The 126,987-nt window shown below is 32.8% G+C and overlaps 7 protein-coding genes across 10 annotated transcripts; 3 read left to right on the top strand and 4 right to left on the bottom strand.

The window, feature by feature from the left end:
- Window positions 1-9,701: 9,701 nt before the first annotated feature.
- On the bottom strand, window positions 9,702-62,479 carry LOC111711664 (uncharacterized). The gene is made up of 23 exons (XM_023486060.1): window positions 62,415-62,479; window positions 58,650-58,784; window positions 58,391-58,525; window positions 57,160-57,308; window positions 56,070-56,157; window positions 55,398-55,497; window positions 53,908-54,107; window positions 53,592-53,666; window positions 44,421-44,469; window positions 43,908-44,014; window positions 42,681-42,755; window positions 41,798-41,910; window positions 29,173-29,248; window positions 23,769-23,876; window positions 22,956-23,024; window positions 21,102-21,187; window positions 17,537-17,640; window positions 16,178-16,310; window positions 15,220-15,310; window positions 14,653-14,720; window positions 11,713-11,894; window positions 10,015-10,058; window positions 9,702-9,896 (listed from the first exon to the last, which is right to left on the bottom strand). Exons 1-23 carry the CDS (start codon window positions 62,477-62,479, stop codon window positions 9,716-9,718), a joined length of 2,433 nt encoding a protein of 810 aa, XP_023341828.1. The 3' UTR covers window positions 9,702-9,715.
- On the top strand, window positions 31,556-36,124 carry LOC111711672 (uncharacterized). The gene is made up of 6 exons (XM_023486071.1): window positions 31,556-31,621; window positions 32,420-32,465; window positions 34,171-34,250; window positions 34,511-34,813; window positions 35,429-35,467; window positions 35,842-36,124. Exons 1-6 carry the CDS (start codon window positions 31,613-31,615, stop codon window positions 36,001-36,003), a joined length of 639 nt encoding a protein of 212 aa, XP_023341839.1. The 5' UTR covers window positions 31,556-31,612; the 3' UTR covers window positions 36,004-36,124.
- Window positions 62,480-64,320: 1,841 nt separating the features above from the next.
- On the top strand, window positions 64,321-66,737 carry LOC111711852 (uncharacterized). The gene is made up of 4 exons (XM_023486317.1): window positions 64,321-64,427; window positions 65,053-65,099; window positions 65,173-65,251; window positions 66,415-66,737. The coding sequence occupies exons 1-4, from the start codon at window positions 64,327-64,329 to the stop codon at window positions 66,554-66,556; spliced, it is 369 nt and encodes a 122-aa protein (XP_023342085.1). The 5' UTR covers window positions 64,321-64,326; the 3' UTR covers window positions 66,557-66,737.
- Window positions 66,738-76,270: 9,533 nt separating this feature from the next.
- On the top strand, window positions 76,271-77,047 carry LOC111711843 (cuticle protein 7). Its single transcript, XM_023486306.1, has one exon. The coding sequence runs from the start codon at window positions 76,304-76,306 to the stop codon at window positions 76,931-76,933; it is 630 nt and encodes a 209-aa protein (XP_023342074.1). The 5' UTR covers window positions 76,271-76,303; the 3' UTR covers window positions 76,934-77,047.
- A 1,362-nt stretch (window positions 77,048-78,409) lies between these two features.
- LOC111711833 (transmembrane protein 220) lies at window positions 78,410-82,661 on the bottom strand. The gene is made up of 5 exons (XM_023486296.1): window positions 82,481-82,661; window positions 81,346-81,596; window positions 80,549-80,673; window positions 79,961-80,085; window positions 78,410-78,751 (listed from the first exon to the last, which is right to left on the bottom strand). Exons 1-5 carry the CDS (start codon window positions 82,537-82,539, stop codon window positions 78,610-78,612), a joined length of 702 nt encoding a protein of 233 aa, XP_023342064.1. The 5' UTR covers window positions 82,540-82,661; the 3' UTR covers window positions 78,410-78,609.
- Window positions 82,662-84,967: 2,306 nt separating this feature from the next.
- LOC111711644 (uncharacterized) lies at window positions 84,968-99,018 on the bottom strand. 4 transcript variants are annotated; one of them, XR_002767297.1, is made up of 14 exons: window positions 98,916-99,018; window positions 98,466-98,541; window positions 97,958-98,080; window positions 97,738-97,824; window positions 96,573-96,670; window positions 95,506-95,817; window positions 93,305-93,503; window positions 91,255-91,352; window positions 90,694-90,783; window positions 89,320-89,859; window positions 88,762-88,821; window positions 87,856-87,980; window positions 86,698-87,268; window positions 84,968-85,277 (listed from the first exon to the last, which is right to left on the bottom strand). XR_002767297.1 is itself a non-coding variant. In XM_023486039.1 (13 exons), the coding sequence occupies exons 1-13, from the start codon at window positions 98,976-98,978 to the stop codon at window positions 87,217-87,219; spliced, it is 1,923 nt and encodes a 640-aa protein (XP_023341807.1). In that variant the 5' UTR covers window positions 98,979-99,018; the 3' UTR covers window positions 84,968-87,216. The 4 variants fall into 4 exon arrangements, 1 of the variants encoding a protein (XP_023341807.1); XR_002767298.1 differs by having other exon boundaries at window positions 84,968-85,625; window positions 86,778-87,268; XR_002767300.1 differs by having other exon boundaries at window positions 84,968-85,599; window positions 86,778-87,268.
- Window positions 99,019-103,046: 4,028 nt separating this feature from the next.
- On the bottom strand, window positions 103,047-116,344 carry LOC111711902 (uncharacterized). Its single transcript, XM_023486388.1, has 18 exons — window positions 116,261-116,344; window positions 115,510-115,635; window positions 115,177-115,234; window positions 114,441-114,552; window positions 113,902-114,073; window positions 113,355-113,437; window positions 112,804-112,923; window positions 112,496-112,607; window positions 111,787-111,871; window positions 110,354-110,416; window positions 109,829-109,947; window positions 109,247-109,293; window positions 108,848-108,907; window positions 108,339-108,405; window positions 107,166-107,239; window positions 106,782-106,863; window positions 104,708-104,802; window positions 103,047-103,768 (listed from the first exon to the last, which is right to left on the bottom strand). Exons 1-18 carry the CDS (start codon window positions 116,339-116,341, stop codon window positions 103,708-103,710), a joined length of 1,617 nt encoding a protein of 538 aa, XP_023342156.1. The 5' UTR covers window positions 116,342-116,344; the 3' UTR covers window positions 103,047-103,707.
- Window positions 116,345-126,987: the final 10,643 nt, after the last annotated feature.

Raw genomic sequence — 126,987 nt, 5'->3', positions numbered from 1 at the left:
GCTTATTAGCTCCAGGAGTAGCTGAGGTTTAGCTTATTAGCTCCAGGAGTAGCTGAGGTTTAGCTTATTAGCTCCAGGAGTAGCTGAAGTTTAGCTTATTAGCTCCAGTAGTAGCTGTGTAGCTTATTAGCTCCGGGAGTAGCTATATAGCCGATTAGCTCCTGGAGTAGCAGTGTAGCTGATTAGCTCCGGGAGTAGCAGTGTAGCTGATTAGCTCCGGGAGTATCTGTATAGCTGATTAGCTCCGGGAGTAGCTGTGTAGCAAATTAGCTCCGGGAGTAGGTGTGTGATTTGGATAACCACGCAAAAGTGAAAGAAAACGACTTTTTGACTGTAAACCCTAGTATTCGTGTTTGTGAATAAGCTGGTCAAGTTAACGTAAAAGAGTATTTTCAAGCAAGAAATATATAGTTCCTTGCTTTCTAGAAGGGTTTCCAATCGGAATATTGCGCGCAATGTTTGCTTCCACTTTTGTCAATTCATTGCGTGGAATTGCGCTATAATTGCGGCCAAGGAAGCAATTAAATATTCGCGGAATTGCGCAGAATTGCGTGGAATGGAATTGCTATTCCATCTTAAAATCAATAATTTTAACTGTCACTTACAAATTTATGCAGCAGACACAAGAATGAAAATATCTCTGTAGATTTAAAAATAACGAGGCCCTAGTGTCACTTGTTTCAAAAGTTTTAAAATTAAAGTTTTTCTTGTGGTTAAGCTACTAATTAACGCAATTTAATATAATACATTTTTCATTTGTTCACATTGGATAAACATTAAAATGGAAACTTTTGTTGGTTAAATTGTAAGGTTCATTTAATCAAATTAGATATTTTGCTACAGTGAGAACCAGAAAACTATGGTACAGTGTCTTTAATGTCGTTACAATGCAAAAATTTTTATTTAATAACTTATTAAATCACTTCTTCAGTTTTCAGTTAAATGGTTCTGCTCGAGTCTAAAATGTCGTCTTCCTATGCTGCATGTAAATATTATAAAGTAAAGATTAATTTCAAATGCAATTTTCTTAGCATTTGAGACTGAAATGTTAGTAAAGTTCAGTCTACTACCAATGTTTAAAATGATTTTTTTTGTTGTTGAACGGAATTGCGTAAAGATTAATTGCATTTATTACGTCGTCGTTGCTCTTTGAAACAATTTGTTTAGTATCTCCGGTAATATTGACAGCCAAGCAGATCACATATAATGGAGATAACTAAGAGATTATTGTTTCAAGAATCTTACATGTAAAAATAGGCGTGTCCGCAGTTTCTCTTTTTCTTGCCTCCCTTTGCCCGTCCATTTATAGCACTGCTTTTAAAAGAATGTTTACGAGTCCCTGTCTTTGCGCCATTATAAGACGTGCAGGACCACCCTTTCCTTGTATAGATGTACCCCTCTCCGTTTTTTTGCTTAACTTTATTGTAATTTCAGCCTCATCGCTGAACATTCTGTCTACTTGCATTTGCAAGTTCATCACTTCTAGAACTTCAAGTTAGTTTCTATTTTCAGTGAGGGAGCAATAGCTTCCTTCCTATGAACCGCACATTTTTACTTTAATGTACAAAGAGGGTTGCTATTCTCCAAAGGATAACCAAGTGACCCGCTTTGATGTAATTTTGTTGTAGGATCCCACAGAGAAATGTCCTCGAGTCTTATTTCGCTGCTTGTGAGGTGGAAGAGAGTTGGAGATGAGGATTAGGGTTTGTAGAAGTGGCGTATCAGGAATGTTTCGTTAAAATGACTCCATTTGTCCACATGTTATACTGTTTCCCAGTCCAGTGGAATTTCTTAGGAAATATCGCATGAGTGTGCACCGCTGCATGCGGAATGCAGAGTTGTCCCCTTATAACAGCTCTGCTCAGGATGCAGGGAAAGGGCCCTTTAAACAGCTCTGCTCAGGATGCAGGGAAAGAGTACTTCCAGAAAGGGCTCCAATTGCTAATTGGAGTGGATATAAAACCGGATTAGTATTTTACAGTAGCTCTTTGTTATTCCTATTTCTTGATAAGTGAGCATGGGCTTCAGGGCCGCTTGGCCTTCTCTTCCTCAATATGTGCCAACACCTTTCTCAGAGTCCACTGCAAATAGTGAGGAGAGCTTTCTAGCAGAGCTCTGTTATCCTAGGCTGTAGGAATGCAACTAGAATACCACAAATGATTTCAAAGATCCAAGACGACCTTCAAGTAGTCTTTTAATATTTTCATGTTTTGTGGAACACCCAGTACTTATAGATGTGAACCGTTCATTTTAAATTTTTAAACTTAAAAGTTTCGTCAAAATCTAAAAATACAGGGTTACCCACAAGCGATGAGACTTAAGAGACGACTGTAGTGAATTTATACTGTCTATATTTTTATATTGACGATTCCCTGCAACTGTACACTGGTTTCTTTCTTTGGCAAATCATTAAATAAGCCATTAAAATACTACATTTTAAGCTGAAGACTTAATTTGAACTTTGAATCATCATATTTAAAAATTTTTCGGTCGTGTTTACAGTCACAATCTTTGTGGGTAACCCTGTATATAAATGGAATCGAAACTAATATTTTTTGACGACAATTTTAAAAATTTTACAACTGTCCGATACGAATATTAGATTTTGTGGCTAGGGTTATTTAAATCGTTTTAAAAACTATCGTTTTTCGTTCAATTTTAGTTTTTTCTAAAAACGATCGTTTTCGAAAACGAACCAATTTTTCAGTCATCAGTCAGGCTTTCACAAAGAACTTTTAAATATTGAAATCCAATGACTGAGAGTAGATCTAAGTCTGGGAAAGGTAAAGTAAGGCATTCATACAGCATGCCTGAGATTTCAGCCAGTAGATTTAAAAGACTAGCTTAAAGCCTAAAGTGAGGGGCATATATTAGTTAACAAATTTTTAAAAAATTGACTAGCATCAGACAAATATTTTTTAATTACTCTGGTTAAAGGAGAGTCTTGAAACTCTGGTTAAAGAAGAGTCTTATAACTGAGATTCTAAATAGAGAAGAGCACAGAATGTGTGCCTCTAAATAGAGCAGGAAGGGAGAATGGATTCCTCTGTATTGCAAGAAGATCCCAGGAAACCAAATCTGTGGATCTGATTGAAACTGTAGTAGCAGTATACCTACATCGCTAATTTAGTTCATTGTTTTATAGTTTTATATAACTTTCTAACCTATTTCCTATTATACTTTTATTAGAAATGTTGAACTACTTTGTCTTTTATTGGTGTAAGAATGTATTGTTACCCCCCTTTGGGGTGTATCCTTTCTACTAAAACAATATAAAAGATATTTGTATTTGCTATCTTTTACTTATTTTTTGGGATATATATTTTAGAGATGATATCTCTTCTGCTTTTTATACGGATTAAGAATGAGAGATGGTTAGTGTTTGCTTGGAAGATGTATTGAGATTAAATAAAATCATAATCGCATCAACATACCCATTCAAATAAGATTATAATTATTTAAATTAAATATTTCAGTATTTATAACACAAAATAAATAAATATCATGAAGTTGAACTACTTCTGCATTTAGGATTTTTATATTTAATAGTGTCCTCAAAAAATTTCAGCCCATTCGGTCCAGCCGTTTGGCCGGCCAGAGGGTACATATATATGAATGTCTTGTTTTATTATGTAGATATACACTGTAAAAAAAACCTTGTTGTATTCATCGGGAAAATTACAGTTATTTATATTGTACACCCTGTCTGTAAAGATAAATCGCAAAACAGATCGAGTGTGCGAATGTTATAGATATATTTATTGGAACAATAGCAGTGTATAGGACATTTTTCTTTAAGTTCTATAAAATGATTTACGATAAATCCTGCTCTACGTTTATTAAACAAAGTAGAAATCTTAACCATCCTCTCAATAAACATATTAGGTTAGGAAAAATAAGACATGTACAAAAAAATAAGTAAACCTGAGGCCTAATTTAAAGAATTGAGCGGCGGCTTAAATTTAAGCCGCGGCTCAAATATGGTTGGTTTTACTTAAAATTGTATTCAATGTTTCAGAATTTAAGCCGGTGCTCAATTGAAACCTGATTTGGCGTATTTAAGACGCGGCTCAAATTCATTAAATTCGGACACTGGAACATTGTAGGCAGGGTTTCATTTGAGAGAAGAAAACCAGCTATACGGAAATGTTGATAATCTTTTTCATTCTTAAAAATACATTTAATTTTTTTTACGTTTTACTAATTTCATTAATGCGCATTTATAATTCAGTTTCTACGTTTTAGAAATTTTTCAGTAAGACTATTTAATGAGCTTTATTTCCTATAACAATTAATATTGAATCTAATTAAGGAGAACATGTAGTTCACATAAATTTAACAAAGGCACTGAATCAACACGTGTTGTTATCTTCTTTACTCCGTAGATTAACACTACAATGGCACTGAATCAACACGTGTTGTTTTCTTCTTTACTCCGTAGATTAATACTACAATGGTACTGAATCAACACGTGTTGTTATCTTCTTTAATCCGTAGATTAACACTACAATGGTACTGAATCAACACGTGCTGTTATCTTCTTTACTCCGTAGATTAACACTACAATGGTACTGAATCAACACGTGTTGTTATCTTCTTTACTCCGTAGATTAACACTACAATGGTACTGAATCAACACGTGCTGATATCTTGTTTACTCCGTAGATTAATACTACAATGGTACTGAATCAACACGTGCTGTTATCTTTACTCCGTAGATTAACACTACAATGGTACTGAATCAACACGTGCTGTTATCTTTACTCCGTAGATTAATACTACAATGGTACTACTGAATCAACACGTGCTGTTATATTTACTCTGTAGATTAACACTACAATGGTACTGAATCAACACGTGCTGTTATCTTGTTTACTCCGTAGATTAATACTACACTGGTACACGTGCTGTTATCTTTACACCGTAGATTAGAAAATCATAGTTTGTGACAAAGACTCAATTCCTTTACAAGAACCCGGGCATTTTTTCTTTCTCGAAAATGCTATTGTTATATGGCAGTCTACCTATTTCCGCCTGTAGAGATATTTTTGAGGAATAACAAGGTATTCTGTTATACTAAGTTTCTAGTTTCTTAATTGGAAAAATATGTGTATTGACAAAATAGTGAAAATCTCTTTAAGATTTTAGTTTGGTTTTCTATTTCTCTGTTCGAACCGTTCAGGCTCATTTTTTGTGACAACTCACATGACCTTTGAAAATATTATGGCTGGTCAAAATAAAAAAAATTGCGTGAAAATAACTTTTGGCGATTTCTAAACATCTACCAATTTATACAGAAAAATCTTTTAAAAAACTGTTTTTTATTGGAGTGGAAGGAAAAAATGAGGTTTGAAAGGGTATCTTTGTGAATCAGGGAGGGATGCCTGTTTTATTTTTTAAATGAAGAGACACATGAAACAGTTCCTTTCAGACAATTCATGAAAACGAGATAAAAGAGAGCTAAAAATTATTCGAATAAATTTTTTCAGTGAACAAGAAATAAATTTCTAATTTTTATAAAAAATGAGATTTTTTTATTTCATTGCTATCATAATCCAGTATCATAAGCTGCTTTTCTTTTTCATTGAAAATTAAACACCATGCGACATTCAACGTGCACTATGCATCAACAAACTTGAATTGCAAAATCTTTTAATTAGTTTAAAATTCATCTCTTGATTCAAGGTCACAGATACTTCACAGACACTTACAGAACCATTAATTGGATAGATACTCCGCAGACACTTACAGAACCATTAATTGGATGGATACTTCACAGACACTTACATAACCATTAATTGGATGGATACTCCACAGACACTTACAGAACCATTAATTGGATACTCCGCAGACACTTACAGAACCATTAATTGGATGGATATTTCACAGACACTTACATAACCATTAATTGGATGGATACTCCGCAGACACTTACAAAACCATTAATTGGATGGATACTTCACAGACACTTACAGAACCATTAATTGGATGGATACTCCGCAGACACTTACAGAACCATTAATTGGATGGATACTCCGCAGACACTTACAGAACCATTAATTGGATGGATACTTCAGAGACACTTACATAACCATTAATTGGATGGATACTTCGCCGACACTTACAGAACCATTAATTGGATGGATATTTCACAGACACTTACAGAACTATTAATTGGATACTCCGCAGACACTACAGAACCATTAATTGGATGGATACTTCACAGACACTTACAAAACCATTAATTGGATGGATACTCCGCAGACCCTTACAGAACCATTAATTGGATACTTTAGTCGCAACAACATAAATATTTAAAATTTGGTGATGGATGATGATCGGTTTTAATTCCACATTTAAAAAAAATAGATTTCGGCTTCGGTTCACTCTCTTCAGTTCTTAAGGTTGTTTATGTCATGAAGATTGTAAACATGTAAATATTCGTTGTTCAGACACTGGCATGTTGATGTATAAAAATATCTAAATAATTTTGAAAATTGACAATATCTGATTGGGGTTTCTCTTGAAAAATAACTTACAGATTGTTAAATAAATTGTCAGAATTTAATACTTTTCAGAGAGAAAAACGACGATTTCTTCCTTAGGCGCGAAACTAGGGGGGGGCGAGTGGGGTAAGGCCCCCTAGCCTGATAAAAGGGGCCGGGCATGGGGGGGGGCAGGTATTTTTAGATATTTTTACTATCAGTTCTGTCACTAATTATGATATTGCTTTAATACTGTAGTATAACTATTAAATTAATCCTACATGTTCAGCGCAAATATTGTGTAATTGTCAAATTAAAAAATATTTTTTATGTAAAATCATGATTTTTTAATGAAAGGCATTTCTTGTCGAGTCAGTGTTTGAGTACAATGTACATATTTGATTTATGGATGAATAATGAATATAAATATTTATGTAAATTGTAAATTAATTAATATTGTGATTTATATTCACCAGAATAGATTTCTTTTTTTATTTCATATAAAATGTGTTGACTTACTGAATATCCGGTTGGTAACGTTAATTTATCATTGTTTGAGTATAATACACATTTTTCTTGCCCCCCCCCCCATAAAATGTTTTTTTTTTGGGGGGGGGGGGCAAAAAAATTGTTGGCGCTTAGCGTGAAATATTTCCCTCTAGCCCCCTCCCCCTTAACAAATGTCTAGTTGCGCGTCTGTTCTTCCTTATTGTTGCCATAAGTAATTCACAACAATATTATTATTATTAAAGATTTATTCACACACATTTAATATACATACACATATTACATATATTAGTGGTATAGTTTAAATTTGTTTTGCTTGGAATGATATTAGATGTATTCATTATTCACTCTCATAATCGCATAAACCTGCTATATTTAAAAAATCTATAGTCAGCCTTTTGATAATATTTTTCTTTCGGTAATAATTTCCTTGCACTTAAAAAGTTGATTTAGAGTTACAGATTATTAGTACAACCTTAAGCTTATCCAGTTCCAAATATGGTAAACTACAGAAAATCAAATCTTTGCAAAAAGAGCAATTAGAGCAGTAAATAAAAGTTCATTTAAAGCACATTCAGATCCAATATTCTTCAGATTAGAACTTCTAAATCTTGATGATAAACTAGGTTTTCTATCTTTTATGCATAAATACTTTTATAAAAACCTTCCAAATTCCTTCCATGATATGTTTAATTCTTTAGCTGAACCAAATAGAACAAAATCATATCAACTTGCGCGGGTTCTTTTTAAAACGCTAGAATATTTCCCTTCCGCTTTATTTCCAAAAATATGGAATTCGATTGAATTGGAGCTTAAAGACTGTTAAAAAAAATCTTCAAAAACTATTTAGATAGTTATGCAAGTTATATCTGTAAAAGAAATAACTGTTTTTCATGTGGATAAACTTAGTCTTTGCTATCTTCTTCACCCTGTAATTCAAAAACATAATTCTAATAATATATGTTATCCTCTGTTACAACTCTTCCGCTGAGTACCCACCCTTTCCCTTATACTTTTTCACCCCCTCCGTACCTTATTCATGATTTATCATCATAGTTTTGTTTAAAATATACACTGTGCAGTGTACATCCATCTATTTTTTACAATTCTTATTCGCTTATAATAGGCCTACCAATCAAAACAACCAACTCTGCTTAGGCGGGTCCAAACTACATAGTAAATAATGATTTGTTATTTGTATTATCTCGTGCTTTGTAGTTGAATAAAAATATGGAAAATATAGTCACGCAAAATCTTTTACACACCTCTCAGTCCCAATAAATACTAAAAACTTAAAGGGACCGTTCACTTATTTGGGTAATTTCATGGTCATCTAGTTAGCTTATTAGCTATTCATTAGTATTAGTCTTAATTTTCAAAGATATATATGACCGCGCGGAGAAAATGTCGATTTATCGATTAGAATTCCAGTGGAAAGGTATGATACAACAACAATTAACCTTTTTCGTGTTTAAACATTATTTGACAAAATAACACGTTTATATACAAAGACGACTTTCTCTCTCACACAAACCGGTTCCTAAATTCCAACTCTTCAATAAATCACAAGAAAACGTAGTAAACTGTCAAATGTTTAAAATAAGTTATATTTTAAGAATTGACAATTTAAAAATAAGATATCTACAATTAACTACATTTGGATATTTTTAAAAATCCATGACAAAAAGCATCAAATATGTAAATGCAAAGGTATCATACATTTGCATTAGAATTTTGAATGATGAATCGGCTTTTTCTTAGGCCACTCCAGCTGTTTTTGAAAAATAAGATAAATACCAATGAATAGCTAATAGGCTAATTAGTTCATCCTCAAATTACCCAAAAAAAAGTGAACGGTCCCTTTCAAAAATCTTAACTGTGTTGCAAAAAATTAATATCTTTTCAAGAGTTTTGAAAAAAAAATCTTATTTTACTATAGGTTTTCTAAAAAGCGAAGATTGTGGAAGTGGGTCTAAACAAAGTCATAGTCTGACATACAGTGATAACCAGAAAACAATGAAATGGACATTCACCTGGGGGCGAATACATTTTCACTTGACTCTTCTCTTCAGATACTTAGTGCTGACTGACTTTGTATCGGGGCATAAGATGGCCGACAAAAGTGCTTTCTCCGCCAGCAGATAATGCCGTTTCTCTTTTCTCCGGCATCATATTATTAACCCTAACTCCCGTATTTCTCTAGATAAAAAAACGTTCGATACTCACTGGAGTTTGTTATCCGGCTGTCCATACTCCGTGTTCAATGCACCCTGCGACCAGCTTGGCCTTATCCTGTTCTATATTTAGGGTTGCACACATACTCGAAGTCAATACGCTTTGACTGACTCCAGACTTGTTTGGCTTTATGGATTGCATTTTCCATCATTTCCCCGTCTAGGAGCAAAAAGAACTTAAATCAGCTTATGAACATATGGCTAAACCCTTGGTGGGTTTACAGTACAATTGCTATGTCTAATGTTCATTGAACAAGTTTAAGTCCTAACTTGAGTTTAAAAGTCGTCTTCCTATTTCAGAGTTTTCTGCTTATTGCTGTAGAAAAATATATTTACGCATTATATTTCATTTGAATAGTTATAATAAGCTTAAAGCAAGAGTGGATAAGTTTTAGAGGTAAGTTGGAATAAATAAATAAGTGAAACAATTTCTAAAATATGAAAAAATAATAATGTAAAAATACTTTACATCAAATCATATATTAAAACTTATATTTCGATTTCAATCCGAGTATTGTTAACATAGTAAACTTTGGTTTTCTTGACACTCTTTTCAGAATTTTGTTGGAAACTTTCAATTTTGTCGTTCGCCGATTCTTGAACTGGAGAATAATATTTGTCCTCGTTTCGAAGAAAATGTTTTGTAGGATAGGTCAGAACATAATCAATCCTAAACAAATTCAATAGAAAGTTAGAACATAATGAAAACCTGCCTGTGTGAAATAATAAATATTATTTATTAAAAAAACTTTTTTTAAGAAGTTAAAAAAATGAACTAAAATGAATACCTCCTCACCTCCTTTTCCTTGGGCTCCATGAACTCGGTAGAATCCTGGAAATATAGATATAAATTTTTTTCATCAAAATTTGTTTTTCCATGTAATCCGCCTTTTCCAGGAGATTGTTTAGCTCCGTTATCACAACACGGTAATGTTTTTAATACCAACACTTGGGATGCTCGATACACAAAAAATGTCTGCCTAAAACTTTCAAAATATTTAGCAGAAACCTTTGAAATGATCCATTAGAGGATAATAACACGGACACGGCAATACTCTACAAGTGGACTAAAAGCGAAAACTATAATTGAGAGTGTTGGCAGAAATGTCTGAGCAGAAAATACCCCACAAACAGTGGACACAATTGAAAGTTTCTCAACCTAACTCGCAAAGCTTCTTAGTTGATGAATTTCGATGAGTTAGACATCTGCTATGGTGCAGCAAACAAAGGTGTAAAGTAAGATTTGAAAAATGGCAAAGATTTGGACAACATTTGCTCCAAAGAGGTCCTAGGTAAAGATACTAATTTGTTGGCTGAAATGTAGATTACAACTAAAAAGAACTTCAAGGACCCTTTTAATAATAAAGACTTACCCTCCTTTGACTTTTCAAGGTTACCAAACCTCATAAACACGCAGAAATGGATAAAGTTTAAGTCTGTAGATAAGATATTTAGGCTGTGACAAACAATGTTAACGGGCTCTGGGAGAAAGCTAATTGCGTCCAAATATTGTCTAATTGACATTAGTCGGTCAAAAAATTGAATTGGTAAAAAATTAAGGGGCACCTTTAAAAAATGTTTCGCAAAACTTATTTTACATCCCTCGTACAACTAACTATATTTTACATCCCTCGTACAACTAACTATATTTTACATCCCTCGTACAACTAACTATAACTTTTATATACATATAAGGTTATTTCTGTTTGTGTGTGTATATTTTCCACAGGGATCCAAAGGTTGCAACCTTTCACACAAAACTCTAAAAGCTTAAGCTAAAATCAATTATTTTCTATAATTCTTAAATAGGTATGTCAAGGACTAAAAAAGTATTTATCACTTTTCCTTTTTGTTAGCGGATGCTTTTTAAGTGAAAAAATTAAGTAGGAAATTATTCATTAATAATATTTTATTAATGTTTAAAATACAAGACCAATTTATGAAAAGCTCGTCGGACGAACAGCCTGGTTTTTTCTTACTTTGCTTTACCATGCATTGAATATTATAAATCAAAAACGACTTTTAATTCTCTCAATTACCCTGTTTAATAGGACACCCTGTAAATAAAAAATGAAAAAATGTAACGACCCTTTTTGGAATCTAAATATATACATTAATTTGACACGCTGTTTAGATGTATTCAATATACGCCAAAACAGCTGAACCGTACAGTACAATATTTTTGTGGATGGGCAGATGAGAAAGCACTTGAGTACACACTTTGTGACATACATACAATACATACAGTGAGAACCAGAAAAGAGTGGAATAAGATGACGACTTTTAGACAAAAGTTATGATCTTAAATGGTTCAAAGAACAAAAGACACAGACCCATTGTACATAATAAGGTATTTTTAAGCTATACAGTGCAACTATATGTGCTTTTTGGCTTCATCAAAAAAAACACTTCAAGATTACTTTAATGTCGTCTCACTTTTACATTGTAAATACATAAATGTCAGTTTCATATGAATATTTTTTAACCTCTAGAATAGAATGTAATGGCGATGGTGTGGTTTCAGAATTACTTGTCACAGCCATAAAGTCTTCAGCAAGAATGTCCATAATTACATCAGGAAGAGATTCCGTCACCGTTTCTGCTGTTTCAAAGTCTGTAGGTTCCGTAGTTTCGTTAGTTTCCGTAATCGCTTTACTTTCCGCAAGTCCTAAAATTATTTTCTAATTTAAAGGGGGTATAGGCTAAAACCTGATAATCTCAGGAGTTGAATGATATATATATAAAACATTTAGCTGATGTTCCTGAATCGAGAAATTGATTTTAAACTGTGTCAAAATTATATCAAAACGTATATATATATCAGATTTTGTATAAAATTCGTAGTATTAAACAGATCATATTCAACAAATACGCAACCAATCTAAAAACGAAGATATCCAAGAGAAGTCTGAGAATCTCAGATTTGCTCCAGTTATAATTTTTTTATTTTTATTTAGCACTTTTTAAAGATATAATTGATAGTGACGTGACACCGATACATCACTGTCATTGGCGTTTTCAGATGGGTTGCGTATTTGTTGAATATGTTTAATACTACGAATCTTATACAAAATCTTATATATAAACGTTTTGGTATAATTTTGACACGTTTTAAATCAATTTCTTGATACAGGAACATCAGATAGATGTTTCATATTTATCGTTTAACTCCTGAGATTTTCAGGTTTTAGCCTACCCCCTTTCATTTTTCCTTTACAGTCCATTTAAACCGGCAGATGAAAGAAATTCATGCCCAATTATACAAAGGTATTTGAGCAGTGTCTTTGTTTCTCTATTTCTATTTGTTTTCATGAATAATACCTTTATCAGTATTAACCTACACCGTTGTGAATCATACATGTATAAAGTATTGAGGGTCCCTTCGAATTCCATTTTCCTTAAAGAGTTCGCTAAAATACTTAGTTCTGTTCTATATATTTACTTATTTTGCAGATAATTGATATTAACAATATTAAACAAAGGATTTTAATTTTACCGTTTTAGCTCAGGTTTCATAAAAAATCTTTTCAGAGTAAATTAATAAGATTGTTAAAATAAGTCTAATTTGTAAAACCTTAAAATCTACTTTTCAGAGTAAATTAATAAGATTGTTAAAATAAGTCTAATTTGTAAAACCTTAAAATCATTTTTTCTAGTGAAACCGATTTGGATAAAATCAAGATACTTGTATACGAAGGTAGCGGGGGGGAGGGGGGGAAGGGGGGGTAGGAGTTGTGTACTTTGACGAATACAAATAAAAATAACGATAAACAAGGTAGGAATTTTCCTAGGCAAAATATGGAGTCCAGACTTATTTTCTAACTTCCTGTTTTTAATCTTCCTGACAAAAACAATCTGAAGAACTGACGAGGGTAAACCCAGACCGAAATATATTTTCAATAAATGTAGAACTAACATCTACTTTTTTTTACTCTACAGAGGTTTGGTCCATCACCATCACCGAATTTCAAAAAGTTCATACTGTCATTATCAACCAGAATACGTCATAATATTACAACCAGAATAGCTCTTAATATTACAACCAGAATATGCCATAATCAACCAGAATATGCCAAAATATTACAACCAGAATATGCCATAATCAACCAGAATACGTCATAAAATTACAACCAGAATACGTCATAATATTACAACCAGAATATGCCATAATCAACCAGAATAGTCATAATATTACAACCAGAATATGGCATAATCAACCAGAATAGTCATAATATTACAACCAGAATATGCAATAACCAACCAGAATAGTCATAATATTACAACCAGAATATGCCATAAATAACCAGAATACGTCATAATATTAATATGCTTATAGTCTGTATGTTTGGTGTACCGTCCTGGTTTGCTGTTTACAGTCTGTATGTTTGGTGTACCGTCCTGGTTTGCTGTTTACAGTCTGTATGTTTGGTGTACCGTCCTGGTTTGCTGATTACAGCCTGTATGTTTGGTGTACCGTCCTGTTTTGCTGTTTATAGTCTGTATATACTGTACAATTTGGTCTAATTGTCTATAAGTTAGTCCTGCACTCCAAATAAACCAATATTTTCATATTTTCAATGCATTTCAGTATAGAGTATCATTGTATCATTGTATAGAGTATCATTGTATCATTGTATAGAGTATCATTGTATCATTGTATAGAGTATCATTGTATCATTGTATAGAGTATCATTGTATCATTGTATAGAGTATCATTGTATCATTGTATAGAGTATCATTGTATCATTGTATAGAGTATCATTGTATTTAATTTTCATATGTACTGTAAGCGTAATTACAAATAACCCTGCTAGCAAAGATAGAATACCCTATTTACAATGCTACCCTTAAAGCCTTAATCTGATCAACAATGTGAAAAATAATGTCGTTTTCTGATTCGGAAAGTGCTTATTAATGAGAATTTCTCCATAGTTTCTTAAATAAGTAAGAAATGCGCCAGTAACCTAGTTGCAGAGAACCCACAATGAAAATAAACAGTTTTAATAAAGAAAAGAAAAAATAGAGGGTCATTTGAAATCACACTTACAGTCCCTTTAAACCTGTGTATTTAGAATTACAATTTTGTTTTCAGTTCTAAAGCCATAAACAGTGTTCCACGACTTCTTTCAAATTTTAATTTCTGGAGAGTTTTAGATTTTAAAATATAAAGATGGACCGTGCCACCTTGTCCCCCCTGTGTACAGTATATGTTGAGTCAAAACATGACTAATAGTTTTCCTATTAATGTCTATTTATTTGAGAAAATTGGGGGCTATCATCTTTATTAACTCAATTATGCTCTATTATCGGCAAAAATTTTCTTTTCAGATTTGTTATTAAAAATTCTTTTGAAAATATGTCCTGATGGACACTTATATAAAATTACGTTAAGAAGTTATTTCTATTTTTTTTCTTTAAAAAAATACCTTCTTCAGATTCTGCATTGAATAACTCGAGCTCAGATAGGATATCAGACATAGAAACAAACAGGACACTAAAATATCATAATCATCGTCATCATCATTATCATCATTATCATCATCATTTATAATATCACTGTTATTATTATTAATTGTTTATTTGTTTTTTTTAATAATTTTATTTACCTTTACCACTTTACCGTTCTTTATAATTTTATTTACCTTCACCACTTTACCGTTCTTTATAATTTTATTTACCTTTACCACTATACCGTTTTTTTATAATTTTATTTACCTTTACCACTTTACCGTTTTTTTATTTTCATTATTCTAATCTTTCTTAAAAATCTAAGCTAGGTACGAGACAAAGAATTCTTATATTTTAAATAAAAGTGTTTCAAAAATTAATTATGAATTAGAATTCTAAGAAAGATGATTTTTTATGCTTAGCTTACTTTTCATTTTGTGAATACGAGTCAGATTTTTCTTAAAAAATAATAAATGAAGGAAAACTAATGTTAATTTAAAAAAAACAAATTAGACCTGCATTCTGTCTCAGTCCTCTTTAATTACCTATCAATTGGAATAATAACTCCCAAATTATAAACGTAAAGAGGATCTCCTAGCACTACACTGTAAACCTCACCGTCAAACAAAGTAAGTCCTAAACAGATAAATGAACTTTTAAAAGAATATATTCAACAGAGCCAGCTAGGTCGGACATTTTGTGTGGAGTATCATTAATCTTGAACATTTTATCTCGATATCTTTAATTTCTTGGTCCCTTAATCATGCTAAAAAATGAAAAATACGTTAAGATTTTAATTCAATTATGTAAAAGGTTAATTTGATTTTAATGAATAGTTTGTATAAAACGTACTTTTTCATTGTTTTTTTAAAGATTTCATATATTTACAATTTTTCCCACGGTTTAAATTTACTTTCTTAGTACATGAATCTACCTATCCTCCAGTTCAAAAAAATTCCTTAGTCCATGAATACCTATCTAGTATCTTTCCGATAGTTTGAAAATAATTTCTTATTCCATGATTTCCTACAATTACCTACTTATCTTATAGTTTGTAAATAATTCATTAGTCCATGAACACGTACCTTTCCAGATCCTACAGTTCAAAAATAATTCCTTAGTCCATGAATACATATTTATCCAATAGTTTGAAAATGATTCCTTTGTTTAAGAAAAACGACCAATATCTATATAAAGTTGTAATCTCTGTTTTTCTGTTTGTCTGTTTGTTTGTCCGATCATAACTCAGGAACCCCTGGACCGATTTGCCCCAAATTTTTAATAAGGAACTCGGGAGACCCACGGGAATGTTCTTGGCTTAGGTTGAGTGCGTCAACTTTAATAGCGAAAATTTAGTTTCCCCGGTAAAATCGTCCAAGTGCGGGTAAACGTCGGGAGTAACTTTTAGTAACCTTGGCAGCGCTGGGTTCCCAAGCTATAGTTTTTAAATAAAACAGTTCAAAGAAAAATCCTTTCAATGTAAAATTTTATTTAAATTAACACCTGAACTATTCGTAGAAACTGAGAGAGTAGTGTTTGCTTGAGTCTGAATTGATTCTGTTTGATAAAGTTCTGGTTTGAGATAACGATGAGGTACAAGATGACCCAGAAGCATTTGCAGTCGGAAATCTGGATTCTGGAGAAAATAAATTGGAATTATACATATTTTACATAAATCCAGATTGCTATGAAACATTTCATGTCTTAGTTTTCAGGCTGTGTCGACTTGAAGTATTGCTTATAGCTACAGTTTTTAGCATGACAGCTTGAAGTATTGCTTATACGCTACAGTTTTTAGCATGACAGCTTGAAGTATTGCTTATAGCTACAGTTTTTAGCATGACAGCTTGAAACATTTGCAACTAAATATGTTTCTACATAGATTGATTTGTATTTTATGCTATTCACGTTTATTTGCATTTTGATATACTATGAAAATTAAAAAGTATATATACAGTTCAACCCAAAAATTCTGATAAATCGAAAGAATTAATGAAATGTCGTTTTCTAAACCTACTGATAACTAATAACTAACCTTGAATATTTCATGGTTATTTATGTTCTTTTACAATTACTGAGATTTAGGTATAATAGTAAAAACCCTATTTAAAAAATTGTGAAATAAACATTTCATAAATTCTCTCGATGACTCCGAAGTTAAGGGTTAAACTGTATAAGAGTTAATACCTGGATCAGCAAGGGATATATATTACCTGTGTAAATGGATCTGGGATGGAAGGATAAACAAGGGATATATATATATATATATTACCTGTGTAAATGGATCTGGGATGGAAGGATCAGCAAGGGATATATATTACCTGTATAAAAGGATCTGGGATAGAAGGATCAGCAAGGGATATATATTACCTGTATAAAAGGATCTGGGATAGAAGGATCAGCAAGGGATATATATTACTTGTATAAAAGAATCTGGGAAAGAAGGATAAGCAAGGGATATCTATTACCTGTATAAAAGGATCTGGGATAGAAGGATCAGCAAGGGATATATATTACTTGTATAAAAGGATCTAGGATAGAAGGATCAGCAAGGGATATATATTACCTGTATGAAAGGATCTGGGATAGAAGGATTAGCAAGGGATATCTATTACCTGTTTAAAAGGATCTGGGATAGAAGGATAAACAAGGGATGTCTATTACCTGTATGAAAGGATCTAGGATAGAAGGATCAGCAAGGGATATCTATTACCTGTATAAAAGGATCTAAGATAGAAGGATCAGCAAGGGATATATATTACCTGTATAAAAGGATCTGGGAAAGAAGGATAAGCAAGGGATATATCTATTACCTGTATAAAAGGATCTGGGATAGAAGGATCAGCAAGGGATATCTATTACCTGTATAAAAGGATCTGGGATGGAAGGATCAGCAAGGGATATTTTCCAAAATGCATCATCTCTAGGAGCTAGAAGAGTAAAACCGTTCTTCTTGTCTTCAGCATCTGGTTAAAAACTTATTAAAGGTCACTGTTCACGTCCATTTATCTTTGGAAATTATGCACAAAATATTTGGGAAATCTCAAAAAATTTTACATTTCTAATTCATTCTGTCGTCAATTTCTAAAAAAGTGTTCGTGTTGTGAGAACCAGAAAACTGTTGAAAAGGAAGACGACATTGAAGCAATTTTAAAGTGCATTTGATGTTGTTACAAAGCAAATAGTTTTATCATTAGATTAAAAATAATTTCTTGGCTGTACTGTGCACACAACAAAACTGCTGTGTCTCATGTATATTGAACTATTTAAAGTCATAACTTGAGTTTTAAAGTCGTCTTTATTTTACAAAGTTTTCTGGTTCTCACTGTAATTTCAAAATAATTCCGGTTAATTTGTTTTTTCGAATAAAATGTAGTCTTTCCTGTAAAAAATCTTTTAATTGATGATATTTATGAGTAAGTAAATGGAGTACGTGGCCTGTACAATTAGCGTACATTACCACTCTATATACTATAACCTCGTTGAATTTTTCTCCCACTGAATTAATTAAGGTATTTTTTAAATTGAACATTTATAAGTAATAATAATCTGCTCAATAGAGAAGCAAGAGAAAGGGTACAAAGTAATTTGCTTTTTTAATAAATATTTCATTTCAAATACTTTTTTTGTTGAATTTTGACAAATTTAATTTTCCGATCATAATTTTCTGTAGTTTTAAAGTTTAAGAAAAATGTTTTAAACTTAAAGGGAGTGTTCGCGAAAAATGTTTTAAACTTAAAGGAACTATCACCGTAATAGGAAGAGACCCTCCGATTTAAAGAGTAGAATTTCCGATTAACGATCTGCGGTACATTTTAAAACTATCCGAGTAACAAAGAGAAATCCTCATTCTTCTTCAAATTCTGAAAACTTCCTTCAATCTTTCTGTAGTAAAAATCAGCAAGTCACTTTTGAACCCAAAGTTGAAATTAATAAAGTGTTTAGCTGAAAAATAAAGATATCTTGTTTATTATTGTTTAGTTGAAAAATAAGGATATCTTATTCATTATTGTTTTAGTTGAAAACTAAGGATATCTTTTCCATTATTGTTTTAGTTGAAAAATAAGAATATCTGATTCATTATCATTTAGTTGAAAAATAAGGATATCTGATTGTGTATTTACGAAATATACAAAATAAGAACATTTAACTAATTTAAAACACTTGAAGACAAAGCTTACCAAAAAGAAAAACCGAAAACATTTCAAAATATTAAAAAAAAATCCGGTCTAATTGCACATTTCCAAAAAATTCAATTAAATTTTAACGGTTCTGAAAACATAATAAAATATAATTTAATAACACGGATGTTAGATAGAATATTGATTTAATTGGATTAAACAAGATGAAATCTGTATCTATTTATTTTCTTTCTATATTCTATAGTAGCCATGGAACCCAGCGTCGCCGCCGAGGTTACTAAAAGTTACTCCCGCCCGCACTTGGACGATTTTACCGGGAAAATAAATTTTCGCTATTAAAGTCGACTCAACTTAGAATTTTAAAACCAAACTAAGAACATTGCCGTGGGGCTCCCAAGTTCCCCAATCAAACTTTGAGGCAAATCGGTCCAAGGGTTCCTGAGTTATTATCGGACAAACAAACAGACAGACACCCAAACAGAGATTACAACTTCAGATATATCCAGTAATAACCAGAAAACTCTGAAATAGGAAAACGACTTTTAAAATCAAGTTATAACTTTAAAAACTCTAATAAGCAGGAGACACAGAAATTGTGCTTTGCAAACAGATTCATCTCACTAGTTTAGTGATTTGATAAGTGCATCTAGTCAAACTATTTACTTTTTAAAAACATCAAATACACTTGTGTATTGCTATAATGTCGTCTTCCTATTCCATTGTTTTCTGGTTATCACTGTAAATAAAGTAATAATCCCAATTTTTCTTAGTATTTATTTTTATGTCTCCGATCATAACTTATGAACCCCTTGAGGGATTAGTTTCAAATTTTGATTGGGGAATTCCTTATGCAGTAGGATTTTTAGGAAATGAAACAATAATAAATTGGCAGACACAAATCCGTCAAAATATCATCAAAAATCCTTTAAAATTAAATTAGTTCATAATTAGAGCAAGTAATTAATGATTTTGAAGAAAAAGATCAGTAAGAAATTTTATAAAAAGCAGAATTATATGTTTGACAATGGAGGATAAGATGAGTAAATAAAACTGATACATTTTTACAGCCTGCTTTTACTTTGTTAAATTTACTAAAAATTATAAATCAATCTCTGAAATATTATTAGCTCATGGTTTAAGTTAGGATGTGTCTAAATTAGTAATCTCAGTTTGTCTGTTTCTTTGTTTGTACGTCTAACCAAAATTTTTGATTGGGGAAATCGTTAGAACCAGGGAAATGTTGTGAGCTTGGCTTTAAAGTTCAAATTTTAGTAGGTTCACTTTAATATGGAAAACTAACTTTCCAGGGTAGACTGGGTTCCCAAGCTAGGTTTTAGTAAATTAAATTTAATTTAACTTTTTTATCTCTAATATTACAACCGATCGGTGGTGCAAAATTTTGTGTGTTTAATTGAAAATATATAATAAATTTATTATTCAATCAAAAAACAGATTTACAGTCTCAGATTTACATATGTATAAATATATATCTATCTATATAAAGTTGTCTGCTTGCCTGTCTATTTGTTTTTCCGATCATAACTTAGGAAGCCCTCGCCCGATTGGCCTCAAATTTTAATTAGGGAACTCTGGAGAACAACAGAAATGTTCTTAGTTTGGTTTTGAGATTCTAAGTTTGGTGGGTCACTTTAATAGCGACAATTTAGTTTCCCGGTAAAATCGTTCAAGTGCGGGTAAACGGCGGGAGTAACTTTTAGTAACCTGGGCAGCGCCAAAGTGATTAAATACTAAAGTGGGCCAAACTCATAGTTGGATGACGACATTTTATGTCCCAAGTATTTAAAAATAATATATATACATATATATATAAATTATAGTATTTGCATATAAAACACATACAAACATACGAAAATTTTTAATTTTTGATTATGAAAATTTTGAAGTTCAGCTGAAGACGACAAATACATGGGTCCTTAGTCTATTTTTTCTAGTCTTTACTTTCCAAATAAAATCTTTTCATGCAATTATTTCCAAACCAAATAAAACCTTATGGCCCAACCTGTCGTCGTTGCCTTAGTCTGTTCCACTTTAGTATTTATTCACTTTGGGGCAGCACTGAGTTAATTTATTAATAAGGTAACAATAAAAGGTACTAGCTTGGGAACCTAGCACTGCCAAGGTTACTTTAAGTTACTCCTGCTGTAAGAAACATGAGAAGTCAAAGCACTCTTAGTAGATTGATATTAGATTGATATTAAATTTTCTTATCTAATGGATTCATCTTGTAATATGTTATAATTGTGATATATTTTAAGATTACTTACATAGCGTGTTTGCGTAATCGCCTAACTCCTGTGTCATGTTCATGTACTCGTACATACTGGAGAATCCTGGCAAATCCTCCAAAATCCTGAACACATATAGTCATGAAAAGTCGTCTTCCTGGTCCGCTTTATATTGGCCACTACTACACAATTTAATTTTTCATTTTTATCTAGATTTAGTAAAATTTGCAATTACTATAAAAAAAACTTCAATTGACATCATTGACATTCTTTGAAACTTATTAATCATGAAAAGACATTCTTAAAATCTTATTAATCATGAAATGACAATTTTAAAACTTATTAATCATGAAATGACAGTTTCAAAACTTATTAATCATGAAATGACAGTTTTAAAACTTATTAACCATGAAATGACAGTTTTAAAACTTATTTATCATGAAATGACATTCTTTAAAACTTATTAATCATGAAATGACAGTTTTAAAACTTATTAATCATGAAATGACATTCTTTAAAACTTATTAATCATGAAATGACATTCTTAAAAACTTATTAATCATGAAATGACAGTTTTAAAACAAATTAATCATGAAATGACATTCTTAAAATCTTATTAATCATGAAAATCTTGGAAGAAATTAATTTTTCGTTTTTCAAAAAAAGGAGGAAAAACACTCAATTAAAATCTACAACTATTTATTTATTTTTTTATGGATAATGGGATCCAATAAATATAGATGTCTCGCATTGTATTGGAATCAGGAATGTTTTTGTTAAGACATTGCATCCCTAGGGTTGTATTGTAACATTGCATCCCTAGGGTTGTATTGTAACATTGCATCCCTAGGGTTGTATTGTAACATTGCAACCCTAGGGATGCAATGTTACATTGCATCCCTAGGGTTGCATTGTAACATTGCATCCCTAGGGTTGTATTGTAACATTGCATCCCTAGGGTTGCATTGTAACATTGCATCCCATTGCATCCCTTGGGTTGCATTGTAACTTTGCATAAATAGGGTTGTATTGTAACATTGCATCCCTAGGGTTGCATCCCTAGAGTTGCATTGTAACATTGCATAAATAGGGTTGTATTGTAACATTGCATCCCTAGGGTTACATTGTAACATTGCATCCCTAGGGTTGTATTGTAACATTCCATCCCTAGGGTTGTATTGTAACATTGCATCCCTAGGGTTCCATTGTAACATTGCATCCCTAGGGTTGCATTGTAACATTGCATCCCTAGGGTTGTATTGTCACATTGCATCCGTAGGGTTGCATTGTAACATTGCATCCCTAGGGTTGTACTGTAACATTGCATCCCTAGGGTTGCATTGTAACATTGCATCCCTAGGGTTGCATTGTAACGTTGCATCCCTAGGGTTGCATTGTAACATTGCATCCCTAGGGTTGTATTGTAACATTGCATCCCTAGGGTTGCATTTTAACATTGCATCCTTAAGGTTGCATTGTAACATTGCATCCCTGGAGTTGCATTGTAACATTGCATCCCTAGGGTTGTATTGTAACATTGCATCCCTGGAGTTGCATTGTAACATTGCATCCCTAGGGTTGTATTGTAACATTGCATCCCTAGGGTTGTATTGTAACATTGTATCCCTAGGGTTGTATTGTAACATTGCATCAATAGGGTTGCATTGTAACATTGCATCCCTAGGGTTGCATTGTGCATCCCTAGGGTTGCATTGTAACATTGCATCCCTAGGGTTGCATTGTAACATTGCATCCCTAGGGCTGTATTGTAACATTGCATCCCTGATGTTGTCAAGGTTGCAATGCAAATATCAGGGATTAAACAATGTGCAATGTCAAATTTTGCTTAAGAACTGGGAATAATATGAATTTTATATTTTTTAGAATATATACCTAACTGCATGAGAGAGAAACTGTGATTTGAACCATGGATATGTAATGAGAGGTCCAGACTCTAGATATCTAAATCAATGTTAAAGGGATTATATTAGCATAATTTCAAGTCACCCTCCATGCAAAGATAACAATGCCCGATTTACAACGATACCGGCACTAAAAGCTTTGTCTGATCAAGCTCCCAGGTTTTTTTCTTGTCTTGGGTTATAGCTGATCAAATTGTAGTCTCATGCAAAGTTTTGCCCTTAAATCTAAACTAGCAGCCTTACTCAAATCATTCTGGTTTTTTTGGACAGCCTGGATCTGGTTTAATAAATTGCGAGAAGTTACTAAACTATGCAGAGACTGTTCAACCACTATTACTGGTTCAACTGGAAGTTTTTGAATGTTAAACTATCCTAGTGACTAAGAGACTTATAGTTTTGTTTCAGATTGCGGCACTCTGATTGGTTGGAAACTTGAAGTGTCGGAAAAGCTTAGGGTTGTTCAAAATATTCATTTTTGAATCGATATTTTAGGATTTGAGCTAGTAAGCACTTGAGAAGTAGATGGAAGGTAGTTCAGCAACCTCTCTTTAATTTATGAAAGGAATATTGTCGTTTCCACAAACTCAAATTTTCTAATCCCTAAATGTTTGCAACCTCATAGTGTAAACCTTAGAAATTTAAAACTTAGATTTTTTATCTAACAGAATGAATAGTTTGAAATATCCAAGGTCTACGACTATGGGCTACAAAGATATAGGATTAGAAAATCAGAGTTTGTGGCAAATTCTCAATTTCTTTAGCTCCCAATAAAAAAATGTATTACCCATATTCTTGGATTAACTCTTCTAATTTGTCATCATCTAGGAAAAGAACGTGCTCAATAAAGACGACCTTTCCTCGCAGAAGATCCATCTCTCCTAGAGTCGCCACACTAAAAACAATAAAAATGACCCACAGTAAACTATAGGCGGGGCTTCATAGGGATCTTAAGTTGGAGGGAGAGGGGGGAGTGGGTTTATTGCCGCCAAATAACCAAAAATTGTTTACGCTCCTGCAACCTACACTAGGGTCATTCTTTGGTCGAACTCAAAAGTGAAAGTTTAACTTTTCCTAAAATCTAACTAAAATTAGTATAAAAAAATCTACCAAAAACTCCATGATGGCTCTCAAACGATTAAAAGTGTAATCCTGAATTGAAATTTTAAAAGCAAAAAAATTGATGAGCATGGCCCGCTTCATTTTTATTATTTTCAAATTATTTTTAAAAGAGTTTTATTGGTTTTAGGCATTAATTGTTCAGTGTCCAGTGTCAGTGTTTTTCAGTATTGGACATATAGGATAGTCCATTAGCGCCTGATCCAATCAGGGTTCAGCTACGTGTTTGTTGTCTATTCTGAATTAATAGAAATAGTATGGCGGTAACATCTATCTTTCTATCTATCTCACTATCCAATCAGAGATAAATCATTATATCGGCAATATAACAGTAAATGGAAATATTTATTTCTACTGAAACGGTAGTGACCGGCTTTACAATGCAGTAGCAACTTGAATAATCTCTTGTGGATTATTCTTACTTGTTTACTCCAGCAAAACTATCTAACTTTTGACGTAGATGTAGAAAAAAAAAATATCTTTTATTTCATATTATCTTCTGATTAGATCAACGCGTGTAATTGTCCAAATAAATGGTTCAGTATACGACCAAAGAGAATAGAATATATATTAGAGGGGAATTTACTAGAAAAAAGTGTAAAACGGCCATTTTGTTGTACTGTTTCCATACTGCAGGTGTACTTCACATATTAATGCTATATAACCTTTTGGGCCCTGGAATATAATTTTATAGAAAATCTAAAATTAATGTTAAATAAAAACCAAATTATGAAATAGGCTGGTTTCATAATTGACCAATGATCATTTCACATAGACTCTATGCCTTTCACTTTACAAACGATGATTTGCCGTTATAACTATAAATCAAATGATGTTTTTTATTCACCTAATCCATTACAAAGTTTATTTAACAGCCTTAAAAAATTCGAAATTGAAATGAATAGTCTAGGGAACATATTGTATTAATGTACTCTACTGCATATAATTTGTGAACATTTACATGATTTGTACACTTTAAACTCCCTTTCAGACTGAAAGGGACTTTAAAAATTCATACCGAGAGATTCTCTAAGATCCAATCTAATATATATTCTATTCTCTATGTTTACGACACGTCACAAATAATAAACCCGGATTCAAATTATTCGTAAATACGTTAACAATGATAATACTTATACTAACAGGGTTATTATGATGTTCTGTATGCAACCCACCTACTTTATTTCGTATACCACCAGCTAAAGAACTTTTCATGTTTTCGTACAGATGATATATTTTTTTCTGAGAATATTATTTTTTTTTTTAACTTTTGTTTTATTAATCTAGTATCCTGATGGAGAATGTAGTAGAACCAACCTAAAACCTTCAATAGCCTGTGATATATTGGTGGAGATTATATTCATTCTACGTAATACGTATGAGTATTCTTCTTCTCAAAAACTTTATTATACAGCAAAACAAACTGAAACTTATAAAATAAAATTATAAAGTGGCTTGGTCGCCCTATCTATTTTGATAAGATAACAAACTTGATGATTATATATTCAATGAAACAAGAACGAGAGATAAAACTGATGAGATGATATTTGATTGGGACTTATTTATTACATCTTTAAGGGACCAAGGAAAAAAATGTATTCATAGATAAAAAAAAATAAGTTAGAAATGATTAATTTTAACTAAAAAATTTTTTGTAATACATATTATTTCTAGTAAGACAGCTGGTTTAAATTAAACTTGACGGAAAAGGGTTATATATATATATATACACTGGTAGGCAATTTCATCAATACAATGAAGACACATTTTTATTTAAGTTTAATTGTTAACAAGCTTTTTTCAAATTACAAGTTTACAAGTAATCAAACTCTTCTTGTTTTCTATGATGATGTGTATCTATGCTTTTTAACAGTTTGATAAAAATCAAAATTGAAATCAAATGTCGTCTTCATTGTATTAAAATAATCGCCTCCCACCGTTTAATATATATGCACTCTGCAGGGTGGGGTGAACCATTAAAATTATGTGATCCAGACTGTAAAAAATGTTCAAGACTGGTTTGACTTTAAAGTGTTAAAAATGTTCACTGTGACAAATCTATCAGAACAAAATTAATTTGTATTTTTTAACTTTGTTTTCAGGTCTTAAACATGGTTCTATTGCTGTACAGGGCAGACTGAACATTTTGTTTGGGTTCGATGAGAACGCTTTTATTCAATCCTCAAAGAAGAAAAAATGGCATTAAATTGATTGATTAGAAAATTAGAAAGCTTTTACGAACACCTACGGTTTTGAAAACCTTGTTATTTTTTATTATACATTTATACTAACAATGTAACCTTAGACGATTGTTTCAAATTTCAAATTGCAATTTTCTTAAATAATTAAAAATGTTTACCTTATTTCAAAAATTTGCTTTTTTAAAGCATTACATTTTTTAAATATATATACTTTTTAGGTATTCAGAATCTATCTGTTTCAGACATTTAAAAAGGAACTGAGTTTTTGCCACAAACTCTGATGTTCTAGCCCCTAGATCAGCTTGCAATCCGATGTTGTAGACCTTTGATATTTCAAAAAATGAGTTTTGTTGGATCAAATAATCTAAGTTTGAAATATCAAAGGTTTACATCACAAATCTATTTTTAAACCTATATCTTCATTTATCTTTTTTGTTTTTTGCAATTGTCTGTTTGAAACATTTAACAATGTCAAACATTCATCTATTTTTTAACCATTTGACTCTTTTATTTAAAAATTTATCTTTTTTAACAATTTCAAACATGTATTAATTTTAAACATTCAAATTTTTCTTAAACATTTATCTTTTTTAAACATTTATTCATTTCAAACATTTATTTAATTAAAAAAATATATTTTTTTATCTGTTTATCTGTTTTAAACATTTACTAATCTTAACATTCATCAATTTTAACTATTTATCCACTAAAACATTTGACCTTTTTAATTTATTTATTTACTTATTTATTTAATTTATTTTGATCCACAACATACTGAAAACAAAAACAAATAGTGTCTATGTAGATCACTCAAATTCTGAATGAAAAGTCGGCTTTTCTCCGGCCACAGTTGTCTTTCAAAAGCAAGACTATTACCAATCAACAGCGAATTGGCTGTTTAGTTTACCCTGAAATTACCCAAATAAGTGAACGGTCCCTTTAGCTAAACATTTATCTTTATAGAAATTGATCTGTTTCAAACATTCATCGATTTCAAACATCTATCTATAATTTTGTATCGTTTATATTTGTAAAGTTTTGTCTCTTTAAACTTTAGTATAATATTTTGTAAAGTGTCTCTATATAAGTACAGTTGGGTGTGTACAGGTTAAACCTTACTTCACGATTTTATGGTTAATCTTAAATCTTCTGCTAAATTCAACAATTCGCAAATCATCGAAAAGAGAGGAATTATGAACTCAGTTTTAGTAATAGTTAATATTATGAAGAATATTTGACTTAAGATTTTATTACAAGTTAATGACAAAATGGAATGCCAAAAAAGTGTCTTTTTTAATATGTATGGCAAACATAGCACACTGAACTACACAGAAGGTAAAAGGAATTGAGTTTTTGCAACAAACTTAAATTTTCTAACCCCAATATCTTTGCAACCTGATGGTGTAAGCCTTTGATATTTCAAACTTAGACTATTTGATATATCTACCAAAATTAATAGTTTGAAATATCAAAGGTCTAGGTAAACGGGTTGCTTAGTTATAGGAATTAGAAAATCTGAGTTTTGTGGCAAAAACTCAATTCCTTTGTGCGAAATTACTGGTTCAACTTTGTGACCTGATAGCTCCTCTAGTTTTGATTTTACGCACAGGTATAATATTAACAAATCTATCTGTTTTATACTAAAAATACTAAACATTTCTTGTCAACAAATCAGTAAGAGAAGCTATGATTGAAAACATATGAAATTTCAATCTTACAGACATCAAATTCAACATCAAATTCTACATCAAATTCAACAGCAAATTCTACATCAAATTCTACATCAAATTCAACAGCAAATTCTACATCAAATTCTACATCAAATTCTACATCAAATTCTACATCAAATTCTACATCAAATTCTACTTTAAATTCTACATCAAATTCTACATCAAATTAGAACTATAACGTCTCTGATTTTCTAGTCTTTATCTTTGCAACCCTATGACGTAGACCTTATATATTTCAAAGATAAAATTCTATTAGATCAAATAATCAAAGTTTGAAATATCAAAGCTTTGCACCATCAGGTTGTAACAGGGATTAGAAAATTTGAGTTTGTATGAAGACTAAATTCCTTTTGCAGGCTTTTTGGATAGCATTGATTGGGTTTCAAAAATATCAAAACTCTATAATTGTTTGGGGGAATAATACTTTTATTATGACCGGCCATAAACCTTCCCTGATGGGGTCAAATGTAAGAATGAGATAGTAAAAAAAATAATCAATTGGTTTAACCGTTTTGACGTTTATTGGACACAAACAAACCAGCCAAACATTTGTTCAGTGTACTTTACTTTGAGCATAATCATGATATGTACCTTTTTTTGAAAATTGCATTTTTGCTTTTTCAAAGAATTTCCATATCATGACGTTTATTGGATACAAAGAAACAAGAAAAATATATATATTCCATATACTTACCTTGATCATGATTATGGCGTGTACCTAGGGTTGTTAATCGTTTTTGAAAACGATCGTTTTTTGTTTCGTTTTTCAATCGTTTCAAAAACGATCGTTTCGTTTTTGGAAAAAAATCGATCGTTTTTAAAAACGACCCACTCGTTTTGAACTTTTAGAAAACGAATAACGATCGTTTATGAAAACGATCGCTTTTATGAAAACGAATTGCGAACGTTTTTTATACGTTTTTTGAACGATATCCTTTGGAAAAACGATTTTTTTTGGAAAAATAATTATTGACAACTATGTTAAAGATCGTTAACGAAGGGTCATCGTTAACTGTCGTTAACGACGGGTTGATTGAAAATTTTTGCTCGTTTAATATTTTCGTGCAACCTTTAAACCATTAGTGCTTCTAAATCCGACGCGATAAAATCTCTGATGAAAAAAGGAAAAGATAATGTTTACCTGTTTACAAATGTGGATTCAGGGTTAACTGATACTTTAATAATTTCACCGCCCAAGGTTTCCAACTCTGTGCCATCTAAACAAATAGAAATTTAAATAAACTGCATCTTTTGATTAATTTTCTGGATCATTTCAAATTTAAATTTAAAAAATGATCCACAGAACAAAAAATTGAAATAAAGGAAGTAAAAGAGAGTCTTAGTTGTACATTATACAATATACATGTTAAAGATATGTATATGTATATGTATATATATATATATATATATATATATATATATATATATATATATATATATATATATATATATATATATATATATATATAGCTATACTGTAATTTGAATATGCATCTACTGATCCAAACCTTTGGATCACATGCCAGTAACATTTGATCTTTAGACTCATTTTCCTCAATTTAATGTTTTTTCTTCAATAGTTCAGGGGGTCGGAATTAATGAATAGTGAGGACAGAGTGATCCAAAGGTTGTAAGCTCACACGTAAAAATAAATGAGAAAGGAATTGAGTTTTTGCCACAAACTTAAATCTTCTGATCCCCAATAACTTTGAAACCTGATGGTGGTTTGATATTTCAAACTTAGACTATTTTATCTATAAGTATTAAAAGTTTGAAATATCTAAGGTATACGACATTGAGTTACAAAGATAAAGAGATTAGAAAATCAGAGTTTGTGGCAAAAACTCCTTTACCAAATTCTTCTTAAAAACTAAAGCTAAACGAAATTTTAAAATGTACATTGGTTAGGTCTACAAAATAGGTAAAGTGAGGTATTGATGTAAAATCAAAGGCCAATGCGTCTTTAAGTCGAAGCAGTCTTGAAAATTGATGGCTCGTTAAAGCTATTTTTTTTATACTTTTCTAAAGTTCTAACTGTTTTTTATAGTTATGCAACCAAACCAACTTAGGTTATGGACGCATTGACAATAGACATAAGACAACCTTCCCCGCCCCCTTCTATCTTCATGTTAACTTAATTTTACCCCCCCCCCCTCCCTCTTATCCCCCTTCATTCTAAAAATATGATAATATTTAATTCTTCAACCGTGTTCTTTTCTGTAAAATAATAGAATGAATCTGAATCATGGTGTAATAAAAACTATTTTCACGGCAATACAAAAGCATTGCATTTTTTTGACATTTAAGTGTACATGCGTAAATCGTATAAATAAATAATCTACGTATCACTGCGTAACTCTGCGTATCTCAAGCGTACACAGGTTATAAAGAAACAATTTTCAGAATATTTTCCCTCCATTCGAGTTAAAGGTCAGAATCCGAGAAACAGATAAAACAAATAAATCTACAAAAATTTAGATTTCTTAAAAAGGGGAATTATAGTTGGCCCTGGTATGGCAACGGCTTCTTCTTTCCAGTACCCCTGGCTAGGATAACGTACATGACATTTGAATAATAGCTCTTCACCTTTTCAACTCTAACCTAAAGCAGAAGATCCATGGACTTGTTGTGTTTACACAAAACTGATTATTTATTCCTTCTGGGACATTATGACATCAGAAGAGCATTATTTTTTATCCCTGATGGAAACATTATTTTCCTTACTCATCACCTTGAATCTTTATTTGAACCAACTTTATTGACCCGGCTGTTAGATTTTAAAAAATCATTAAGCACTAAAAGAATTTGAAATAAATTTAACATAAAAAGTACTTTAAGACGTACTTACACTTACGAGGCCGGTCAGTTTGAAAGCTTTAAATTAAGAAATAGATAGTTTCTTAAATATACAGAACTTTTGTTTAATATCAAGCACATTGTTATATATACATATGCGTTGGGATTTAGGGGTTGTGAGTTGAGATTCCGGATTTATGAATTATGGGATTTGGGATTTATGATTTATGATTTAGGATTTAGGATTTGATTTATGAGATGGCGAATGAGAATTTATAATGTATAAGTTAGGATGTAGAGGAATTATTGATGGGAATTTAGAATGTTTGAGTTTGCGAATTCGATTTTAGAAATTTGAGCTAATAAGATTAACGATTTTTGAGTTGATAAGTATTGTTTGATTTTCGGAGTTGGGATTTCGGATTTATGAGTTGGGATTTAGAATTTATAACTTGGAATGATTTAGGAGTTGGGATTTAGGATTTATTTGTTGGGATTTAGGATTTTTGATTTGGGATTTCGAATTTACGACTAAGGATTTAGGATTTATGAGTTGGGATTTAGTAATTATAAGTAGGGATTTTGGATTTATAAGTTTGAATTTAGGATTAGGCGTCCTTAATGGCATCAGGAGTTAAAAATGTAAGATTGAGCTGCGATAATTTCCAAGCTGGTAGTTCCAGGGCCCGTGCGTAGTGCGTACACTATGGTTTAATACTAAAATGAAGATCCGCGTGAATTTGTTTACTCTAGTTTAGCATCTCGACGCGGCATCATCCGGAACCATGCGCATCGTAAGTACTTTATCACGTCACATTGTGGCTGTAATATATGTCACTCCCCGGCCCCCCCCCCTCCTTTTTTTGATAAGCAAGGGGGGAGTTGGGGTAGACAACATAGAAAAATTGAGCTCTCTAAAATAACCCAAATATAAAGTTATATGGATCAAATCTTCATAGATAAATGATTCATTTATTTAGATTTCTACATCTTCTTTTTTCTTTAAAGGATTATTGAATTTAGAAAATTTAACCCAAACTCTTTCATCTTTTTCCTTTGTTCAGATTCTGTCAATTAAAGAGCTTGATCAATTAATTCAAATTGTTTTTTTTCCTTCGTTATAGAGTTCTTTAAACTTACAATTTCAAGTGTCCTTCTATTGATAGTAATGGGCCATGGCATGTCCAATTTACCACGGTACATAGTTTAAATTACGACGACAGTCTCTTTACTAGCTAGTTATGTGTGCACAAACCACCCTATTCAAGTTTTAAAGAATTAAGTTAGTGCCAAATGAAATTTGATTTGGAATTTTTTCATTAAAATTTATTGATTTTCATTATTAGTACTGAATGCTGTATTGTTTTTCATCAAAATTTTTTCAAAATTCGAACTAAAAAATGGAAAGTATTTTGCACTTTACATCTTCGAATATCCATAAGAACATGTGGTTCAGTGTGACAAGATTCACAGAACAAAATCGTCGACTTTAAGTCTCGAATAGTTTTTATAAATCATAAAATCCACCTCACCAAAACATCTAAAGAGTCAAACTCAAAAATAATAAAAACTTTCTCAATTGTTTACTTTAGATAGTGTTGAGTTTGTTGGTGGGTGTATCTCAAGGATATGTTACAGGTAAATAAACAAATTAAAATATTTGTTAGAGATTTAATAACCATCTGAGGCTCTTCTACTTTTTTGAATTTTTTAACGCATGCCCCTAACTTTAGGCTCAAAGCGGGGCTTTTATACCAACTGGCTGAGTTCCCAGGCATACTGCCTGAATGGCTTATTTTACCTTAACCGAAAAATTTTTAATTTGCAAAAAAAAATTTCAGTTTATTAAAGTAGAGCCAAAGCGCTTTCCAATAGTGTATCAAATAATATAGATTTGTAAGAGAGGGGGGTCCCTGGGATCTCCCCTCCCAGAGGGGGGTACCTGGGATCCCCCCTCCCCTCCCAGACTAGTTTTTGTAAACCAGACGTCAGCCTGAATAGGGTTAAACACTTTTATTTGATATTTTAATAAATTTCACAATTTCTGAACAAATGCTTCCTAGAATAAGATTATTTAAAATATAATATATAGAATTTTCTTTTTTTAAAAGCATTAAACATTTTATTTATTTGTCGGGATTTAGAAGATAAAACTAAAAAAATACAAGCTATTTCTTAATTGCAAACATAAAATTTCAAATATTCAGTGTGTATAAAACAGTAATTGATGCTGAAGCATCAACTATTAATTGAATTTCGTATTTTGAACATCTTAATAAACTATTTTTACATTTGAAGTTTTGAAAATCCTTTGATGAGTTTTTTATTCTAAACTACTATCCGCTTTTTTACATTAAGAATATTGACTTATAGTGCTCTATTCGATTTTAATTAATAACTCATTTGATGTTCCTAGAAAATAATTTTTTTAATTGAAGTATTGTAAATATAAATTTGTATACGTTTTATTGCCCCATTGCATTTAAAATATGAAGTTGATGTTTAATGTTTAAAAAATAATTGTTGGAAAACAGAAGCTCTTATATTGATTAAAACTGTATCAAAGGATTTTACAGGATTATAAAAAGCAAACAATTTTCTAAATAATAGTTGCGAGATTTAAAAATTTTAAAAATTTAAAGGGAGTGTTCGCGAAAAATGAAAAGTGAAAAATGTTAAAAGCGACTCACACCGAAGAACGCAGTGTCCATACAAACTCGGATCGTAAACAAATAAATTTAATTCCAAACAAATCATTTAGATATTACAAATAATAGTCATCGATTATTTTTCGACGCATTCGTATATAGTTAATATTTCATAATATTTTTGATTTTGTTTTTTAAATAATTTTAGTTGGCGCTGGATTTTTAAACATTCTTGGAAAATATAAAATGTCATCTTCATTATCAAAAATCATCGAAACAGGAATAAATGTTTTCAAAAGTAACTCTGAGATCATGAAAATACCAAATATTATGAAATATCAACTATTTACAAATGCGTCGAACAATAATCGATGACTATTGTTTGTAATATCTGGATGATTCGTTCGGAATCAAATCGATTTGTTTACGATCCGAGTTGAATGTTGCATCTTTCTGAATTTGTATGGACACTAGCTTCTTCGGTATTAGTCGTTTTTAACAATTTTCTATGGAAGTAAGATTTCATTTTTCGCGAACACTTTAAAAAATCACTTTGAAATCAAGGCAATGGCATCAACTACTGGTTTTGTTTAAGGCACCATGTATAATGTATATTCCATGTAATTATTTTCTAAAAGAATTCAATAAAGTAAAACAAAGAAATAATATTATTGTTTTTTGTTTTGTTTTGTAAGGATATCCTAGCTATGGATATGGCTTGGGCTCAAATAGCCTGCTTGGGTACGGATATCATCCATACCAAACCAACCCCCAGGTACACGACATTCATACTAGAAATATACTTCTACAGTTTGAAGGTATTTTTTTAATATGATTTTGGAATAAGCCTGAATGTGTTGAATAACACTCAGGTTTATTTTGCCCAATTTTAGAAATTTAAAAATTCAAAAATAAAAATTTTTTAAATCAGTCAAAATTTTTGGATTTTACGGATTCAGGAAAATACGCACAAAAATTTAGAAGGACAATAAAAGTTATTTTTAAATGTCAGGATTGATATTAATTATCATTCAGGTTTATTCAAGCATCCAACCAAACCTAGACCATCCAACCCTATCCTATTCAAACCTGGAGCATCCAACCCTAACCCAACATAGCAACACTATAGTAAATGCTCAACAACACTTCACTCCACAATTGGCTCCAAAGTATGAACCTGCTCCAATATTTCAATCTGTTCCTGCTCTCCCTGCTCCAGTTTCCGCGCCCGCGGTTCCTGAGCATGTTGAACTCCACCACAGTGTACAACACCTGGAAGAACCTTTGCACCTAGATCATCAAGAACATGTTCACTATGAAGAACCCTTGAATGTTGAGGTATTTTACAATAAAACCTTACACATGTCAACCACTTAATCTGAATATCCACTGTGGACTCTTGATTTCTACTTAATCCGCTCTTTTCCCCTTTTTGGATATCTTTACGGGATTTCAACCAATGAGAGTTCATGGAGAGTTCTCTCATTAAATGGCGCTCAAAATTTCAAATTTCTCAGCTTCTGATTGGCTGTTCAAAATTCTGTATACACAACTATGCTTGGTTGAATTTTAAAAACTTTCCAAGATACAAAAATTAAAATAAGATTAAGATTAACAAAAAAACTATACCAATGCTCCAATGCTCCTGACTGTGCCACCTTAAAATGCTCTAGATGGACTCCTTCTGGCACAGATCTTACAAACGCATGGAGTTGATATTAATATATTATTATAATATTCATTCTTATTATCCCTCAGTTTAACCCCTCAGTATCTTTTAGATCTCTATACCTATTTATTTGATGGATAACTTTAAAATTTAAATTTCTTAAGATTTTTCAATGTAACCCAGCTAAAAACCTATTGTTTTTAATTCTTAGAAATTAAGTGACTCTGTTTTAATTAAAAAGAATTTAATATTTTTCGCAATTTCTATATTTTATAATCGTTTAGGTGACAGATGGAGCAGAATCTGTTCAATTTCATGCCCAGGAACCATTCAATTTTATATAAAAAATTATTAGATATTATTATATATTAAAGATTAACATTTAATATCAGTTTAAGGATTAATACAACCATTTATTAAACTGTAAAAGCTAAATTGTATACTTACCAAAAAAACATTTGTTGACGACGCATAACTGTAAAAAAGTTGGGGATTTGATTTTTGTTTAAATACTCTTTAAACCAATTTATTTCTAAATCCGAGTAAATTCTATTTTATCTTTTCCTAATTAGTCATTTTTCAGCATATTAATGCAATTTTTGCAAACTTTTAAGGATTCTGCTGTAAAAATGTCTGAGAGAAAATGGCGGGAAATTTAAGTTTAACAAAATATGTAAATTGATTGAACTGTTTAAAGGACGAGTTTGGAAACTCTGAGTATGGATATAGAAATGTAAACTCCGCCAAACATGAAGTATCGTCCAACGGAATAGTCCGAGGATCCTACTCCTACCTGGACGATTCCGGCCATCATACAGTTAACTATGTGGCCGACGACTGGGGTTTCAGACTTGTGTAAGTGAAGACTAAAGAGCAAGATGACACAACTTCCCAGAGTATATCTTGTATTTGATCAATTTTAGCATGTGATGAGATGAACATTAGACAGAGTACTTATATCAATAAAAAACTATGATAGATTTTCTTTTTCTTTTTTAGAGGTTTAGCTTGCAGGAAATTCGAAATACAATTTTTTAGTTGGAACACCCAGAGTTGCCAAGGTTTAAAAAAGATCAAATTTGTTCAGCCTTTGTCCCTCCCAGGGTGGCCTGCATGGGTCCCGTCGAAAAGTCTAAGTTGATTTGGTCCAGCCGTTTGTCCAGCTGTAGCAAACCAATATATTTATATATATACAATATATGCCCATTTAAACATACATATATAATATATATAAATGGGCATAAGCTAATTTATTATAAAGCCTTGTGAGACATATCAGTTTTTAATTTATATAAATAAAGATAGAGGAAACTTTCTATTTTTAATGATACAAAAAAGATAAATTATTTTGAATTTTTAGTTTTTATAAGTAAAAATAACCTTAGATAGGTCATTGTAAATCATATGAGGATTCCTAATTCAATATTTGTTGGGACACTCGAGCAACCAAGTACATATATACTATAACTCTAGTTAATAAAGGTTTTTAATAATAATTTTACAAAATCGAAAATTTTCATCTTATTTTTATTCTGTTTTTTTAGCTTTATCATATAGTAAGGACGTTGCAACAAACTATAGTTTCTAATTTGCAAAACAAGGGCAGTACATTTGAATTTCCGAGTAGGGTCAACCTTTCTGGTCCCAGTTTGAACTGTATCGCTCGGACATTGGGTAAATAAGGCAGACACTCAATAGGACTAGCCGGTGCAACAAGGTTGACGCGGTCAGACATTAGGTTGAATTTACTTTTACTAAAGGGTCAGAGGTGCGTGAAAAAAAATTGAGATAGCCCACTGTGCATCCTGTACAAAAAGGTTCCGGCATTGAGCACGTTATTAACGACATGTACCGGCTTTTCAGAAGCCGGTACATGCGTCAACCCTGCTCCCTGTCTAGTTGTTCCATAATTCAAACTGAAGAAATTTGAACAGATTTAAGAATGTGGACAATAAAGAACATCTTGGAAATTGAAAATAGAGTTTACCGATTTAATTGAAGTTTATTGATTTTGATCACATATGTGGCCGACAGTCGACTACACGCTGGGTATACCCTAGACGGTCTGGTACGAGAGTAAATGTTTATGCGGTGCATTGACATTAGACAAGTAAATCCTTACACTGGATCAGATCATGTAACAATAAAACGCTCTTATTCTTGATCATTGGATTTTTAGTTTCCTGCATTAACCTCTAAATATCATCGCTGTCTTTTCAACTCCAATCGGATTTAAAAGTTATATGTTCTAGGTGCTCCAGGTATCCAAAAAAAAACAGAGTGATTAACATTTTTTTTATAAACGGCTTAACCATTTTAAAGTCTCAAAATTGCACCCTGATATACAAGCCTTGTTTCTGTCAAACAGAAATTTAAATATCAGAATTCATGTTTATGTACGTCTTTCTCAATTTGATGTCTAGATAAATATTTCAAATTTTAAAAAAAGATGAAAATAAATTAATTTAAAAAATAAAATAATGATTTTGTTTGTTTATTTTCTTGAGGTTTTTTAACATTTTTTGTTATCGATTTTGATGGTTATTATTTCGTTAGAACTGATGAGGGTCAACCCAGACCGAAATATATTTTCAATAAAATGTGGAACTAACACTATATTTACTCTACAAAGGCTTGGTCCAATATCATCACCAAATTTAACTCTTCATTTCTAGAGTGAAATATCAGATTTTTAATGGTACTCTTAAACGTACAATGTATGATTTCGAACCAATGTAGTTTCTTTATAAAAGTGACAAATGCGGATTAATTCTTTTAGAAACAATGGAGGAGATTGTCAGAACTTACTACTTTTTATGCTAGAAAAACGACATTATCTTCTACAATATTTACAAGAAAGGTTTATGTCACTAAATGAGTTAAGAAACAAATGAAATATTTTGATGTCCCATTGGACCATGCATGGAAAGTTCCGGTTTTACAAGAACTTTTAAATACAAGAATGAATAATTTATCTGTTGAAGGATTCGATGATTACGTAATAACTGAAATGATGAATATGTTATGTAGTGAGTAATGAGTAATGATCAATGTTGACTATTTGTGCATAATTTTGCATATTTTTCTCTTTTCTTTTGGAAACCTGTATTTTCAAAAATGTATTTAAACAAATTTAAACTACACCATTTATATATGTATTTATATCTTTGTGTGTGAATAAATCTTTATAATAACATGATAAATGAAGGTTCGTTTATACTACGTGTTGTATTTAAACAAATTTAAACTACACCATTTATATATGTATTTATATCTTTGTGTGTGAATAAATTTTTATAATAATAATAATAATTCAATCTCTTTTACTATACAATAAATCCCCTTGAAAAATTAATATTTAGATTAATTGCTGAACTACTAGTTTTATCAAATACTAAAATATTATTTCAAAATACGATTGAAGAGTTTTAAAGGAATTGAGTCTATGCCACAAACTCGGATTTTTAAAACCCAATTTATTTAAAACCAAACGTCGTAGACCGTAGATATTTCAAACTATGAATTCTGGTGGATCAAACAATGTAAGTTTGAAATATGACAGGTATGCATCATCTGGTTCTTGAGATATAGGTATTATAAAATTGGGATTTGTGGCAAAAACTCAATTCCTTTTCATCGAATGATGCTTAAACGTACATAAAGGCTCACTGAAGGTTTACAGTTCAAGAAAATACAATATTTTCCTAATTTAACCTCAAGCACCTATATTAAACTTTACATTTGCTGCTTTTAACATTTAAACTGATTTTGAAAAAAATCTTATTTTATACTCCTGACATTCTCTGTTCAGAATTTTAAAAATATTAAATATCTAAGTTGAAGTAGAAATAGAATATAGGTTTTAATTATTGCTCATAGTTCCAGGCGTTGCCCCTGGAATTTCAAAATATCCAAAAAGACTGCCCCCCCCCCCCCCCCCCAAGGATAATCAATATTTACCATTCCACTCCCCTTTATGTGCAATGTGCATAGGATTAGTTTTGGATATTTAAACAGCCTTTAGAAAAGACGAGTTTTTTTGCAAAATTAAATTGCCAACCAGACACCGGTTTTTATGAAATTTAAGGTTGAAGATTTCACTAATGCAAGCCAAAAAGATTCTTACAACTGCACGTCAAAAAATTCGTCTTTTAACACTGAATTAAGAAATTTTTAATGCCTTGAAAATCCTTTGATAATTAGAAGCAATTAGAATCAAACCTCATATTTAAATAAGAGTTCCTGGTCGGAACTCTTATTTAACTTGATAAGATGTTTTTATCATCATATTTCATTTTTATGTTATTTTTTTATTTTTTGACAATAATAAAGGAAGGTAGACGTCAGCAATCGTTAAAGAAATATTATATAAAAGTATTTTTTCACAAACATTTTAGAAATATAGTTTCTGTAATTTTCTTCAATATCCCGAAAATTCAGGAGACTCCAAGCACAGCTAATCATATCAAGAGTTAAACCTTTTTCATTCATCATATTTTTGTGCGTATAGGCCAGGGACAGTTCCCCACCCTATAGACTCCTAAAAATATTATATTTTCCCTCTTGAATCCTTGACTCTGAAGAAACCCCCAAAAAATAGTATTTCCTCTTCAATCCCAAATATGTAAAATTTGCCTTAACAATAGGGGTAATACAGCAAACTCTAGAATTGATTAAATCTGCGTATTATTTTATTCTTTTGCTCTAAAACTATATTTAGATACGTAATTATATCAGTTTAGAACATCTTTCTCCATTTCCGTCAACCTTGAAGGATTAATTAGGTATACTTGCATTAAAGGGTTTGTAAGCGTAATCTCTATGATTTGCTAATTATAGCGGAAAGTCCCATTATAACAACGATACACTTTAAAAAGTTGGCGGATAAAAAATGCGTGAGATAAAGAAAAGAATAGAATATATATTAGAGTGGAATATAGACAACCCCTCGGTAGGAATTTTGTCAGTTCCTTTCAGCCTGAAAGGGAGTTCAAAGTGTACAAATCATGTAAATGTTCACAAATTATATGCAGTAGATTACATTAATACAGTATGTTCCCTAGACTATCCATTTCAATTTCAAATTTTTAAAAGCTGTTAAATAAACTTTATAAAATGAATTAGGTGAAAAAAACATCATTTGATTTATAGTTATAACGGAAAATCATCGTTTGTAAAGTGAAAAGCATAGAGTCTATTTGAAATGATCATTGGTCAATTATGAAACCAGCCTATTTCATAATTTGGTTTTCTTTTAATATTAATTTTAGTTTTTCTTTCAAATTATGTTCCAGGGCCCAAAAGGTTATATAGCGCAAATATGTGAAGTACATCTACAGTATGGAAACAGTACAACAAAATGGCCGTTTTACACTTTTTTCTAGTAAAATCCACTCTAATATATATTCTATTCTCTTTGGAAAAAACTATTTGTTTGACATTATTGTTCAGATAATGGTTTAAACAGTACCTTTGTCAATCTGCTATGTCCCTTATTAAATGACAAAAACAATTTCTTTAAACGTCAAGGTTATTATATCAGGAAAGTTGGGGCGATCAGGAATTTGCGCAGTACACTTTACACTGTACAACTGAACATGATAAAACAAACTTTATACTGCGTTTACACTTGTTAAGACTGCACAGTGCTCATTCTCCGCTAAAACCAACTATATATTCGGTCAGGGTACTGCAGATTCTTCAGATCACTGCTTAATTTATAGTGTGAAAAATAGCTTAATTATTATTTTATATACAGGGTGTCCCAAAAAACATGGGAATTCATTGACGAATTCGATATCGTCTTTGTTACGAATTAGCATTGCAATACCAAATTTCAAGAGCCATAATATTATTATGTCTGCTAGAGTTTATTTTATGAAAAGGGTAAAAGACTGTAAAGTTGTGTCTATAATGTCTCCACAAGATGAAAAGTGAAGACGGACAATTTTACTCTGTATACTGCAATTTTCTTGTTTTACTAAGTACAACCGTATGCAGTCAAAACATAATCAAACAAAATGTGAACATAGCAGACGAAACTCTTACAGATTACAGCTTTCTCAGTAGGTATCACTATACTATATCAAAAAAAAAATTTAAAAGAAGATATTGAATTTGTCACTGAATTCCTATGTTTATTGGGACACCCTGTATACAACTATAGCTTGGGAACCCAGCTTTGCCTCTAGTTTTCCCAATGATAGTCAACCCACTAAACAGAGAATTGTTAAACCAAACTAAGAACATTCCCGTGGTTCTACCGAGTTCCCAAATCAAAATTTTAGGCAAATCGGGCCAAAGGTTCATGAGTCTTGATCGGACATACAAACAAACAGACAAACTGAGATTACTACTTTATATATATACTAGCTTGGGAACCAAGCCCTGCCCAAGTTACTGAAAGTTACTCCCGCCGTCTACCCGCACTTGACCGATTTTACCGGTAAACTAAATTTTCGCTATTAAAGTCGACCCCCTCAATCTAGAATCTCAAAACCAAGCTAAGAACATTCCCGTGGTTCTACCGAGTTCCCAAATAAAAATTTTAGGCAAATCGGACCAAAGATAAATGAGTTATGATCGGACAAACAATCAAACAGACAAACAGAGATTACAACTTTTTAAGTATAGATATAAATGTAAAAAGTTACCTTCTATATTATGTAGATCTATGTACCCTTGTACAATATGATTGTACAAGGTCTCATTAACAAAATCTTCAGCATTGAAGGGATTAAATCCCCAGTCTATTGGTGTCCAATCCCTGCCACCAATATTTCAATTCCAAGATATGTATTTATATTTCGTAAACAAGTTTTAGAAATCAAAATTAGAATTTTAAACCGAACATAAATCCTGTTTAGCTTAATTTTGTTTTTTCATTTAACAATTCTACGAATTAATATTTATTTCCGTTCTAAAGATACACTGATTGCGTTTAAACATTTTATAATCCTTATATCTTTTCAACCCAACGCCGTGATCTTTGATATTTTAAACAATGCCGTAGGTCTTTGATATTTCAAACAATGCCGCAGCTAGGGCTCTGATATTTCAAATGATGCATTAGGTCTTATATATTTTAAACAATTGCGTAGGTCTTTGATATTGATAATGAAATTTGAATAAAAATTTTAAATTTGAACAAAAAATTTTAAATTTAAATAAAAAATCTGAACTTGAGATCAAAATCTGAAATTGGGATAAAAAATCTGAAATTTGAATAAAAATCTGAAATTGAGATAAAAACCTAAAATTTGGGATAGCAAATCTGGAATTGAGATAAAAAATCTAAAATTGGGATAAAAAATCTGAAATTGGGATAAAAAATCTGAAATTGGGATTTAAAAAACCAAAATTGGGATTAAGAATCTGGACTTTGAATAAAAAATCTCAAATTTGTGTAAAAAATCTGAATTTGGGATAAAAAATCTAAATTTGAATAAAAAATCTGAAATTTGTGTAAAAATCTGAATTTGGGATAAAAAGTCTAAAATTTGAATAAAAAATCTGAAATCTGAATTAAAAAGTTTCCTGAAAGCTTCGTTTAAAGGAACAAATATTGTAAAGGCCTGATCGTTCGGTAGATTTTCAGAAATATTCATCTGCCTAAACATATATATTCATCTGCCTAAGCATTCTGCCTAAACACATATTCATCTGCCTGAGCATATATATTCATCTACCTAAACATATATTTATCGGCCTAAACATATATACCTAAACAAATATTCATTTTCCTAAATATATGTATTCATCTACCTAAACATATATTCATCTGCCTTAACATATAAATTCATCTGCCTAAACATATATTCATCTGCCTTAACATATAAATTTATCTGCCTAATCAAATATATTCTTCTACATAAATATATATATTCTTCTGCATAAATATATATATTCATCTACCTAAATATATATGTACATATACCTAAACATATATATTCATCTATCTACCTAAACATATATTTTCATCTGCCTTAACATATAAATTCATCTGCTTAAATAAACATCTACGTCCTAAACATATATATTAATCTACGTCCTAAACATATATATTAATCTACGTCCTAAACAACATATATAATAATCTACGTCCTAAACATATATCTTTATCTACGTCCTAAACATATATATTAATCTACGTCCTAAACATATATATTAATCTACGTCCTAAACATATATATTAATCTACGTCCTAAACATATGTATCAATTTACGTCCTAAACATATATAATAATCTAAATCCTAAACATATATATTAATCTACGCCCTAAACATATATAATAATCTACGTCCTAAACATATATCTTTATCTAAGTCCTAAACATATATATTAATCTACGTCCTAAACATATGTATTAATCTACGTCCTAAACAAACATATGTATTAATCTACGTCCTAAACATATAATAATCTAAGTCCTAAACATAAATCTTTATCTGCCAAAAAAATTACATGATGTTTATCGGAATGAAAATTTACTGAATTATTTGTTGTAAAGATAAATGTTTAGCCCTGAAATATGCAGATTAAATATCAAACAGCTTAATAATATAAGGCGCTGATTTGGTTTTAAAAATGTGTACTTGATTTAATAAAACTAAAATATCCGAGGCACTTAATCATAAATTAACTTATAATGCGACATTTAAAAAATTGTTCTTTGTCAATAAACAATCACTTTCATTCCACACATTTATCCAAATTTAAAAGTATAAAAATAGAAATAGAAGAAAGAGAAGAAATGAATTTACCGGGCAAATGTAATGAATTCAGTTATTGAAGGTCCACGAAAGAAAGACGACATTTGTTCAATCTGCTCAATAATATTCAGCTGTATGTGAGCAGATTGGTTGATAATCTAAAATACATATTATTAAAAGAAAGAAAAAAAGAAAAGTAAAAAACACGATTTAAATATTTCTTAATTAATCGCAATAGAAACTGTTAGATTAATTTTATTATGCTGCCGCGAGTTATGTTTTTAATTTTCAGTATGTATTATCTTAACAAGGAGGAGTTACGATCGGTCACAAAGTCGTACGTGTAATATTGCTTAAATATGACCTGCACCTTCTGTCTAGTTCAATGTGATGATTTAAAAAAAAATTATAAAATCAAGGTAGTCGGCCTTTTGGAATGTTAAACTGTTGAGTGCAGGAGAGAATTTAAGTGTTCGACAGTAAATGATTATTTCTATGTATAAAATTTTTGTTGATTGAGAATTTATTAAAAAAATCTAATTTGCGATTTGTCAAAATATAAACCTGGGGTAAAAATTCAGGAGATGATCGTCCATCTTTTTCATCCTCAGAACTGAAATAAATAAACTGTGAGTTTGAAAATGTTTAAAGCGCAGTATTACCATATCTTAAGTGATCCGTCATTTAATGATTGACATAAATAAATAATTCACAAGAGAAATAAAGGAATAATTGTGACAAACTCTGATTTTCTAATCTAGGAATCCTGTCGGGCAGAATAATTCAAGTTAAAAAAAGCAAATGGTCACACCATCAGGTACAAAAATAAATAGAGATTAGAAAATTTGTGTTTAAGGGGTTTTAACTATTAAAAGGCGTCATAAAACATGAAACGTGTACTGATTTTTATATCATATAAATTTATGTATTTTTGGTTTCTCATACCATAAAAGTCCTAAAGAGTTCCAACTCCAAATTCTAATGAATATATTTGTGTTTTATTTCTTAATTACTGTTACACGAGCCATGCTCCGTGTATAAAGTCTATGTGGTGCCCCTGTGAATTCCTGAGTTCTCCCTGCGAATCTGTACAGAACGTATTGTGAAAAAACTAGTTTTAGAAGCTGTTTCCAGACCGACTACGCATGCGCAAGTTTCTCGCGTGGAAGCGGACAGTTTCTACCGTAGTATATATTTGTTTTTCATGCAAGTTCGTCTATTATTAAACCGTGCTAAAAATTCTAGGATCACTGCGGTAATTATTCTTTATATATATATATGAATATCGTTTGTTTATGTTCGATTATGGTTTGATATTTTATAAATGTAGTTTATTGGTTCCATTCCACAGTTTTTTAATGCCTGAGTTGATTTATTTGTTGTATTTGTATGATCTTATCACTCGATGCTTTTTCTGTGGGTTTATTAAAATTATTTAGATTGAAGTCTCGGAGAAATAAACGTTCGGAACCATATTATTATCCTTTATTATGAAGAGCGGTCAGAAGAGGAAGGCTTACAATCCTATCTTGAGAAATACCTCACGGTACTTTCATTAGGTCTTTAGGAAAATCGCTAAGTAGCGAAACATTCAATCGCAACCTTGTAGGGTACCGTTTAACTAATTGAGATTGAGCAAAATTTCTCGTTGCCGCTATATTGCCTGAATTGGAAAATATACGGACTGACGTAGGAATAAGCTTACAAGGAAGCTTTATTAAACTGAGATCCTTTAGTAATCCTAACTCTTATCATTTATTAGATCTGTATCTAGTAAATTGAGGTGGGATGTTTAGTTGAGTTTATAAACTGGATTTGTTTCTCGTTGTCAGTATATTGGCCAAATTGGAAAAATATAGTGAAGGACCGAGTGAACAAAGTATAAGTTATGAAATTGAATGTTAATGAAATGTTCATGATTGGATGATTGGATGAAAGCAGTTTACCTGAGATTTATGATCCACCGTCAGTACCTTCTTGGTCAATATCTTGAAGGGACGAACACTGGATTTAGTCAAGAAGTTTAATTTATTGAGCTATTCCCTCACCGTTAGTGTGTTTGCCAGATAGGAGAAATATATGGAGTGAGTGAGGAGAATAACTCTGCCTTGAGATCAATTGATAAACCCTGAATGTTGTTGATCATGTTAAGGATAACAATTGATTGAGTCTAATTTATTGAGCTATCTCTCATCCTTGATATATTTGCCAGTTCTGCTACTTAATGCAAACCATCAAGATTGGGAGCTCGGAGGCTCTAGTGTTTTTTTAACAGGGGAGCAAACATCCATATCATCGATGGGTCGCTGGCAGAGAAGGAAGGTTTACAGAAGGTTTCAAGTAATCCCACCAATCTCACTGGTAGGAGGGAGCAAGGTTAGATCAAACCATGGTACGTTTAGATTCAACTTAGGACCTGGAGAAAGAGGAGAGTACCATGAAGTAGTCTGTGTAGGCATGGATGACGTCACCGGAGGGTTTGGAACCTATGATCTAACGGAGATTTGCCAAGAGTATCTGGACCAGGCCAAGGACGAGGAGAAGGTTGTAGCTCTTCCAGAGAAGGTGGGCGGTTCTAAAGTTCATCTACTACTGGGAATAAAGAACACTAACCTGGATCCTGTGCTGATAAAGGTACTACCATCTGGAGTAGCTGTATACCTAAGTCCGTTCAAAGACGTCTACGGTTCAAGATTAATTTTTGCAGGACCACATAGATCCTTCACCAGAGGAAATGATGAGAAGTATTCGGAGATGTCAAATGCTGTGTTTCTGATAAGAGAGAGGATACTTGAAGATATGAATGATGAGGTAGAGCAGCATTGCTATGCCATAACAACAAATGAGAAATTGGGTCTGACAATTAATCCACATCCTATAAATGAGGAAGATATCGTTGATTGTAGCGGAGAAGTGGAAGAGGACTTTGAATCCAGCCTAGATGATCACCAGAGGTTGAACTCAATCCTTAAACATCAAGGAAAGGTGTGTTGGGTGCATATGGAGCAGGAAACCTGGAAGTCATTTCAGCAGGTCATCAAGGAGCAGATAAACCTAGGGAGTGTAAGTGGATCCGTGGGGGAGTGTAGTTCTCCAGTACGTGAGTCCAATACAGCCCTGGGTGAGGATGGAGTAGATCAAGATGTGCAACCAGGGAGTGTGGTTGTAAACACGGTGGAGTGTAATTCTCCGGATCGTGTTCTCAACACAGCCCTGGATAAGAGCAGCTCTGAGGAAAATTACGGAGTATTCAAGGCAAAGGTTCCAATGGCAAAGTTTAGGAATGCAATGGATGATGAAGACTCTGAAGACGGTGGAGGTTTTAGATGTGCAGAATGTTCAAAATGTCTAAACTGCAAAACCTCTAGTAAGCGTACTGCAATTTCTCTGAGAGAAGCGAGAGAGCAACAACTTATTGAGGAGAGTGTCAAGATTGATGTGATCAACAGGAGAGTTACAGTGAATTATCCGTTCTTGAAGAATCCGGTTGAATTCCTGACAGCAGTCCACAGCAACCCGAGTAACTACAGTCAAGCGTTGAAAGTCTACAAAACCCAGTGTAAGAAATCAGAGATTGTCAAGGATGGAATGAGGAACGTACACAAGGATCTGGTGGAGAAAGGATTTATGGTCAAGCTGGATGATATGTGCGAGGACAGAAAAAAGTTAATACTGAATGCTGAGTTTAAACACTTCAATCCGTGGAGACTGGTAATGAAAATGGACTCAGTGACGAAGCCGGTGAGGATGGTGGTCGACCCCTCCATGACCAGGATGAACGAGATACTGGCAAAAGGGGAGAACAGGATTGGTCTAATTTTCAACATAATGGTAAGATGTAGATGTACAGAGTTTATCTGGAGCTCAGATATCAGCAAGCTGTACAATCAACTGTACATGGATGATCCATCTCTACCATTCTCCTTGTTCTTGTACGGAGAAGAATTGGATAAGGATAAGGAACCGGAGATCTGGGTCATGGTCCGAGCGTGGTATGGTATAGTCAGTACTGGAGGCCAAGCAGGTTTCGCGCTGGATAAACTGACGGAAATGTTAGCAGAGAGATATCCAGGAGCCTACAAAAGCTTGAGAGAGGATAGATATGTGGATGATATACTATCTGGAGAGAGTTCAAGACAGGGAAGAGAAGAACAGATAGAAGCGGTGCAAGAAGTTCTGAAGAGAGGAGGGTTTTCTTTGAAATTTTTTGTAAGGAGCGGAGAAAAACCATCAGAAAAGGCCAGTACGGATGGAGAAACCATGAAGTTACTAGGGTACAAGTGGGACCCGGAGAAGGATGAATTGTCGCCAGGGATCGGAGAACTGAACCTGAACAAGAAACTTAGAGGAGAACGTAAACCGAACCCAGAACCGATCAAGACTAGATTAGATGCAGAGAAACTATTGAGCGGAGTCAAACTAACCAGGAGCCTGATAGTCGGAAAGATTTCGGAATTATTTGATCCATGTGGTTTTTTTGAACCAATAAAACTCCAAATGAAACTGCAGACAAGTTCATTGAAAGGTAAAGAGTGGGATGAGGTTCTCCCGGTTGAAGATCAAGAGAAATGGAGAGAAATTCTCAAGAGTTATGTCAACCTACCTGAGATAAGGATACCGAGGTTCTGTTTACCAAGTGAAAGAGATGCAAAGTCCAGAATTCGACTGAATTGTTTAGCAGATGCAGCGGAGTTTGCAGGGGGTGCGGCTGTGTATGCTGGGAAGGAAACCAGCCCAGGCATTTGGTCGTGCTCTCTCCTAGCCGCTAAATCAAAACTGATGAAGGAGACCATCCCCAGGAATGAATTATCAGCGATATTACTGTGCGCAGAACTGGCATTCATGGTTAAATCTTCCCTGGGATCGGAGGTAGGAGAGGTAATTTACTTAACTGATTCAACAATTGCCCTGAGCTGGTGCAGTAGTGAAACCATCAAATTGAGGCTGTTTGTGTATAATAGTCATGACGATCCTACGGTTATTAGAATGGACTACTGGAACAACGGTAGAGGTTTCATTCCATGTAGATGGCTCTCAGAACCTGGCAGATATGCTGACAAAGGAACATGATATAGGGATAGAGACAGTTTCCAAAGGATCATACTGGATTGAAGGATTGCCTTGGATGAGGAAGGACAAGAAGGAGATGCCTATAACTTCATACAAGAAACTCAAGCTAGACAAGAAGACAGCGGATAATGTTCAACAAGAATGTTTCCCAGAATCGTTTTTGAAGGAATTCTCTGCAAATACGGAAGATGCACAGGAAGAGCTGCAGGATGTTGATGAACCACCTCTTGGTTTTGCAGCCCTGGCGGCCAGGGCGGGGAGGGGTGTAGCAGAGCTACTTGTAGATCCTGTATTTCATGGTAGGATGAAAGCTCTGAGGATAACAGGGTATATGCAAGGATGGAAAACTAGCTATTCCCACAGTAAACATTTGATTCAAGATGAAAAGTGCAGGATTTGTGTGCTGGGAGACCATAGATGGGATCCTAGGAATGAGACTGAGAAAGCAGAGCAGTATTTCTTCTCCTGGGAATCTGAGAGGGTGAAGAGGACATTGAAACAGAGATGCAGAAATTCATAATAGATGAAGGTAGAGTGTATGATGAAGGAAGGCTTTCTCCTGAGTACCAGATCAGGAATCAAGACTTAGATCAAGTGGGTTTCTTGGACAAGCATGTTATAGTGGGAAGAATTCCTGTGGTGCTCCCGGATTCTCCAGTATTGTATTCTTATCTGATGTATGTTCACATGAAAACCAGTGTTCATGCTTCTCTGGAAACCGCAGTCAAGGAGATACACAGGAAGATGAGAGTGGTGAAAGGTTTGAGATGGCTGGTCAAGAGAGTAATTGCAGATTGTGTAAAGTGCAGATTGATAGAGAAGAAAACCCTGGAACTGAGGCTAGCTAGTCATCCTGAAGCAAGTACAGTCCTAGCTCCATGTTTTCACTCTTGTATGATGGATATTTGCTACGGATTTAAAGGTCAAACTTACAAAAGGTCCAGAGCGGTTATCAAGATCTATGCGTTAGTAATAGTATGTCTGTTGACTGGAGCTACTAACATAATGGCCTTGGAAGGGATTGAAACTCAAGATGTATGTGCAGCTCTAGAACGACATTCAAATCAGTATGGAGTGCCTGGTTTTGTATATGTGGACAACGGAACCCAGCTCAAGGCCCTGCAGTACGCGAAGTTCTCCGTGAGGGACCTGGATGCGATGGTACAAGACAACCTAGGGATGAAGATCATTGTTTCCAATGCTAAGGCGCACTCTGAGAGGGGAAGAGTTGAGAGAAGGATCAGGGTTCTCCGAGAAACCATGGAGAAGATGGGAGTGAATAGTTCTCATCCCATGACCTGCTTACAGTGGGATACATTATTCTCTAGGATATCTCCAGTTTCCCAAGGTTTGGGGAGAGACCAGGATCGCCAACAAGATTGGCATGGTAGGAGAGCTGGCGGGAAAGACTCACAGGATCAATACAGGAGGTGATGAGAGGTATATGTCCTTGAATCTCAGGAGAGTGTCTCACTCTGGGTTGGACTGGCCTAGCAAGTTGACCCTGGATGAGTTTTTGCCTCTACACGCCCCTCTCCTGGATTTCCTGGTGGAGGATACCAAGAGGATTGACGCGTGGAAGTACCCCAAGCTAGAGAAGCTGGAGAAGTATCAGAGGATCAGGGGATTGGATCTGAAGATGTTGGATAGGATTGAGGTGAGAGAATTAGTCTGTGGAGTGTCTTCAACATCTGAGATCTTAGAGGTGAAGGAATGGATTGAGAGGATGCAGGACGCGGATCAGCGGATGTTTGGAACCCGGATTGTGTCCTTTGATGTGGAAGATGTAAAGGCGACATACTTCGACACTCTTAGGATGGCCGAGAAAGCTACAATTGATCCCAAGAATGCGGTTCTGAAGAGGAAGTGCGATCCAGAGCTGATGACAGATGCCTCTAAGGATACTTTCAAGCAGATTCCTGGCAAGATCATGTTCGGGAATGGAGTATCATGGACTTGCCTGATTTCACTGGATCTGAGGAGAAACAAGAGGAAGGAGTACGTGTTGGAGAGGATGACGGTTCAGCCGGAGTTACTTGGTTTACTCCGTGATCTCCCTGTATCTGCCGGTCTTGCGATCCGGAGAGATATTCGGGGAGTGGAGGAGTTTTATTCCTTGATCTCTGGTGAGGAGGTGAGGTTAGAGAGAGGGTTTATTGATCTTACATCTCTAGCCGTTCTAGCCGGGTATAAGTTCCAGTCAAGAAACATGACAGCGATGGGAGTGCAGGTTATTGGAACTCTCCTGAATAAGAATGTTTCTACGGGAGATGACTGGTGGGGAGAGAGGTGGCAGTTGATTCCAGAGTCCCTGAGGTGTTACGCGTTGGGGGATATCCAGTTCGGGTTCATGACCTATAATATCCTGGCGGGATTGCTGTTAAGAGATGTCTTCCCGGACCCGGATGTATTGTGTAGGTACTTGAAGTGCAGTCAGAAGGAGGCGGCAGACTGGTTCCTGGAGTTCCTGATGGTGTCACTGGAAGGGGTGGAGTATCATCAGAAGGCAGAAGAGGAAGCTGAGACGAGGGAGGAGATGATTCTTTCTCTGAGGTACAGGAATGAGAGGGAGAAACTGTGTGAGTTTTCTCCTCCTCTGGTCCGATTATGGATTCAAATTCTAGGGAAGTGGCCCGCTCCTACTTCTGGAGGATGTCGGTATCTACTGGAGGCGAGGGAGTGGTTTTTAGTCCAGATGGCTGTTTTAGCCCAGGCTGGATACACATGGTCCAAGGGAAGGAGGTTGGAGACCCCTGGGAGAGAGGAGAAGGAATATGCCAGGTTTGGACTGGAGCCTGAGGAGTTGGAGAAGCAAGCTTGGTTGGAACCAGTGGAGAGTTTCAGAGGTTTGGAGAGGCCGAAGGATCTGAAAATCCCGTTGTTGGTGTTGAACATGGATAAGGTCAAGAGCAAAGAGATCGGGGAGAAGTGTACGCTGATAGGAAGATGCCAGGGATGGTCTCTGTTGGAGTGGGCCGGGATGAACCCCTGGGATCTGTACAAGTTCTTTACAAGGATGGAGAAGGATGTAGGGTTCCAGAGGTTTTATGGAGGATTGTACGATGCTATGCGCCTGTGCTACAGGAGTATCATGGACAAGAAGGCTCCAGCTGTGGAAAGTACAGAGAAGAGGTTGAAGGCTGCAGTACTCCAGTCCCTGGAGGAGGAGTCTGAGGTTTTGAGAAAGTGTGAGGAGGAGTTGAAGGTGAGAAGGATGAGGGTTGAGCGGTTGACCAGGCTCTCAGCAGACTGGGAGTATGAGGAGCGAACTAAGTGGAAAGGAGAAGTTCCTGCTCTACCCACTCCCAAGGTGAGGTCAGAAGTGAAACGGAAGAAGAATCCTAGGCCGGGGAAGCTGAAGAGGTTGAGGATGAAGAGCTCAAGGGAGAGTGTGGCTGAGTCTAATGCTGAGGAGCCGGTTGGCCTCTCTTCGTCCCAGCCTTCTCCTGGTTCATCCAGAGATAGGAGTGGGTTCGGGGAGAGTGTCTCCGGGCCTCAGCAGGAGGATGGCTGTGAGGAGGTGGTGATGCTGGATGAGGAGGATGATGTGTTTCTGGAGGCTGAGGAGGGGAGGACAGAAGAGGTTGCCTCTCCTAAGAGGATGAGCGCAGCTTTGAGGTTTTCTAGGAGAGTTGTGGAGCAAACCCCCACCTATGATGAGCTGATTGAAGGATCGGCTAGGGTTGCGTTCCCTGAGGAGTTGGATTTATAGTTGGATGTTCCCTGGGAGGACAGGATGTTTTAAAAGTGAAGGATTACGTGAATTCAAACTCTAAAAGATTCCAGTGATTGTATTTCAGGTCTAGTTGGGTTATCAGGAAGTTCAAGTCGCGGGGTGCAGATGGAACTTTTTCGTTTGCTCTTGGTTGGGCGAGTGTTACGCGAGCCATGCTCCGTGTATAAAGTCTATGTGGTGCCCCTGTGAATTCCTGAGTTCTCCCTGAGGATCTGTACAGAACGTATTGTGAAAAAACTAGTTTTAGAAGCTTTTTCCAGACCGACTACGCATGCGCAAGTTTCTCGCGTGGAAGCGGACAGTTTCTACCGTAGTATATATTTGTTTTTCATGCAAGTTCGTCTATTATTAAACCGTGCTAAAAATTCTAGGATCACTGCGGTAATTATTCTTTATATATATATATGAATATCGTTTGTTTATGTTCGATTATGGTTTGATATTTTATAAATGTAGTTTATTGGTTCCATTCCACAGTTTTTTAATGCCTGAGTTGATTTATTTGTTGTATTTGTATGATCTTATCACTCGATGCTTTTTCTGTGGGTTTATTAAAATTATTTAGATTGAACCATATTATTATCCTGTGGAAGACGATGCCTGGCCGCGTTAAACTAGTTCCACAAGATTCAACAGAATGAGATAGAACGGATACGGGGCATTAGCACTGATATGATCTCTACAGTCTACACGTGCGATATCGATATTGACTCTAGTTCTGACCCCTCTAGTAATAAGTTATAAGAAATATATATACTGGAAGTTATCTATGCGTTTTATTAGAGTCTGACTCACGTCCTCTATAATCCTTTATTATGGAGAGCAGTCAGAAGAGGAAGGCTTACAATCCTATCTTGAGAAATACCGCACGGTACTTATAAAGATTTCATTAGGTCTTTAGGAAAATCGCTAAGTAGCGAAACAATTACCTTATATTCTTTAACTGTGGAACTATCTCATTACAAATCCTTATTGTCTCAAATATAGAGTTCTCAGACGTATTCCTATTTACAATTAAAATGTAGGAAAGAAAGACGACATTACAGCATTACTTAAGTGTATTTGATATCGTTACAAAGCAAATTTGAGAAGCATTAAACTTAAAATTCTATTTGAGAAGCATTAAACTTTAAATTCTATGTAAGAAGCATTAAACTTTAAATTCTATGTAAGAAGCATTAAACTTTAAATTCTATGTAAGAAGCACCAAACTTTGAATTGCATATAGGAAGCAACGTAGATCACCTAATCTCAGTACAGTTCTTCTCTACGTTTCTTGGAGATGGTTCTGGTAGAGTAATTTTTAGATTATCTGCTGCAGAGTTGTCTATGGTTGGGTACTCTATGATAGCTGAATAATCTGTGTCTATGTTGTCTATGGAAGAATCTGCATTGTCTGGGTTTTCTATGGTTGGGTACTCTATACCCGAAGGTTCATTAAAGACCTGAAATAGGTAAATTCTAAACAACAGAAATACGCCTGTTATTAATTTCATAATTGCATAATTGGACCGTTATTCAAGTATTTTCCCAACAACATTTTTGATTTAATTAGAATATCTGAATAAACTATTATGAGCTTTAAAAATCTATTGGGTGGCGTGTGCAGGCTTTTAGTATTTTATATTTGAGATGAAAACTACAAGGTGTCCATCATGGCTTAACATAATGTTTTATAGCAATTCAATGACATGACCGTGTGCATCAAAACAATTAGTTATAATTGTATCTTCAAGCATTATTTATAGATATGATTTTAAACAGTTTAAACTCAATTCTTAATATTCCGTTATGGAAAGCACAAAATGCTGTAGGGATATTTTCTGATTTGGAAATCATACATCGGTATTATGATTCTTACAAACATGAGTTTTGAGTAATATTTTTTACAGGAATTACAGGAATTAAAGCCCTAACTTCCCGTGTTTTTCAGTTGCACGGGCGTGCGGGGGGGGGGGGCGAGCCCCCGGCTCCCCCCCTACGCGTGGGGGGCCCCCATGGGGGGGGGGGCTCTTTAAATATTACATCTGCTTGCATTTCCTTTCCTCAGGCAATCTACATTCTACATTGCATTGCATTGCACTCATCCATCATTAAGAAAAGAAATAAAATATATTCTGATTCACAACAATACCCTTCAAAGCTTTGTCTGATCAAGTATTACTATTGCATTAAATATCCATGTTTCCCATTTTGAAAACTGATTATATTTTAATTTGTGGTTTCTCTACAAAAGTGACTCGTGGATTTCTTGCTTCAGAAACGATGGAGAAATGAAAGTTTCAAAGGTATATCGGACCTGCCACTCTATAAATGGAGGGTTACTTGAAATTACGCATGTATTCCATAAACGTAAAATTTCATCGGAAAGAAAAAAATACTTTAAAATCATACTTTTGCCCTTAACTAAAAAAGTTTCATTAAAAAGCTTTAATCAATGCTGCCTTCAGTGTAAATATATATTTGATATAATAATTTATAAAACTATAAAATTCTATCCTATGAAAATGTAGATATTTTTTTAGAAACATTTCCACCTCTATTTTTCATCCCTTGAGGCTTACACCGCAGTGTGTATATATGATCGAATAGTTAAAAAAGGTATCAATGTTTTTTTTAAAAAAGTGGTTTTTAAGGGGGAGAACAATGTTGTCCCCCCCCCCCTACAGAAATGCTCTCGTACGCCCCTGTTTGATTGTCAATATTTGGAAAATTTTCTATGTAGGAAAAAATACCTCAACACCTTCCATCATTTCTCGAGGAACATTCAACTCAGAAGACGACATTTCATAACTGGCTTTACTCAATTCTTTCAGCTCAGCAGTCACTTCTTTTCTAATTGAAAATTATGATTATGAATCTATATCTAAATATGTATGTTCTTCCAGATATTATCTTAAAAAACAAACAATGTACCTCTAACGGTTGGTGCAAATACAGGGTGTCCCAAACCCAATAAACATGGGAATTCAGTGACGAATATCGCTTTTTTAAATAATGCTTTAATTTAGTATAGTGATACTTAATGAGAAAGTTGTAATCCTTAAGATTTTCATCTGCTGTGTAAACAATTTGTTTGTTTATAGTTTTGACTGCATACGGTTGTACTTATAGTAAAACAAGAAAATTACAGTATATGCCAATGAGGTTTTATACAAACAGAGTAAACTTGTCCGTCTTCACTTTTCATCTTGCAAAGACATTATAGACACATCTTTACAACCATTTACCGTTTTAACAAAATAAACTCTAGCAGACATAATAATACTATGGCTTTTGAAATCAGGTATTACATTGCTAATTTATAACAAAGACGATATCGAAGTCGTCACTGAATTCCCTTGTTTATTTGAACACCCTGTATAACAAGTTATAGAAAAAGAAAAAGAATTTTAAATTAAATTTACTTGAAGAGGTAGTCGTCCAGAGCAATTATTAGAATATTCTCATGATTCTGCATTGCTAGTACTCTAACACCATTTACAAGCACATCACCTATATTAATATTCTCTATTTAGACTGGACCTCATGAGAGATAGATGTAAAGCTGTAAACTTATATTTGCCAATAATTAAAGAAAGCAAATCTATAATTTGTATTGTTCTTTAGTTTATTCAACGTCGCCTAGATCTTATACCCCTGGCAGGACATTTTATTGTTGAGTTTAGTCAATATGAATTTAAAAGAAAATTAAGTAATCCTTGGATCAGTTTTAATCTATATATAAATTTGGCTTGTCTGTCTGTTTGTCTGTTTGTTTGTCTGTTTGTTTGTATTCAATAAACGTCAAAACGGCTGAACCGATCGGGCCAAAATTTTTGTAGGACCTCACGTGACCCCACCCTAGCTGAGTACACCTTTCAATATTTGCTCATTTATTTGGCATTTACCCCTCTTATAGCTATAAGAAGATCAAATATATCTATCTTTTTTATCAATTTTCTGTGCATGCTCCATTGAAGAAATTAAGTTACAGCTTTTACCCCTTTTTTTCAACTCAATTCAGATTTTTTTCTCAAATATAGTCTTTTTAATGTAATATTAAATGATTTCTTTCTCAAAAAAGAAAAAGTTTATTGCTGTTATGGAATCAAGAATGTAATAAGTAGGGCGCGGATTGAATTTTGTATTATCGTCTCTGAAGTCTCATCCTTTGTGGGAAACCCTGTGTGTGCATTTTACTGATAAAGTGAATCCCAGATATATGAATACATAGCATAATGTCGTATTGCATATTTAAAATCAAATGCCGCGGAAAAATGAGTTTAATATATATATATTAATTGCATTCATATTTCAGGGCTAATAATTTACCTTGAATTAAAAATAAAAAGAAGTTTCTTTAGAATTATCAAAAAACTTATGACGGTCTATGTATTCATATATCTGGGATTCATTGTATTTTCTCGACTTAAATCTGATAGAATTATCTCATTTTGTAAATTTCCTTACACGTTTGCCGTTAATGTTAGTATTATAGTTGTAACTATAGTTTACCATTATCACTGAGTGTGAAGACGACATTCATTCCTCCTAATGTCGTCCTAGTTTGATCTTGTACCAGGAGCTCCGGCCTGATTCTCTCCCCCAGGATGATGTGACTGAGAAGCAACTCCTCTGTCAACTTTTCCTCTTTCTCCAACCATCTAAAAAGTTTACTGGGTGTTTAATTTGTTTTTCAATAATAGCTAACTTTTTTAATACAAAAATGATAGACCACATTTTCATATTTTCATGAAAACTCACAAAATGACAGTGTTTTTTGAGAAACCCTGTACCATAAAACTGAAGTTTATTTTATCATGTATTTATAATATCCTTACATGCTTTCCTAATGAGTCAGAAAACGTGCAGGATTTGTAATTTAAAAAAATTGACTTAAGTGTACTTCTCCGCACAACTAATTTTCAAAACAAATATACTTAGAGACCGTCAACTTAATTTCAAGTGGCCCTAAAATAAAGCATGATTCACAACGGTACCCTTAAAAGTTCTTTATCTTAAAAACTTAATGATAAAGATATCATCGATTTTCTGTCTTAAAAAGATATAATTTATTGTCTTTTCTAACATAAATCAGAATCAATTTTACAGAAACAAAAAGTTGTAAAGGGTATGATTGTGAATCAAGCATACAACTGTTCCTAAAAGGGTCACATGGAAATGAAATTGTGTCCCTAGTCCCTTTGACAAGTAGATATATCTCGCTTTCTTTAGATATGTTTATCTAGAGATCCTGTATGGATTAATTACATCATAATAAAGATTGATTCAGGTCCAGAAAGCAGGTTGTGAAAAGACGAGAAAAAATGGCCTCTGAGGCTCTGTCTCATGTTCCAAATATAAAAACAATAATTTCTTAAATACAGTCGTGTTAAAATAGTGTTAATCATGTGACATTCTTTAAATTAAGCTGATCACAAAAATGCATTGAATTGAGTACCTTTAAACCTATTTCTGGTTAAAGCAGTCCCTCGTTGATTAAATTTTACGCCGCATATGCTTTGGATAATTGCAAGTTTGGAAGATCAATCCGAGAGGTTTGCTAACTACCTGGGTTCATAAGGGAATTTGCTGTTAGAAAAAAGAACTTTTTAGAAATGTTTTCTTCTTAGGAACTAAAAAAATGTCTTCTATAAATGTCTTATTGTTTTGTGCTCAACTCTGCCAGTTCTCTATTTATCATATTCTAACTTCCAACCTAAAAACTGGTCCTCTAAATGTCTACCTGGTGGCCTCGGAGCTGTGTAACCCTGCTGGGGCCAGCAGCATGGCCTCCCCCTTGTACTCCTTCCAGTCGTTGTTGAGAAACACAAAGAACAAAGAGAAGAATAGATCCACCTCTAGTTCCGCGCTCACCGATCTATAACATAATAATATATATAAATAGTGATCTATGTTTGGGTGTCCGTCAGTTTACTTTGTTTGTATTTACGATCATAAGTACCCAAAGTACTGATGGAAGTGTCCAAAGTACTCATATTTACCTAGGAATAGAAAATACATCAGGAAGCTCTAGCTCACCCTCCCTGTGCTCCATAGGGAGCTCTGCAGAAGTAAAATCATCGGAGCGCATAACCAGGGCGTCCTGAGCAGGTCCTTCAACATCCTGTCCTCCTACCCTGAACACATATACAATTTAAATCCTGTCCTCTATACCCTGAACACATATACTCTATACCGTTATACATCCTGTCTTCCTCCCTGAACACATATACAGTTATACATCCTGTCCTCCTACCCTGAACACATATACAATTATGCATCCTGACCTTCTACCCTGAACACATATACAATTATACATCCTGTCCTCCTACCCTGAACACATATACAATTATACATCCTGTCCTCCTACCCTGAACACATATACAATTATACATCCTGTCCTCCTACCCTGAACACATATACAATTATACATCCTGTCCTCTTTCCCTGAACACTTATACAATTATATATCCTGTCCTCCAACCTTGAACACATATACAATTATACATCCTGTCCTGAACACATATACAATTATACATCCTGTCCTCTTTCCCTGAACACATATACAATTATACATCCAGTCCTCCTACCCTGAACACATATACAATAATATATCCTGTCGTCCTACCCTGAACACATATACAATTATACATCATGTCCTCCTACCCTGAACACATATACCATTATACGTCCTGTCCTCCTACCCTGAACACATATACAATTATACATCCTGTCCTCCTACCCTCAACACAAATACAGTTATACATCATGTCCTCCTTCCCTGAACACATATACAACTATGCATCCTGTCCTCCTACCCTGAACACAATGCAGTTTTACACCCTGTCCTCCTACCCTGAACACTTATACATTTATACATCCTGTCCTCCTGCCCTGAACACATATACAATTATACATCCTGTCCTCCTACCCTGAACACTTATACATATATTTATCCTGTCCTCCTACCCTGAACACATATACCATTATACATCCTGTCCTCCTACCCTGAACACAAATACAGTTTTACACCCTGTCCTCCTTCCCTGAACGCTTATACATTTATACATCCTGTCCTTCTACCCTGAACACATATAAATCCTGTCCTCCTTACCTAGACACATATACAATTATACATCCTGCCCTCCTACCCTGAACACATATACAGTTATACATCCTGTCCTCCTACCCTGAACACATATACAATTATACATCCTGTCCTTCTACCCTGAACACATATACAATTATACATCCTGTCCTCCTACCCTGAACACATATACAGTTATACATCCTGTCCTCTTTCTTGAACACTTATACAATTATACATCTAGTCCTCCTACCCTGAACACATATACAGTTATACATCCTGTCCTCTATACCATGAATTCATATACAATTATACATCCTGTCCTCTATACCCTGAACACATATACAATTATACATCCTGTCCTCTTTCCTTGAACACTTATACAATTATATATCCTGTACTCCTTCCCTGAACACATATACAATCCTGTCCTCCTACCCTAAACACATACAGGCAAAAAGACCACGATCTAAATCATGAATGAAAATAAATCTCCTTTTAGAAAACTAATGCGTAAAGAGGGTTTCGACGCAAAGAATGATAAAATGTATCTAAGGTTTAAGAGTATTATATTAAAAGTTAAGTTGAATGCCATTCCATCTCTAAATTGAAAAATAGATCCTCATAAAAAATAATATTGAATAAAAATAGAACATTTTGAAGAAATCCGACAATATCTTAGATATTATAAAAATATTTTAGCATCAAGATTTATTTGGTGTATTCTACGGATTTACCGGCTCTTAGGCTAAAATCAGTCAGTATTTTGCCAATTTCTTCTTTGTATGAAGATTAAAAGTCTAAAAACCAAAGGCCATTGTAGTGGCATTTCAAATCTACAATGCCTCAAAGTAGAACCATTCTTTCTTCTGAAAATAGAGAGAGAAGCCATGGTATTTCTCATGAAAAATTGGAGTATTTTGCATAAACAGTAAACATTGCAAAGGAAATAAGTTTTTGCCACAAAATCAAATTGGTTAATTCCTTGCAATGCAACCCGAGATCGTAGCCCTTTCATATTTCAAACTATCAATTCTGTCAGATCAAATATAAAGTATTAGTTTGAAATATCAAAAGTTTTCACCCTCAGATTGCAAAAATATAAGGATAAGTAAATTTGAGTTTGTAGCAAAAACTGAATTCCTTTGTTTTTTAGTTATGGATTTTCATAATCTAAGTTACAGGGTGTCCATGGATTTTCATAATCTAAGTTACAGGGTGTCTATGGATTTTTAATTGTTTCTTGTTTTAGTTGTTTACTTATATTTTGATGTCTCATTTAAAATTTGTCAAAAATAGAATAAAAAGATATAAGAAAAATGGGTAAAATGCATTTGATGGTGTTACATGGGTCTGTTACGGAGCACAAGTGTCTCATCGTTGCGCATTTTAAGTCATAACTTGAGTCTGAAAGTCGGCTTCCTATTCCAGAGTTTTCTGGTTCTCACTGTAATTTTTTTTTTTTAGCAATGTACATATACATTTAGGAACTATTAAGCACTTGTTATTATATATCTATATAGATTTTAAGAACTGCACATTACATTTTAGAACTATTAAGCACTTGTTATTATCTATCTTTATAGGTTTTAACCCTATCTCTGCTGGGGTACTTGAAAACCAGGATATGCTGGGAGGGGGGGTCAATTTGACCCCCCCCCCTCTAAATCCCATGGTTGATGTCCAAATATGACAAATTATACATCATTGGAAAGCTCTTGTGCTCTACTTTTAGAATCTGCAAAAAAAATTGCAAATTTGCAAAAATTAAATTTTTTATCGCAAAATCCAGTTATATAGTAAAAATGTTTGTAAAAAAAAAATTTGTCCAAAAATGAAAAATTATACATTTTTGAAAAGCCCTTGACCATGCCATTTCAAATATGCAAAAAATTTTGCAAAATTTTAAGTAACCTGATTTTTAATCAGGAAAAACTAAAAATGTGCAAATTTCCTTTGACAAAAAGCTAAATTTTATCAAAAACTGACAAGTGTAAGTGGGTCAAAACAAAGATTTAGTTTGTTACAGGAAAAAGCAGTCATCCATGCAGTGTGCCTGAGGACTCAGGCAGTTAGTATTAAAGCACGGTTTTAGGCCTAAAGGAAGGGCTTTGGGTATGTAGGAAAAGTCAGAAAATTTCAACAGCCTCAGACCAATACGTTTTGAGTTATGTAAAAAAAACTACAGGGGGGGGGGTCAAATTTACCCCCCCCCCCCCAGCAGGAATAGGGTTAAGAACTATTAAGCACTTGTTAATATCTATCTATATAGGCTTTAAGAACTGCACATTGCATTTTGCGTGGGAGCATACAACCTTTTTATTTGTATATTTGTATGAAGACGATATTAAAGCAATACTAAAATGCATTTGATGGTGTCACAAAGCAAATACTATTTCTAACAAGTTATCAATTCTCTGAATATGTTAAATGAGTCGTTTCAGTTGCACAATTTCTTTGTTTCATGTGTTAATTGGACTATCTAAAGTCTTAACCTGAGTCTGAAAGTAGACATAATATTCCAGAGTTTTCTAGTTCTCACTGGTTTTTTTTGTGGGATTAGACATGTATGTATACATTTTATAACTATTATCTATCTTTAGGTTTTATGAAGTTCACATCGAATTTTGAGTGGGAGTTTGCAACTTTTGTATTTGTGCTCTTAAATCTATAATATTACCTTATAAATAATAACAAGCACATCTGTAGTTTTAACATTAAAATAGGTTTCAACAGAAACAACATTTTTCTGAAATAAATTTATTAAAATTTTAAGGTTAAAATGAAATCTATATTGCAGTGTACAATTATTAGTTACTTATAGCTTGGGTTGTTACCAAAAGTTACTCCCGCCGCGCCGTTTACCCGCACTTGAACCATTTTCCGGGAAACTAAATTTTGCTATTATAGTCGACCCACTCAGCTTAGAATCTCAAAACTAAGTTAAGGATATTCCCGTGGGTCTCCCGAGCTCCCCAATTAAAATTTGAGGTTAAACCGTCCAACGGTTCCAAAGTTATGATCGGACAAACAAACAGAGGTTACAACTTTAATTTATATAATAAAGCAAGACACGTATATATATTCCCTATAGTCGACCAAACGGCTGGACCGTTGGTATCATTTAAACCATTGTTTGATCAAAAACTATGAAAATACCCCTTGTTTTATCTTAAAACTAATAGTTTCCAATTATGCAGCAGAGACAAAAAGAGTTAAAGAGTACTGTTGTGATTCGAGTGTGACCTTTTTACAATGGGGGTCATTTCACAAGTCTAGGTTGGGGCTCACTCCACTCTACTCCCTTCGTATACCCGATGACCCTTAAAATATATATATTGCTGTTTTTTCAACTTGACGTTGATTAAAATTACAAATAAAAATAAATCTTTGTGACGTCACAAAAATGGAAGCCTCGTCTGTTTGTGACGTCAGAGGATAGAATGTCCATCCCCCACAAAAGTGAATTTAACCTAAAAACAAATGTTTAGAGATACTTAAAACTTAATTTTAACTATTTTCCTCTTATAAACCATACCTAAAATAATACAGACATTTTCTATTGCTGTTTAATTTTTCAAAATAAATATTTTGTTTATTAAATATTTTTCTATTAATAATTATGAAAAAAATACTAAAGTTTTTGGTAAATAACTTATAAAAAATGTCTTCAAATTCTATACTAAACCAAAATGATTAAAGGTACTTTAAGTGTAAATTCAAGTTTCTGTACTCTGTGTAGAATACGTAGACCCAGCCTCTGTTCTCTGTGTACTATACGTAGACCCAGCCTCTGTTCTCTGTGTACTATACGTAGACCCAGCCTCTGTTCTCTGTGTACTATACGTAAACCCAGCCTCTGTACTCTGAGTTATAGTATACGTAGACCCAACCTCTGTACTCTGTGTAGTATACGTAGACCCAGCCTCTGTACTCTGTGTAGTGTACGTAGACCCAACCTATGTACTCTGTTTAGTATACGTAGACCCAGCCTTTGTACTCTGTTTAGTATACGTAGACCCAGCCTCTGTACTCTGTGTAGTATACGTAGACCCAGCCTCTGTACTCTGTTTAGTATACGTAGACCCAGCCTCTGTACTCTGTGTAGTATACGTAGACCCAGTAACCCTCTATTAATATTCTTTCAATATTTGTCTGTTCTGTAAAAATGACGGATATCGTATTTTATCTATTCTGATAATTTCTTAATGTTTCTGAACCAGATATCCTTATTCCTCAAGTCATTTTAAACAGAATCTTTAATTGAAAACTATTAATTTTGAAAGAGAACATGATTTATTTTTTCATGCATTTTTTAATCTTGATCAAACAACTCTTTTAGAGGTTCAGATTAAAATCGGACACACTACTCACTACAGTCTCTTCAAGGATACACTACTCACTACAGTCCCTTCAAGGACACACTACTCACTACAGTCCCTTCAAGGAGACACTACTCACTACAGTCCCTTCAAGGACACACTACTCACTACAGTCCCTTTAAGGACACACTACTCACTACAGTCCCTTCAAGGACAGGGCGAAGAGGCGGCATAAAAAAGACTGAAGAGGTTCTTCAACACCATATTAAAATGTATATAAGAGGGGTGTCTTACTCCTTTCTTTACTCAGTTATGAACCAACCAGTACCACTGAGTCTTATTCTCATCCTCTTACATTTATTCTTCTCCAGGTACCACTAACCACTAACCACTAACCACTAGTTATGATCAGACATCCAAACGAAGAAACAGAGATTACTACTTTATATATAAAAATATGATCAAGGTTATAATGCAAGGAAAGTTTATTGCAGTTGCGTAGTTTCTGCGTACATATTGAAACCAGTTCTCTCTGGGTAAACAAGACTAGATGCATCAGTGTTTGTTTAGTATCCGAGGAGGATAAAAGCATTGAATTTTGATAATTTTGATAATTCACATTATAGCTTCCTTTGACCAGAATATTTCATTGATTTTTTATGCGAAATATGGATCCCAGGTCAGTCTGTGACATCCGTCTCGTGTTGACATTACCGCTCAGAGAAAGTACACTGCAGTACAAAAGATGCGTACACCTCTGAAATAACTTTCCTTGCATTATAACCTCATGGATATAATATAAATATTGATATATTTGTTAAAAATTTTAATGCAGATGATAATTTGCTTTAATTTGACGTTTAACGGTGTATTCCAAACTCCAAAGTTAAACCTAAACCGTAACCAGCAATTGTCCATTGATCAATTCATCACCCTGTTGAATAAAAGTAGCTTTTCATCAAATTAAATTGAGTTGGATACATTTTTTGCTTTAAGTGAAGTGAGTTCATTGAGGAACTTGGATCTGGGGAAATCCAGAACAGGTTTAATTTTATAAAAAAAAAACAATTTATGTAGAACTAGAAATAAATATATTAATCATTTAATATTTTACAGATGTTTCTCAAATTCCAAACCTTTTCTCTTCAATGCTCAGATATAATCCACCCTTTGAAGATCATTTCAAGGAGAAAAAGTAAGAAAATTTTAAATAAAAAATGAAAAACGACAATAATAAAAATGATAAATGGATTTATCATGAATCAAAATCGGTAATCAAATGCTGTCGTTGTCCTTGAATTTTAAAACACTTTTTAAAAAATTTGGTTTTAAAAATAGATTTTTTGAATTTGTTTAGTCTTTTTTACCCCCAGGGTACCCTTAAAAAATCCCTCAAAAAAATTCAGTCCCTTAGGTCAAGACGTTTTGGCAGCTCTAGCTAACATATCAATATATATTTATCAGCAAAGAACTTTATCTATATCGATTTTAATTTAAAGTTAATTCTAAACAGAATCTTAATTGCATTGGCAAATTAGTTTTTCTTAGCTGTATTAAAATAAAATCTATAAAGGAATTGAATATATTTGCATATTCACAAAATCTGATTTTCTGATCCTTCTTTGCAATCTAATGTCTCAGACATTAGAAATTTCAAATAATGAATTCTCCTAGATTAAATTATTTAATTTTTAAACATACTAGGTTGCAAAGATAAACAGAACAAAACACTGTGGAATAGAAGGACGCCATTTAAGCACCAATTAAGAATATTAAATATTGTTACAAAGCAAATTGTTAAATTTATTGAGTGGAATGAGTCTGTTTGCACTGCACAATTGTTTGGACTCATGTTCATTGGACTATTTAAAGTCACACTTAAAGCCTTAAAGTTTTCTGGTTATCACTGTAGGATTCGAAACTGAATTTGTGGCAAAGACTCTATTCCTCTGTGATGGTTTATATATATTAGAGAATTTTATTTTAAACTCTGTAAGGAGTAAAACTGGTATTGCAATGTGTACATTGATAATATTTTTTTATAAATAAAGATAACTTCTGAAGTTTCTTTTCGCAATCTAGTTTGGAATCCTTACACAATATGAAGTATTTATGTGAAAGAAAAGAAATTGTGTCTTTGCCACAAACTCAAATTTTCTATCTCTATATCTTTGCAACCTCATATCGTAAACTTAAATTCTATTGTTTGAAATATGCAAGGTCTACAATTCCTTGGGTTGCAAAGATATAGTGATTAGAAAATCAGAGTTTGTGGCAAATTCCTTTACTTACAAACCAAACCTTTCAGTTAACTATAGGTTTCCTAATATCATCAAGAAAATGCAATTTTTTAAAAAGGAATATGATGGAGGAAGATGATACAGAGAAGCATCAAATCCACACTTTCTGGAGTAAACGAGCTCCGTTGCCCTACAGGCTCAGAGCTAAATCAAGAAGGGCGGAGGATATCAATCAGGGACACACCTTCTGGAGTAAATAAACAACTAAAAGGAAAAATCAGGAAAGAAATCTAAGTTTGCTAAAGATGCCGAAGGGTGCAGGTGTTTCAACGCCGTACTCTTCTCATCTTTTGGATCTTCTCCTTCAACTAGATTTACCGCACCTGATTTTATTTCTGTATTGAAGAGCAGCTGAATAGCTGTATCTTGTAAAAGTTTAAAAACTAAGAGTTCCAAATATCAGCTTCTGTATGATCAGTATCTTGTAAAAGTTTAAAATGTAAAAGAGGCTGGAAATAGTTTTAGTGTTGTTTAATTTGAAGAGGCTTGAGTAATAATTATTGTATTGTAAAATATATATGAACAGTTTAGGTGTCAGTTTTATTTGGAGAAGAAGATTTTTTTTTGTAATTTTAAACTAATTTTTCTTTATACATTTTGATTAACATTGAAATTCTTAAAAATGTAATTTTTCAATACTGATAAACCGCCGGTTTAAGTACGGCGGTCGGCACTTATATCAATACAGTGAAAACGAATTTTTATTTCTCTGATGATTTCTAGAAAGTTTTCATTGAGGAGACCTAAACATGCAAATTATAAGATATTACTGCTTTATTAAATTTAATCTAAAGTGTCCTGAAATATTTATGTTATTTAGTGTTACAGGTATATAACCCTGAAAGCGTACTGCAGGGGTATGAAATGAACATATTGATAAGATCTGACTAAAAGTGCAGTACTAAATATTCCTTTGAAATTATACCGAAGATTTCAGGAATAGATACCTCCTCCTTCTTTACTGTAAAAGCTACAACACATAATGCATTTTTTCTAATTTTTGTAAAAGGTTAGATGATTAATTTAGGTGAAGCTAATGATATTTTCCTCTTTAATTATCAGTTTTTCTTGCTTGATTACTCAGTAATATCTATCTGCTGAAAAAGCTAGTTAGAAATTAAAGGGAGTGTTCGCGAAAAATGAAAGGGGGTATAGGCTTAATGCGATAAAAAAGCGCTTTTGATCGCTACTAATCTTACTTCTATCTGTTGCTTCTATGAGGAGAAAATTGTTAGAAACGACTCACACGGAAGAACGCAGCGCCCATACAAATTCGGAAAGATGCAACATTCAACTCGGATCGTAAACAAATCAATTTAATTCCAAACAAATCATTCAGATATTACAAACAATAGTAATCGGTTATTTTTCGACGCATTCATATATAGTTAATATTTCATAATATTCTTGATTTTGTTTTTTTAGATTAATTTTCGCTGGCGCTGGATTTTCGAACATTCCTGGAAAATATGAAAATGTCGTCTTCATTATCAAAAATCCTCGAAACAGGAAAAAATGTAACTCTCAAATCATGAAAAATACAAAATATTATGAAATATCAACTATTTACGAATGCGTCGAAAAATAATCGATGACTATTGTTTGTAATATCTGGATAATTTGTTGGGAATTAAATAGATTTCTTTACGATCAGAGTTGAATGTTGCATCTTTCTGAATTTGTATGAACACTACGTTCTTCGGTGTGAGTCGTTTTTAACAATTTTCTCCATATAGACGCAACAGATAGAAGTAAGATTAGTAGCGATCAAAAGCGCTTTTTTATCGCATTAAGCCTATACCCCCTTTCATTTTTCGCGAACACTCCCTTTAAAGCTCAAATAAAAAGGTGTCGCTATTGTATTGATATAAACGCCAAACTCTGTGAATTATGCATTTTCTTATGTTCCAACTAATAATTATGTTTATGATTTTAACATTATATTCATAATTGAAATTCGTGAACGTTGAATTGAAAAATCATAGAAATTCATTTGTAATCTAAGTATTGAAGTATAAGACTACGTCATATATTTGTAATCTAAGTATTGAAGTATAAGACTACGTCATATATTTGTAATCTAAGTATTGAAGTATAAGACTACGTCATAAATTTGTAATCTAAGAATTGAAGTATAAGACTACGTCATATATTTGTAATCTAAGTATTGAACTATAAGACTACGTCATATATTTGTAATCTAAATATTCATGTATTTGTAATCTAAATATTGAACTATAAGACTACGTCATATTTGTAATCTAAATATTGAACTATAAGACTACGTCATATATGTGTAATCTAAATATTGAACTATAAGACTATGTCATATATTTGTTATCTAAATATAGAACTATAAGACTATGTCATATATTTGTAATCTAAATATTGAGCTATAAGACTACGTCATATATTTGTAATCTAAATATTAAACTATAAGACTACGTCCTATATTTCTAATCTAAATATTGAAGTATAAGACTGCGTCATATATTTGTAATCTAAATATTGAAGTATAAGACTACGTCATATCTTTGTAATCTAAATATAGAACTATAAGACTACGTCATATATTTGTAATCTAAATAGTGAACTACATAAGACTACGTCATATATTTGTAATCTAAATAGTGAACTATAAGACTACGTCATATATTTGTAATCTAAATATAGAACTATAAGACTACGTCATAAATTTGTAATCTAAATATAGAACTATAAGACTACGTCATATATTTGTAATCTAAATAGTGAACTATAAGACTACGTCATTTATTTGTAATCTAAATATTTAACTATAAGACTACGTCATATATTTGTAATCTAAATATTGAACTTTAAGACTACGTCATTTATTTGTAATCTAAATATTTAACTATAAGACTACGTTATATATTTTATTCTGTAAGATCTTAAAGAGCGAACTTAATGGTCTAAATTTATTTTGACATTTATTAGCTCCGTCCTATGAAAATGAAAAAAGATCTTGCATTCGTTTTCCGACAATTTTATTTTATTCTGTATTGTATTTGCATGGTTGTTTGTTTGTTTGTGTCCAATAAACGCCAAATCGGCTAAACCGATCGAGTCCAAATATTTTGTGGGACCTCGCGTGACCCAAGGGAAGGTTTATGAATGACGAATTTTCAAAAATTTACCTCTAAAAAAATCCAATTTTTGAAAATTTTGAAAATCCGCAAAATTTTTTTTATAAAATGGGTGGGAAGCGCCTAAAATCCTAGTATATATAAGTTTTAACTGTCAAACACACAGGGTTACCCACAAAGGATAAGACGACTGTACGAAATATGTATACTGTCTGATTCCTTGTATTTCATGGTTTCCTGCATCAACTTCAAACTTGTTTCGTTCCTTTTCAAATCATTAAATAAGCCATATATTGAAAGAGCTTGAGCCAGGTCGTCTTCCAAGTCTTATCCTTTGTGAGTAATCCTGATTAATTAAGTACAATACATACACTTACTTCAAAAACAAGAATAGCTCATGCACAAGGTAAAACATACTATGTTCAGCTCATGACAACTTATCACAGAAATGTAATTACTAAAAAATCGTCTTAGCCCAAATTACGTGCTATATAACGAAATATAAAGGTGTGAGTGCTACAATGCAGATAGATGAACTAGCTTGTTAAATAAATATCAACTCTTTATACTTTACAAAACCTGAAAACAATTTTATGCTTCCATAAGAGCAGCATTTAATAAGATTAAAGGTTATGATTTTACATTTTAAAAATGTAAAGATGGTTCCCCCCTGCTGCTAGCTATGGGAGGAAACCTGGGATTTACTTATGGGGAGGAGAAACCATGATTAGGAATTGGTAATATCTATCTATCTGTCTACTTTATAGGGTCTAACTATCTATCTATATATATATGGATCTATCTATCTATCAAATTTAGTACCACACTGGGCCTTTCATGCTTCTGCAGGCACAATGCAGTTTGGTTGAAGTATAAGATACAGAGTGTCCTATATTTTAATGAATTATCTCAAAGCTTTAATGCCAAAATACGAACAGAATTTACCGTCCTTTCTACGACAAAGGAATTGAGTTTTTGCCACAAACTCAAATATTATATTCCCTATATCTTTGCAAACTAATGGTGCAAACCTTTGATACTTCAAAATTGGTTTTTTTTTAATCTGGGTAAAATCATAGTTTGAAATATAAAAGGTCTGTGACTTTGAGTTACAAGGATTACAAAATCAGAGTTTTAATTTTTACAAGTTGGAAATTGTTAATATTTCAATAAAACTATATTCATTTTATTCAATTTCGAAACAAATATGAATTTGTGCTTTTGGATTAGGAGATAATATACTTTTAATTTCAAGGTTTTAACAAATGCGATATCAAATATTCAATATCTTATGTCCCATTATTTAGAATAAATATAGATTAAATATGAAGTGGGACAACAAAAATAAATAATAGCCTGTGTTTTTCAATGATTTTATTCATGTAGTTTAATAAACCATAGACAATGCACTAAAAACGCCGAAATAGTTGGCCGCCAGGTGTCTCTGTTCTCGATGCTTTGAAAAAACGTCGGTTTAATTGCATTGTATATAAAACAAATAACAAATATTATGAAATATTAACTATATACGAATGCGTCGAAAAATAATCAATGACTGTAGGTTGTAATATCTGAATGATTTGTTTGAAATTAAATTGATTTTTTTACAATCCAAGTCTTATATTGCAACTTTTCGAATTTGTATGGACGCTTCGTTCTTTCCTCCTTATAGACGCAACAGATAGAAGTAAGATTAGTAGCGATCAAAAGCGATTATTTTTCGCCGTAAGCGTATACCCCCTTTCATTTTTCGCGAACCCTCCCTTTGATGAAAATTGAAGTTACTACTTCCTGGGAGAAATGTTAACAAAGCTTAGCCTAGACAACACTATGTTAGTTTACAAATTCCTCCAGGAACTGCAGTACTCTTTATTGTACAACCTGAGCTGAAAACTTTAGAATATAGCCTTAATCCTGATCGCTTAATCTGAGTATCCAATTTACACACTTTTGATTTTATTCTTCTTTTTTGGATATCCCTACTGTATAAAAGTTACGTTTGATAACAATTACAGATACAATGCTTTATCGATTGAACTAATATCCGATTGAATAGTCAGCTGTTCACAAGTCGGCTTTTAATGCATTTGAGCAAATATAAATTTAATCATGTTAATATGAACTAATTAAAAAATATATTTTATCACATTTTAGGACTATCATCAATTAAACGTTAGTCATAACAATCATTAATCCAAAACTTACATTTATTTAATCGATGTTTAGTTCAATTAATATGACACAATTAACACCAGAAAAAAAAAGTTTTTCAAAAGTGAAAAAGTACATCTTAACATGATTCGCTGATTGGCTGAATTTTATACTTCTTTCTTGGATATCGAATGCGTATTAAACTAATCTCGGTTTAGTAAAACCAGTAGTTTAAGCATTAATCTTGATATCCATCATTCTAAAGTTTTCAGCTCTGAATGCTGAACTTCGCCAAGAGACGGCTTGCGGAATTTTCAATGTGGTAAAATCCCCCAATTTCCAGGGGGATGTTCCTTTTCCCGCCTCTATACAGTGTACAGTGTACAGTGTACATATCTCTATTACCTTTATACTTACACTTCCTTTTAATTCCTTAGATCAAAGTTCAATTTTACAACAAAAGAAACGTTCCACTTAAAATTTAACTAAATGAGTATCTAGAGTATCTATAATATGACTAAATTTGCTAAAACACCGTTCAGCCTGTAGTGCAGCCCTGCAGTCATAAATAAATTTTTAATCATGACTTGCAATCATGACAGAACGGATTGGTTGAAACCCCGGAAATTCTAATATCAATGGAAGTAGATTTCCTCAAAATGCAGAATCAAAACTTGAAATTTAAAGTTGTTTGTCATAAAGACCAATCCTTTAAAGGGATTGAAAACTTAATTTCAAGTAACCCTTCGTGCAAAGTTGGCAATGCCCGATTTATAATTTTAATCTTCCATAGTTTGCCAAGTTTTTTGAAACCAAGGAGAATAATAAAAAATATTTCACGGCAGTCATATTATAGTAAAATTGATTTCAAAGTAAAATATATTTGAGTATAAGATGCCAAAAGTTAATATATGGCAGTCATATTATAGTAAAATTGATTTCAAAGTAAAATATATTTGAGTAAAAGATTTTTTAAACTAAGTAAACTGCAAAAAGTCTTTAACATCTTGTATAGCATATGGAAGAAGACATTCAAAACTATTCAGCAACTGTCATGTTTCGTGGGAAACCCTGTATCTCTCGAAAATTGTTCGAATTCCCGTAAATCCAGAATGTACATTAGAGTAGACTAGGGTCTTAACCATAGAGAATAGAATATATAGAGAGGAATTAAAAGAATCTCTAGGTATGAATTTTTTCAGTCCCTTTCAGCCTGAAAGGGAGTTCAAAGTGTACAAATCATGTAAATGTTCACAAATTATAAGCAGTAGAGTACATTAATACAGTATGTTCCCAAGACTATTCATTTCAATTTCAAAATTTTTAAAGCTGTTAAATAAACTTTATAATGAATTAGGTGGATAAAAACATCATTTGATTTATAGTTATAACGGAAAATCATCGTTTGTACAGTGGAAGGCATAGAGTCTATGTGAAATGATCATTGGTCAATTATGAAACGAGCCTATTTCATAATTTGGTTTTCTTTTAACAATAATTTTAGTTTCTATAAAATGATATTCCAGGGCCCAACAGGTTATATAGCATAAATATGTGAAGTACACCTGCAGTATGAAAACAGTACAACAAAATGGCCGTTTTACACTTTTTTCTAGTAAATTCCTCTCTATATATATATTCTATTCTCTATGGTCTTAACTCAGCCGACATTACGAACTTGTGTCTCCTGAAAAAACCAAATAATATACGCCCAAAAATTTTTTAAAAAGTTCTAGAAACTGCTACGACTGGAAACTATAAAGTAAATATTAATATTTCTCGAATGTAAAACAGCTGGCGAACAAAGTGTTTATCGATTAAAGATTAATAAAAATAAGTTATTCATCATTCAACAAATTAAAAGAAACTGTTGTGAACTTGTGAATCGAACATGCCACTCAACAAATAGAATGGTACTTTAAATTACGCATACAGTCTCTTTAAAGCATACTTTTCTATATAAACATTTATCATTTCAAATTGTACGTTCTCTGTAACAGTGACGTGTGCATAGGAAAAGGGAAGCAAGACGAAAGAATACTTTTCTTTGCAAGTTAGAAAAAATTCTCATTGTTACTCAGATAAAGGTTTAAAGGGCACCGTTGTAAATCAGGCATGTAATTAATATTTTAAATTTAATTGGAGGGCAATTTACAATTATGGCTTTATAGTCCCTTTAAACACAAAGCATATAAAAATGCAAAGTACAGCGGTCAATAAACTGAACTGTTTAAATGTCAAAAGTCTGGCAAGAATTTCGAATAAAGGATATTAATCTACACAACCGGTCAAGAATCCTATATCAAGGATATTAAATCTGCACAACCGGTCAAGAATCCTATATCAAGGATACTAAATCTATACAACCGGTCAAGAATCCTAAATCTAGGATAGTAAATCTACACAACCGGTCAAGAATCTTATATGAAAGATAGTAAATCTACACAACCAGTCAAGAATCTTATATCTAGGATAGTAAATCTATAAAACCGGTCAAGAATCCTATATCTAGGATAGTAAATCTACACAACCGGTCAAGAATCTTATATCTAGGATAGTAAATCTACACAACCGGTCAAGAATCCTATATCAAGGATATTAAACCTACACAACCGGTCAAGAATCCTATATCAAGGATATTAAATCTGTAGAACAGGCCAAGAATCCTATATCAAGGATATTTAATCTATAGAACCGGTCAAAAATCCTATATAAAGGATATTAAATCTGCACAACCTGTCAAGAATCTTATATCTAGGATATTTAATCTATAGAACCGGTCAAGAATCCTATATAAAGGATATTAAATCTACACAACCGGTCAAGAATCCTATATAAAGGATAGTAAATCTACACAACCGGTCAAGAATCTTTTATCTAGGATAGTAAATCTACACAACCGGTCAAGAATATTTTATCTAGGATAGTAAATCTATAGAACAGGTCAAGAATAATGGATAAAGTATATTGAAATCTATGCAACCGGTCAAGAACCGGTCAAAGAAAGGATAGAAAATTCATAAAACCGGTCAAGAATCATAGACAAAGGATTGTAAATCTATACAACCGGTAAAGAATCATATATCAAGGATAACAAACCTCTACAGCCGGTCAAGAATCATAGAAAAAGGATAGTTAATCTAGACAACCAGCCAGTCAAGAATTATAAAGAATAAGCCTTCAAGGCCTGCTTCTAGGCAATCCGGTCTGTTGATCCCTTGACAAATGATGATAATTCATCTAGAAAGGAATCCTTGATAGATAAATGATCTAGACAACCAGCCAAGACCCCTTAACATGGGATAAATGATCTAGAAAACTGGTTAAGAACCCTTGACAGAGGATAAGTGGTCTAGACAACCGGGCAAAATCCCTTGACAAAGAATAAATGATCTATACAAACGGTTAAGAACCCTTGACATAGGATAAATGATCTAGAAAACCGGCGAAGAACCCTTGAAAAATGATGACTGATCTAGACAACATGCCAAAAACTCTTGACAAAGGATAAATGATCTAGACAAACGGCCAAGAACCCTTGACTAAGTATAAATGATCTAGACAACCGGCCAAGAACCCTTGACAAAGGAAAATAATTTAGACAACCGGCCAAGAACCCTTGACAAAGAAAAAATGATCTATACAAACGGTTAAGAACCCTTAACATAGGATAAATGATCTAGACTACCGCCCAAGAACCCTTGAAAAATTATGACTGATCTAGACAACCTGCCAAAAACTCTCGACAAAGGATTAATGATCTAGACAACCGGCCAAGAACCCTTGACATAGGATAAATGATCTAGGCAACCGGCGAAGAACCCTTTACAAAGTATAAATGATCTAGGCAACCGGCGAAGAATCCTTGACAAAGGATAAATGATCTAGACAACCGGCGAAGAACCCTTGACAAAGGATAAATGATCTAGACACCCGGCCAAGAACCCTTGACAAAGGATTCTTGAAACCGTGGATTTGTCTGTGTTTTGATATATATTAAAAAAAAATTAAGGATTTTTCGATTCCTCCATGTTGTTGTCTCGCTTGCAAATTCATATTATCAAGTTATGAAAACCTTGATATAAAAAATTACTACTAAAAGTCTTTTGTTTTTGATTATTCGCAAGACTACGAAAATTATCGTTTTTTTATAAAAACGAAAAACAAGATATTAAACAAAATCGTTGTTGTAAATGTTACTTGAATTTTATAGGATTTGATTTGTTAAAAGATTTTGCAGTAAGAGCTAAGTATATAAATGTCTTCTTATATAAGTTTTAACGTCTGTGACCGCTGATAATGACTTAAAAATTTAAAAATAATAATAAATAAAAATGTTAAACCTAATGTTTTTTGGACTTTTTACATATTTTTAAAAACGGTTATTTTGAAAAAGATCGTTACATTTTTTCCTAAGATGTGAACAAAATGATCGGTTAATTTTTCATAATTGATAACTAGATAACTATTGCATTAAAAATATTTAAAATTGAAATTATGTGAATAAAAATCTTTTCTTTATACTCCTTGGTAAAAGTTACTCCCGGCTACTAAGCCCGGAATTGGACGCTGGTGACGCCCAAACTAGTTTATACAAATTGGTGAATCATGCAGTTATTGGTTTGAATATAAAACCTGAGAAATATCTTTCTTCATCATCAGTTCAATACGATCTATTCAATCATAATCATGTTCAAGTGTTTCGTCGTCACTGCTCTATTTGCTCTCACAGCTGCTGACAATGCTCCCAGATATGGGGCGGAGCCAAGCTACGACGAGCCGGCTGTTTACTCTTACAATTATGCTGTGGCGGATGATTACTCCGGTTCTAGGTTTAATGCTGGAGAAAGCAGGGACGGATATTCTACCTCTGGTTCCTACTCCGTAAACCTTCCTGATGGACGGATCCAGACTGTTAATTACAAGGTTGCTGATGCTTACAGTGGATATGTTGCTGATGTTACCTACTCGGGAGAGGCTAGTTATTCCTCTGCTCCCGCTCCCTATAAGGCTGCTTCTGCTCCCTACAATCCCGCTCCTGCTTCCTACAATCCCGCTCCTGCTTCCTACAAGGCTTCTCCCGCTCCCTACAAAGCTGCACCCGCTTTCTATAAGGCTGCCCCTGCACCCTACAAGCCCGCTCCTGCTCCCTACAAAGCTGCTCCTGTCTACGCTCCTACTCCTGCTCCAGCTTACGCCCCTGCTCCTGCACCAGCTTACGCCCCTGCTCCTGCACCAGCTTACGCCCCTGCCCCTGCTCCTGCATACGCACCTGCTCCTACGGTGTACAAGACAGTTCCCGTGTACAAATCTGGATAAACATCAGAAGAACAATGTACATTGTACATTTTGTACATTATGAATGTACCAAAATTTTCAGATTATTTATTATTTATTTATGTTTCGAAATAAACTTCACATAAAGCTTAAAAAAGATAAAAATATTTTATGGTTATTTTAGTTTTTTGGATTTAAAAAAAATGTACAGGGCTGCTCTTTAATACAAAAATAATATACTCTTTAGTTTTTGGGGGTTTATATAAGGATGCATACAAACATGAAAACCAGAAAACTGTAGAATAGGAATACGACTTTTACACTGGTGTTATGACTTCAAATAGTCCCATGAACAAGTACTGCTTTTATGTCGTCTTCAAATTTTTTAGTTTTCTGGTTCTGTTTATTGTTCCTAAATCCCTGTCCTAATCCTTTATTTTTGTTCCTAATTCCTGAACAATCTTTTTATTGTTCCTAAATCCCTGTCCGAATCCTTTAATTTTGTTCCTAATTCCTGTATAATCTTTTAATTGTTCCTAAATTCCTGTTCTAATCCTTTAATTTTGTTCCTCAACTTTAAAAATATAGTTTTTTAGTCTTTGGTCATTAATTTTGACTCTTTTTGAGTCTTTTAAGTCAAAAAAAATTTTCGCCTGCGGCACGATTTTTTGTTCCTAATTATTCATTTTTTTGTTCCTAAAAAATCTTGCCTCCCCCCTCACTTAAATCCTGTATCCGCCCCTGTCGGAAGCCGGCATTTTCGTGACAATTTTGTATATATAAAAATTTGATTGTTGTTAGAAATATTATTTCATGGTGATTAGTCTTATCATTTTCTAATAATTACATTATCAATGGCCGAATTTTAAGAATTTGAGCGGCGGTTTAAATTTAAGTCGCGGTTTAAATATGATTTGTTCCACTTAAAATTGTATCAATGTTTCAAGATTTAAGCCGGCGCTAAATTTAAACCGGGTTTTGGCGGATTTAAACCGCGGCTCAAATTCTTTAAATTCCATCTCAAAATAGGAAACTCGGAAGTTTCCCATAACGATACTTTCTTCAATTTCCGGTTCAGGCTTTCTACAAATGTACTTAAATGTCTTTCTTCAGGTATGATAAATCCGTAATATAAATTAGGGTTTCCAATGCGCAATTGCACAATAATAGTGCAAAACCTGGTCTGTAGCTTGCTCATTTATCTGTACAAATTTAAAATTCATCTCGTCGAATGCCACATCAAGATATCGTATTGGAGGACAAACTAAACTATTTTCCAGTGTCTCTGCTGTTATGGATATTAGCAGAATAATACACATGTGCAAATTACAAAAAAATTGCGCATAATTGCGCTAAAACTTACCCCATATGTAGCCATAGCTTTGCATTTACTTAAAGGCTAGTTTAATCTTGTTTTTTAACTTTAAACATATTTTTTTACTGGTATTAAAGGCAATTTTTAACAAAATTTAATCAAACTTTTCTAAAATTAAATAAAACGCTACTGCGCATGGAAACCCTACTATAAATATAAGGGAGTTGGTTCAAAACAAGAACATATATTCCAAACGTGTTCCACAAAGCAGATTAGTCGAGAAGGCTTGAAAAGAACACATTAAAGGTTGAAGACCATATTCCAATAAATGTCGATAACCATTTCAAAGATCAAACCGTCTCTTAATTTTCTTGTTTCCCTGGACACCCTGTTGTATCATTTATTACAACCCAATAATAGCCAGACAAGAATTGGATCTTGAAGTACATCTTAATAAGCAGAGTCCAGTTAGGAACAGTGGAATAACTGACATATAGATGGCAGTGGCGACAAGGCGTTTCGGTGCAGGCAACAAACTCGCATTTCTAAAGAAAAATCGATAATTGTTTTAGATTAAAAGAAGCTAGGGGGTTAAAGCAAAAAAATGGGAAATTATATGTATTTTTTTTAATAATATTAAAAATGTCTTTCTAATGTATTGCAAGGAAGGAAGTTAGTAAAATTATCTCTTTTTAGGATTAAAAAACGTTGATAGCCTCCTCCTGGTAACTCATAAAAAGGTTTATGGAACTGTTGTAAATATGTGTCATAACTATTTTATTCAATTTTGATGGAATTTATAACACCCAATATTTCCCGTTGAAGGGTGATTAAGTGACTTTATCGCCCTACAACAGGGCGAAAAAGTAAATTTCAAATTTCATACCTAATTTTTCTCATTGTAGGGTGATAAAGTTACTTACTCACCCTGCAACAGGGTTATTAAGTAACTTTATCGACCTGTTTTAAATAATTTAAGTAAAATTGAAAAAAACTATATATGTTATCGTAATGGGTATCATGTGTGCGAAAAAGTTTTTACTGTGATTTAATTTTTCTAGTTTGTTTAGGCTCAAAATTAGAATCCCGGCAAACACTTGTTCGCACTTAATAATACCCATTATAATGACATAAATAGATACAAATGGACGTCTTTTGAAACTACGGCAACGGTCCTATAAATATTCGATAAAACGACTTAAACATTTATATTTTGATATTATGGTAAATAATTAAATACATATTAAGAAAAAATAGAAATATATATTAGCAACTAAATATTTGTCAGTTTTCCAGAAACTAAATTTTAGTAAACTGATATATTTTAAGATTTACAAAATCTTTATTATTATTATTATAATTTCAAAATTATTGTAATGTACAGCCGCTAAAAGTACGGCTGTCCAAGTAAACAAGAAAAAATCCAGTATTCTGTTCTTTTATGTACAGTATTCTGTTCTTTTATGTACAGTATTCAACAAAAAAGATTCCAAGAATAACAAAGTACTGCAAAGCTAAAAGGAAGAAAGATATACCTCTTGTAGGCAACTGTAATCTTTTTTAAAGTAAATGTTTTTTTTCATTAAAAGTTCTTCATCATAAGCTTTTTAAATATCATTCTTTGCCGAGGAATTGAGGTTTAAACTATAATACTGGTCTCAAACATTTAATAGCTAACCCTTTTATTTCGTGAACCTTTGATATTTAAAAATATGAATTCTGCTAAAGCAAGGTTTTAATAAAAATCCTTAAACCTGAATTGTGATTTTGAAACATATGATGTAGTTTTCATCCAAGCAATGATAATTAGTATACCCAGGGTCTCCTTCCCCTCTTCGTAATCCAGGGGGTTAAACTGGAAATCTGATCCACCATCCGTCTATATACAAAACTTTAAGGGACTGTGATTTAAAATGACCCTGGATGGAGACCAGGAAAAGGAGAATATAGAAGAATAAGAGGGATGGGTAAGGATAAAGATGGATTTGGAAGAATAAGAAGGATGGATGAGGATAAAGATGAACAAAGAAGAATCAGAAAATGGATAAGGATAATGATGGATTTAGAAGAATAAGAAGGATGGATAAGGATAAAGATGAATGTAGAAGAATTAGAAGGATGGATAAGGATAAATATGAATATAAAAGAATAAGAAGGATGGATATGGATAAAGATGAATATAGAAGAATAAGAAGGATGGATAAGGATAAAGATGAATATAGAAGAATAGAGGGATGGATAAGGATAAAGATGAATATAGAAGAATAAGAAGGATGGATAAGGATAAAGATGAATATAGAAGAATAAGAAGGATGGATAAGGATAAAGATGAAGAAAGGAACCTGTTGGATGAAAGTATTCTCCTTCTCTGAATGATATGTCCGGATGAGCTGAATGAACCAGAGTAGAGCAAGGATGATGGAGAGGGATGTATGAATAATTATCCAACCCTTCCACCAGGTACATGCTGAACAGAATAGAAGATACAGTGTGTTCCACTAAACATGAAAATTCAAAGACGTGCAAGTATAATCCGAGTGTGTTGTGCCGGCCTTTTTGTTTGACAGTAATGAAATTTTTAATTGTAAAAATCTAATAAAGGTCAGGTTACTAATTTGATATGGTACTTTATTATTTTTACCTGTTTTTTTTTACAAGGAATTTACATTTATCATACTTAGTTATCTTTTAATATTTTGTGAGACCGCGCAATGTATCAGAAAACAAGTGTTTATACGCTTCGAATCAGAGTATTAGACGAACCACGCCCCACCGGTGTACATTTGAATCTCCGAGCAGGGCCAACCTTTGCAGTCCTACTTCGGACTGTAATGCCTATTTACAATTACAATTACAACAGAGGAGCGTGGAACCGGAACCAAATATTGTTTGTCGTGAATCGGACATGTCACTGTATTAATAAAGGGTCACTCGAAATCACGTTTACAGTCTCTTGAAAGTAAAAAATTTGAAATTATGTTTGGTTATATACTTCTTTTCAACAACAAAATAATAAATGAGAGAGCTTTTCCTTTTTAGCATTGGTTGTATTTTCTGGGTTAAAAAAATTGCATATTCAGTAATCAAACTTGGTCATCTTTAAATTGTGATGTTGATTGGGACACCCTGGGTATAATACCTGATAGCTGGGGTTTGATTGCTACTATTGTGGAAAGGAAAGCTGGGACTAGAAATGTTGGAACCCACAAGCAAGCGTTATCATCATCTTTCAGGAGAGATATTGCAATTAAGAAAAAAATAACCATGATGGCGTTTATAGCTCGGAATAGAAAAAATTCGCAAGGTGAGTAGGTTGGAGGATATGTGGTGGAGGTAGACTCCTCCGATCCATCCTCTAGAGCCTCCATTATCCGCACTTTTCTCCGGGCACTGAATATATATTAAAATCAGTTTTATTCTGGGGGGGGGAGGGCCTATGGAGGCTCAGTCCCCCTTGCATCAATAAAATCTATAGTTTTTATTTTAACATATATTTTAATTGCGATTTGAGGGATTTCTTTAAAATCATTTTTAGTCCAAAATAGCCATCAAATGATAAAGTGTGTGAAATAAAAAGTTCTACGACTGGCAAGCTTTACGTGATATAGCAAACCTCTTAAAACATGTTAAAGGGAGTGTTCGCGAAAAATGAAAGGAGGTATAAGGCTTACGGCGAAAAATAAGAGCTTTAGATCGCTACTAATCTTCTTTTATCTGTTTCGTCTATAAGGAGAAAATTGTTAAAAACGGCTCATACCGAAGCAGCAGAAAAAATCGTTGTTTTAAGTGCATTATATGAAAAAGAAATAAAAAATATTATGAAATATCAACTGTATACAAATGCGTCAAAAAATAATCGATGGTAAGGTTTTAATATCTAAATATCTATATTTAATTATTTTTTTTACAATCCGAATCAAAAGCGATTATTTTTCGCCGTAAGCAAATACTCTCCTTTCATTTTTCACGAACACTCCCTTTAAACAGAACACCATGGTTGTTAATATTTTGCTTTCATTGTTAAGAAAAAATTTACTAGAAAAAAATCACAATTACACAATTTAAAATTAAAAAATTCGCTGTCTAATTCAATTGCATTGGGATGGTCCAAGTTATGGAAACTATTTATAAAAATTTACAACAAACGGATGTAGTTTCTTTTTAGCAAATTCCCTATGATCACTGCCAATTAGTTATAATTCCGAAAATTATATATATATACATAATGCTGTTTTAAAATGGATGAACAAATAACAATCCCTTTACACACTGACCTTATTCTAGCAGACCTCCTGATAGAAGAGGATGTTAGAACAGATTTCCCGTTGGTCATTTTATTCAAACATCTAGAATTTTCTTTAAAAGATGAAGAGCCACCGGATAAACCCTTTGGTATAGATTATAGAAGTCTCATTGGCGGGACGAGGTTTCCACAATTCTAAATTGGAAGATTCAAGTTTAATTCTGGAACAGGTAGGGGTTCCAATCAGAATTTTGTTGCGCGCAATGGTTGCTTCCGCTTGCGCCTTTTTATTTCGCGCAATTGCGCAATAATTGCCAACAAGGAAGCAATTATTCACGGAATTGCGCATAATTACGCGCAACGGAATTGCTTTTCCATCTAAAACTCAATATTTTTAACAGTGACTTTCAATTACAAATTTATGCAGCAGATACAAGAATGGAAATATATCTGTAGATTTTAAAATAATCGAGGCCCGAGTTTCACTTAAGTTTCAACAGTTTTAAAATTTTAAAGTTTCTTGTGGTTAAGCAGAAGCTACTAATGAACAATTTAATATGATACATTTTTCATTTGATTATATTGGATGAACATTAAAATTAAACTATTTTTGGTTAAAATTGTAAGGTTTGTTTAATCAAAATTAGATATTTTGCTACAGTAAGAACCTGAAAACTATGGTACTGAAAGTGTATTTGATGTCGTAACAAGCAAAAATAATTAATATTTATTTTATTTATTTAATAATTAATTGCATGTATTGTGTGCTATAAGGTTTTAGTTTAATATTTAAAAAAATTGAAACACAAACGTAAGGAAGTTGGACGGAATTGCGCGCAATTAAATTCACTTGCTTGCAAAGGCTCGCAATTGCGCGCAAGTAAAAACAATGTGCGTTGGAAACCCTAGGAACAGGGTATCCCAATGAAAATGAAATTGAAAGATGTCATAAAGATCATCTGTGATCTTTGATGACAAATTGTTTAAACAAATGCAAACGAAGAAAATTGATATGGTTTTAACGAGTTCCATCGTCAAAATCTGAAACCAATCGGTCAAGTTTTGATCGGACATACAAACAAACATAGAGAAAAACATAGATTACTAGTATATATATATAACGACGAATGTTTCTTGAAATTATGTTTTATTGTTAACAAGAGAAGCTTGTACCATGGACAGTGTTCGTATGTATAAAACCATGGGTTAGGATTAGTTGTAGACCCTTTCTATAGTATCCATATAGACCCGGAGTACATAGAGACCAAAGCTTTCTTTATAAATCAAACTTTCTGGTTCGAATTAATACAATTTGCAATTATTAATATTGAGAAATATACAGTGGTCACCAAAAAATGGAATGATTGACGTCTTATTTTTGCTTTTTATAAATAAAAAAACTGTTAGTCAAAACTGAATTTATTTGCAAATGTTTAAAATGTAAATTAATTCATGAAAGCTTCCTAGGCCTGATTCAAAGATAAAATGACGATCTTTGTTAAGTCCGACTCTTCCTTGACTTTGTTAGTGGGACATAGATTGTAGATAATTTCTTAGAATTTTTATATTTAAAATTTTAACGACACTAATTTATATGTCAATGTCGCATGTGTCATATGCAGGGAGTAAAGAATAGAAGGGAGATATAACTGACGCGGTTCGCCCTACCATATGGTATATGGTTATACATGCTTTGCAGACGGGTACTCCATCTATATATGAAATATTCAGAATAGGTTATTGTATACGCGGTAAATGTACATCAGACAAATATTTTATATACAAATGGAGTACCCGTCTGCAAAATATGGTAGGGCGAACCGCGTCAGTTATAACTCCCTTCTATTTCTTACTCCCTGGTCATGTGTCAATATCGCATCCGTTTAAGAATGTAAATTACGAAATTCGATAAAGCTTTCAATCAATCTTTTCCATTTACACCTAAACTTTCCTGTGTGCATTATTAACCTTTGATCTAGACATCCAATGTGAGCACTTTTGAACTAAGGAAATGAGAAACAATTCTTTATCCCTAAATTATAGTTATCTCTACAGCAGAGGCGGAAATAGTGGGGTTTATTGGGGGTTATTTACCCCCCCCCCTAGAGTCCTTGAGGTAATGAAAGTAGGTTTTTTGGCATTTAGCCGACTGCCTATTCGTAAACTCCGGCTCCTTCACTCACACACAACTGGTTATAATAAATCATATATTATAATAACTTATATTTTTGTAGGTCAACAATTGAACTTAGTTAACTTCAATCTTCAATTATATTTTTGTCTGAGCCTGCAGCTTAGACTCTGAATCTGCTGATTATTATTTTTCCCGTAGCTTTAAAATTTTATTGTAAAATAAAAATAAAACAAATCGTTGTTTCTGTCCCAGAGAACGCTTTTTTCTCAGAATATTATATCAATACCTAATTAAAAACTACCTGAAAAAAATGCAGTCTCTTAATTGCATTGGATTTAGCTTTCATGTCTCAAGTTATCCGATTTTAAGAGAATAAGAACAGAATTTAAAAAACTATTTTATTATGTAAGGTATATATATATAGATTCAATATGCATTCATAGTATTACAATGGGTGCTGGGTTTTGATGTCCCCAGAACAAAAAATCACAATAAAATTTAACAGAATAGATTTTCACCGATGTAAATTTTACATTTGTTACAGGTAATAATACTTGTATTTTACATTTAAATTTTCTCAAATTTTTTCGCTTTAACTTTTTTCAAAAATAATGTAAGAGCCGAAGAGGCTGCAAGCTCGAAAACTAAACCATTGAGGTATCCATTCATTTAGAGTTAAAATCTCAACCAAATTCTAAAAACAAAAAAATGGTTTGTGAAAAATTGTCTCGAGGTGTTTTGATAATTAAAAAATAATTCACAAACATTTCAGGAACTACTCAAAGGTATATATATTTTTTTAGAAAAGAAAAAAACGATGTTGTGCCACCGTTACAAAAAATCCTTATTATAAAGAGGTATTTTGCCAACAAACCGCAACCATAAATTGAATGGGGTAATCGGCAAAGGATGGATTAAGATATTTCTCAACAAAGAAGATGGTGAGTGTTTGGCAATATAATGGTTAAAGATTAGATTCACAAGGGTTGTCTGCATCAAATAAAATAAAGAGTGTTCTGCAATATAAAGGTTTAGAGGTTATCTGTAACAGATTTTAAACTGTCTCATGACTTTGCGTCGATAAGTTAAATATGGTGCTCTGCAATAGGTTTAAGAGGTATTCAGCAAAATAGCTGATGTTGGTCAGGCTATCAGAATAAAAATTCTGCCCATTAGAAGAAATCTTCCAATTAGGAGGGAAATCTTTCAATAAGATGGGGAAATCTGCGAATTAAGGGGTAAAACCAGCCAATTTGGAGTAAAAATCTGCCTACTTCAAAACTGGAAAAACCCTGCCGATTTGGAGCGAAAACCTGCAACTTCAGAGGTAAAAATCTGCCAATTGAAAAGGAAAAAACATGCCAATTCGAGGGGGAAATCTGCCAATAAGAAGAGAAAATCTGCCCATTAAATAAAATAAAATCCAAAAAATCCAGCTTGGATCTAAACCTGACAGCTGCCAATTAAACACTGTCATGAACATTTCTACAAAATGGCAGCAGTATAGAGAGGATACTAAGGAAAACAACAGAATAAAGAGAGATTATCTCCAAAACAGAAAAATGAAGGGAGCCTCACAGAAAGCAGAATAAAAGGGGATTATCTCCAAAACAGAAAGATGAAGGGAGCCTGCTAGAAAACAGAATAAAGGGGGATTATCTCCAAAACAGAAAAATAAAGGGAGCCTGCTAGAAAACAGAATAAAGGGGGATTATCTCCAAAACAGAAAAATGAAGGGAGCCTGCCAGAAAGCAGAATAAAGGGGGATTATCTCCAAAACGAAAAATGAAGGGAGCCTGCTAGAAAACAGAATAAAGGGGGATTTTCTCCAAAACTGAAAAATGAAGGGAGCCTGCAAGAAAACAGAATAAAGGGGGATTATCTCCAAAACAGAAAAATGAAGGGAGCCTGCAAGTAAACAGAATCAGCACAATTTTGTGACAATAAGTTGCGTAAAGGTACTAGAATAATGAATACTCAATTAAAATAAACTTTTTTCGTAAAATTTAAAGAAATAACTTGTTTTAGGTTTCATCAATGGCACCAATTGACAAGAAAGTTAACAGTCTTTTAAAAAAAATATGCTCAATATTTTTATTGGGACTATTTTTTACCATTGTAAAACGAACACAGTCGTTTTTATTTTGTAACCAAAGAAACAGTTTAATAAAATCTCAACAATAACAACGATTACTTTTAGAATCATTTTAATGTACATAACAATATGGTGTATGATTGTGTACAACCGGCTTCGAAGTGAACTACTTTTTGCAGTGCATAATTTGTACACGGGAATAAATCTTTCATTATATATTACTGGTAGTCTCAAAACAATAGTTCAATAATTTTCTCCGGAATTTGCTCATAATCTCTAAGAAGTAAATCAAAATCTAAAAACATTTTTAAATTGGATTAAGTTGTGCCATAATTGCATCTTTATCTTGAAATCCTTGCTTGAAGTCAGATGACCCCATGATGAAGAAATCCTGTAATGGATTCGATGCTACATCTTTCAGTTTTATATCAGTGCTATAGCAGGTTAAGCTCAGTTGGGTTAGCATGTGGGGAAACTATAGGTTTGAAGGGGATTGGGGAAATGCCCTCTCATCCTTCTGGTTTCTTTAGTCTCTGTCCTACCCAGGAGGAAGATGGGAGAAGAGACGAAAGGACTCTCGGATGATGGGCCTAAAAAAAGTTATTATTGTCAAAATGAATTTGTAAATTAGAAAAATTATTTCAAAAACAAGCATTCAAAGAACTAATGGTTTGCGTTCCTAACCGCCGAAAACGTATCCATGGGAAAGTATTTAGAATAGATTAAGAAAGCTTGCAATTCTGAGCTTTTTCGCTAAGATTTTCAAAATAATGTAACCATGGCAAAGATTGTCACTTCATTGACCTTTTCAATTATTTTGAATAGGGGGGGGGGGAAATTAATTATTCCAAGGGTAAAAAGTTTGCATCAGGGGGGAAAAACTTACCACGTATTATCCAAAGATTTTCAATTTTTTGTAATTCTTTTTTAATGCTTATTGCTTACCCAAACCTTTTCTTTATGTCTCCCTAAAAATATTTTTTCCCCAAAAAATATAAAACTCTAAAAAAATGTCCGCATCAAGCAAACAAAAGTAAATTGTGGGGAAAATATGATTTTATAAAAAATATATTCACTCCTGTTTTTCGGGAAAGAAAATATTTAACAAAATATTCACCCGTGCACCGCCCCCCCCCCCCCCCCCCCCTCTACTATCTGGAAAATGATCCCACTGCACCTGACGTCCTCTGCCTGGTTAACAATATTCTCTAGGAATGGGACCAGTTTCATCAGTTCATTGTCAGATTTATCCACAAACCAGGATTCTATAGGGATACCGTTCTCCAGCTGGTAACCAAAGGCCTAGAATAATATTTTTTTACATTGCTGAAAATCAAGGTTTAATAAAATTCAACATCACGCAACCTCATACGATCGATCTCGAGTTGGTTAAAAAATAAAAAATAAAACTTTTCTTAAAAAGTAAGTTAGAGACTTCACGCTACAGAAAGAAACTGAAATCTGCAGGGAGGGAGGGGGTGCATTTTTCTTACCACCCTTGTAGAAACCTGAGGAGAGTTTAACGATTTCAAGAAAATATCTAATCGTGTACGAACCTGAGGAGAGTTTAACGATTTCAAGAAAATATCTAATCGTGTACGAACCTGAGGAGAGTATAACGATTTCAAGAAAATATCTAATCTTGTACGAACCTGAGGAGAGTATAACGATTTCAAGAAAATTTCTAATCTTGTACGAACCTGAGGAGAGTATAAAGATTTCAAGAAAATATCTAATCTTGTACGAACCTGAGTAGAGTTTAACGATTTCAAGAAAATATCTAATCTTGTACGAACCTGAGGAGAGTATAACGATTTCAAGAAAATTTCTAATCTTGTACGAACCTGAGTAGAGTTTAACGATTTCAAGAAAATATCTAATCTTGTACGAACCTGAGTAGAGTTTAACGATTCAAGAAAATATCTAATCTTGTACAAACCTGAGGAGAGTTTAACGATTTCAAGAAAATATCTAATCTTGTAAAAACCAGAGGAGAGTTTAACGATTTCAAGAAAATATCTAATCTTGTACGAACCTGAGGAGAGTTTAACGATTTCAAGAAAATATCTAATCTTGTACGAACCTGAGGAGAGTTATCAATTATAATCGTCTTTCTTAGATCCCGCCCCAGTATATTCAAATCCTAAAAATTAAAAGAAATAATAATATTAATTTCAATGATATTTTTATTTTTTTTTTAATTATAAAGAAAGACAATTAGCTACGGTAAAAATACAAAGATTATGATGATGATAAATACAATTATGATAATAATGTGATAATGTTAATAATGTTTATGATTATGATGATTATGATAATGAAACAGATAATATAAACTATGATAAAAGTGATGGGACCAACAGTGTAACAATTGAGATGCTAATAATAATAATAATGATAATGATGATGATGGTAAAAATGATAATAATAATGATAATAAAGATAAATGTAATGGTGCAAAGAATTTTGAGAATGATCATAATGATGGAAATGATAAAAATTATAATAATAATGATAGTGATGACGACGTTAAAAGTTAAGGTACCGATTAAAAGGATAACAGTGATGATAATTATAAAGAAAATGACGGTGATAATATTGATGATAATGATGATGATTAAAATGTATAATGATGTCTAACCTTAATATAGTTCCCGTTAACACAAACACAATGTTCTCTGAAGAGTCTGTATTTAATAAAAGTACGACCAGGATCCAGTAAATTCATTAATTTATCTGCGTAAACCTGAACAATACAATGTTCTCTGAAGAGTCTGTATCTAATGAAAGTACGACCAGGATCCAATAAATTCATTAATTTATCTACGTAAACCTGAACAATACAATGTTCTCTGAAGAGTCTGTATCTAATGAAAGTACGACCAGGATCCAGTAAATTCATTAATTTATCTGCGTAAACCTGAACAACACAATGTTCTCTGAAGAGTCTGTATCTAATGAAAGTACGACCAGGATCCAGTAAATTCATTAATTTATCTGCGTAAACCTGAACAACACAATGTTCTCTGAAGAGTCTGTATCTAATGAAAGTACGACCAGGATCCAATAAATTCATTAATTTATCTGCGTAAACCTGAACAACACAATGTTCTCTGAAGAGTCTGTATTTAATAAAAGTACGACCAGGATCCAGTAAATTCATTAATTTATCTGCGTAAACCTGAACAATACAATTTTCTCTGAAGAGTCTGTATTTGAGAAAAGTACGACCAGGATCCAGTAAATTCATTAATTCATTAATTTTTGAAAAAATTGTTTATAACTATGTAGTTTAGAATTTAGAAAGAAAAACTCCCCTAACCAAAAAATGGGGATAGTTATCCTAGACATTTTGAATCCCCCCCCCCCATATCTGGTGGTTGCGTGAGTGATTTAAAATATCTTAACTTTCAAAAAAACCGGTTTATTCAAAACAAAATTAAACCTAGATACGTATTACGTAAATATCAACGTCTATGAAATATTGCAAGTTGCAAAATATAAACCAAAAATATATTTTATGACATAAAAAAACTAATGATTTTGATTTTTTCTCAGTAAAAAAAAACAGAAATAAAAATTTCATAAAAGTACATTTTATCACTTTAAAGACAAAGCTGGGTTGCCAAACTAGTTTAAAAAAATTTATAGCAACTTCTTAAAATTCATTTTTAATCAAATTGTATTTATTATAACCCTGTTCCCAGGAAATGGATAAAAATTGCAAGAATTTCCTATAAAAATGCACTTCCAGTAAAATGAGGGAGTGTGCCCATGTGTACTGAAAACAGGTTTAATTCTTTACCGTTATCTACTAGTAATCATTAAACACACCTACATCTACAATCCACATTTCGAAAACGTAAAAAAAAAACTATTTTTCTTCATCAATGCAGGCTTCTTCAACTATAAACTCATAATTTTATAAATAAATCAAAAAATAAATCAAACATTCCCAGGAATTGGGACATAAAACAGGACACATCGTGCAAGCTCATTTGTTCGAATTACCAACCTTTTTACTCGCTGTGAAGAGAATTAGCTCGAAATGTTTGGAAACTCTCTCCAAGAACTCGGAGAAATGCGGCCTAGTTCTTACAAACACCTTAAAACAAAACATTAAAAAAAATTCCAGTGGCCGAATTTAAAGAATTTAAGCGACGGTTTAAATTTAAGCCGCGGCTTAAATATGGTTGGTTCCACTAATAATTGTGTCAAATGTTTCAGGATTTAAGCCGGCGCTTAATTTAAACCGGGTTTTGGCAGATTTAAACCGCGGCTCAAATTCTTTAAATTCCATCTCTGTCCAGTTTTTGTTTACGGAACTGTTACCAACCTAGTCACTTAATCTATGTTTATAAAACTATATAAAATAGTAACCACGGTTTGTCTCTTTGTTTGTATAATCGATTATAACTCTTAACCCCCCTTGACGGATTTGACTCAAATTTTGATTAGTGAACTCGGTGGAACCCCAACAATGTTCTAAGCCTGGTTTAAAAATTCGAGGTTTCTTAAGTTGACTTTTATGGAAAAGGTTTAGTTTCCAGACAAAGCTGGGTTTCGAGGCTAGTACCTGATATTCTTGGTTCTGGAAGAAGACAGGGAAGGATAGAGTGGCATCTTCAAGCTGCTGAAGTGAACAGTGAACTAACGTTTCATCAAGATCCAAAACTAAACATAGATGAATAAAGATTAATCAATATTCATAGATTCTTCACGTAGAAATGTTTAAGCCGACCCTGTGTAAACAGATAAAGTAAAATTGAACCAAATTTGCGATCAAAACTAGCTTTGAAGTTTACACTAAGTGCCAAAAGCGAACACAAAGTCTGGTTATTCAAATTTAGTTTCTGTTTTGCTTCCGTCAGATAAGGAAGGTAATATATTTCATATTTCAAAACGCTAAGTATATATTCGGTAAATATGGCTAGCAAGGTAAAAAAAATTTCAAGTAAGAGGATTGAAATTATTTTTTTCCGCCCTCGACAACTTAAAAGAAAAAAACTTAAAAAATATCAAAATAATGTACTGCAGACTGCAGAGGAAGGCGTAGCTGTAAAAAGAAAGTGAAGAAAAAAGTCTTAATTTGATCTAAACACCGATATTTGTCGGAATTCTCCAGTTCTTCAAGTTCGGACCGTATAATGATATTAAATCACTTCCACCTCGGCCCCACCCCACCGAAACTAGAACAAACTGAATCTATGAAGGATTCTCTAGACAAAAGTTAGACGCAATTTTATCCAGTTTTGTTTAGGTTTACTAATTATCTAGTTGGAAAGTAAATTATTCTGAGATATAGTTCAGAGTAACTTATGCACTGATCAGTGATCCAATGATATTCAAGACCCCCCCCCCATGAGCGTGGAAACGACTTTTAATTCTCTTGCGCAAAAATAAAAAATGGGATATCATAAGGCAAGATTTTTCATTCTTTTTGATACTTCTCAGCCAACATACATTTACCTTACCATACAAATTAATAATCTTCCCCAATTCAGTAAATTAAGTTAAATTAAGTTAAATTAAGTTAAAGTAAGTTAAATTAAGTTAAATTAAGTTAAATTAAGTTAAATTAAGTTAATTGTTAAAGATAAAACTATTTTTTTAATTTGGCCACGTAAGGGCATAAAATATGGATGGACCAAAGTATTGCAATGATTATATCATGTTGGAATATTCGAACCAATGAGAATAATGTCAAACTTTATTTAGGTAATGGCTAACCTTTGCGATATAAAATAAATAGCAAGATATTCGGCATATCTCTGCCTATAATTTTCCCATTGAACCACCCGGAAAATTTTATGGTTTTCAATATAGCTAACCAAAAAGATTGAAGGTCTATAAACTCGGAACTATTTGCGGCATTCTACACCAGGAATATCTGAAAATGCGCGTGAAAAAGGTGAATATTTTTAAAGACATTAAACTTGAAATCTTTATTCAATTGAAACTTTTTTTCGAATTACAAAAATTTTATATTTCATTTATGCCCTAACGTGGTCCGTTTCTTAAAAATAGTTTTATCTGGGAGGATTAGACACTTAAGAAAAACAATATTGGAAGGACGAGGATTTTCAGGTGGCTCGGACGAGAAAATGAGAATGTGGCTCGGACGAGAAATTGTTGTGGTTGGCCTTCCTCCCCTTGTTCAACCCCTACACACATTTTTAAAAACCTAAAATCTGGGGGGGAAATTTTTAATCTAAGAAAATAAACGCCCCTGCATTGATCACTACTAAATATTAGGCTTTTTGGATTTATCTAATTAAACCAAAATATCAAATTCTTGACAAATTATCGGTTTAACAAGAAAAAATAAACGTCCAAGTAAATGAGTGCAAAAGCAAAAATTTGATTAATTTGTATGTTATGCTTTATGCAAATTGCAAATCAAGCAAAAATGTTCTAGATATGTAGATTATTTGACTTAAGGCGCAGAGACAATCAAATATAAGTCATATAACCTAAAAATCAAGTCATTTTTTTGTTATTGCATTAATTATTATTTTCTATACCGTTTTGTTTGACAAAAATGGGTAATTAGGACTTATTTTCTTCATAGGACGGGTCCAGGATTAGAATCCGGATCTAAGATGGATCCTAATTTCTCTACCTACCTAGAGAAAACTGTGGACTAGATCTTGTTTTTAAGGGTAGAGCAGGACACCTAGATCTCATTTCTGGTGTAAGAGGAGGCAGGTTCTTAATGAACACGTAGGGATCGAAGGCTGGCTCCACCTCCTCCTCCTGCCTCGTGTACCGGCTCATCTGGTAACCACGCCCACTGTACTGTTCAGATACATGCGAACTGTACTCCTAAACATTAGATACATGAGAACTGTACTCCTAAACATTAGATACAACTGTACTCCCTAAACATTAGATACTTGAGAACTGTACTCCTAAACATTAGATACTTGAGAACTGTACTCCTAAACATTAGATACATGAGAACTGTACTCCTAAACATTAGATACTTGAGAACTGTACTCCTAAACATTAGATACTTGAGAACTGTACTGCTAAACATTAGATACATGAGAACTGTACTCCCTAAACATTAGATATATGAGAACTGTACTTCTAAACATTAGATACATAAGAACGGTACTCCTAAACATTAGATACATGAGAACTGTACTCCTAAACATTAGATACATGAGAACTGTACTCCTAAACGTTAGATACATGAGAACTGTACTGCTAAACATTAGATACATGAGAACTGTACTCCCTAAACATTAGATATATGAGAACTGTACTCCTAAACATTAGATACATGAGAACTGTACTCCCTAAACATTAGATATATGAGAACTGTACTTCTAAACATTAGATACATGAGAACTGTACTCCTAAACATTAGATAATTGAGAACTGTACTGCTAAACATTAAATACATGAGAACTGTACTCCCTAAACATTAGATAAATGAGAACTGTACTCCTAAACATTAGATACATGAGAACTGTACTCCTAAACATTAGATACTTGAGAACTGCACTCCTAAACATTAGATACATGAAAACTGTACTCCTGAACATTAGATAAATGAGAAATGTACTCCTAAACATTAGATAAATGATAACTGTACTCCTAAACATTAGATAAATGAGAACTGTACTCCTAAACATTAGATAAATGAGAACTGTACTCCTAAAAGCATTAGATATTGCCAAATGCTCGAAACAGACAAAATTTCATAAAAGAACTTTGCAGTTAAGGTAATGATATTGGAACATTTTTTTATAACATTTTTGCGGTAAGAGATTATTAAAACGTCCTAAACTCTGTGTGGTCCATTAAGTTAAGGCATAAGAACGACTAATAAATTTGTCGGTGATAATTTATCATACATTAAGTAAATCTTGGAAGAAATTATTTAAAACCCGGATCCGACTCCATTGTTTTGAAGGCGGATGCAGAATCCGCATGAAATCTGCATCAAAATGAAATAGATCCTCAGCACTGTAAAGTGTAAAAACCCTTAGTACAGAGCAAAGGTTTAGTAATACAATAAAAATTTGTCAAGAAACACAACTGTAGGCATTATTGCTTTGAATCTATGTGCGCTTTGACATTGGAAATTCCCCACCCCCTGAATAATAGGGGGGTGGGGTAGTTTCAGCGCGGTTTATATGAAAAAGTAATGAAAAAACAAACAAATTAAAATCAGCTTTTTAAACTTCTTGCCTAGTCGCAAATCTAGTTTTCATGTCCAAAAACCGACAAACGGTTTTCAATTTAGGCTCTTGAAACACCCAGTACTTTTTATACTTGAAATAACATCTCATAACAATTCACAATAATTTATACAAAAATAAAAAATAAACATTCAACGAATAAACAAAAGTTGAAAAATAGAAACCACACGAAAGCTACGTTATTATAACATATTATATAACGTCTGATTCTTGCATAGTAAGACAATGTCCCATTTACAAGAAATATTGGAAAACAATTTATGTTGCAACAATTTTTCTTCAGTGATACAGACTTTAGAGTGGGTCAAAAAGATCTACAAAGTTCTGAATAATCCAGTATACCACTTAAAAAACATAAATTCCAAAACAAACGAACAGTTTAATTGCTTTCATACCAAAAGAGCATATTATGAATCAGAAAGGAAAGTAAAATGCAGCCTTATAAATCGTTATAAATCAAATTTGTTTGCATCATAAAACATCCCCCATAATTCCATAAACAAACCAAATAATAAGCATTTTCTAAAAAGGTTAAAAAAGATTCAATTGCTAAGCTTCTAAAATCATTTCTCGACGGTGGCGTGGGGGGGGGGGGTTTAACCCTCGAATTTTACCTGTGCTGATCTAAAGGTTTGAGGTTGAACAGCAGAATAGACTAGATCTATGGGTTGATGATCTCCCCCATCCACCTCATCCTTTTCCTCCTCTCCACCAGGGCACAGTCCGTCCCGGTAAACAGGGTACACGGGCTGCTCGGCAGGGTACATGTTCTCTTTATGTACATAGAGCGAACTCTCATCTGACTGGTACAACCCGTTGTCTGTTGTACTGTAAAGCAGGCTGGATGTATTGTACACTGTTGAACTTGTTTGTTGTAAAGAACAGAAGAATTTGACTGCTTCATCGCTACATGCTGACATCCAATCCTAAACGTATTTAAAACCGTCAACAAACTTAAATCCTATCAAACTATAAATCAAACTGACAAATAAAAATTGTATGTAATTATATTAGTTAATCACGTTTATCAAAAAAAGGAAGGGCACAAGTATAACTAAATACCAAGAAAACTGGCTATAATAAAATTATAAAAATTCAGTTAATGAAAAAAAATGGGGGTGGGAGAGAGGTCATGAATTTTCGAGAAAAGGAGGCTGCACATATAAATATTTTTTTCTTTTACGCTGAGATAGTAAGATCCGTTTTCCTAAAACTTCATGATTAAAAAATTATTTAACCCGATCTTGATATGAGATGTATATAAATCCCGTGGTATTCACTGCAAACTGACAAGAAGGAAAAGGTCAAATTTATGCAACATTACTGATGACTTTGTCTTTTTCTAGCTTTGATTTTACGCATATGTGTGAAAAATGCACATTTATCTGAGCTGAAAACTTTAGAATGGTGAATATTCAGATCAATGCTTGATCTCCTCATTTTCTTCATCTTCAGATTAAATATAATATTGCCTGTCTCTCCTCATGTTTTGAATCTCAAGATTAATTAACAGATCCAGGATAAAGGATATCCCGTTCTAAAGTTTTCAGCTCTGGTTACATATGAAAAAATCAAAACATTTTGGTTCATCTCAATGCTTCTTGAATAGGAGAAGTTATGATTAAAAACATCTAAGATTTCTATTGCAATTCAATTTACTTCAGTTTACTGTGTTTTGTACCTGATCGATCTCTGCTACGGTTTGGCAGAGCTGACCCAGTTGACCGACAGGCGAGGAGAGGTCAGAGGAGCTCATCTCACCACCAACCAAACTATCCACTAAACATTATCATTTATTAGACTTTTTATCGGGATTGTTCACGCCATTTTAAATAATCCTTCGCAACATCTATCAATCTATTATGACGCGTCTGCATTCAGAACCCTCTAGAGGCCACAGAAACCCATCCATCAGGCAGATCCCGTTTGTATACAGTTGTATACGGCCAAGATCGGCTGTTAGCAAAGCATCGTGCAATGGTATATATGAAGTCTCGAAATGGTAGGTTCAGTTTTAATTCACAATCAAGGACCAACCCCCCCCCCCCCATGAGCGTGGAAACGACTTTTAATTCTCTTGCGCAAAAATAAAAAATGGGATATCATAAGGCAAGATTTTTCATTCTTTTTGATACTTCTCAGCCAACATACATTTACCTTACCATACAAATTAATAATCTTCCCCAATTCAGTAAATTAAGTTAAATTAAGTTAAATTAAGTTAAAGTAAGTTAAATTAAGTTAAATTAAGTTAAATTAAGTTAAATTAAGTTAATTGTTAAAGATAAAACTATTTTTTTAATTTGGCCACGTAAGGGCATAAAATATGGATGGACCAAAGTATTGCAATGATTATATCATGTTGGAATATTCGAACCAATGAGAATAATGTCAAACTTTATTTAGGTAATGGCTAACCTTTGCGATATAAAATAAATAGCAAGATATTCGGCATATCTCTGCCTATAATTTTCCCATTGAACCACCCGGAAAATTTTATGGTTTTCAATATAGCTAACCAAAAAGATTGAAGGTCTATAAACTCGGAACTATTTGCGGCATTCTACACCAGGAATATCTGAAAATGCGCGTGAAAAAGGTGAATATTTTTAAAGACATTAAACTTGAAATCTTTATTCAATTGAAACTTTTTTTCGAATTACAAAAATTTTATATTTCATTTATGCCCTAACGTGGTCCGTTTCTTAAAAATAGTTTTATCTGGGAGGATTAGACACTTAAGAAAAACAATATTGGAAGGACGAGGATTTTTCCCCCCCCACCACTTAAAAGTGATGTTTAATAACCACTTTAAACCTCCTGTTCAAATCTGATGAGTGCCCCACCTGTTTGAGATAAGCAAATATCTTCATCACTATCACTCTGCTGATCCGGGGAATCACTTCCTCCACTCTTATTTCGGTGATTTCGTCCTAAGAAGAAAAATAAAAAAACTCTTCAAAATATTTAAATATATCTAGAGCTGTTATTTTCGAAACATTCAGAATAATTTTAGCTGCAACTGCAAATTTTTCATTTTCAACCCGTTTTACAAATAAGTCTTACCCTGTGGCATATTGTTGTGCTGACTGCTGGAAAACCCGGTTTCACTATCAGACGAAGTTTCTTCATAAGCTTTCACCGCCGGCGGTTTTTTGTAAACCGTTATACATTTAGTTCTGGCCCGACCTATAACAATTATTTCTAATTAAACAAAAAAACTTTTCTAGTTTTTCAGCTTCAATGATGTTTAAAATTCTGTTTTTTTCTTCCCAAAGTGAAATGCCAATTAAGAGTCATGTACCTTCAAAAATAGATTTCTCGAATCTTCTCTACACCTTTAATCTGACTGTTCTCAGTGAAAAGTCTATTGCCAAGCTTAAAGGGACTGTTAACGGAGTTATCGGACGTTATTTCCAGTGAAGAAATCTTCCTCATTGTAGCTCAGATAATGGGTTAAAGAAAATAGGCAAGAAATTTTAAAGGAGACCGTTGCGAATAGGGCCCGCAACTCTTTTCATATGGGATCAATTAAATTACGTGGATAGTCCCTTTAAAATTAAAGTTCACATACCTCTAAATTTTGTTCGACTAGATTTCAATCTTGGCTCAAGGATGGGCTTCTTGTTGGATCTCAGTGTTCGAAATACCTTGACAATTAGAAGTTGATTTCACAACAAGACAGATTAACAGATTAACAAGACAGGGTTACGGGATATATATTCTGAAGAATTAACCACCCCTCCCAGGGAATGGGAAAACTCGAAGTTTAGGGAAATATTTTTCTTCTTTGGACACTGTTGACATAAAAATCAATTTATTTGGCCATGAAGATTGAAAAGTCCTAATTCAACCATGAACACCTCTACGAGAGGAGGTGAATATGAGAAGGGGGGAGGGTAATTTTCAACAGAATAGGTACATGGTCGTGATTGATATTCATGCATTTTCTTAAATCCTATCATCGATATCAAGGACAAATATCATAATCCGTACATGGATATTTCTTTGTAAATTAAATCACCTTCGGACTTTCTTTATGCAAATGTGTTCGGCGACGTGTCATTTTGAAGCTAATTTTAGACATAGCATAATCTGAAAAAGTAAAATTAACTAAAAGTATGAAATGGTCTATGATGAATCCTTAATACAACCTTATTTGCACAGATCAGGGACGGATACAAAGATTAATTAGGAGGGAAATCTTCAAATTGTTGAAGATTTGTTAATCCCTATAATCATAAGTTCCAATTTTCTACCCGGTTCCAATGCCGAAGACAACCCAAATTGCAAATATCAAGAACGAAATGCTTTAACTAGTTGTACCCTGAACTGTTGCTTTGTTCGAATCAACTGACACGGGGGGTTAGTGAAGGCTTGGTTAAACTGGTTTAAATATAATCTAACCCAAAAATCTAGAATGTGACACTACCTACACAAACCAGTAGAAATCAGACATAATCCCTCTTCACCTCTTTTTCATTGTATACAAATTTTTAAAAGTTGTGACCGCAGACACGTACCTATGTGAAGGGGGAGGGGGTCGTAACTGTTGGTGGTGGGTAGCCCCCCCCTTGGTGTATTTTCAATGATGAAATTTTGAAAATCTTATAAAAATCCCTATTACTCTCAAGCAGTTTAACTGGACAAGCACACGTGGAGTGTCACACCCCTATCGGATAACACACTAAAGAAATTTAATAATCACTTTCAGACATGATTTGATTGAGATTTATAAAAACAATTATCTGATCGATCCGGGATAAAAAAAAAACTTAAATTCAAAACCTTTTAATTCCACTTCCTCTCTTTACCAAACGAAATTATTTCCGATATCAATAGACTTAAAACAAGAAATAATATTTTACGTAGGTGTTAAAAATCCTGTTTTAACAGATGCAGAGATATATAAACCAGAGAGCGCCCTATCTAAAAAGTACAAATTTTAGGCGGGAAATACAGATTAGTGCAATATGTTGTGACAAGGTGGAAAAATAATTTTAGCACAAAAATGCGCAATGCAAATTTAAAGTTTAAGTACATATAATTAAGATATGTACATGTGCAGTACACAGATATTTAATTGAGAAGCTTTTGCTATCAACCTAATCATCATTATGCTTTAAAACACAAAATAAATTATCATCGCCAAGATTAAATAGCGAAGACTATTTGTAAATAAATTTCAGGGTCAATACTGACAAGCAGACAAGAAAAACAAATATGGCTGCCAGCATGATGAAAGCAACTGCGTACTTAACAAGTGGGTTAGAGCTAACGTCTATGAGGAGGACACGTTTGGCTGAGCCGACTACATTTTACAGAGTCCAATAATTGCCGCAATAAAAATAATATTGAATATAATTTTAGTTGCAGCATCCCATAATCATAATTATTTGACCCATTTGACCTTATATAGTATGAGGTTTATACCTGTTTTAACTACTCCCGTTTGAACTATTGTTCATTTGAACTATTGTTCATTTGAACTATTGTTCATTTGAACTTTCTTTAACCTTCTCTGTGTCTGTCGACAATTCATTTCTTTTCTGATACAATTCCTCCCTTTGCAGTACTCCAGTTACTTCATTCTAATTGTCTATTCAATTCCTATAATTGTGTTACTCCGCCCCTCCTCTGTTACTTCCTTTCGTATCTCTTACTCCGTCCCTCCTCTGTTGCTTCCTTTCTTCTCTCTTACTCCGTCCCTCCTCTGTTACTTCCTTTCTTCTCTCTTACTCCATCCCATCTCTGTTGCTTCCTTTCTTCTCCCTTACTCCGTCCCTTCTCTGTTGCTTTCTTTCTTCTCTCTTACTCCGTCCCATCTCTGTTGCTTCCTTTCTTCTCTCTTACTCCGTCCCTTCTCTGTTGCTTCCTTTCTTCTCTCTTACTCCGTCCCTTCTCTGTTGCTTCCTTTCTTCTCTCTTACTCTGTCCCTCCTCCGTTACTTCCTTTCTTCTCTCTTACTCCGTCTCTTCTCTATTACTCCCCCCTCCCTTATATGTTAAAGCTATACCTTCTCTGTTGGTCTGCTCTTTTCTTTCTACCTTCTCCATATATTAATTCCTTCCTTTTCTGTTACTTCCCCCTTTCTATACATTACTTACTTCCTCCTTGTCTGTGACTTACTCCATTTCCTGATGTTCCTCCATTCTCCAAAACTTTCTTCCGTCCTTCTCTGTTACTAGATACTAGACCTTTTCTGTCAATGCATTTCCTTTTTTTAAGCTTATGCCACTTACAATTCTGTCCTTCTCTGTTACTCGACCTTCCTTTTCTGTTTCTCGACCGTCCTTCTATTTTTTGAACTTCATTCTCTGTTACACGACCTTCCTTCTCTGTTACACGGCCTTCCTTTCTGTTACTCGACCTTCCTTCTCTGTTACACGACCTTCCTTTCTGTTACTCGACCTTCCTTCTAGCTGTTACTCGACCGTCCTTCTCTATTACTCAAACTTACTTCTTTGTTACTCGAACTTACTTCTTTATTACTCGAACTTACTTATCTGTTACTCGACCGTCCTTCTCTGTTACTCAAACAAACTTCTCTGTTACTTGAACTTCCTTCTCTATTACTCGAACTTACTTCTCTGTTACTCGACCTCCTCCCTGTTACTTGACGTCTTTCTCTGTTATTCGACCTTCCTTCTCTGTTCCTCGACCGTCATTCTCTGTTACTCGAACTTACTTCTCTGTTACTCGACTCAATTACTTTCATCCTTCTCCATTTATTTCTTATCTGTTAAGACTGTTACCTCCATATATATATCTTTAACAATTCTTTCTTTATTTTCTGCCAATTATTTCCTTTCTGTTACTTCATTCTTAATAAATACTTTTCTTCTGTAGCAAAGAATTAACATTCTCTGGTATACTTTGGTCCTTAGATTTTTCCTTTCCCTGTTTTACCTTTCCCCTCCATGATTTTTCCTTTCTACCTTTCTTCCCTCTTTCATCAGAATAATTACACATCTAGGGGCGACTTAAGAAGGGGGGGGGGGCAATACATTTTTATACCTCCCGGCCCCCCCCCCCCCCCCGTATATAATAAGACATATTTTGGTTACTTTAAGTCGTAACTCTTACACAGCCTGGTGTGATGGCGGGGCGGGGGGGGGTGAAGGGGTAAAGATGTGTTATTCCAATTTTTATATAATTTTATAAAATAACTATACTTTATACCATACTATATAATTATATATAAACCCATTTCACTTTACATTTGGTATTAATGTGAGATAAATTTTTACAAAAATTAAATCTCCAGTTTTCATCTTGTGATCTCTTCATTAAATGTCTTGGTAAAAAATCGAAATTCTGAAAATAAAAAAGGAAATAAAAAAGAAAGCTGGGAACTAGAAACAAAGCACTTTTGATGTGTGGATAAAATGTGCGTTTTGTCTAATTGTCTGTTAGATACATTTTTAAGTAAAATATTTCTCTGAAAGAAGTAAAAAGTTTGCAAGTTGTGTTGAAATTTGTAAGTTTATCTATCAGCGGGGAAACAAATAAAACCTTTTCTCCTAAAATCCTATATTGCAGCATGGTTCTCACTTGAATAAAATTATTTAAAACATTTAGTTGCTATATTTTGACAATCATTTTAACATATATAAAGTGATATGATGTTAATCATAAAACATTAATACTTTAAAAATAGCTTTACACTTTCTCTGACTATAAGAATCATGCTTCTGCAGTTAATTTGCTGTTTTTAAAGGAACGGCACAGGATTTTTGAAAGAGAGTACAGAATAATTGCAAAAAATAATCCTGCAATAAAACTTACTTTTGAGATTTCTACTTTTTATTGCAAATTATGAGTTTATATTTCGTGGTTTTGACAAAAAAAATTGGAAAAGTGTTTATGGAATGTTTGCATTACGCTCAATTAACATAACAAAAGCAAAACTGTCCAAATTATTGGATAAAATACAAATAGTTTCATTAAAAGTTCCGGAACCAGTTTCCCTTTTTATGGATTAAATATTTTTAAAAAAAACGATGAATTAATAATTTGAAAAAAGGCTTACTACTTATTTCATATTACATTACATAATTATATTTAATATGTGATGCAGAAAAATTCAATTATAAAAAGATTATAGACTCCAACTAGCTCTCAACTAAAAAATAAAAATAAAAAACAGTGTTAAGTGATAACCATAATATTTTAGATTAGGAATTCGACTTTTAGATTCAATTTATGACTTTGAATAGTCCAAAGAACAGTGTACTTGAGATGTGACTTAACAAGTTACTTAAAATAAAACTATATTGTTATGTAACACCATCAAAAACTGTAAATTATTGAGTTAGTGTCGTTTTCCTATTTCAGAGTTTTCTGGTTCTCACTTTATAGATTAAAACACTGTCTTTGATTTCTCACTTTCTCTGCACATAGAATACATGTATATTTATACCAAATACCAAATAGAATATCAAGTACAATAGGTGGCAACAGAGAAAGGGATCAATTACACACGGCGTAACAAGTGTCCAATATAACAAGGAAAAAGGAAATTTTTTCTCATTAGTTGACATGTTTTCCAAGATTAAATAAAAAGTGTAAAACAGAAACTAAAGAACACATCAAATTGCACAATTGTTTTACTTTAAGATCTAAAATTATCACTATTATTAATAATTTTGTCGGACACAACAACTGAATTGACACTTGTGACGTAAGAATATAACAGCTGTACTGAGAGTGTACAAATTCTACGTAGAATCTGTTTGCCAAATACCAATTATTAGGATAACATTTAAATGTTTGCCTTAATACTTGAAGAACAATAAATAATTGTAGATAAACATTTAGATCTGATCGAATTGGCTTGACAATAAAGATACATCCTCTCTGCTCTGCCCCAAATATCTAAATATGAAGACACAATTCAATTAATTTGTATGATTCGACAAATTAATCAAGGAAACAAGGCAAAGTAAAGCTATCTATGAAGGAGTTGGAAAACAAAACATTGTAAAGTGTTTTTCTGAATCTTTTAGTGACTAGTGAGAAACAAAAACGAGAAAAATCATTTACAACCAATTTCTTGGTTTCTAAATTTAGTACAATATAAAGGAATTGAGTTTTTGCAACAAACGCAATATTTCTCATTCATTTATCATTAGAACCTGATGTTTCAAACCTTTGATATTTCAAACATAGATTAGTTGATCCATCAAAACTAATAGTTTGAAATATCTGAGGTCTACGACATTTGGTCGCAAAGACATAGGAATTAGAAAATCCGAGTTTGTTGCAAAGACTCAAATCCTTTGCTGTATTGCAGACTTTCAGTCCTTTTAAACACTTTCAAAAAATTAATGAGACTCCAACGTCTATAGATTTTACTTTAGATAAAACATATTTTATAAAGGAATTGAGTTCTTGCCAAAAACTACGATTTTCTAATACCTGTATCTTTGCAATCTAATGTCGTTTGACCTTAGATTTCACCTTTGATTAAATCATTAATTCTGTTAGATTAATTAATTAATCTAACTTTGAAATTTCAAAAGTTTGCACCATCTGGTTACACAAATATAGAGATTAAAAAAATGTTAGTTTGTGTCAAAGACTCAATTTCATTTCAAAATTACGTCTCACCGAAAAGCAGAGTATTTTACGCGGAATTACGATGTCGCAACTATTTGCATTTTACACAAAAGAGTGAGGAAAGCAAACTGTATGGTATTTAGTTGCATTAAATGATTTAAAAACAAACTTTTTCTTATCTTATTAAAAAAAGTTTTATTTGAAAAATACAAGATTTCCAAATAAAATATATTTTACTTTAGTTTGATTTAATACCTGACAATTGACGGGGGATTAAGAGCAGCTAAATGAAGACGATCACTTGGCTCTTCTAGAAAAACCCAACAATCGGCATCTTCCTTGTACTTTTCCTAGATACATAGATAAATATAAAGTATAGATATCAACCACTTTTAAAGTAGCATGATCCGAGCCGGTACAACATGTATATGTATTCAGTCGTACCGTACAGTCTGGACTACCCAGTTTAAAGTCGACCCAGCACGTTTTTAGCAATAAATGTAACCAGGCAAGTCATATTGATATAGTTTATATTAATAGATAGATTATATAGATTAATAGATAGATATATAGATAGATATATAGATAGACAGATAGATAGATAGATAGATAGATAGATAGATAGATAGAATTGTAGATAGATATATAGATAGATAGATAAATAGATAGATAGATAGATATTAATAATGTTAATAAAATTAATAATAAAATGATGAATTCACCATGTTTTAAAAATATAAAATTTTTTGTTAGCTAAGGTTAATACTAAAATTCAGTTTTTTTTCTCCTTCTACTGAATCAATTAAAAATATGATATTCATTCATTCATATTTTTTTTTCATCTACAAAGCAAGAGATATTACAAATAAGCAGTTACAATTGGACCCGCCTAACCAGGGCTGAATATAATTGGTTACACATATCATGATATGTTTTTGGATAGGTAAGGAGTTGATTGGAAGGAAGGAGATTGTCAGGTGATCTGTGGCAGGGTGAAATAAGAGGGATTTTTATGTAGAGATAAATTAAAATACAGGGTGTTAACTGTTAAGGATGGTAGATACAGAAACAGAAATAAGCTAATAAAGTTTCAGTTATTTTAGTTTTTTTTCAAAATTTATTCACACGATATACAGCTAGGTCATTCGCATTTAAACCTTACATAATTCCCAAGATAAATATTGATTACTCGTTGTTAAATATTTTTGCAGATTTAGTTTCTTTAAGGTCAATTTCAATTTCATTCCAAAATTTAGGAAACATTGCGGACGGAAAGCTTTCTAAATTTTTGTTTAAACCCCCGTTCTAATTTATATGATTTTGTTCTATTCGGTTCAGCTAAAGAGGGAAGGTTATCCATGCATAAATGTCAGAACACTAAGTTATGTATCATCAAGATTGAGAACTTTCAGTTTTGAAAATAATGGATTTGAATGTGCCTTGAAAGTACTATTATTAACCGCTCTGATTATATTTTATTATATAGATATTTTAGTTTTGTTCTTTTAAATAATGAAAATTTAAATTTTCAGTTTACGTCCTACATTCAGAAACATTACAATTCCATATATTAGAAATCTTTTAAGATTTTATACTTTTAACAAATGCACTTCATTACCAATAAGTTTATACTAAGGTATGCAGTATGTATGTAAAATAAGAGTTATTATAGGTCTATTTAAAAGGAATGAAATGTATAAAGGAGAATATTGTTTCAGAAGGTAAACTAGATACGTAGTCCAACTATCCATATATAAATAAACTACCTGCACTCGCTTAGTATTAAATCAGACATATCTATATACCTATGTATGATATATCATATATGTATATGTCACTATATATATATATAAAGTTGTAACTTCAAATTTCTGTTTGTTTATTTGTTTGGATGTGCGATCATAACTCAGGAATATTTTCGCCGATTTGCCTCACATTTTGATTTGGGAACTCGGGAGACCAATGGGAATGTTCTAAGCTTGGTTTTTCAAGTTGAGTGGGTTCACTTTTACAGGGTAAAATAGATAGAATCGTAATTTACGACCAACCGTGGCAGTAGAAGTAATTATTTCCATTTACTGTTATACTGCCGATATAAAGATTTATCTCATTCTCTTATTGGATAATGCGCTAGATAGAAAGATAGGTGTTACCGCCATGCAATTTCTATTGGTTCAGAATAGACAACAAACACATGGCTGAACCCTGATTGGATCAGGCGCTATGGACTCGGCATACCTGAGTGCGTGGGTAAGCAGCGAGAGAAACTCTGAGTACCCTGGGCAACGCCGGGTTCTCAAGCTAGTTAATATAGAAAAAGTATATTTACTCTTTTTGTTGCATGATATTTTGAGGATATATTCAGGCTTGCGCTTAGCTTCCACCCGTTCCGGTTAAACTCCTGGAGCAATCTAAAAAGCAAATAGATAATCATGAAAATTAATTTTAAAAGTGAAAAAAAATGATTTCTTTGAAAGAAATTATTGGAACATTCTGCCCCTCTCTTCGGAAGAGTAAATTATTATGAGAGAGTATAAGGATAATTCTTTAAATCACTTTTATATATACAAAAATATTTACCGCGTTAAATTGAAGCATATTTAAAGTGATACAAATCATTTGTAAATGTAGGACTCATGCACTAAAAATCCCTTTACTATAAAGGTTTGAAAAAAAGGGTTTGAAAGTTTTGAGTTGCTGACAGATGTTCTACCTTGAAAGATACAGAAGCATTGATCTCTGTTCCTCACCAGTTCCAAATGTTCCACTAAAAGGAGTTCCAACAACCTTGAATAAAACAAAGATTTAATTGCTAGTTTACAGACGCTTCGCGCCGCTTATCATTTCAGAAAATAAAATCTAAAAAAAATCTGGTAATTTGCTAACATTATTGATCAAAACTTGTTTCAAAATTTCTTATTTTAATTTTTATTAAACAAGATGGCTTAGACCTTTGACAATACATGAACTGTTAATTTTCTCCAAGATCAAATATTCCAAAGAAATTGAGTTTTGACCACAAACTCAAATTTTCTAATTCCTATATCTTTGCAAATTAATATTGTAGACCTTAGATATTTCAAAATAGGAATTTTATTAGCTCAAATAATTTAAGTTTTAAATAGCAAAGGTTTACACCCATCGAAGGTTGCAGAGATTTAGGGATTAAAAAATCTAAGTTTATGATAAAAACTCAATTCTTTTGAAATATAAAAGGTTTACACCACCAGGTTGCAGAGATAAAAGGATTAGAAAATCTGAGTTTGTGGCAAGGACTCAATTCCTTAGAAATATAAAAGGTTTACACCACCAGGTTGCAAAGATAAAGGGATTAGAAAATCTGATTTTGTGATAAAAACTCAATTCCTTAGAAATATAAAAGGTTTACACCACCAGGTTGCAGAGATAAAGAAATTAGAAAATCTGTGTTTGTGGCAAGGACTCAATTCTATAGAAATATCAAAGGTTTACCCCACCAGGTTGTAGAGATATAGGGATTAGAAAATCTAAGTTTGTGACTATGGCTCAATTCTTTCGAAATATCAAAGGTTTACACCACCAGGTTGCAGAGATATAGGGATTAGAAAATCTAAGTTTGTGACTATGGCTCAATTCTTTCGAAATATCAAAGGTTTACAACACCAGGTTGCAGAGATATAGGGATTAGAAAATTGAAAGTTGAGTCTAGTGTTTAGATCCTTTAAATATAAAGTAACAATTAACAGAAATATTTTATCCTAATTGAAAATATTTATAATATAAATTATCGTTTTCTTTTTACAGACAATCTTTTCAAGTTCTATTAATAAACCGAGAAATTTATACTTTTAGAATGAATTGATACAAGAAAAAGTTTTTTTTCTCCAAATATATCACAATCTTTTACCTTCCATTCGATATTTTCAGTCACATCTTTCTCTTTTTGTAGAAAATTGGCATCTTTGAGTTGTGTTCTAAATAAAAATTTGATAGCTTTTATACAGTGAGACCCATTAAACTGTGGAATAGGAAGACGACTGTGAGACTCTTAAGTTATGATTAAAATTAGTCCAATGATGATGAAACACAGTAATTGTACATGTTTATACACGGATTAGTTTCTTTTACTTAGGAAGTTGATTTTCAAGCTTTGTAAAACTAATTGATTTAAACAACATCCGAAACACATAAGGTAACTTAAATGTCGTCTTCCCAATCTACAGTTATATGGTTCTCATTGTTTGTAACTATCAAAATAATAAAATAATGTATATTAAACCCCTTACATGAAAAAAAAATCAGAAAATGTAAATCTTTGCAAATGTCTGATTCAGAATATTGAGTATTTTTTACATTTTTTAATTAATTACATCAATAAAAATTTGGAGAACGAAAATATTCTGGAGCAAAGGTTACCTAATTGATTCAGCAATTGCTTCATGATTAGATGTTTTAGCTCCCGGTCCACTGCAGAATCTGCAATAAAGTAATATAAACCTCAAGTATGTCTGTCTATCCCAGCTTTTTTTAATTTTGAAGCTATAAAAACTTTTAATGATTTTTTCTCTGAAGAATATTGTTATAAAAAATTTTTTTAACTGAGGCGGTGATCTAAACTTTTAAAATAACATGGATTTTTACATTAAACAAACATTGTTTCTGAAAAAAAAACTAAAATTGTTACATTTTTTTTGGGTAATTTTGATTTCTTATTTCGACCTTTGCAAAATCTATTTTTAAGGACCATGATTCGTTATTTTGTCCCAATCCAAAATATGATAAAAAAATAAAAAAAAAGTTAAAAATAAATTTTACCTAATCTTATCAACACCATGAAAGCTAACCGACACCCAGTCTACGAGCTATAATATATATATATAAAACATATTAATGACGATTTTAGAGATTGTTAACATTGTATTTTGTAATTTATCGATAAACTAGAATTTATTCCAAAAAAGAATGGCGCCATGACTAACTCAGGAAATATAAACTCGACGTCAATGCGGCGCGTCCTAACCTGGAATAATATCATTCCGAATTTTGTCTTTTTCGGAGTTTATATTTTTAGAAGTTTTTCTTTCCAAGATTTGTCTTTTTTTCCGGAGAATGCCGTTTTTTCGTAGATTGTTTTTTTTCCAAAGATTGTCTTTTTTTTGCAAAGATTGTCTTTTATTTGGAGACTGTATTTTTTCCGGAGATTGTCTATTATCATGGATTGTTTTTTTCCCGGAGATGGCCTTTTTTCCGGAGATTGTCTTATTCTGGATATGGTCTTTTTACGGAGATTGTCTTTTTTTCGTAGATTGTCTTTTAACGGAGATGGCCTTATTTCCGGAGATTATCTTTTTTCCGAAGGTGGTTTTTTTTCCCGGAATTTGTGATTGCGGCATAAACCTGTTTAACTGCTTTAGGATGCTGATGTTCAATATGAGTATTTAGTTTCTGTCTAAACACGATAATTGATTTATCTTCTATCACTGAGGAGATATTTAGGCTCATCAGCACATCCCAACCTCACCAGACAAAACTTCAAATATTATAAAAACACAATTTCGGAATTGTAAATAAAAAACCTATTTTCCTATGCAAAGTCTTTTAATGCAATCAAGTATAATTTTTCTAAAAAAAAATGTAAAAAGAGGATAATTGTCTTCTTAGAATTTAAAAGATTAAATGTTCTAAATGTGTCCACTCTGTGTGCAGTTATTTTATCTCCTCTAATGAACTTTTTAAAGATTTCTCAATGGCAAATTACGTTTTTAAAAAGTTTTAATACAAAAAAATTTTATTTACTAAAATGTTGCTTGAAGGTAAAATTACATCATCTTGGTTTCCCTGATTATTTTCAGATTATACTTAGGCTTTTTAAGGGCTAAAAATATTTAAAGAAAATTGATTCATGATAAAATTCAAGTTTTCCTGTGAATTTTAGTCCTGCTACTAAGCTTGATACAAGTCTCTTAGCATGGAACCCATCCTCTCCTGATATTATAATTGACTAGAATATTATATATCAGGTGGGAACAAAGATAAGAGAGTACAGAGATCTATTAAAGGCTAGAATATCCGATATTTTCTACAGCAGCGCGTTCCATTGTGTACAACTGGGGTACACAACCGCGATTAGAAGACATCTATCTTGAAGAATCCTTTGGATGATAATTGCAAAATAAGTTTTATGTTTAATTTAAAATTTTTAAAAAATTGTAAAACTTAACCCCTAAATGGATATTATATGCAATAAATGTCTGTTAGATGGCAGTCAAAAACATTTTGCGGGAATATAGCATTTCGTACCGGTACGACTATATGCCTTCTTAGCCTAGCCCGTGAAAACTGATCAGAAGTCTGTATATATATCTAGTCTGTGGGGGGGGGGGACTTTTGGGCTGAGTATCCTTTATCTTGAACACTTGATCTCGATATCCAATTTGGACACTTTTAAAGTGGAGGATTAATAATTGATTCTTTCATTTTCGTTGTCCCTGCTATAGGTACGATCATTACAGCCACGGGATATCGAAGAGGAATTATATAAGACGGAGATCAATGCTTGATCCTGATATTTACAGTACAGAAGTTTTGACTTCTGGGCTTTTAGCGCGATTCGTTTGCCAATTTGATTTTTTCAGTTTTTATTTTTTACTGTGAATTTGAAAAAAAGCATTAAAGATTTAAAGCTTTAAATTGAATTTTCCACAAAGGAGGAGGTACCTTGCCCAGAATTTATATTTTTTATAAATCATGGTGACAGTGACATTTAAATTTTCATTGTGAGACAAAATATTCAATAATGGTGATAAATTAAGCTTGCCGTGTAATTAGTGCTATTTTATATTTTCTTTTTTTCATACTGTAATATTTAATGTCCTCTAGGCCTTAAACGGGTTTGATTCAAATGACGTAAATAGTAATTTCTTTAAAATCACATTGCCACCTATTGTACTTGAAAATCTATTTGAGTTTTATTAATGATAATTCTTAATAATAATTTACGAGCATTCACAAGATTATAACATTATCAGTAATACCATCGACTATTGTATTCAAAGACTTCCGGGTACACGCTAAGTCTCATTCTTTGTGGGACACCCTGTATGAAATTTAATGATATACAATGACAATGCAAAAACTGTGGAATAGGAAGACGACGTTAAATTTATGTTTATTTGATGTTGTTACAAAGCAGATAGTTAAAGCAGTAGCATTATAGAAATCATATTTGTTTAGTAAAATGGGTCTGTTTGCCTCGCACAGTTGCTGTGTCTCATGTTTATTGGATTATTGAAAATTGATTCTTAAAGTCGTCTTCCTATTCCAGAGTTTTCTGGTTATCACTGTAGGTACAGTACCATCACACCACCAAGGTGAGCTGCCTAGTTTATACTCCTGGCTTGAATGATAATCCCGAACTTGTTGTATACCGTAGGGCCAGGACTTTCAAATCAAAACAATTGATAATTCAATGGAAAGGAATTGAATTTTGCCACAAACTCTGCTTTTCTAAACCCAATATCTTTGGATTCCAATGTCGTAGATCATAGATATTTCAAACTATAAATTCTGTTAGATAAAATAATATAAGTTTAAAATATCAAAGATTTATAACATTGGGTTCCAAAGATATAGGGATAATAAATTCAGAGTTTGTGGCAAAGACTCAATTATTTTCCGACAAATCATTCCTAAGTATTTCTAATTTCAAAATGAGTCCTAGTATATGTATAATTGTAAGCAAATTTTCATTTAATCATTTAAAGTTTTTTTTACTAATTTCTTTGGGCAGTCAGGCATACTTTTTATTGATTATTGATCAAATATAACTTAAGATGAATGATCAACTGTATTATATTACTAATGGTATTAATCAAATATGAACAGATGATTGATCAATTGTGAAAAGGGCGTACAAATCAACATAAAAAATAAGTGTATAATTGCAAAAGAATATTGATTACTTTTGCAAGTTGATTGATCAATTGCCGATAAAGATGCAGATCAAATGGTTCTTGTAAAAAAAGGATATATGCTTAATCAAAAAATGAATTAATTGTAGATTTCCTGTTGGATCAAACCAGGCAAAAGATGGAGAACATCAGATGGTGCTTCGATCACTCTCAATCGATCATATTTGTTTAAACTCAAACAAAACATGTTCTCTGGTGTCGCCAAACTAGAAAAAAGATATTATATTACACATTCACCATCCCCCCCCCCATTTATAAAAATTCGCCCTCCATATCCCGGGAGGGGGGAGGGGGGGAAATTAATTCTAAAAAATATAGACTCCAAGTGTTATGTTGAATAATACTCGACCATGATATGGCTCCGAATATAATCTGACGTCATGACAGATCCAGATATTTTACCTGAAAGACGATTCATCACAGAGGAAGAAGACGGAGTCAGTTGACCGGTTAAAGTTGACCTTGGCAGTGAAGTGAATGCTGTGGGATTGGAAAAGCTTTAAAACACTGAGAATAAGTTTCCTGAAAATATTTATTTAAATTAGATTGGACTGTATAAGTTTAATTATAACTAGAGTACCATTAATAGTTCACAACGGTAACCTATTGTTCTTATAACACAGCTTTGACCTTTTAGACATCTTTTGTATATTTGCTGTATAAGCAAATAGTTAACTTATCAAGTAAAATGGGTTACACTTGTTGTGTTTCATTCATTGGACTAACTTGAGCCTAGCATACCTCGTGATCCTATTACACATCTTTATGGGCCTCACTGTATGTTCTATGCTGATGAAATTCAAATGTATCTGTATGGTATAAGCTCACATAGAATTACAAATTAGACAAATTTTTGAGCCAACTTCTTTAAAACTTTAAGGATCAACATAATCTGTTCTTAAGAATTCCATTTTCTGATTAAAAACCATTTCGTTTTTTTTTAATTTACTTGCCTGATTTTTATGCTATATTCTCCAGAAACTCCGGACCAAGGACTCCCAACCAGCTTCAGCTGCAGGGTACACCCATTCTTTGTCTGGGGAATTAAAGAGACTGTAATCGTAATTTCATGTGACCACCCTTCATGCACAATGCAAATGCCCGAATCACAACCTTTATCTGATCAATAATGTGGAAGATATCACGGTGGTTTTTAGTTTGAAAACTTAAAATCTATAAAGGGATTGAGTTATTGCCACAAGCTCTAATTTTATAATCCTTAGATCTTTGCAACCTAATGTCATAGACCTTTGGTGGCAAAGGCTCAATTCCTTTCTATATTCAATTTCCTGTAGTAGATATAATCAATTGTCACTTTTGTAGAGAAAACACAATTTAAAAAAAAGTTTAAAAAATTTAAAACATTTATATTTAGATACTTGAAAATTAAACAATAATGCTTTTATGGTACCGTTGTAAATCGGCCATTACCGTCTTTGCATGGAGGGTCACTTAACATTACGCTTACTGTACCTTCAATGTTTGGTTTTGATTTAATACCTTTTCATATGTTTTAGAGTCTTGAATTCCCCAGATAGTTTCCACCAGCTGGGATACTTTTCCAACCAGTACTCCAGGTAGGTTTAGGAACAGCAGCTTATCCCAACCTGAGGTTGTCATGCATAGCAGAGGTCGTAAAGACGGTTCAGCTGCTAGCTGGCCAACCATCTTCCTGCGGTAGTACACATTTGTGACCCTCTCATATTTTTTTTCCTTACGCCATTGGACTTACGACATTAGTTGCTATTTGCTATAGGGATTATAAAATCAGAGTTTGTGGCAAAGACTCAATTCTTTTATACATATCAGTTCCATAGTAGAAATTTAAAACTTTTTTGTTCTACTCAACAGCTCCTCAATATGAGGAGTTAGGATTGAAAACAAAAAAGATTTCATTCTAAAGTACGTTGAAATTACTTTAGATTGAAGTTTATTACGTTTATTAAACATGAACTAATCAAAAGATAAACAAACCAAATATTTATGATAATAAATATTCAATTACAATTTTACAAATTAAAATGACTAAAATAAATTACCTGAAGAATATTGTAGAACCTGATCTACGTTGAGCCAAGCTTGAGGTTGATATAATCCTCCAACCATGATCTATTAATACGGAGAGTAGGTCGCACCATGCCATTTTCATCTCTAAATTATCATAATTAAGATCAGAGGACGTACTTATCTATAACTCTCCCATTTTGTCTCCAGAGTCTATATGTGATTTCTAATTATACTAACTATATCTTTTCAAATGCAACCTGATTGTATAAACCTTTGATATTTTAAACTTATTATTTGATCAGAATTCAAAGTTTCAAATATCTAAGGACTACGACATTGGGTTGCAAAGATATGGGGATTAGTAATCAAAGTTTGTGGCAATGACTGACTTTCTTTCTCGTTGTCCATGGAGGTCGGAAGTATTCTTAAAATGAACCCGATTTTAACAAGAGAAATATCAAAATTGCAATCGAAGATAGTAATGCTTGCGAAATAAAGGTTGAAACTTTTTCATTGTTACGAAGTTACGAGTAATTTCTTCCAAACGCACTAACTCGTTTGCTGCAGCCTTTGTAATTTTACGTTACAAAGTTGATTTCTAAATATATTTAAATAACGAAAGTTGTGCAGATATTTTTTTAATTTGTATTTTTTTAGATAACAATTTTAGTATTCAATTCATTTCAGATTAATCTCAAATAAGGAAAAATGCGCAAATTGCAAAAATTCAATCAAAATTCTGAATATTAAAGTTTTGAGCATCGTTACCTAGAATTGTATGATCACTGTCTCCGATGGTCGAGGTTGAAAACGGGCTTCCTGCAACCTTTAATTGAAATAGATCTATCAAATGAATCTCGATTGTAGGCTTCAAAACAACTAAAAATTTGATCAAATAAAAAGATATATGTAACATGATTACTGTCATGTTGATATTTTTATATCACTTAGTTAAATTTTCATATTTCCGCTTGCTGCATAGGCAGAGGTCAAATGATCGCTAAGATTTTTAAATGATAACTTTAATGTTTTCATTACTAACATTCATCACTAACATCTTCTTGTAAAGTTGTACTGTTCTATGTTTAGATGATCACTTACCTTGATCATATATACATCTTGTTGTACTGGTCTATGATCCAAGACTTTGTGGTTTTTATCAAGGGATCTAACAACCAATGATGAAACTATATTATCATAAGGAACAATATGCATCTTATCAGGATCCTGGATAAAAATAAAATTAAAGAAACTGTTATTAAGTAAACTTTAGTAAACCTTGGTTTTAGAGTGCCATAAACGATATATGCTTCTAATCACCGAATTAACTAACCTTAATTTCTCTGATATTTGTTTAACAATTTGAATTTCAGACGGAGGATAAGTACTTAATAATTAATAAAAATAAGTATACTCTATAGACCGCATAATCCGAAAAACTTAGAGTGATACAAAATCAGTAAAAGAACTGAGTTCTAGCCACAAATCCTAAATTTCTAATCTCAATATCTTTGCAACCTGATGTCTTGGACCTGTGATTTTTCCAACTATGAAATATCTTAAATGAAATATTCTAAGTTTGAAATATGAAAAGTTTACACCATCAGTTGTTGCAAAGAAATAGGGATAGATAAATTTGAGTTTGTGTCAAAAACTCTGTTTCTTTCTTCTTTGTTTATTTTAAGAATTCACGAACTATACAAATAATTGATTTTTCAGACAAAAATCTATGATTTTATTTTGACAAAGATTACCGATCAGATCAGAAGTTTTTTCTGCTTTATAGTTTAAATTGTTCAAAATAAAAGGATACAAAGTGATGATGAAAACGGGGAACAGTCTCTTTAATTACCTTTAAAATGATTGAAAAGTACATGATTGGCCCTGGACTAGTAAACGAACCATCATTGTTTTTGCTGACTTCAGAACCCATTCTTATCCTGAAAACACGTAATAACTCACCGGTGACTTGCGCATTTCTTACCAGAGAAACAATGAATAATATTGTGAGAATTTATCAGTCTTAAATTAGGAAAACGTGGAAATCTTCCAGAATGCTGATTAGATATTGGTTTGAAGGGTACCGTTGTGAATGTGGACTACCTCTTTTTAAATAAAAGGTACCTTGATTTTCAACAACAATCCCTTTAAAGAATTTTGATCCATAAAGTTGATCGAAGAAAGCCTAAATTTACAGTTTAATGTGAAAAAAGCCAAGGTTAAACGAAAATAAAGTGCTGCATATAAGTAAACATGAGTTAATTGCTAAAACTTTGTTTGGATCGATATTTCATGTCTAAGCAAAGAGAAAAGATTATACATTAGAATTTACTAGAAAAAAGTGTAAAACGGCCATTTTGTTCTATTGTTTCCATACTGCAGGTGTACTTCACATATTTGTGCTATACAACCTTTTGGGCCCTGGAACATCATTTTATAGAAAATCTAAAATTAATATTAAAAGAAAACCAAATTATAAAATAGGCTGGTTTAATAATTGACCAATGATTCTTTCACATAGACTCTATACCTTCTCTTTACAAACGATGATTTTCCGTTATAACTATAAATCAAATGATGTTTTTTTTCACCAAATTAATTTTTTAAAGTTTATTTAACAGCTTTAAAAAAAATCGAAATTGAAATGGATAGTCTAGGGAACATACTGTATTAATGTACTCTACTGCATATAATTTGCGAACATTTACATGATTTGTACACTTTGAACTCCCTTTCAGACTGAAAGGGACTGAAAAAATTCATGCCGAGAGATTTTCTAAATTCCACTCTAATATATATTCTATTCTCTTTATGTCTAAGGTATAATGCTATGAATAAAAGTTTCTTGAGATTTTGGCAATTACTCAGAATGAAAGTTTTAATTCATGAAGATCAAAAGCATACATAAACATTATGATCATAGAGAATAGAATATATAGAGAGGAATTTACTAGAAAAAAGTGTAAAACGGCCATTTTGTTGTACTGTTTCCATACTGCAGGTGTACTTCACATATTTATGCTATATAACCTGTTGGGCCCTGGAATATCATTTTATAGAAAATCTAAAATTATTGTTAAAAGAAAGGGACTGAAAAAATTCATACCGAGAGATTCTTTTAATTCCTCTCTATATATTCTATTCTCTATGATTAAGATGCATATAGAATGATAATTGCATGTTTTTGCCAAGGAACAGAATAATTGTGTAAATCTCTATTTTCTAATCCCTATATCAATGCATCTTAAATGTGCAAATCTTTGCTATTTGAAATTGTTTAACAAAATATATAGTGTGAAACATGAAAGGTCTATTTCATCAGAATACGAAGGTATAGGGGGCTAGAGGCAAACACTTATTTCTTTTTAGAGCACAAACCACGTTTTTTGTACGTTTGAGTTTACAATATATAGTTTACAATATATTGTTTACAATATATAGTTTACAATATATAGTTTACAATATATAGTTTACAATATATAGTTTACAATATATAGTTTACAATATATAGTTTACAATATATAGTTAGATACAATTTAGATATTAATACGATTTATATATATTCATCTATATTATATACAAACTTTGCTTGTCTCTTTGTTTTTTTTTAAAACGCGCGTCTCAAATGGCTGAACCGATCCTGTCCAAATTTTTTGTGGGACCTCGGAATGAAAAAATTTGCTTAAAAAATAATTCCAAATTTTCCAAATCCACGAAAAATATAGGACTACATTTTGTTATTGTTTGATAATTTTAGAAGAGAAAATGCCATCGAGCAACATTCAAAAATTAAAATCGGGGATAAGAGTGAAAACAGGATAATTGCCTCGTCGTTCTAAATATTTTCATTCCGTATAATTGTGAAATCAGATCCTGGTAGAGACATGGTGTCCTTAAGAAAAGTATGATGCATTAATAAGTCTCAAATTGGTTTAAAACCCGATATTTTGCAATTTTTCGAACAAAATTGTTGTTAAAACACATCACGCAACTGTGGCCCTTTAGCAAAAGTAAATTCAACCTAAAGCCTGACTGCGTCAACCTTGTTGCACTGGCTAGTCCTATTGAGTGTCTGCTTTATTTACCCGATGTCCGGGCAATACAGTACAAACTGGGACCGGAAAGGTTGTCCCGGCTCGGAAATTCAAATATACTACGACTGCCCGTGTTATACTGCATTTAAATCATAGGAAGTTTTGATATTTTGACACTTAAAACAATAGAAAAAAGGCTTAAAAACTGTAAAAAAAAAATCTTCTTAAGAATAAAAAAATCAAAGTTAGTGGCCCAAATTAAAATGTATTTGAAACTACTAATTACCCTTTTTTGGGGCAACCTGTCATGAGATCTTGTTTTGAAAACTGATTTTAACAACATCCTTGTACAATAACAATTCTTTATGGTTTAAAATTGATCCCCACCCCCCTCTTCAAATTTCTATTTTATAATATCTTAAAAACTTTTGTATAATATCATAAAATTTGATCGAATTTTATACAAATTTGTTATAGTCTAAATAAGTTTTAAAAATGGCTAAAATTAAAATTAGAAAAGGAGATAAAGCTGACAGCTGTTTTATCATTTTCTATCAAAGTTTTTTCAATTACGGCTATCAAAGTTTTTAGAGATGCCATCAATTTCTAATGAAATTCTATCAAACAAATTTGACCGGCTTGTGTTTGATTTGAAATATCTAAAATAACCGGAGACAGTTTGATATAATTGGACGAATTGGACAATGTTGAAATCAATAAGTTTATCTTGAGTTATAAAACAAAGTTTAGTGTCAAATATCACATTGATAGAATTCCCAATTTAGGGTGAAATAAGTGCTTTTTTATTGATAAATGGGCGTTGCCCACCCCCTTTACCTTGTGTGCCCCCCATCCCCGTTACTGGCCTGTTCAGCTGGAGCTAATGGTTAAAATGATCACCTATACGTAGATAAAAATGCACTTTAATGAAACTAAAAAAAATATTTCTTTTGTCATTTTATTCTGACAACCAATGTATTTTAGTAAATATTTCATGATGTTGATCGTTCTCTTAACTGATTTTTGGAGATGGAAAAATAACTTAGTAATCATCAGACACTTCCTCTTAATACTGTGGTTGTAAGCTTCAATGGGCGAAAAATAGAGATGGAAACGTTTCTTAAAAATATCTATATCTTGATACGTATTCGATACATATTGTATAATTATAAATAATGATATCTAAGATTTACACTGAAGGCAGTATTGATTTATGGTTTTTAACGAAACATTTTTTGTTAAGGGCAAAAGTGAGATTTTAAAGTATTTTTTATTTGGGTGCCCTACCTCCCTCCCCCCCCCACGCCCCTGGAGGAAAACAAAATGTACAACATAAAATTTCGATTTTAAGCATCCTCTCAATTAAAATATTAGGCTAGCAATGAAAAGGAAATTACAAATTAAAGTTTAAGACTAAAACCAGTTGTTTAAACCTTCTTTAAAAACAAATTTTAAGACAAAAATAATTTCTTTTGATTACATTATTATATTATAAACTTTCAAGTACTTTTCTAAGGAATAATTGGTTAATTTAAGTTTTTAAATAAGAGTTAATTTAAATTAATTCACCTCTCTTTTGAAAATAAAATATGCAAAAGCAAACAATTATGTAAACAACATTCTATTCATACCGTTTCGTTCGTTAGGAACTTTTCAATGAAAACTAAATATTATAATTTTGGACTTTTTGAATGGCCTTTGGTTAAATTGTTACTAGAGCCCCAAAGCGCTTAAAAATCCAAGTAATTATAAAAATGTTGTGAGCAATATTTCCCGCAAAAACTAAAAAATCTAATTTTATTTGTGCATTTATTTTTTGAAAATATATTTAAGTCTGGAGACTGGATTGAACCTATAAAGTTGTAAAATTATGATATTACTATTCAAAAACGATATAAAATCTAAACCACAAGATTAAAGAAAAAACGAAATAGAAAAAGTTTTTTTTGTTGTTGGTAATTTTATTTTCTTTGCAAAAATAGAAAATATTTTTAATTTGAAAGTTTAATCATACTTTATAATAAGAAAAGCAAATTAAAAAGAAATTCAAAACATTTTTATTCTTCTCAACAGCTAGTGAATAAGAGGAGATATTATTAAAAACAGATTTAAATCCAACGTAAAATTTAATTGAAATTGACTTTGTCCTTTATCATTTAGCAATAATGATGGTTCTTTCTAACAGATTGATTTACTGATTGTCTTTGCGCCTTTTTTTCTCAAATTAAGTATTAAATAATAAATATATGCTTTGCTTGTCTGTTTGTTTGTAACCGATAAACATAGAATAAAAACAATACATTTAAAACAGTAGATGTCGTCTTTTCAAGATTTCGGGTTTTTTGGTCACAATAACCCTGACGCAGAAGCCCACAGGAGTTACGCGCATGCTATCTCTCTATCTTGTAACCCGGCATGCATGTAGCTGAACCGATCGGGCCTAAACTTGTAGTGGGACCTTACATGATCTCAGGGAAGGTTTATGCCTAATGGATGGCTATAAGAATGGAAAAATTTGTTCTAAAGTTTCTATTGTTCAAAATCTATCAAAGAGCAACAATTAAAAGAAATTGGCGCGGAAGTCTAGATATATACAGGGTGTCCCATCATATTAGATCGTTATGATGAGTCTAGATTCTAAAGAATAAATCATTTCATAAAATGAAATAAGGTTTATATAACATTTTTCTTGCCGAAAATGTTAGGTTTTTCGAGTGTTATATTTTTATTATGGCGTTAAAGCTTGGAGATTATCTAATGTGATATGGGACGTTCTGTATATATTTATATTTTACTTTTATTTTTATTTATTCAAATTTATTTTCATTTTAACTGATATCATAACGTGTCGAAAGGATTTCTTATTTCAAACAAAAACTAAGTTCGAAATTGTTTTCAAACAACTTTTTTATATAGAATGTCCGGAAATTACAATTTAACCTAAAATATAATTACTTTCTATTATTTACTTATTCTGTGTAATGTTGCAAGGTTATGGGTGGGTATGAATCAACTGGTGTATGTTTAAACCATGTGGAGTAGGGGGGGGAGGGGTGGTGTTTAGTGGACTATTATCGATTTTATCGACCTTCCCCCCTTTTATGAGTAAACATTGTTCATTAAAAAGAAATTACAGTGAACTAAAACTACGAGTAGAAAAGGTTAATATTGTAGTTTTATTAAACTGTACTTTCTTCCTATTTCAATAAGTTTTAAACTCTAGGCCTCCTCCGGTCTAAACAATGAAACTCTAGGTCTAGGCCATAATTCTTTTGGATTTTTGAGTTTCTTTAATCTTAAGTCCGATAGAATGGGCTTACAGAATTTTGACAACAAAAGCGGATTTCTAGTGCAAAAAATCATCTTTAGGCATATTAAATGCATTTACAGAATGGAAAATTGAACAATTAATGATTTTAAAGTTTTTTTGGCTTATTGAGAAAAAATTTTAGGGAAATTATAAATAACTTTTGTTGATCTAATTTTGTTCAATTTTTTTTATTTTCATAATAATAGTAACACATAAAATTATTAATTTCCAAAAATTTTGTTGCCCCCCCAACTCTGACTCTCTGAGATCCAAAACATGTAAAGAAAAATATTTTGGAATGATGGAGAGTTTGAAACACCATCAGGTTGCCAAGATATAGAGAAGCATTTATCTGGGGCATTTCGGAAAGTTAAAAACAACATGAAAAAAATGAAGTTATTATATTGAAGAAGTTAGCTTTACATAAAATATGACACGGATTCCTTAGCTTAATTGAATTTGATAAATCATACAATACATATCGTTATAGCATGAAATGAATTAAAATTATGTCGAAAGAAAACTTATTTGTAAAACCATGGTTTCAAGACAGAAATAATGGACTAATATTATTTTTGTTTATTTTAAGTACATTACATTGTATTCTCTGGTTAAGATAAGCTCTATACTATACTTTTCCTGTAATGTAAGTCTATTGAAGTATTTCCGATTATAACTCATGAACCAATTCATCAATTTGCCTCAAATATTCATAGTTTGGTTTATTTGGATTGTTTGGTTCTCTAGGCAGAGCTGGGTAGAGTTCGTTGAGTTCCCAATTGCTATGAAAGTATTAAAAATTACATTACAGACCCCCTTAACAGACGTTTTCATGGGACATATGTATTGTATAAAATCATTTATATAACACTATGGGTAATTTCCTAATATCGATTTTTGGACCCCCTCCCCCTCCTATCAATTTTGTACTTGGATCTCATATGCATAACACATGGATTTGGTCATGTTGCCGCATGCGCCCGGCCCTCTAGCCTGTCCTAGCCACAGCGCTCGGCCCCCTGGTCTATCTTAGCCGCAGCGCTCGGCCCACAAATTGTCTTAACCTAACCTAACCTAAAATAATAAAAAAATAAATAATATTTTTGCTGAAAAATAAAAAAAAAATACGTGGTCATGTACACGATTGATAGGAGAGGGAAGGTGGGGGTCCAGAAATCGTATGCTAGGACGGACCCACACTTTGTAAAACTAGAAGGCCAAAACTAATTATCAAATTATTTTTAAAATAATTATCAAATATTTTTAAAGAAATTAAACTAAAAGTTGCAATCTCCACTTTCTCCCGCGGCATTATTTGTCTCTACTCTGTCATCTGTCTGCTAGAGGATTAAAAACTCTAACTAATCGCAAACCAGCCTGTATTATTCGTTGCCCTAGTGAAATCTTAAAGCAAACTGCAATGAAGTGTGATTAGTTATCTTTAAAGTGATGAATAACCCTTGCAGTGATCTGCAATGGTAGATTTCACGCGAAAGTTATGTTTAAAAAAGATATTATTTACTATTTCTGGCTGTGTACTACAACTGTGTGTATGCTTTGATCTGGCTTCCCCCCCGGATTCCCCTGATAACAAGGGCGGATACAGAGGGGGGGGGGAAGGCGGGGGTATCTTTCAGGCCCGTAGCCAGGTGGGTGCAAGGGTGCAGGTGCACCCCCCTTTCTTCTGAAAGAGGGGTGCAATGACGAATTTGCACCCCCCCCCCATAGTCCCATATAAAAGAAATTGTTTTCATAAGTTTCTAAAATCTAGTTATAAATTATATAGCCCGAGTAAGAATAATANAACTATTGTCTTCCAAATCTTTCCTCAGTAAGATTGCGGGGGTGAAGGGGCAACCCCAGGAGTTGCTCAAAGGGGGCCTGAATTTAAAGGGGTGAAAGGGATGTCTCCAACAAGTACTTTTAAACCAGGGAATGCAGGGTTTGTGGCTGTTGGATAGTTAGCTAGGAGGTAGTCTTTTGAGAAAGGATACAGGGTAATCCAAAGGTTGAGGAAGGTTCCACTGATGTGGGCTCTTAAGCAAAAACCTTTGCAGTTGTAAGAAACTAGGAAGTCTGTGGCTAAAGTGGAGTCGTTTTGAGAGAAACTGTAGGTATAAGCTGAAGAGTCTAGAAAGTCAGAGTAAAGATTACGGTTCTGGAAGCTGAAGATATTGGCATTCAAAATGGAGAGCATGAGAGAAGTTGGAGAAGGGAAAGTTCAAGTTTTAGTGACGATCACACGTTTCTCCTTCAATAGGGATCCTTAGAGGAACAGGGAACTGGAGTCCACTTGGCTTCTAGCTCCAGTTGATATCTTGTAATAGAGTTTCTGCGGGATTTCCTAATCTGGCGACAGATAGGCTCTCAATGTTGTAACCGCTAAGGGCTGAAGTGCCCGAGAGACCTGTGCCCGTGATAGTTTGCGTCTTGCTCAGTCTGAAATGTTTATTAATTAGGTTTGTCAAATGCCATATTGAGAGTTGAAAATTAATGTAAATAGATAGAGGAAGTAAAGATATATTAATTAAGGACAATGGTCTAAGTAAGCCATTAAAATTAAGAGTATTATAACTTAGGATAGTACTTGTTTGAAAGGAATATTGATAAAGAAATAATTTTATTTGTAGTTGACATAATTAAATAAGTATTTTGGTAATGAAAGGTTTAGTTTGTACTGGAAATTAGTTATTGGGTAACGAGCGTTTTGTCAAAGGGAAAATAGATAAATATATTTGAACACAATAGTGGTTTATAGTACTTGAAGCATATTAGAGAGTTGTAAACGGTGGTTGTGTTGAGTTTCCGTAAGCGAATAGCACATAAGTTATAGTAGACAATTGTTGTTTGGTAAGGATCTACTAAATAATTGTTAAATTGGTTATTTTGCTACCTGGGTAAACAATAATTCTCCCTTCATTAGAATAATATGATATGAAGATAAATAGAACTTTTTATCATTACAGGATTACAGGGGGGAAATTTTTTTTTGCGCTTCACGCAAATGTATTTTTTACCCCTCTTCCCCTATCTTAAATCCTCAAACCACCTTAGGCCGAATTATGGTATTCAAATTAATAATTATATCCCTATAATAATACTGTTCCTATCTAACTTGCATGTGCTGTTCCTAATTTACATGCATATAACTTTCCTAGTAATTTATTTTTGTTTTTAACTTGCTCTATGTTCCTTTTATTGACAGTTGTTCCTAGGTCATCTACAGTAATTATGTTTTTTTTTGCGCTAAATGTATGTTTCGTTTTTTGTCCTTTACTTGTCCTTTACTTAATTTCCTATTCTTGTTCCTATTCCTAACACTGTCCCTAGACCCTAAATCCTTTATTTTTTAAGTATTTGTTCCTATTTTTCAGAATTTTTTGTACCTGAAAAATCTCCCCCCCCTATTCATAGATTCACTGATCCATGAAGTTTGAATATCTTAATAAGTGTTGTTAAACATGAAGTTCGAATATCTTAATAAGTGTTGTTAAATCAAGTTTAAATATTTGAATAAGTGTGATTAAATCGAGTTTAAATATTTTAATAAGTGTTTTTAAACATCAAGTTTGAATATTTTAATAAGTGTTGTTAAACATCAAGTTTGTTGAACTTTAGTGTACACAGGCGGCTTAAGGGGGGGGGGGGTAAGGAAGGGAGGAAAATATTGTATTGCCCCCGTTTACACATGAAGGATACTTGTGATGATATGATTCTTTTGATCCTTTTTTAGTCCCATTTTGTTAAATATTTCAAATTCAATAGACTCGCTGACTTTTTCAAGATTTATTTACGATTAAGGGTTACACTGAAACAAAATAATGTCTTGAAGTAGTAAATATGATTTAGAAATTTCTTAAATAAGAGTTTTAAAGCTTTTATTTTTTTGTGGGGGGGGGAGGATTTTTATTCCGTTAGCTTTTTTAAATCATCTGTTCTAAAAATCCATTTTAAAATAATTATTTTGTTTTACCTAAAAAATCATTTAGGATCTAAAATTAAGCAATGCATATCTTTTGCGTTTGAAAATTATCAGATCCAAATAAATTGGAGATTAAATGAAATATGTTTAACCTTGAAATGGTTTTTGTTATGGCTTAAAGCCAGTCCACAGTATTTCAAGTACAAATCTTTGCTTATTTGACAATGACCTTTGTTTTCAGATTAGGGAATGAATTTTCTTGACCCGGGTTTATTCTTAATATTGTAAAATCATAAAATCGATGAAATTACTTGTTTCTAGAATATTTGATTGATTACCAGACAAATTCTTAGAAAAAAACCAATAATCTTATAGAGTAAATAAACATTATTCCAAATTTTAAAAAATGGATTTCCCCCCCCCCAAAAAAAAAAATTTTGATATGAAAAACCTTCAAGAGTTGATAATTTTTCTGAAATTGCCAGAAATTTCAACTTTCCAGAAATATATAAAACCCTTAAAATTGCCGGAAATATCAACTTTCCAGAAATATATAAAACCCTTGTAAATATTTTGCATTGCTAAATGCCATGTAAGAACAGGTCAGCTGTAAGTCTACCCATAAATAAACACCACTTTAGACTTAACCAGGGGTGTATATTTTCTCAAAAAAACCCAGTTTTCTTTCCCCCCCCCTCTTTTAAAAATCATTTTTCCCCATAAGATATATATACTATTTTTTTAGGGATGTATTCGTTGAATTGGGAAAATAAATGATTTTTGGGGGAAAATCGATGAATTTTGTGTAAAAAGAATCAAGAAGAATGAAGCAAGTTTGGAAGGAAGGGGGGGGGGAATGGGTTAAAGATATTTAGAAAAGATTTACCACTGGTATACTCCTCGGACCTCATATGAATAGAATTCAGTCTCATTTTGCCACTAATACTCCTTTTACATTAAAACTAAAAATAAGAGTTTCAGAAGCTTCTGTACTTCTCACCACTCTCGTAACTTCACAACCCTCCCCTCTCTTCCTACTTCCCACCTCTCTTCCTACTCCCCACCTCTTTTCCAACTCCCCACCTCTCTTCCTATTCCCCACCTCTCTTCCTACTCCCTACCTCTCTTCCTACTCCCCACCCCTCTTCCTACGCCCCACCCCTCTTTCTACTCCCCACCTCTCTTCCTACTCCCCACCCCTCTTTCTACTCCCTACCTCTCTTCCTACTCCCTACCCCTCTCTTCCTACTCCCCACCTCTCTTCCTACTCCCCACCTCTCTTCCTACTCCCCACCTCTCTTCCTACTCCCCAC

Source organism: Eurytemora carolleeae, unplaced genomic scaffold (assembly GCF_000591075.1).
Source record: "Eurytemora carolleeae unplaced genomic scaffold, Eaff_2.0 scaffold15, whole genome shotgun sequence".
NCBI classification, from domain to species: domain Eukaryota; kingdom Metazoa; phylum Arthropoda; class Copepoda; order Calanoida; family Temoridae; genus Eurytemora; species Eurytemora carolleeae.
This window is presented reverse-complemented; position numbering and strand designations above follow the sequence as displayed.

Bases quoted from the DNA above. Each gene is read 5' to 3' on its own strand.
- LOC111711902 (XM_023486388.1), bottom strand. From the start codon at position 116,341: ATGGGTTCTGAAGTCAGCAAAAACAATGATGGTTCGTTTACTAGTCCA. The intron at 113,438-113,901 runs GTATTAAATCAA...TTAATTCCCCAG, and splicing joins ACTCTAAAACATATGAAAAG to ACAAAGAATGGGTGTACCCT. The intron at 110,417-111,786 runs GTACTGTACCTA...TTATAATATCAG, and splicing joins CTCACCTTGGTGGTGTGATG to GAGAGGATGGGTTCCATGCT.
- LOC111711644 (XM_023486039.1), bottom strand. From the start codon at position 98,978: ATGTCTAAAATTAGCTTCAAAATGACACGTCGCCGAACACATTTGCAT. The intron at 95,818-96,572 runs GTACAAAACACA...AAATACGTTTAG, and splicing joins CCGTAGCAGAGATCGATCAG to GATTGGATGTCAGCATGTAG. The intron at 87,981-88,761 runs GTTCGTACAAGA...ATATTATTCTAG, and splicing joins TAATTGATAACTCTCCTCAG to GCCTTTGGTTACCAGCTGGA.
- LOC111711852 (XM_023486317.1), top strand. From the start codon at position 64,327: ATGTATATAAGAGGGGTGTCTTACTCCTTTCTTTACTCAGTTATGAAC. The intron at 64,428-65,052 runs GTACCACTAACC...TTTTGCTTTAAG, and splicing joins TTACATTTATTCTTCTCCAG to TGAAGTGAGTTCATTGAGGA. The intron at 65,100-65,172 runs GTTTAATTTTAT...AATATTTTACAG, and splicing joins TCTGGGGAAATCCAGAACAG to ATGTTTCTCAAATTCCAAAC.
- LOC111711672 (XM_023486071.1), top strand. The intron at 32,466-34,170 runs GTAAATAAACAA...TTGTTTTGTAAG, and splicing joins ATCTCAAGGATATGTTACAG to GATATCCTAGCTATGGATAT. The intron at 34,251-34,510 runs GTACACGACATT...ATTATCATTCAG, and splicing joins CATACCAAACCAACCCCCAG to GTTTATTCAAGCATCCAACC.
- LOC111711843 (XM_023486306.1), top strand. From the start codon at position 76,304: ATGTTCAAGTGTTTCGTCGTCACTGCTCTATTTGCTCTCACAGCTGCT.
- LOC111711833 (XM_023486296.1), bottom strand. From the start codon at position 82,539: ATGACCAACGGGAAATCTGTTCTAACATCCTCTTCTATCAGGAGGTCT. The intron at 80,674-81,345 runs GTATTATACCCA...TATTCTGTTCAG, and splicing joins AATCAAACCCCAGCTATCAG to CATGTACCTGGTGGAAGGGT. The intron at 80,086-80,548 runs GTTCCTTTCTTC...TTTTGTATATAG, and splicing joins AGAATACTTTCATCCAACAG to ACGGATGGTGGATCAGATTT.
- LOC111711664 (XM_023486060.1), bottom strand. From the start codon at position 62,479: ATGTTGTTTCTGTTGAAACCTATTTTAATGTTAAAACTACAGATGTGC. The intron at 16,311-17,536 runs GTAATAGATATC...TATTTTCTCCAG, and splicing joins TCCCAGATCCTTTTATACAG to AATCCAGATTTCCGACTGCA. The intron at 11,895-14,652 runs GTATTTTTTTAA...AAATAATTTTAG, and splicing joins CAATGCAGAATCTGAAGAAG to GACTTGCGGAAAGTAAAGCG.